Below are 126,752 nucleotides of genomic sequence, written 5' to 3' on the forward strand. Positions count from 1 at the left end.
TAACAAACTTCTTGGACATGTCACTGATCTACATTGTTTTCAAGGGCATATGGAAGGAATATTTATAACAAATGGACTATTTGCTAGATCATAAAGCCAGTCTTAAAGTTTTCAAAGGATTGAGTGGAATATTTTCATAGATTGTTATAGTTACATTAGAAATCGGTAACAAAAAGAATATAAAAATCCCCATGTGTGGAAATTTAGAAATAACGTACTCCATAGTTCAAAAAAGTCAGAAAGAAAACTAGAAAATATGTTGGTGCCAAATGCAAAATATCATAACTTGTGGACTATTACTGAAATAATTAAGATTTACAGTTTTAAATAAACATAATTAAAAATAAGAAAGGGGAGGCATCTAGTTCAAGAAAAAAGAAAAAGAATGGCAAAATAAACCCCAAAATGTAGAAGGAAGTAAAGAGCTAAAATTAAATAGAAAACAAAAGGTATTAAAACCAACATTTGGTTGGTGATCTAAATAAACTTTTTGTTTAAACTGATGGAAAAAAGGAACAGGCGGAGTAACTCGTGATGTAACTAGAGTTTTGTAAATATCAACAGGATGTTTGAACAGTTTTATCTCAGAAAATATAAAAACTTAGATAAAATAGGTAAATATTCTTCTAACTTAATACAGTTGGATCTGTAGTTTTAAAAACTTTGCATGTATTAGGGCTTGGGCCCAGATGGTTTCATTGGCAAGTTCTGTGGTCATTTTTAAAAGCAACACTGCAACTGAGTAATTTCCTAATAAGAGAAAAAAGGGTATGCATTCCCCCTCTCTTCTACAAAAGCTAGCATAATCCTAATACCAAAACCTGACTCAGACAGTATAAGAAAAAATAGTCTCATTTGTGAACATATATGCAAAAATCCTAAATGGTGAACAAATCAGATTTATTCTAGGGATGCAAAGTTGGCATAGCTTTCGAAAACCAATCACTGTAACTAATGATGTTAACAAATTAAAGGAGAAAAATTAATGATCATTTCAGTTTACTGAATTTTAATTGAGCAACTATTCATAACTAAAAAAATTTCAAATAAGTAATTGCAAGACCAACAAAACCAAAACAATCAAAATAAACAACAAAACAAAATATTGAAGGCTTTCTTTTTGAAACAGGGAACAAACAAATGATCTCTTGTTATTCTTTCAGTATTTTGAAAGAATTTCTTAACAAATGCAGTAAGGCAATGGGGTGGAAATAGAATTAGAAAGAAATATATAAACTTGTTATTTACTGATTATATGGTTGTGGGTATAAGAATTCCAAATTATATACAGATAAATTATAAAATTAAGATTTAGCAGAGTGATGTTGGGTTACAAAGTCAACATCCAAAACTTAATTGTGTTTCTGTATTACCAGCAACAACTAGAAAATGAAATGTTAAAATGGTGCCATTTGCATATAATTCTTAAAAACTGGAATTACTTAATTCTAAATCTAACAAGAGATGCGAAAGATACCCATGGAAAAAATGAACGCTTACTGAGAAAAAGACAAATTACACGGATATATTATTTTCAGGGGTTGGAAAGATTCATTATTGGAAAGTCAACATTTCTCTCCATAGTGACAGATTAAGTGCTATTCCATTTAAAACTGTAGGTGCTTATGTGCTACATAGTAAATTGATTTAAAAAGTCCACGTAAAGCAGAAATATTCTTTTTTAAAATATTTATTTATTTTTGAGAGAGTATGAGCAGGAGAGGGGCAGAGAGACACACACACAGAATCTAAAGCAGGCTCCAAGCTCCAGCAGTCAACACAGAGCCCAATATGGGGATCAAACTTACAAACTATGAGATCATTACCTGAGCCGAAGTTGGCTGCTTAACCAACTGAGCCACCCAGGTGCCCCTAAAGCAAAGATATTCTTAAGAGGTGAAAGGACTTACTCTACTAGGTATTAAGGTTTATTATCAAGCTACACTGAGTATGGTACTGTGCCAACATAGACCAATAGAAAGGAATGGAAAACCCTAAAACAGAACCAAAAACAGTATATTTATTGCAAAGATAGTATTGAAATAGAGAAATGTGCTTTTCAGTATATATTATTGTACCAACCCATATGGAAAAATATAAACTTTGATTTCGACCTCACTCCATACATAAAGATCAACTCTAGGTGGTTTATAAACTTAAATGTGAAAGAGAACGCTAAAGAATTTAAAGGATAAAGAATTTCGAGAAAGATCTCCCATATAAGAAATGAGTGAATGGGGCGCCTGGGTGGCTTAGTTGGTTAAGCGTCCGACTTTCGCTTAGATCATGATCTCGCGGTTTGTGGGTTCGAGCCCCGCGTCAGGTTCTGTGCTGACTGCCAGCTCGGAGCCTGGATTCTGTTTCAGTCTGTGACTCCCTCTCTCTGTGACCCTCCCCTGCTCACGCTGTCTCTCTCTCTCTCTCCTAGAAATAAATAAAAATATTAAAAAAAAAAAAAAAGAAATGAGTGAAATAGGTGAAGGGTATTCAAAGTACACTTAAGGGGTGCCTGGGTGACTCAGTTCATTGAGTGTCCTGTTTTTGATTTTGGCTCAGATCATGGTCTTGGAGTTGTGGGATCAAGCTCCGTGTCTGCTCTCTCCCTCTGCTCCTCTTCCCCACTCATTTGCTTTCTCTAAAAACTAAAACAATTTTTTTTTAATGTAAAAGATGAGCACTGAGTAATGTATAGAATTGTCAAATCAAATTGAATACCTGAAACTAACAATACTGTGTGTTAACTGTACTGGAATTAAAATAGAAAAATAAAATAACATTTCTCAACAAGTAGGAAGCACCATCAAGAGATCTTAGAGAATGAAAAGGCAAATTACAGAATGTGGCAAAAATGATTGTAATGTTCTGGTTTTTTAACTCAGAATCCTACTAAATATTTTATTAAGTTGATATCTCATGGACATCAAATTGCCAACACTATGGAAAAAGGGGTTAATATAAAACAAACTTTATTTTTTAGAGCAGTTTCTGGTTTAAAAAGCAGTATTGAGGAGAAGGTACAGAGATTACTCATATGCTCCCAGCCCATACACATGCACAGCTTCCCCCATTAGCAATACCCCTCACCAGAGTGGTGCACTTTCTACAGATAATGAACCTACACTGACACATAACAATCACCCAAAGTCCATAATTTACATTTGGGTTTACTCTTGATGTACATTCTGTAGGTTTGGACAAATGTATAATGACATAATCGACTGTTGTGGTGTCAGGCAGAATAGTTAAACTGCCCTAAAAATCAGTGAGTCTTTGGGGAAAGGGAGGTTGCAAATACATATACATTAAAATTTTTAATAAGGGGCACCTCGGTGCCTCAGTCGGTTAAGCATCTGACTTTTGATTTTGTCCCAGGTCATTACCTCACAGTTTGAGATTGAGCCCCACGTTGAGCTTTGTGCTGATAGCGCAGAGCCTGCTTGAAATTCTCTCTCTGTCTCTCTCTCTCTCTACCTCTCTCTCTCAAAATAAATACATAAAAATAAAATAAGTATCAGTGAGTCTGTTTTAAACCTTCTCTATTTCCCTCTTAACTCCAACTCCACTGGCTTCCATACTCTCAAATAGTGATAGGTCTTCTACTTAAGAGAGCTAATAAAAGCCATCAAGAACTCCCTCCATTTCTCACACCAAATCTGAAACCTTACCTTCTTTCTCATCCCTCTTGTTACAAAGAAAAACGTCCTCCTACTGCTTTAGGCTAACCCCTTCATCTATGTTACGGACACACACACACACACACACACACACCCCGCCACTTTGTCAAGGACTCCTGCCTAGGGAAAATTTTAACCCACAGATTTACATCCAAATTATATAAGAACTTACCTCAAATCAGTAAGAGAAAACAAGTAACTTTACTGCAGACAAAAAAAATTGACCAGCTGCTTCACAAAAAGATTTTACTTGTCCAGCCAACACATGCAAAAGGGAAATGCAAATTGAAAGAATTATAAAATAATCCCAATCCCCATTAACAGATTAGCAAACTTTTAAATCTGACAGTACCACCAAGTGGGACAAAGGAGCTCTGTTAAGTGAAATTTGGTATAACCATTTTGGAAAACACAGTAGCCATGAGTGATCTTTCTATAAGATCACATCCTTCCCCATGAGAATACCCAGTGGCTCTTCAACTCAGATGAAATCCTTATCAGGACTCTCAAAGGACTTGTACCAGATGGCCCTGGCTACCTCTGACTCCTGGGCTACTCTCCTCTTGCTCATTCTACTGAAGCCATCCTGCCTTCCTTGCTGTTCAGACATGAAACAGCCTTGAGTCAGGTTTTTCTTGCTGTATACTCCCTGATTGGGAAGTTCTCCCCCCAGATAGCTGCAGGTAAATATTTCACTTCATACCAGGCTGGTTAAGTTTCCTATCAGAGTGCCCATGTTTGGCACCACGATCCTGCCCTCAGTAGCACTACATTCCTTTCTGTCACTTCGTTTTTCTTTATTTTTATTTTTTTTTAATGTTTATTTTATTTTTTAGAGACAGAGAAAGTGGGGGAGGGACAGAGAGAGAGAGACACAGAATTCAGAGCAGGCTCCAGGCTTTGAACTGTCAGCACAAAGCCCACATGGGGCTTGAACTTGTGAACTGCAAGATCATGACCTGAGGCAAAGTCAGACGCTTAACTGACTGAGCCACCCAGGTGCCCCAGTCACTTCATTTTTCTACACTCCATGGCTATCCACTTGACTTGTATTTTGCCTGTTTTCCCTCACAAAATGTAAATTTTAGGAGAACAGTATCTTTGTTTTTCTCACTGCTCTATTAGCTGATCCTATAACAGCATCTGGCACATTGTAGGTACCTATGGATGTATTTTGAATATAATAGTTGACTTTTAACAAAAGAAAAAGCTAGTGAAAAAGACTTGGGAGAAGTACTTTTACAACAGTTTTAGTTGCTTTTAATTGTTTTTTGTCACAGGGTATGGGTATCAAATTTTAATTTTAAAAAGTCTATATGTAAGATAAATTAGATCTCTTCCAGTTAAAATTTCAGATTTGTTTCTAATTGGTTTGAACGTTAATGTTGATAATTTATAGGAGACCTTTATGAATAGCTGGGAGAAAATACAGAAATTACTGAGTACAACTGAAATAGTACTCAATAATAAATTTTTAAAAATATTTATTTTTATATGTATATAGTTGTATATATGTATATAGTTGACCCTTCAACAACATGGGAGTTAGTGGCACCAAACCCCTGTGCAACTGACAATCTGCAAATAACTTTTGATTCCCTAAGAACTTTACTATTAGTGTACTATTGACCAGAAGGTTTAACCAATAATGTAAATGGTTGATTAACATGTATTTTGTATATTATATGTACCATATACTGTATTCTTAATAAACTAGAGAAAATATTTTTAAGAAAATCATACAGAATACATCTACAGTGGTTAAAAATGTATATGTAAGTGGAAAAAGCTTAAACTCCTGTTCAGTTCATGGGTCAACTCTATATGAAAATAAAATGCAGGCATTTCCATTCTCAGTGATTTGTACCTATCTGAGAGTTTCTTTTGTTGTCTATCTCCCAAGTGGGAGCAGGTGAGGTGGCCAACTTTGCTGCATATGCCTTTGCACCAGCCACCCTAGTGACTCCGTTAGGAGCTCTCAGCGTCTTAGTAAGGTAAGGTACACTACACTACATTTCATATGTAGAAACAGCAGTCGGTATTTTAGTCCATGAAGTATTCAGTACCATCTAATTATACATGCTCAGAATAATTTACATTTAAACAATCTTGAGAACTTTTTTTAAAGATGTGTATTAATTTGCTTTTAAAGGGTTATCTTTTGTGCATAGGCATGCTGTCACTTTGTGGGAGAAAATGCTTCTATGCTTTTCTTGCTTGTACTCAGAGCCAGTGATTGTTTTTATTACAATTTTTTAAAATTTCAAGTTGGAAAAAAAAATTTCAAGTTGGACTTGTTAGAACATTTATCATTTGAGACATGTGCACTTTGATAGATGATGGTTGATGATAAATCAGTTTCTATACCTACTACAGAAAATCAATGATTAGATGCAAGATTATGTGTCTCTGAAGCCTGGTTTGGGGTACTCATTTGGAGCAGTCCAAGACTTGTTCTTTTTCAGTTATCTTAATGCTTAGCCCCAACAGCTAAGCTCATATTGAAGCTTGGCTACTATTCTCAAAGTTGATTAACAAGTTTTTTATTTTTTTTTTATTTATTTTTTTAATGTTTTATTTATTTCTAGGAGAGAGAGAGAGAGCGTGAGCAGGGGAGGGTCAGAGAGAGAGGGAGTCACAGACTGAAACAGGCTCCAGGCTCTGAGCTGGCAGTCAGCACAGAGCCCGACGCGGGGCTCGAACCCACGAACCGCGAGATCATGACCTAAGCGAAAGTCGGACGCTCAACCGACTAAGCCACCCAGGCGCCCCGATTAACAAGTTTTTTAAAATTTTCTTCCTCCAAGATAATTTGTATACATATATAAATTGATATTATATGTAAATTACATATATATTCAAGATACTATGTAATATATATTATGGTACATTGTTTTTTACCCTTAATTTTTTGTATCTTATGCCATTATAATTATAGGTTTACATTATATGTTTTTTCAATTTGGATTAAAATGGCTATAATGTATTAAAATTTGATAATTTAGGGGTAACTTTGTGGCTCAGTCAGTTTAGCATCCAACTTCAGCTCAGGTCATGATCTCACCGTTGGTGAGTTCCAGCCCCATGTTGGGCTCTGTGCTGACAGCCCAGAACCTGGAGCCTGCTTCGGATTCTGGGCCTCCCTCCCTCTCTGCCCCTTCCCTGCTCATGCTCTTGTCTCTCTCTCTGTCTCTCAAAAATAAACATCAAAAAATTTTTTTTAACTTGATAATTAATAGGCAAATTATATAGAATTACACGACACGTAGGAAGTACGCATCAATCAATATAGATAAATAAGTTGAGAAAATTTAAGCATAAAATTTGGTTTGGACCTATATTCTTAGGCTATAAATTTGTGCCACAGCTCCATTTACTGTAAATTTCATATTGATTTTCTACAGTAGAAATATCGTAACTATGCTGGTTTAGTGTATCACTGGAAACTTTCGTTTTAGCTTTGTCTGAAAGCCAGAATCGTTACAAGTCAGTGCTTTAGTTTTTCAATAACTTAAAATTCTGAGTTGTGTTGATATTTAAATATGAGAAAAGTGACTGATTAATGTTGTACACTCCTTTCCACCATTTTAGTGCCATTCTTTCTTCATACTTTCTAAATGAAAGACTTAATCTTCATGGGAAAATTGGATGCTTGTTAAGTATTCTAGGATCTACAGTTATGGTCATTCATGCTCCAAAAGAAGAAGAGATCGAGACTTTAAATGAAATGTCTCACAAGCTAGGAGATCCAGGTAAGAAATAAGAAAAGCTGTATCTTTATTTTAACTAAAATTATATGTGCATGTAAAGAGGCAAATTGTTCTACATGGTTTATTATGAAAAATAGTGGTTGTTTTCCTCCCCTTTCAGACCCTATTCTCTTGTTTATTTTGTTCTTTAACTCTTTGTCTCTAAATAATATGCTTATATTACTGCTACTCTCTTTGGCTTTAGGCATCATCTGTTATATCTACTACCTGTTGTATATACTTAGTTTTGTTTAAATGATTTATTTACATTATAATCACTACATAACTTTTATTCCCAGTTTATACATACGATACATTGTGATTATTTTTCCTTCACTGATATTGTTTGATAACTTTTGTGTGAATTTATCAGTCCATCTTGAAGCTATTCTCCAGTGGTCTTAATTCTCTTCCTCAGTAATTTCAAACATATTAGGTATTCTGCAGTTTCATCTCTTCTGGAAATCTCTCCCAGAGCCTCAGTTGGCCTTAGTCTAGACTGGTATCTTGAGACTACTAGCACATTTGTCATTCTAAATTTTCCTTCATCAGCATCTTAGAGGATCCCCTCCACTTTCTGTTTTTTCTTGGCTATGAATCCTGGGTTTGCTCATTCATTTTGGTTGGAGCCACTGTTGTAGGAGAGAAGAAAGGCACAGAAAAGATGAGACTTTTTGAGATCTTGTATATATAAAAATTGTCTTGTCACTTCCAGTGTTGCCGCTAAGAAAAACACAGTTGATTCTCTACCTTTTATATGTGACCCATCTTTTATCTTTAGAAACCTTTAGGATGTCCTCTTTGTGGGCCAGTTTTATTCATTGTGCTAGGTACTTGATGGACTTTTTAAAATCTGGAAATGTGTATCTCACTCTAGGAAATCAGTTTGCCTTTTGATGTATTTTCTCTTTGTGAACTTCTTATTCTTCTATTGATTGGATCCTTGACTATACCATGAGTTTTCACATATATTTTTCCCCTGTTTTTAACCATTTTTCCTTTTAGCTCTGTGTCCTGGGAGATTTCCTCAGTTTTGTCTTCTAGCTCTTTTGAGTTTTATTTCTGCTATTTCATGTTTAATTTCCAAGAGCTTTTATTCTCTTGGGGTGTGTGTGTGTGTATATGTGTGTGTGTTAAACACAACACAAAATTCACCCTCTCAGCATTTCACATAGGTATGGTACAATATTGTCAACTACATGCATGGTGGTGTGCAGCAAGTCCTGAGAGAGTCCTGGTCATTTAAAATTTTTTTCTCTGGGGCGCCTAGGTGGCTCAGTCAGTTAAGCATCCGACTTCAGCTAAGGTCATGATCTCACAGTTCGTGGGTTTGAGCCCTGCATTGGGCTCTGTGCTGACAGCTAGCTCAGAGCCTGGAGCCTGTTTCAGATTCTGTGTCTCCCTCTTTCTCTGACCCTCCCCTTCTCATGCTGTCTCTGTCTCTCTCTCAAAACTAAATAAAACATTAAAAAAAAATTTTTTTTTAATAACATTTTTTTCTGCAAACTTCAACATCAAGATTATTTGTGGGCTCCATTTTTTCTTTTGCTTTCAGTCATTTAGTTTTGTCTTTTGGCAATTTCAGTTAAATGCTGGGCATACAATATTAAAAAGTTTAGGGGCGCCTGGGTGGCTTAGTCGGTTAAGCGTCCGACTTTCACTTAGGTCATGATCTCGCGGTTCGTGGGTTCGAGCCCCGCGTCGGGCTCTGTGCTGACTGCCAGCTCGGAGCCTGGAGCCTGTTTCAGTCTGTGACTCCCTCTCTCTCTGACCCTCCCCTGCTCACGCTGTCTCTCTCTCTCTCTTCTAGAAATAAATTAAAAAAAGACATTAAAAAAATAAAAAGTTAAAAGGCTCTAAATGATATTTTATTCCTTTAGAGAGAACCTAAATTTCTTCTTTCGGGCAGTTACGAGTAGAGATTACCTTTAACTTAATGTGTTCTTCTGTCTTTGTAGGGACTGGTGTCTTTCCATTTTGCTTTTATTCTTGATCAAAGTCCTTTTTCTCAGCTGATAGCCTGGGATGTTTACTTGGACCTTCCACCTTGGTGAACTTTGAATGGCAGTGTCTGTGTTAGCATTCCAAGACTGCAGGCCTCTTCACTCAGCTATCTGGCTTTTTCACCAGGCTGTCCACTTGGCTTCTCTCACCTAGGCACATGCAACTTCTGTGCCCACAAATGCCTTAAGGGGAGTTGCACACAGAAACTTGGGCTCACTAGTCTTCACTTCCTTCCTTCCTGGAATCTTGGCCCATTGTGTCCTAGCTACTTAGGCATCCCAAAATTCGAAGGTTTGTTTTTGCCTAGTCTACTGAAACTTCCACATGCCCCAAGTCACCACTTTCTATTGGGCTTTATGCCCATCTTTATTCCCTGCTCTAGAACTGGCAGTTATCACAAGGAAGAAAGCAGAGGTGAGTGGTGACCTTACCTTTTTCTCCAGTTTTTCCCCCTTCAAGTTCTGATTGCTTCAGTTGCCCTGGTATTTCCTCTTGTGTTTTTATGTTTGTTTTGATGTCTCTCCTGGTTATCCTTGGCTGCCTTCTGAAAGTCAGGCTTGTCAAATCCCAAGCAAAGTATCCTGCTTGGCTGCCTGAGTCATGGCAGTTGAGTGGGACAGGGAGAGTTAACATCATAGACATAGACCTTACCTCAACCTCCTATTTTAGTGTAGTACCTCCACATTCAACTGGCCCAGAGTTTTCCAGTTCACTGTGGCAGGAAGAACAGTCACTCACATGCTGAATAGGAATCCTGATATCTTAATTCTTCTTTAATTTAATAGACTTTCAGCCAGGCCTCCTGTTTTTCAGTCTCCCCTAACCCTACTTCCAGAGACACATTGTATCTTTGGAATGTTTTGTGCTGCAAACTGAGTTATGTTCTAGTCTTTGATCACTGCTGATGTGGGACTCAGCTTTCATGGATATGCTTTATCAGTTCTGCTTTTTGGCTTCCATAATATGACTGTCATCTCCTTTACCTGTACTTGTTTTTGTATGTTTGCTTCTTTAAGAATCCTATTGCTATTTATTTTATTACGAGAATTTAAGGAGTGACTTCTGTGCTCAATCTTAAATCTGTGCATCCTAAAATGCAGATGATAGATAATATTGACATTATTGGGTAGATGTGAGGATTAAATGAATTAATCAGTGCAAATTGCTGAGAAAACTGCCTGGCCCCAGGTGCTACACAGTTAGCTATTACCATGCTAAGTTCAGTTCTCCATATTCAATGAGAACCCTGATGTTCAGATTCTCTTAATGATTTGCTGTTTACCCCTGTGGTTGTCTCTAAATATTTTTAAAATGTACTCCTTCTAGGAAGAACTTTATAACAGCTGTTCTTTTTAGCATCTATAAATTGTTGCGTCGTCTCATAATTTCTCTCTACTAGTTTCTCATTGTTTCCAACCTTGGAATTAGAGCATCCCAAAGGGTAGGAAGTAGCAAGATCTTCTAGAATAGGTGGCTGTGAATCAGCCTGATCTGTTTTCTATGGTCTAATTATCATGGGGCCTAACATGCTGTGTTAAAAATGTTAGTGGTATAACAGTTTGTGAATATGAAGTACAGTGTAATCTTCCAATGTATACATTTAACTAATATTTTTATGAGTGTGCTTTTGCTAGGGCAGCAAAAGAAAGCTAATACTTACTTTAGGACCACACCTTTTCTCCTTCCCTGTTGAGTTTTGGATTCTCAGGGATTTCTTTTAATACTTACACATTTACTAAATAAGCCTTTTCTTGCCTCCTCCAGGATTTGTGGTCTTTGCAACACTTGTGGTCATTGTGTCATTGATCTTAATCTTCGTGGTGGGACCTCGCCATGGACAGACAAACATTCTTGTGTACATAACAATCTGCTCCGTAATTGGAGCGTTTTCAGTCTCTTGTGTTAAGGGCCTGGGCATTGCTATCAAAGAGCTGTTTGCTGGAAAGCCTGTGCTGCAACATCCTCTGGCCTGGATTCTGCTGCTGAGCCTTATAGTCTGTGTGAGCACACAGATTAATTACCTGAACAGGGCCCTGGATATATTCAACACTTCCATTGTGACTCCAATATATTATGTATTCTTTACAACATCAGTTTTAACTTGTTCAGCTATTCTTTTTAAGGAGTGGCAAGATATGCCTGTTGATGATGTCATTGGTACTTTGAGTGGCTTCTTTACAATCATTGTGGGAATATTTTTGTTGCATGCCTTTAAAGATGTCAGCTTTAGTCTAGCAAGTCTCCCTGTGTCTTTTCGGAAAGACGAAAAAGCAATGAATGGCAATCTGTCTAACATGTATGAAGTTCTTAATAATGAAGAAAGCTTAACCTGTGGAATTGAACAACACAGTGGTGAAAATGTCTCCCGAAGAAATGGAAATCTCACAGCTTTTTAAGAAAAATGTAATTAAAAGGTTAATCTATAATTGTGTTATAAAGTGAATTTGAGTATCAGAATGTGTCTGAAAAAAACATTGTTCTCAAAAAATGTTCTCTAGAGACAATCTTTTTTAAAGCTTCACTGATTTGGACCAAGAAATTACTTTTCTTATATTTACATGATGGTAGCTCACTAAATGACCTCAGTACGTGGCCAATTTCTATTAACATTGTATTATTATAGAGGTATTTTAACTTTTCCTTTACCAAAATCTAAATGCACTGACAGTTTTAAGTCTATAAAATGCTTTATTTTTTCATTGGTGATGAAAATCTGAAATGTACATTTGTCATCCCCACTCCATCAATCCCTGACCATCTGAAAGCTTTTTGATTTAAAAAGGAACAAAATTTTCCTAATACATTATCCTGTGATTTACCTTACCTGTAAAAGTGAATCTTGTTTGATGACTTATTTAATTTTGAAATGCTAAAGAGAAACCTAAGTTATTAAATGAAGAAAAACTTATTTACAAAACAAAAAAGGGTAGGAAGTTTCCTGATGGCAGTGTTTCTTACCCTGTGACTTACTACCACACATTTGATGGTCTTCCTATTCCTTGATGGCACTTTGCTAAACCAGTGCATCTCGTGTCTGTCAGGCTGCAGCCTGACCAGTTTCATTCTTCACTTACTCTAATCCCTTGATACCTGGAACCTTGATTACCATTTTACATCAGCTCTTGTACTTTTCAGTATATTTTCATAATGAGTTATATTGTCATTTAGATCTTCTAACAACTCTGGGAAATAAAGTCAAAAAACTAATTTCTTAAATTTAGTTCATGTTATAATAAAAAGAAAAATTGAAACAGTTCTTTTCTAACTCTGAATGCTTACTTAGTACACACTTAAGATGTTTGTAAAATATGGTTTCTTTGTACCAGATATTTTACTTAAGCATTTGTGTAGACCACTATGTATTTCAACCTTAAAAACAACCATGGAAAACTGCTTATGGAAATTTTGAAATCTATGCAAAAAAGGTAGAATAGTGTAATGAGCTCCATCTAGCTTCAGAGCAGATCATCATAGCCGTTGTCCTTAAAAAAGTAAGTTGACAGTTGCCACTGTCCACTGTAGACATTTTTTATCCTGAGAAATAGGCCCACGAACCCAATCAAAGGAGGGACGTGGAGTCTCAGAGCACCTGAAGTGAGGTTTTAATCAATGTTCTTGAAAGAGCAAAAGACACTCAGGGCAATTATAGCAGACGGATTTATTTTCTAGCATGCAAGTCCCTCCCCTGGTTCCTCATTGGCTGAGTACTACAAAGATTACAGTCTTTCGACATTGCCTATGCAAATAGTAAGGCAAGAAGTAGTCTGATTGGAACAAATGTACATTACATTCCCTGAGGTGTTGCAGAGACTTTCAGTCTCCCCTCCCTTTGTTCTTTGGCACTTGCAGCCCCCAAACCAGGAAGTGAAGTGTCCAAAGGTTTGAGACTTCATTGTGGTGGGTGGAGGGGGTGTGGGTAATACATATCCAATAGATAGTAAACCTACAACCTACACATAAATAAGCACAGCTTTTATTTGGTGTTTCTGGAAATGAATCCTCTCCCTTCTCACAATCCCTCTTCTAAGTTGATTGCGTTTTCATTTATATTTCCTTTATTTTCGAAGCCTCACTCAAAGATATTCAACTGTTGGGTCTCCTCCTCACAGGTTTATCTTCCAATAATAGGTTATTTTAGGCAAAAGGTACAGAAATTTGTAAGATTCTAGTCAGCCTGCCTATCCTTCCCCCTGTTCCTTCCCAGGAAACTTATTGGCTTGGTAGCTCTAGGAGCTGAGTTGTCCCAATTCCTGAGGGAAACCTAAGATGAAGTAGGTAGTGTCTGTTACATTCTTAAAAGGAACCTTAAGACCTGAGGGGGTTTGCTGTGCTCAGACACTCCCAGTATTATTCCAAAGTATGTTTTTCCCTACCCAGGGACCTTGGGTCCTAACTTTTCCCTCTCTGTTTACTGAATCCTATCTTTTCCTATCATATTCCCCCTTTGAACATGTTGACTCCTCACTGCCATTACTTCCTGCTGAAAGGGGTGGATAATAGGGGAACTGCAGTCGACAGGTTCAGAGGTTGAGCCAGAGGTCTGAAATAATGGGAGAGTGTTTGGAATGTCTGGCCAGCAAAATTTTCTTGGATGTCTTATTTTTCTGGCATATGCAATAGCATCTATGAATGACATATAAAAAGAATACCATACCAACAAACAATAATATTTTAAATGCAATGCCTCCTAGAGAGAAGATCACACCATGGGAAGGAAAGGCATACTGTAGCCATCCAACACAATCCCTGACATGTCTGGTCATCTATATGTATTTTTAAAATTAATTTTATGGCTTTTCCTCCCTCTTAAATACTTATTTGGATCTTGTGATACTGTTGATTAGAATTATTAAGCTCCTGAAAAAGTTCATGGTCCTCAATCCTCAATTCCTCCTTTGACAATCCAGTTTCCATAAGCATTCTATGAGGTGTATTTACCTCAAGGAAAGATTGATCTTCGATATTTAGATTACTATAAGTTTAGGCAAATGTTTATCGTCCTGGAGCTCATAGCACTATAGCCTCTAATTGGTCATGATGAGGTTTTGGAGTTGATGAGGAACCATAAAGCAGGCTGAGGGCAAAGTACAAGGTAGCACATCCACCACCCACAGGTGGGATATATATGATATTCCTCAGTCACTCCTGGATGCCCAAGAACAAAGGAAAGGTCAAAAAACAAATGGTAAAACTGATAGAGTTTGCATCAGTTTACAAATATCTTAGTAATACTATAAGAAAAGGGCAATCTTTTTTTTTTACAGATAGTTTGTTGTCAGGTTGGTTTCCATAGAACACCTGGTGCTCATCCCCACAAGTGCCCTGCTCCATGCCCATCTCCCCCCTTCCCCCCCCACACCCATGAGTCCTCAGTTTGTTCTCAACATTCAAGAGTCTCTCATGGTTTGCCTCTCTCCCTTTCCCCCACCATTTCTCCCCTTCTTCTCCCCCATGGTCCTCTGTTAAGTTACTCCCAATCCTCCTATATGCACAAACATGATATTTGTCCTTTTCTGCCTTATTTCACTCAGCATAACACCCTCAAGGTCCATCCACGTTGCTACACATGGCCAGATTTCATTGTTTCTCATTGCCATGTAGTATTCCATGGTATAGATAAACCACATCTTCTTGATCCATTCGTCTGTTGATGGACACTTAGGCTCTTTCCATGTTTTAGCTATTGTTGAGAGTGCTGCTATGAACATTGGGGTACATGTGCTCCTATGCATCAGCATTTCTATATCCCTTGGGTAAATTCCTAGCAGTGCTATTGCTGGGTCATAGGGGAGTTCTATTGTTAGTTTCCTGAGGAACCTCCACATTGTTTTGCAGAGGGGCTGTACCAGTTTACATTCCCACCAACAGTGTAGGTGGGTGCTGGAAGAAAAGGGCAATCTTATCAATAGCCTAATCTCCAGGAACTCCCTACTGTTTTAAGGATAATGCTTTGCTAGAGGGAAAAACAACTCTAGCTTGACAATAGCCCACAGGTTGTGGGCAGAAAGAGCTGTACTGGGGTTGTAAAGAGTGACTGGTTATACACCTTCAGGTTGGGAGGGGGTTCGGGACAGTGTAAGTCTCTAAGGAATTTTGGAAGGAAGGTTTCCACAAGACCTTGAGGGGCTAGTTGTTGTTAGGAAAATGTCATTTATAACTGCTTAGTAAAACCTCAGTCATGAGACCCTTCAGATACATATTAAGGACCATATGCTTGGAGTATAATTGCCATTATAAAGGAGGCTTGCAATGGAATTTTTATATATTTAAGGAAACTCACAGAATCCTGAAGGGGGGGGGGCAGTCAAGATGATGTTAAAGCCAAGATTCTCCTTTGCCCCTAACAAAGTGTCATCATTGAGGCAGCTGAGCTCCTAAAGGAAGGTCACTCTATTTCAAGGACTTGTCCGTTGGGCTGTAGGCAGTAAAGGAATTTAATTTTTTATTTGCATTTGTTCCCCCACATCACCATAACAAGCACCTAAAACCCCTTACATCTTGATGAAGGTGATATTAGGGCTCCAAGAAATTGAGTCTATAGATTTTTGGAGATTAGGCTAAGATTGCCTTTTTCTTGCAGTTTACTAAGTTAGCCATAAACTAAAGGAGACTTCTGTCCTGCATGACTATGATCTCTATCAACCATTTGTTTTCTTTCCTTTCCTTTGTTTTTGGGAGACCCAGAGTGTTTGAGGAATATCACACATATTTCACCTGGGGGGGGGTGGGGGGCACTGTTAGCCTGTACTTTGCCTTCAGCTTGTCTTATGTTCCTTTGTCACTCGTAATGCTTCTTCCAAGCATAGGAGTAGGGCTCCCTGGCATTATAAAAAAAAGAATGTAGAGGTTCCTGGGTGGCTCAGTCCATTAACCATCCAACTCAGCTCAGGTCATGATCTCACAGTTCATGGGTTCAAACCCCATGTCAGGCTCTGTTGTGACAGCTCAGAGCCTGGAGCTTGCATTGGATTCTGTGTCTCCCTCTCTTTCTGTCCCTCCCTTGTTCACTCTCTGTCTCTCTCTGAAAAATAAACTATTAAAAAAATTTATAATGTGAAAAATAATTATGTCTCCCCATATGCATCCCAGAGGCTGAGAGAAAAATTAGTCTTAAGTTTTCCAGAGATGTCTCTAATCATTAGAAAAATCATTAGACAGAAAAAGTGACTGGTGTCAAGAAGGAAATCAACTGGTTTCCTTCTATATTCAGAGGTACATGAAGCTCTGAGTTTCCAATATATAGTTTTGAGGAGCCACTGTAAAGAGCCCTGGGTCCCATCAGTCCCTTTCAGGGACACTTGATTGAGATCCCTTAGGGCATTCAGATATCCAGGGATTGTCTCCATATAAGGGGCATTGCTTAGTAGGTTTTGACTTTAGTTGTCCCCTCTGAGAACATTCTTATTTCCAGTGCACTGAATGGTCGCATAAATGGCACTTAGTTCCAGGACCTCAGGAAGTCTGGTCTGAAATAGACCTAAGGCTGCAACTAGGCCTCAGATTTTTTTCTTAAGCTTCCTTTCCTGTTCCTTATTCTCCTCTTGATCTTGGTTATAATATACTTGATTGTCAGCTCATAAGAGCACCTCTAGGGTCCCTTCTGGGCCGACAGCCAAATTTTTACAGCTTTCTCCAAATATCTGTGCCCATTGAATGACAAATTTGTCCTTTAGAATCATCTCAGCCTCGGAGGGTAACCCAGGGGAGATAGCCCTTGTATTTAATGAGAGCCTCCCTTAACCTTTCCAGAAGAGTCACCAGGCTCTCATTCTGTGTCTATAAATACTGCCTACTTTAGCATAGTTTAAGGGCTTAACCTTAGACCTTAATTTCTCCAAAACACAAGCTTGGATGTGGCAGCGATACCATTACCCAATGGGATTATTATAGTTCCAGTTAGGATCTTGGAAATCCCCTATAGGACCTCCAGTCCCATGTTAATTACTGAGTTGCTCATCACCAGATCTCTCAGCTGCTGCCAGAACACTATCTTCTCATTTGAGTCTATTTCAACAAAAGTATTATATCTTTCCATGTCAACTCAAACATATGTGAATATGCTGAACGCCTCTATATACTTATCCAGATCATCAGAAAATTTACTTAGACATCCTTTTATCTATCTTAAATCTTGTAATTTCATTACAAGGTACTTTTGTGATAATCTTATCATAGTGGTGCCTCCTTGAGTTCTCCTTCCAGCACTCTAGCTTCTTGTAGAGGAAACATGCCTGTTACACTATAGGAAGGGCCTGGATAAGGTAGGCAGTAGGGAGCAGAAGTGCTCATTTTTAAGTCTGGATATATAGATCGAGGACCCAAGGAAGAGGAGGTTGAAGTGGAAGACTTCTCTTCCTTCTTCTCTAGGTCTGCTCTGGGTACAGGCAAGAGGCCCTTAATTGTTTTCCCTCCAATTGCTGGACTTTGAAAAGGGTTGCCAGTAAGTCAGGATTGATCTTACATTGCTTACACATATCTTGATTTTTTTTTTTTTTTTTTTGGCCCCAAAGCACAATTTGTACTGGAGCAAAGCCTCTGTGCAAAAGAAAATGAATCCCTTTTTCTTTAGGGTTTGTGGATCAAAATCATCCCAATTTTTTCTTGGTCTTGGTTGGGGATTTGTCCATCTATAAGAAAAAGAGGAAAAGACATCCCCCTATCTCAACTTCATATGGCTGACCAGAAGCCTCATCTCCTGCCCCCGTGTTTTGACTGGCTATACGACTGACAACCAAAAGCCCTGTCAGTCTCGGGAGGTGCTGGAGTAGTCACTCTTACCCAGGCTTGACCCTACCTCTGAAAGCTGACCTGATCTTCCCTCATTTCTCATCCCCTTCTGTTTCCCGCCTATGGGACTTTGGGGAAATTGACTGCAATCAAGGAAGACTCCCCTGGTTGTAGAAGAATGCACTAATTTTATCTTGGCCCAACAGTATTTGAATACATTTTTTGTAAGGATAAAATCTGCCATCGAGAGGGGCTAAAAGGATCAAAGTCAGGGTCTATTCCCCTGCCTTTTTCAGCAATGCCCACATAAATATGTTCCAGCCATGTGGGTGTCCATTAAAAAAAAAAAAAAAAGTTTAGTGTTTGTTTACTTTTGAGAGAGATAAACAGAGTATAAATGAAGGAGGGTCAGAGAGAGAGGGAGACACAGAACCCGATGCAGGCCACAGAATCTGAGCTGTCAACACAGAGACTGATGCAGGGCTCAAACCCACTCAAACTGCAAAGTCATGACCTGATGCTCAACCAACTAAGCCACTGAGACATTCCTACTTTAAAGTTATCTAGATTTATACAAGTCAGCATACATGTGGCTAGGTGTAGCAAAATGACTCCCATGTATCCCAGTAAAATTCCTATACATCATAGTCATCCATTCCTCTGCTTTGCAGAAGCAGCACAAAAGTGGAGCATTTGAAGGCCAGCAGTGAGGATATCACCACCATTTTCCCAGCCTTTGAACCAAAGGCTGGGAAATTTTAATCTTATACCAGTGTACCTCGATTTTAATCCATTCATTTTAACCTTAGTCTATCCTGACCACATATGAAATTCCTTTCCAAAGATTTCCCTTCATCAACCTCCTACAACATTCCTTTGCATTCAGATTTTGTCCCAAGTCATTTCTCTCCATTCAGCACAAAATTCCTTTTTTTTTACCTTCCAAAAAATGTATTTCCATTTCTTATGTCCTTCTTACACATCTACTTCTCTACATACAGAGTTGCTTTCCTTATTTTCATCAGTCTTAACTACATTTAGCAGAATTTTAACTCTTAGAAACGTTAGCCTCCAATGAAAACTAAGTAGTTACCAGTTGTGAACCATTACATCAGAATTCCTTAGATGGCAAATTTATGAATCAATTAAATACAAAGCATGTTTACCAAAAGGCCCAAATAGCCTTAGTTTCTCTGCAAGAAGTTAAAAGCATAAATTGAGGTTTAGTAATCAGTGCTTTAACATTTTATCTCATTAGATATCCAAAGAATTTAATCCCCTTTATTGTGCAAACAAAACTTTAAAGTTTCAGGTTATCAAGTACTTTGAAAATTATTTTTTTTTTGAAAATTATCTTAACAATTATCCATGGAAAATTTTGACATAGAATTAGCCATCATTTTAAGTTGTCTTTTTGCTAACAAATTGCAACAGAGATAACACAAGCATATTTGACCTTCAGCAAACCTAGGTAGTAAAACAAAAACATTAAGGCAATCATGTGTTCCTCAAAAAAAGGTCATGCTCTGCATGTTTCAGGTGTCTATCAGTGGTTTGCAAGCTGTAAGACTTATTGAAGCTATGGGGCGCCTGGGTGGCTTAGTCGTTTAAGCGACTTTCGCTTGGGTCATGATCTCGCGGTTTGTGGATTCGAGCCCCGCGTCGGGCTCTGTGCTGACTGCCAGCTCAGAGCCTGGAGCCTGTTTCAGTCTGTGACTCCCTCTCTCTCTGACCCTCCCCTGCTCACACTGTCTCTCTCTCTCTCTCCTAGAAATAAATAAAACATTAAAANTCTGACCCTCCCCTGCTCACACTGTCTCTCTCTCTCTCTCCTAGAAATAAATAAAACATTAAAAAAAAAAAAAAGAACATATGCATTTATTAAAAAAAAAAAAAAAAAACTTATTGAAGCTACATTTCTCCTGCCCTCGTTTTCCTCATTATCCTGCCTCCCCCCCACCCCAGGGTTCTCTATTTCCCCTTTCCTTTCAGTCATCTTCTTCACCATACATACCATAATCTTTGCTTTCTGTTTTTGTTTCTCCTCATTCCTCTTTACAAATCTTTTGTGCCTCCCTGAGCAATTCTTCTATCTGCTTCTCATTCCATCTATCCATCTTTTTTAACTTTCTGGCAATATCAGGCCAACCTCTAGTGACAAAATTAACCTTTAAGAGATCTTGCCCCACTGGGTCATTCAGATATAGGCCTGAATATTTCCACATTTGATCCCTAATCCCACCTTAAGGTGGGGTTTCCTCTTTCTCTTGCTGCATCTCAAAAGCCTTGGCAACATTTTGGTATCTTGGAGTTGATTCCCTGATCCCTTTGATTATTAGCTCTCTTTAAATCCTGCATCCTAACCCTGTCCCAGGATCATTATTGTCTTAATCAGGGTCTACATTGGGAAACTTTTTGTTCAGCTGGCTGAACACTCTGGCTAGGAGAATAAGTTTCATATTTAATGCTGATAACTCTAAATACATTATGTTACACCTGCATCCACATAAAAGTCTATCAATTGTCAATTGAATTGACAATTCCCCATTGTCAGCTTTTACCTGGGACAGCGGTGGGGGAATCTGAAGTGGGCAGTCCAAGTGGGTGCTCTTCATTTCTTGATATCAAGAGTAGGAGGAGCCAATGGAACCAAAGACACAGAGGAGGGTATAGAATCAATTATGCAGGCTGCACCCTAGGTGTGCAGAAACAAGAGGAGGGCGAGGGGAAGGCAGAAGAGATGAGGTGCTAGCAGAAGGCAGAGAAAAGAAGATTCCTAGTTCTAAACCTTGTCAACTCAAACAGAGGAGCAGGTGCCATGTTCTTCCACCCCCACCCCCCCCCCACCACCAAAGTGGAAATATGGAGTCTATGTCAGGCTGGAGAAGACAGGGAATTTCCCTGAAACAAAAGGAAGGAGTTTCAGCAATTGCTTGGGAATATTCCTTAAAGTCTCTCTCCTGAAGTAGACTAACTAGAGACAATTAGCTCCAATTATTATAGTCATTAACCCAGGAAATGAATGAGGAAGAAACTCCCACATACAGTTAAAGTATATTAAGAAGGAGGAACAGTGAGAGAGAGTGTCAGAGTTCCCTACATTAGGGATGGCCTGCTTCTTCCAGAAACCTGGGTTTAGTTGGAGGAGGCCTGTTTAGACAATCATCCAGTGTATCAAGAGGGAGTTTATTAACCAAACACATTTGGGCAAGCACATTCTGCAAGAGATCCCTCAATTCTGGATCCTGATTTAGGGTCATGAAAGCCTGGACACAGGGTACCTCATTGCAGAGGTTTAACTGATGGATTGTATTAAAATTTAATGTCCTCTCAGTGGGCAATTTTTCCTCATCCCCTAATGAGTATTTAGGCCAGGCAGTAATACAAAAGAAGATCCTTTTTTCTCCCCTTAGATCTTGCCATCTGAATTGATTCCATGGGGATAAAATGCATCCCAAGGGAGAATCCTTGTGTACTGAAGAAGAAGATCCCATATTTCCTCAGTCTCAGTCCTTACAGTCACAGTTTCAAAATAGAAATCCCGCTCATTTTACCCCTGAAAACATAAGGAGAGCTCTTGGTAATCAGCAGAAAGCATAATCCCTTTCCTCCTTTGTACTGGAACTTTTGTCATTCACATAAAATACCTCAGGTTTAGACCCAGTCTGAGTCAAATGGGCCAAAAAACAGCCATTGAATTGGGTCTTTAGTCCAAACAAAGCAGCAGAGTTTGATCATTTTATATTTGTCCTTGTTTCTTATACAAGGAGCATCCTCCCAGTACTCTAACATTCACCCCAGGAGACTATGTGGAGGAATCTGGGGAGATCCCACTTCTTTCTGGGTGTCACTTCCCTTACCCCTAGGCCTAGAATTTTTGTTTCCCACCCTCAACCAGGTTAGTTCTTGCTCCTTCCTGAGTTTCCCTGGGCACTCAACCACTCTCAATGGAGGTTTCTTGCACTCTCCACGACCCACTTTGTCTCCAGCTGTTCCACTCTCGGGAGAATGGAACCACGGATGGAGACTCTCCATTCGCTTCATTTGTAAGATAGTCTCAGTCACATATACTCAGCCTCCAAGGATTTCCTGACCTCCAAGCAGTATTTATAGTCCAATTTTCCTACCTTGTCCGTGCATGGAATTACCAGGTCGCTGTGGTACCTTTTACCCTCTCCCCAGCGTCACTTCTTCTGTCTCCAAAGGTAAAAAGTCTCCAGCTCCATGGATCCTACAGAGGCCAAGGAGGCCTCTCCTCTCCACAGGCCACCTCCTGTGGAAAGGCCACCCAAACCAGGGTGGGACACATCTCCCCTTTCTCAGGAGGACCTGGACCCCGTGGGTTGAGGTGAATACCTGGACAAGTCCCCAAATTGTGAGACATAGGCCCACCGACCCAATCAAAGGAGGGATTCAGAGACCTGAAGCACAGTGAAGTGAGGCTTTAATCAATGTTCTTGAAAAAATGAGTGTCTAACCAAAAGGCACACTCAAGGTAGTTACTGCAGACAATTCATTTCCTAGCATGCAAATCCCTCCTCTGGCTCCTCATTGGTTGAGTACTACAGAGGCTACAGCCTTACCTAGACATCCCCTATGCCCTTACGCAAAAAGTAGTCCAACTGAACAAATGTACATTCCCTGGGTTGTCACAGAGACTTTGTCTCTCTTCCCTTTGTTCTTTGGCACATGCAGCCCAAGAAAATAAGCCCACAAAATGGAGAGGGGGAAGAAGAACCAGGAAGTGAAGTGTTTAAAGGTTTGGGACTCCATTGTGGTGGTGGTGGTGAGATAGGTATTCATACATATTTCCAATAGGTTGTAAACAAGACAGCACAACTTTTATTGGTATTTCTGAAAAGTATTTCTGAATCATCTCCCTTACTTCTCACATATTTATGTACTGTATATCTGTACTTTGTACATAATAGAGTAAGAATCAATTTTCCACCCCCTTGGGTGTAATACTGCACTCACTGAGAATGCACAGGTTAATAAATTCTTATTTCAACATCTTATAACACTTGAAATTGTCTTGTACATAAATGTTTACTACATATGATTTGGTTTTTAATTGAATCTTACAGAACTCAGTAATACGAATTACTTAACTTTAGCCATTAATCATAATTCCTCATCATATTCTATACTTCCAGTATAGGGTGAGCACAGATATTATTCAATCTGTCATCAGTTCACATTATCAAAAGCAACATTTTTAGGTAACTTTCTATAAAGAATAGTTCTATTTCATAATAAATCAAGGTTAAAGAGTAGAATGGAATAGTTCACAGACTTTTAGTAGCATGTATGATGCTGCTGGATTTTAGTGGTGTGTTTCCAAAGCCATATGGCAGTTACTCCCTATCATGTCTTGTCCCTTCCTGCAAGGCTGCAGGTGACCTAGACTCAGACCTACTAAGACAGGTGTGTGCACTGGGATAAGTAAAGTACCTTGCCCAGACCAGGGCATAGGGTCACATGAAGGAGCATAAGGTAAGTTGACACCCCGCAAACACCGCTTCCCCATACATGTGATATTCCTCAGGCATTCCTGGCTGCCCAAGAACAAAGGAAAGGAAAGAAAATGAATGGTTAACTGATAAAGATCACAGTCATGCAGGCCACGAGTCTCCATCAGTTTACAAATATCTTAGTGAATTACAAGAAAAAGGCAATCTTATCAATAGCCTAATCTCCAGAAACCTATAGACTTAAGTTTCCTGGAGCCCCAACATCACCCTCCCTTCCATAGTGACATAGGGAACAAAGGCAAGAAGGAAATGGCAGGTAAAATTAAATTTCCTTAGAACCTGCAGCCCACTGACAAATACTTGAGGTAAAAACAGAGTATAACATTTCTCCAGGAACGCCCTACTGTCTTACTGTTAATGCTTTGCTAAAGTGAAAAACAGGGGCGCCTGGGTGGCTTAGTCGGTTAAGCGTCCGACTTTCGCTTAGGTCATGATCTCGCAGTTCGTGGGTTCGAGCCCCGCGTCGGGCTCTGTGCTGACTGCCAGCTAGGAGTCTGGAGCCTATTTCAGAGTCTGTATCTCCCTCTCTCTCTGATCCTCCCCTGCTCACGCTGTCTCTCTCTCTCTCTCCTAGAAATAAATAAAAATATTTTAAAAATAAATAAAGTGAAAAACAATCTTAGCCTGACAATAGCTAGGCCTTCAGTATCCTGTGAATCTTATTTAGCATATGAAAATCATTTTGGAAACTTCCCCTTGCCTTTACCTCCCCCAACTCCCAGGCATATAATCAGTCTCTCCTCACAGTCCTGGGGCAGCTCTTTCTGCCCATGGGTCCTATCCTCATGCTTTAATAAAATCATGTTAAAAAAAAATTTTTTTTAAGTTTATTCATTTATTTTGAGAGACAGAGACAACGTGAGTAGGGGAGGGACAGAGAGAAAGGGAGAGAGAGAATCTCACACAGGCTCTGGGCTGCCAGCATGGAGCCTGACACAGGGCTCTAACTCAAGAAACTGCCAAGACCATGATCTGACCCAAAACCAAGAGTCAGACCCTTAACCAATTGAGTCACCAAGGCACCCCAATAGAAACACCTTTTTGCACCAAAGATGTCTCAAGAGGGGCGCCTGGGTGGCTCAGTCCCTTAAGTGTCCAATTTCAACTCAGGTAATGATCTCACAGTTTCTGAGTTCGAGCCCCATGTCAAGCTGTGTGCTGAAAGCTCAGAGCCTGGAATCTGCTTCAGATTCTGTGTCTCCCTCTCCCCCTCCCCTGCTTGCACTCTGTCTCTCTCTCTCAGAAATAAAATAAAAACATTAAACAAAACAAAACCAAAAAATCCACAAAGGTGTCTCAAGAATTCTTTCTTGGCCATTGGCTCTAGACCCCCACCACTCCAAAACGCCATCAAAAGCACTGAAATGAATGAACACAATTAAGTTTTATTAGTTTGATTTCTGTAACCTTTAAATCATACCTTACAAATTAGACTGTCAAAACTGGATTTAGCAGAAGCAGAGGAATCAAGTTCACTATTTTCTGAAACACTGACACAAAAAAAGGGAGGGAACAAGGACTTAGAAAAGGTTATTCATAAAATACCATCAGAAAATTCCCTAAACAAAAGCTAAATAAGCATTAGTTAAATTGTAACTGGTAGTGGATTTTATTACAATGAGCTGGTAGTAAATTTCTTAAGTCCATAAATCTTTCTCCAAACATTACTGATCCTTTGCTAAGGAATAAATGGATGAACTCAGTAGCACTTTGACATAGCTAGTTGTTGGAAAATTCCATAGAAAAATGGAAAATAATTCTGTAAGAACATGATGGCAACAATCAGCAGCCAATATTCTCAGACTTTCTAATTACCAAAGGCATATACAATTTTAGTCTAGAAAAATAATTTTATAAAATTAAGCTTTTAAATTGAAAAGTACCCCCCTTTAACAGGCACAGTGATACTGAAAAATAGTCCCTAAAAATCTTACTAAATATTTTATGGAAAGAAAAACATGCCCTTATAGTTATTAAATACAGTCAGTACTGGGAATCTTCAAAAACATGATGCACATGTCCTCAGCTACTGGCCAGAGACTGGTGGATAGGTGGCTGAAAACAGCGAACATGCTCCACAGGTGTGCTTTCTCCATCACCAGACTTCAAGTACTTGTCCAATATTGTAATTATCTCATCATTTAGAATCTGGAACTTGCGAATTCTCTCCACCATTTTCTTCAATGGCTGCAATAGTTAAAATTAGGATGATTTACTATTGAAACATGTACATTTATTCTTCATGTTTCAAAATGTCAGGATTTTCACATTTTCTCAAAAATTATAGCAAGCTACTAGCACACATGTCTGTAATGTACCTATTGGAACAATGAATGTATTCTGCAGTTAAACACATTTCTCTATTGGTTACTTTTATAACTTATAGACCTATTCATTCAACACACAGGTATTAAGAACCTGCTGTGTGCTAAAAATTAGTGATGTAAAGATGAAGATAATATGGTCAGTCGGGAAAAACCAGTAATCTAATACAAGTTTTAGATTTCCATTTATTGTAGAGAGGATACTTTGATAGATCCTCCTGGTTTAATAATAAAAGACACACACACACACACACACACACACACACACACACACACACACACACACAGGAAGAAACTTTAAAAAGCACTGCAGGTTTTGTCTATGCAGGAAGTAAAGCAGAAGCCAGGACCTCCTCAGGGACAGATGTCACCAGCAGCAGTGAGATGAGGAGATGGCCTAGGCCGTAAGCAAGCTGGGCTACACCTGAAGACGCCCCATGAAGCCAGGACCCTCTAATTACACTAATGTGTCCCCAAGTTGGTAACAGCCTGTGGAGATGAGAAGCAAATAAATATCTTGGGAGACAAGCAATCCAAATTAAGTTCAATTGGACAAGATCTGGCAAATAAAAAACCCAATACACAAAACATTTCAGAATTTGAGATAACCTTCAAGGCCTCACATACTAGAATTTAGAAATATAAAATACACCAAATACCTAAAAAAAAAAAGGAAAAATTCAGTGAAGAAGATAAAAATGATTACCACCAAGATTTGAACTAAATCAAACTTGTATGTATGTATATATGTATGTATACATGTGTGTATGTAGGCTTCACACATGTATGTGTGTATATATGTATGTACACAGAATTCACACTCATTGTGGAGCCCAACAGTGGGCTTGAACTCATGACCCTGAAATCAAGACCTGGGCTGAGATCAAGTCAGGTGTTTAACCGACTAAGCCACCCAGGCATCCCCCAAATTAAAAATTTAAAAAGAAACTAATATTTTTCAAAACTAAAAACAAAGGATTAAACAGAGATGAGTGAATTAGATAACTGAATAAAGTACTCTGGGAATACCCCAGAGAGACAAGAAAATGGGAGATATGGGAAGTAGAATAGCCCCTCAAAGACGTCCCTAGAACCTATGAACATGTCACCTTTCATGGCAAAAGAGACTTTGCAAATTTAGTTAAGATTAGACTTTAAAATGGGGAAACTACCCTGGGTTTTCTAGGTGTATCCAACCTAATCATATGAGCAGAGAACTTCCTTCAGGTGGAAGTAAGAGATAACAGCAGAAAGGAAAGTTGACAGACTGGAAGGACTTGACCCACCTTGGCTGGAGGGGTCCATGTGGAAAGTAGGAGAAAGATGTAGGCTAATGGGCAGCAAAGAAATGGGAACCTTGGTTCTCCAACTGCAAAGGACTGCAACCAGCCAACCACGTGAATAAGCCTGGAAGCAGATTCATCCCCAGAGGCTCCAGAAAGGAACACAGTCCTACAGACACACTAATTTTGGCCTTGAGATGATAAATAAAGCCAGTTGAGTCATTCTGTACCCAGACTTCTGACCTACAGAACTGTGAGAGAATGGGTGCCGTTTTAAACCACTAAGTCTGTGGAAATCTGCTGTGGATTCAGAATCTAATTAGAAAACTAACAGGTAAGGGATATGGAAACCAGAAGAATGTCTAACAAGTATATAACTACAGTCGCTAAAAGAAAATAGAATGAAAGAAAGACTAAAATATTTGAAAAGATAATGGCTGAGTATTTTCTAGAATTCAATTACAAAGAATCCATAAAATGACAAAGGGAAAAAGATCTTAAGGGAAGTCAAAACAAACAAACAAATCAAACAAAACAAAAAAAATCACACACATTTTGACTATAACAAAGAAAGCCAGGAGACTGGAATAATATGCCAATAATCTAAAAATGTGGATCCTATAAGGCTGTATAATATGAAGCAGATCTAAGTACCCTAAAAAGAGAAAGAAAATGGAATAATTACTACTTGAATTTCCTGACTGCTTTACTTAGCAAGTATATTTAGATTCATTTTGGAAATGAAAAGAAAGCTTCAGTTCATGTCACCTAATGTATTGGGATGAAAAACATTCCCAGAAAAATAACTTTTAATAAATATTTTGTGAAATTTCCACATATAGATTCTCTTCTACATACCACATTTTTGATAATCTCATCTTTGCCATCATGTTTCTGGACTTTAAGCAGATGGTAGCAGAAATCCAGGACAGCAAAGCGCCGCTGTTGCCCAAGAAGTACAATGATCATACAGCCAGCCCAGTGGAGTCCATCGCCAAAGCACTGCCTAGAAACAAGAATAACATGCAATCAACAAAGAATTACAGTCTTTTATGGCTCTGTCCAGAATTCAATGACCACGGAATCTAGTGGGAACAGGCAAAGAAGGGAATGACAAGCAGCAGGTGACATATTCTTTTTGGTAAAAGTCTCTTTTGGGTTCCTTTGGCACAATGTTTCCTAACCTTCTTTCATATCACAGACCCTCCAAGAAGAATGATTCTGTGAAGCTGTGGACACCCCATCTAGAAAATGCACACTTTACTTACCTACGTTTCCATGGGTTCAGAGAACACCTAGAAACTTCACCCTGAGTCACCTCCTGAACATTAAGTAAGAATCTCCACTTAAATGGCTTTAAAGCAACTTGACAAATTTCTAGTCAACTTCCAGAGGAATGCAGTCTTCTATGTGAGCCTAACACCAACTTCTGCTCCCACTTTTCCCATTGACTAAGAACATACTTACTCGACTGTAAACTCGTGTGTTCCCACAGGAATGCAGTAGACAAACTGCATGGCACTCCAAAGTCTGTGAAACTCAACACATTCATCCACATGCATGACTCCATTGCTGGGCAGAGGCCCACGCCAGATAGGGTCATCCAGAAAGGTCCGGATCCGAGTCAAGATGACTTCAAACATAGATAGGCCACAGCAGAGACGCTCCTTTGTCAGCAAGTCCCCCTCTCTTGCTATTGCAATTTGCTGCAGAAAGGGCAGAATGTTGTTGAGCCATGGCAGAAGGGTACACAGCTGAAACCAAACTACCCAGATTTATTTCTGACTTACTGGAAAACTACCCTAATTTGCAGAAGTAGATTTCTAGAAATAAGCATCAGCAACATAAATATGTCAGCTATTATATATGTCTTATTAGATTAAATATATTTCAGTCAAGGAGAACTGTCTACTACAGCTATTCTTAACTAGGAGTAATTTTGCATCCAGAAGACATGTGGCAACGTGTGAGACATTTTTGATTGTTACAGCTTGGGGTGAGGTGAATGGCATCTATTCAGCAGAGGCCAGGGATACTGTGTTCTTAAAGACTTTTTTCTTAAATTTTATTCCAGTGTAGTTAACATATAGTGTTATATTAGTTTCAGGTGTACAATATAGTGATTCAACTATTCCACTCAGTGCTCATCAAGGAAAGTATATGTATTTTTAAAGTTTATTTAATGAATTAATTCTTGAGAAAGGGGGGAACAACAGAGAGCACGAGTGGGGAGCAGGGGAGGGGCAGAGAGAGAGGGAGACACAGACTCTGAAGCAGGCTCCAGGTTCCCAGCTGTCAGCATGGAGTCTGATGCAGGGCTCCAACTCACAAACTGTGAGCCGAAGTTGGGTGCTCAACCGACTGAGCCACCCAAGTGTCCCAAGAAAGTGTATTATTTTTAATCCCCTTCACCTATTTCACCCACCTTCCCTCTAGTAACCATCATTTGTTCTCTATAAAGGGCCTGTTTCATGATTTGTCTCTTTATTGGTTCCTTTGTTCATTAGTTTGGGTTTTGTAAATTCCACATATAAGTGAAATCGTATGGTATTTGCCTTTCTCGGACTGACTTATTTCACTTAGCATTATACTTTCTAGCTCCATCCACATTGTTGCAAATAGCAAGATTTAATTTTTAGATGGCTGAATGATATTCCATTGTGTGTGTATGTGTATATATATATATATGTTTATCTATATATATACACATACATATATATCATATCATATATACACATACACACTCCATATCTTCTTTATCCATTAATCTATCAACAGACATGGGGGCTCTTTCCATAATTTGCCTTTTATAAATAATGTTGCAATAAAAACAAGGGTGCATTTAACTTTTCAAATTAGTGTTTTTGTATTCTTTGGGCAAATACCCAGTAGTGCGATTACTGGTTCATATAATATAGTTCTATTATTTATTTATTTATTTAGGAGCTTCCATACTGTTTTCCAGAGTGGACCCACCAGTTTGCACTGCCATCAACAGTGCAAAAGGGTTCCTTTTACTCAACATCCTCACCAACATTTATTGTTTCTTGTGTTTAGGCTTTCAGCTATTATGACAGGTGTGATGTGATAGTTCATTGTAGTCTTGATTTGCATTTCTCTGTTGTTATGTTGATTATCTCTTCATGTGTCTATGTCTATTGGCCATCTGGAGGTCTTCTTTAGTAAAATATCTGTTTATGTCTTCTGCCCATTTTTAACTGGATTTGGTTTTTTTAGCATTACTTGTATAAGTTCTTTATATATATATATATATTGGATACTAATCCTTTATCAGATGTCACTGGCAAATATCTCTTCCCATTTAGCAGGGTGCCTTTTAGTTTTGTTGGTTGTATCCTTTGTTATGCAAAAGCTTTTTACTTTGATGAAGTCCCAGTAGTTTATTTTTATTTTGTTTTCTAGAAAGATGTTGTTATGGCCAATGTCAGAAAAATTACAGTTTGTATTCTTCTCTATGCTTTTTATGGTTTCAGGTCCTTAAACAATTTTGAATTTATTTTTGTGTATGGCATAAAAAAGTGGTCTAGTTTCATTCTTTTGCGTATAGTTGTCAAGTTTTCCCAACACCATTTGTTGACAAGACTATCTTTTCCCCATTTCATATTTTTTCCTCCTTTGTCAACGATGAATGGGCCATATAATTGTAGCACTGTTTCTGGACTTTCTAGCCTATTCCACTTATCTCTATTTTTGTGCCAGTGCCATACTGTTTTGATTACTACAGCTTTGCAATATAACTTGAAATCTGGAATTATGACACTTTCAGCTTGTTTTTTGCTGTTGTTTTGCTTTTTTCTCAAGATTGCTGTAGCTACTTGGGTTTTTTTGTGGTTCCACACAAATATCACAATTCTTTGTTCTAGTTCTATGAAAAACGCTGTTTGTATTTTGATAGGGATTGCATTATATCGGTAGGTGGCTTTGGCTAATATGGATATTTAATAATATTTATTCTCCAAATCCATGAGCATGAAATATCTATCCAATGTTTCTATCATCTTCAATTTCTTTCAGCAATATTTTATAATTTACAGTGTATAGGTCTTTTACCTCCTTGGTTAAGTTTACTCCTAAATATTTTATTATTTTTGGTGTAATTGTAAATGGGACTGTTGTCTAAATTTCTCCTTCTTCTGCTTCATTAGTGTACAGATGAGTACAACAGATTTCTGTACATTGATTTTGTATCCTGGGAATATACTGACTTCATTTATTAGTTCCAGTAGTTTCATGATGGAGTCTTTAGTATATATAGTATCATCTTATCTGCAAATAAGGAAAGTTTTACTTCTTCCTTACCAATATGGATGCTTTTTCTTTCTTTTTCTTGCCTGAGTGCTATGGCTAGGCATGTTCACTGTGGGTTTTTCATATAAAGCCTGCATTATATTGAGGTATGTTCTCTCTAAACCTACTTTGTTGAAGGTTTTATCATGAATGGATACTGTACTTTGTCAAATCCTTTTTTTTTTTTTAAGTCTATTGAAATGATCATATGTTTGTTATTCTTTCTCTTATTGATGTACCACATTGAGTGATCAGTGGTGAGTGAACCACCCTTGCATCCCAGGAATGAACTCTCTGTGTCTGTTTCTATGTTTTAGGAAAATCAGCTATGTCTCCTGCTCTTGAAAGAAGTAGTTTTTATAAAGAAGAAGTCTGGTAGTGCCACTTTAGGGGTGTCTCCTATATGTGTTGTGTATGTCCTACTGTGGCTGAGCTGCTTTTTCCTTCAGTCCATTTGTCTGCAGTGGCTCTCTGCCTACTGTGGGTACTGCTTGGTCCCTGTGGTGTTAGTGGGCCAGTCGCATGCTGCCTAGGGCTAGAGTTGAGTCAGACTAGGCATTTGTCAGAGACCCATTGCACCAAACTACAGCATGCTTTCCCTGTACTGTCCCCTGAGCTTTCACGGGTGGACAGGAGCTGCAGCCAGACCAGTGGTCTGCCCCCAACCCACTGCTGGGCCCTCTGTTTGACTTGTGTGTGTGGTTATCTTTCCCTCTGTCCAGGGTAAGAGTTACCCTGGAGTGGCACTGGCCTGTCAAGGTACTTGCATACTGCCAGGCCTGTGGCACTACCTTGGATGGGCTCTGGCCAAGAGCATATTGGAGGGGAGGAGCTGTGACGGCAAAGGGGAGGGGAGCCTGGCATTGTGGTAGTAGGAAGGTTTGTGCAGCACCAGCCCTCTGCAGAAGGGTTCCTGCTGTACCAGGACTGAAGTGAGCCTATCTAGAGGGCATGGATTCACTGCAACCCAGCGGGGAGAGGAGCAGCAACGTTAGCAAGTTAGGTAGTAAGTGTCAAACATAGTGCTGATTACTGAAGGTGACCATGAGTTTATGCTGGGGGCAGGGGATGGAAACAGTGCCTGCCAGCTCCTTTGTTCCTGGAGAAATCTTCCAAGGATCTCTATCCCTCCAGGACATACTCTGAGATGAGTAAACTATTCTTCTTTTCATTTGCCTCAGGTGTTTTTCACATTGCTGCTCCCATGTTATATCTACATGAGGGTGTTGTGCCAGGGATAATGTTTACATCCCCACCACAAAAAATTATCTGGTCCAAACGGGGGACAGTGCCACAACTATGAAACCCTGATCTAGCTTAAGTCTATATAAAATCATAGAACTCTACCCTGACACCTAGCCTTCTATATGAGACTCCCACTTTCTGTTATTAAAAACTTATGAAAAAAGCCTTCTTCATGAAGGGATAGACTACAAAAACAAGTAACATTTACTGTGTACATCTTACGTGCTAGGTTATGTCCTAAGCCCTTTGCATACGTTAGCTCATTCAAATTTCCCAAACACCCTGGGACAAGGTCCTGATATGAACCCTACTAGAGACACTGAGGCCTAAGAGGGCCCATCCAACCTCATGACACTTGCCAGGGTGGGTCAACCAAAACCCGTGTTCTGAAGCCCCAGCCCTGTCAGTGGCCTGATGTGGACACCAAACTTGTAACAGTGACAGCTGTCACAGTATACATTACCTGAGGGGTCCCCAGTCTTTCAATCAAAGGGACAAGATGCAGTGGGGCATACTTTGATTCTAGTCTTTTCATTTTGGCATCAAGTCTCTCTCCCTCTGCAGTGGAAAAAAATACTTTAATTTCTGTTCCTTTGCATGAAAAATGATTGCTTAAATTTAATTTTGTCATGAAACACATGAAAGACTTCTTAACATTATACATATAGATTCTCTCTGAACATTGTTTTATAGAACCAGTTCATTTGATATTTTAACTAAAAATGACAGAACTGTCATTTTCTGTTCAATATTCATTTTTTAAAACACTGAAAATTATAAATGTAATCAAAATCAGAGAATAGTACAAAAACTCTCTGTACCCATTTGCTACAATGAGGATCAACTCATGCAACTCTTGTTTCATAGATAATCAACATCCTCTGTTAATTCTGAAGCACATCCAAGATACACCATTTCAGTCTTAAATATCTCAATTATTCAATTTTAAATTTAACTATGTTAAATTTCTAATTACCTTCAATTATGACTGAACAGGGACCAAACTCAAATAAAACTAGCACTGAGTTCTCTGGTCTCAAGGACCATGTGTCACCACTCATCACTGCATAGGCAGTTTGGACTCCCTGGTCAGAGGCACAGAAACTCACCTTTCACATGGACTCTCGGCAAGATGTTCTGAAATGGGGCTGCATGCAATAGGTCACACACTTCTTCTAAAGACTACAGCAAAGGACAGAGGGTTGCATTAGGAAGTTTACCTCACCAAAAAGACAGAGAGAAGTCTGGTGCTGAAAACAACATCTATCTTTGCCATTTTAGTGTAAAATAAATAGTCTAAGCAGCATTGAGCAGTAGAACTCTCTGGAATGATGGAAATGTTCTGTTTGTGCCATACATTTAATTACTAACCACATGTGTCTAGTACACATGAATAACTGAATTTCAAATTTTAGTTTATTAATTTTTTAAAAATGTTTTTATTTACTGTTGAGAGACAGAGACAGAGCATGAGGATGGGAAGGGCAAAGAAAGGGGAAGACACAGAATCTGATGGAAGCCCCAGGCTCTGAGCTGTCAGCACAGAGCCCAATGTGGGGCTCAAATTCACAAACTGCGAAATGATGACCTGAGCTAAAGTCAAACGATTAACCGACTCAGCCACCTAGGGATCCCAAGAATTTCAAATTTTATTTACTTTTGCTACCTACTTCTTAAAAAGTTTGTAACTAAGTTATAAGAGTTTATAATAAGACACCACTGTATAGACAGGAGGAAGGTGCTTCCTCTGTGAGCAGTGCTGGAGGCAGAAGAAAGGGCAGCATCACTTTTGTACCGAAACCAAGTTCTGAATAGTCATTCTGAACCTGCTTTTGGAACACAACACTTTTAAAGAGGTAGTAAAAAGAAGACCTATTGTCCAGAATACTTCAGTGTAGAGGGCTTACTTCTAATATCACAAGAGTTGTGAACTAAAAAACTCACCACGAATCTAAAGGTGGTCAAGAGCAGGGCATATTTCTAGAGTCTGAAGGCTCATAAACCACAAAAAAGGGTCCCTAAGATTGGTGTGTTCACCATGGGGGAGGCAGATGAGGTGAGTAAGCTCTCTCTCAATCTACATGAGGCTCTCTCCTACTCTATACCCATCTTGAAATCTTATAATTCTACAGTAATAAAAAAAATTATTGGGGCCCCTGGGTGGCTCGGGTAGCTCAGTTGGTTAAATGTCCAGCTTTAGCTCAGGTCATGATCTCATGGTCTGTGAGTTCGAGCCCCGCGTCGAGCTATGTGCTGACAGCTCAGAGCCGAGAGCCTGCTTTGTATTCCGTGTCTCCCTCTTGCTCTGCTCCTCCTCTGCTCACACTCTATGTCTCTCTCAAAAATAAACAAACATTTAAAAAAAATTAAGCAAGGGAACTGTTAACAGAAGGTCAAGACAGATACCACCTGATGCCATTTTCCTTTCCATGGATCTCCCCAGATGATGGCAAAGCTAAGACCAAGAAGAGGAAGCAAAGACTTTCTGTACTTACAAGTGAGTGTCCTATGGTCACCTAACATAAATCTAGTGCAGCAGCCAGTCAGCTGCGACATGTTCAACCAGGACACCTTAGGAGACTGATTCCTCCACACTCTGTCTTTTATTCCTTAGGCCAGCACCAAAGCATGAGCTCTTCATGCAGAGTATATGTAGTAGAAGCCACCTCTGGGCCAGTGCACCCAGGACCTGTTCCCCTGGACCTTCTATTCTAGGTGAAAAAGGTGTGGAGGAGGGAAGAACAAGCTAAAAAAAAAAGGGACATGATCAGATGATGACTGCATGGTATGCAAACACATAAAAGAGTGTGATGTCAATGGAGTAACATGCAGGAAAGAGAAAGAAAGGAAGGAAGGAAGGAAGGAAGGAAGGAAGGAAGGAAGGAAGGAAGGAAGGAAGGAAGGGAGGGAGGGAGGAAGGAAGGAAGGGAGAGAGAAAGAGAGAGAGAAAGAGAGAAAGAGAGAGAGAGAGAGAGAAAGAAAGAGAGAAAGAGAGAAAGAGAAAGAGAGAAAGAGAGAAAGAGAGAAAGAAAGAAAAGAAAGGAAAGAAAGAAAGAAAGAAAGAAAGAAAGAAAGAAAGAAAGAAAGGAAGGAAGGAAGGAAGGAAGGAAGGAAGGAAGGAAGGAAGGAAGGAAGGAAGGAAGAAAGGAAGGAAGAAAGAAAGAAAGAGAGAGAGAAAGAAATGTAGAGTGATCTCCAGGATACATTTACCGCCGAGTGAAAAAACAAAGGGGAAATGACTGAATGGCTAGACACTACCAACCAGAGTGTAAGGGGGACAGTTGGAAACTGACTGACTGCAAGGAAGTATTCAGGAAAATGGATGGAGGATGGGAGACTTTGATAAGGGACCACGAAGGGACCATTCGCTGCCAAGCAGGAATGGTGGAGGCAGAGCCACACACAAGGAGAGCTGTGTAAAGTAGCTTATAGACCAGCAATACCATTCAAGATGGGTGGCTCATCCAGCTGTGCTGCTTTCAGGTGCTACTGCCAATGAGCTCAAATTTTTGCCCTCAAACCAAAGCAAACCAAAAAAAGGTAAGAATAGCAATAAAAACTACCATTGAAAACAAATAAGCAATTAAAACTATTCTAAAATTTAAAAAAAAAACTATTCTAAAATTAGAAAAAAAAAACTATTCTAAAATAAAAAGTTTAATGGAGGAACAGCTAAGATGGCAGAGTAGTAGGAGGTCCTACGCTTGCCTCATACCTCGGACATAGCTAGATAAATATCAAATCATTCTTAATATCCAAGAAATTGATCTAAGGACTGACAGAACAAACTGCACAATTAGAGGGAGAGAAGAGGCCACATAGTGGAAGACAGGGATGCAGAGACATGGTTTGGGGAAGAAACAGAAACATGGGGAACATGAAACAGAAACATGGGGAAACTGCAGAGGGGAAAGAGCCCTGGTCGTTGAGAGAGGCGAGAGAGGCAAGCACAGGGGATCGCACAAGGAAAACACTTCCCCAAAGCCACTGACTGGGGAAAAAAAGAGGCTGATTTTCTTGAGTTTTTGCAACCAGTGGGGCTCAAAGACTGGAGTATTGGTCCACTATGTGGCTAGTATAGAGCCCTGAGGGTGCTGTAGTGCTCCTATAGAGAAGACAGGAGGCAGAAGGTGTGATCTGAGGATCTTCCAGGCCGAACTGGGAGAGACAGTTCCTCCTTCTTGGAGCATATCTGAGAGAGGTGCATTGCCTCTCCAGGGACAAAGGAGTGGAGGGCATCATTTCCCTCTCCCACACCACAGCATAGGCCCAGAGATACCTACTGAGGGTGGCTACCTTGTACACTGGCTCTTTACTGTACTTTACTTAAAACCTCATCCTCCTGCAGTTTGTATGACTATCCTTCTGGGACAAACCTGCATCAGTCCCAGTGTGGCAAGACCCTCCTCAAGTGGATGAGTGCAGGTCTCTGCCATGCCAGGTTCCTTAAGTTTGGAGTTTTAAAACTCAGCTGGCCTGGCTGGGATACAGCTCAAATACACTGCACTGCTCCAGGCAGGCAAGCAATCTGGACCCAGACAATGTAAAAGCAGCGATCTGAAGGATGCTTGGGACACACAAGGAGAAATTGCTCTCTCCTCTGGGAGGGCTTCCTGAACAGAAGCAAGCATGAACTCCCCTCTCTGGGGACAAAGGAGCTGGCTGGAGCCATTTCTTCCCCTACCAAACTAACTTCAGTAAATACCACAGCGCCAACACTGGCTGCCTAAATTGCTTATGCCAGCTCCAAGCTTCACCCTCCTGTGCTATGCTGGTAGTGCTTTTCTTGGGCAAGTATGCCCAAGGACCAGCACAGCTGGCACTTTCCCCAGAAGACCAGCATAAATTCCCACATGCACCATGTCTAAGGACCATGGAGTTCTACAAAGCCTCAGGTCTAATGGAAATAGAATCCAGTCTCTTTAAACAAGCAGACAAGGGGCGCCTGGGTGGCTCAGTTGGTTAAGCGTCCGACTTCGGCTCAGGTCATGATCTCACGGTCCGTGGGTTCAAGCCCCATGTCGGGCTCTGTGCTGACATCGAGCTCAGAGCCTGGAGCCTGCTTCAGATTCTGTATCTCCCTCTCTCTCTGACCATCCCCTGCTCACACTCTCTCTCTCTCTCTCTGAGAAATAAATAAAAACATTAAAAACTTTTTAAAAAAATAAAATAAACAAGCAGACAAGAACACACCTAGTTAAAAGTTGCCATATGCTGGCAATGGTCGAGACTTTCCTGACTGCAGGCAAGGAGAAACTCTGCAGAGGACTGACCTGAAGGACAGAGCAACCATAACATGGCAGCATAGTGCACACAGCATGTACCAGAGACACTTCCTGAAGCACCAGGCCTTGGACATTATATGACCTCTTCTTCATAAAGCCATTACCTCTCAGCAACAGGAAACATAAAGGCTTTCCTAACACACAGAAAAAGACAGAGAGCTAGATAAAATGCCAAGACAGAGGAAGTCATCTCAAAAGAAAGAAAAAGAAAAGGTCACAGCCAGGGATCTAACAGAAACAGATATAACTAATATGACTGATCCAGAATTTAAAGCAACAATCATAAGGATACTGAGCTTGAGCTAAAAACTAATCAGACCAAAATGAAAAAAAAAAAAGCAGTAACTGATTATCAAAATTGACTAGATGTAATGACAAGGATGGAAGAGGCAGAGGAATGAATAGGTAACATAAAAAATATAGTTATGGAAAATAATGAAGAACAAAAGAGGGAAAGAAATATCATGGATCATGAAAGTAGATGTAGGGAATTTAGTGACTCCATCAAGTCCCAGAAGAAAAGGGAGAAAAGGAGGCAGAAAGTTCATTTGTGGAAATTACAGCTGAAAACCTCCCTAAACTGACGAAGGAAATGACCTCTAAATCCAGGAGGCACAAATCAATAAAAGCAGGCCAGCACCAAGAGACAAAGAAAAATCCTAAAAGAAGCAAGAAAAAAATCTCTAATTTACAAGGGAAGGCCAATAAGATCTGTCCACAGAAATCTGGTAGACAAGAAAGTGGCATGATATATTCAATGTGGTGAATGGGAAAAATCTGAAGCCAAGAATACTCTATCCAGCAAGGCTATCATTCAGAATGGAAGGAAAGATAAAGAGTTTCTCAGACAAACAAAAACTAAAGGAGTTAGTGACCACTAAACAACCCCTGCAAGAAATATTAAAGGGGACTCTTCGAGTGGAATGAAGGAAGAAAAGTGACAAAGACTAGAAAGGAACACAGACAAAAGAATTAATAAAATGGCACTAACTTAATATCTATCAATAATTATCCTGAATGTAAATGGACTAAATGCTCCAATTAAAAGACAAAGGATGTCAGAATGGATTAAAAAAAAAAAAACAAAAAACCCAAACCCATCTATACAGCTGCTCAGACTCATTTTAGACCTAAAGACATCTGCAGATTTAAAGTAAGGAGATGGAGAGACCTTTACCATGCAAATGAATGTCAAACAAGCTAGATTTTTTGCTAATTTTTTAAAGTTCATTTATTATTGAGAGAGACAGAGAGAGCAAGTGGGGGAAGGGCAGGGGCGGGGGGAGAGAGAATCCCAAGCAGGCTCTGCCCTGTCAGCACAGAGACTGACCCACAAACCACGAGATCATGATCTGAACAGAAACCAAGAGTCAGACACTTAACCAACTGAGCCACCCAGGCACCCAAGACAAACTAAGTTTTGTTTTGTTTTTATATATGTATGTATGTTTGTTTATTTTTGAGACAGAGAGAGACAGAGCTTGAGGCAGGGAGGGGCAGAGAGAGAGGGAGACTGAGTCACCCAGGCACCCCAGTCAGACAAATTAATTTTAAACGACAGACTGTAATGAGGTGAATAAGGGCACTACATCATAATAAATGGGTCTACCCAACAAGTACTAACAATTGTAAATAAGCATGGTTCCAACTTGGAAGAAGCTAAATATATAAAACAATCAATAACAAACAAAGAAATTCATTAACAGTAATACAATATTAATAGGGAACTTTAAAACCCCACTTATAGCAATGGACAGATCATCTAAGCAGAAAATCAACAAGGAAACAATGGCTTTGATGACACTCTGGGCTGGGTGAACTTAACAGATATATTCAGAATATTCCATCCTAAAGCAGTAGAAAACATTCTATTCAAGTACAATGGGACAGTGTCCAGAATAGATCACGTACTGGGTCACAAATCAGGTCTTCTCAACAAGTAACAAAAGTGAGATTATACCATGACTATTTTCAGACCACAACACTTTGAAACTTGAAGCCAACCACATGAAAAAATTTAGAAAGACCACATACATGGAGGCTAAAGAACATCCTATTAAAGAATGAATAGGTCAATCAGGAAATAAAAAAGAAATGAGGGTCACCTAGGTGGCTCAGTCAGTTAAACACTGACTCTTGATTTCAGCTCAGGTCATGATCTCATTGTTTGTGAGATCAAGCCCTACACTGGGTTCTGCACTGATGGCGTAGAGCCTGCTTGAGACTCTCTTCCTCTCTCTCTGTCCCTCCCCAACTTGTGCACTCTCTCTCAAAATAAATTAAAAAATTAGAAAAGTCTTTTTAAAAATTGAAAAAGAGATAAACGAATACATGGAAACAAATGAAAATGAAAACACAATCGTCCAAAACCTTTGTGATAAAGAAAAAGTAGTCCTAAGAGTGAAGTATGTATATAGCGATAGAGGTTTACCTCAAGAAGCAAGAAAAATCTCAAATATACAACCTAACCTTATGCCTAAAGGAGGTAGAAAAAAAACAGAAAACAAAAAACAAATGAAGCCTAAAGCCACAAGAAGGAAAATAATAAAGATTACAGCAGAAATCAATGATATGGAAACTAAAAAACAAAAACAAAACACCAACAGAACAGATGAGTGAAACCAGGAGCTGCTTCTTTTAAAAAAATAATAAATTGATAAACCCCTAGCCAGACTTATCAAAAAGAAAAGAAAAAAGACCCAAATAAATAAAACCACTAATGAGAGAGGAGAAATCACAACCAACACCACAGGTATACAAATAATTACAAGACAGTATTATGAAAAATTATATGTCCCCAAATCGAGCAATCTTGAATAAATAGATAAATTCCTAGAAACTACAACTAAAACAGGAAGAAATAAAACTTGAGCAGACCATTAACCAGGAAAGAAATTGAATCAGTAAGCAAAAATATCCCAACAAACAAAAGTCCAGGGCCAGATGGCTTCCAAAGGGAATTCTACCAAATATTTAAAGAAGAGTTAATACCTTTTCTTCTCAAACTATTCAAAAAAATAGAAATGGAAGAAAAACTTCTAGACTCACTCTGTGACTCCAGCATTACCCTAATTCCAAACCAAGACAAAGATTTCACTGAAAAAAAAGAGAACTACAGACCAATATCCCTGATGAACATAAATGTAAAACTTCTCAATAAAACACCAGCAAATCAAATCCAACAATACATTAAAAATATCATTCACCACAATCAAGTGGGATTTATTCCTGGGCTGAAAGGGAAGTTCAATATTCTCAAGTCAATTGATGTGATCCACCACATTAATAAAAGAAAGGATTAGAACCATATGATCATTTCAATAGATATAGAAAAAGCATTTGACAAAGTACTACATCCATTCTTGCTAAAAACCCAAAATAAGGTACGTTTAAAGGGAAGTTACCTCAACATAATAGAGGACAGTCATCTATAAAAAAAACACCGCTAGGGGCGCCTGGGTGGCTTAGTCGGTTAAGCGTCCGACTTTCGCTTAGGTCACGATCTCGCGGTTCGTGGGTTCGAGCCCTGCGTCGGGCTCTGTGCTGACTGCCAGCTCAGAGCCTGGAGCCTATTTCAGAGTCTGTATCTCCCTCTCTCTCTGACCCTCCCCTGCTCACGCTGTCTCTCTCTCCTAGAAATAAATAAAAAACATTTAAAAAAAAAACACTGCTAATATTATCTTTAATAAAAACTGAGAGCTTTTTCCTATATGAACAGGAACAAGGCAGGGATGTCAACCCTCACCACTGTTACTTAAAATAATACTGAAGTCCTAGCCACAGCAACCAGATAACACAAAGAAATAAGAGGTATCCAAATTGGCAAGGAGGAAGTCAAACTTTCACTATTTGCAGATGACATGATACTCCACGCAGAAAACCTAAAAGACTCTACCAAAAACATTGTTAGAACTGATACATAAATTAAATAAAGTTGCAGGATACAAAATCAATGTACGGAAATCTATTGCATTTCTCTACACCAATAATGAAGCAGTAGAAAGAGCAATCAAGGAATTGATCCCATTTATAATTGTTCCAAAAACAACTAGATACCTAATAAACCTAACCAAAGAGTTAGGTTTGTACTTTTAGATTTGTACTCTGAAAACTATAAACCACTGACGAAAGAAATTGAAGATGACACAAAGAAATGAAAAAACATTCCATGGTCACGGACTGGCAGAACAAACATTAATAAAATATCTATTCTACCCAAAGCAATTCCCACATGGAATCCAATCCCTATCAAAATACTACCAGGATGTTTCACTGCGCTAGAATAAACAATCCTAAAATTTTTATGGAAACACAGATTTTGAAGAGCCAATGCAGTCTTGGGGGAAAAAACCCAAAGCTAGAGGCATCACAATTCCAGACTTCAAGCTATATTACAAAGCTGTAGTCATCAAGCCAGTATGGTGCTGGCACAAAAATAGGCCCATAGATTGAAGGAAGAAAACAGAAAATCTAGAAACAGACCCACGACTATGTGGTGAACTTATCTCCAACAAAGCAGGAAAGAATATTCAGTGGAAAAAAGACAGTCTCTTCAACAAATGGTATTGAGAAAACAAGACAGCAACATAGAAAATAATAAAACTGGACCACTTCCTTATACCATATACAAAAGTAAATGCAAAATGGATGTGAGACAGAAAACCATCAAAATCCTAGAGAACACATGCAGTAAGCTCTCTGACATCGGCTGGAGCAACTTCTAACTACAGACAAGGAAAAAATTAACTATTGGGAATTCATCAAGATCTTCTGCACAGTAAAGGAAACAATCAAGAAAACTAAAAGGCAGCCTATAGAATGGGAGAAGATATTTGCAAATGACATATCTGATAAAGGGTTAGTATCCAAAATGTATAAAGAATTTATAAAATCCAACATCCAAAAAAATCAATAATGCAGTAAAAAAAATGGAAAGACCTGAACAGACACTTCCAGAGAAGACATACAGATAGTTAAGAGACACATGAAAAGATGTTCAACGTCATTCATCATCCTAGAAATATTATATGTACTGCCGAAGTGAGCACACATCATCCGAGAAATAAAAATCAAAACCACAATGAGATACTACCTGACACAACTGCCAGAATGGCTAAAATTAACACAGGAAAGAAAAGATGTTGGTGAAGATGCTGAGAAATGGGAACCCTCTTGCACTGTTGGTGGGAATGCAAACTGGTACAACCACTCTGGAAAACAGTATGGAAGTTTCTCAAAAAGCTAAAAATGGAACTGATCTATTAGAATTGCCTGTGATCTGGCAATTGTACTAGTAGGTATTTATCGAAAGGATACAAAAATAGTGATTTGAAGGGATACATGCACCCTGATGTTTATAGTAGCAATATCAACAAGAGTCAAACTATGGAAACAAAGCAAATGTCCATTGTATACATGTCTGTATATGGAACAAACTAAGGGGAGGTGGGCAGGGGGATGGGCTAAATGGGTGATAGGTATTAAGGAAGGCATTGGTTGTCATGAGCACTGGGTGTTGTACTTAAGTGATGAATCAGTAAGTTCTACACATTAAAAAAAAAAAAGAAAGAAAGAAAAAAAAAGTTTACTATATACACACATGCATAAACTAAAAGACACCAAAACAATACTACCCAGGCTGGGTTTAAGGAGCAGAATTTGAAAACAGAATGAAATAAACAAACTTCAGTAAGCTACATGTATCTACCCAACACATGGATTCAGAATAAATAAGATCAACATTTTGGCTACTGAATCAAATCCTGGTGACAACTGGGGCACCTACTGCATGGCCACATATGGACAGGCCCTGGGGGGGCCTCACCCAATACTTGTTGCCCTGGCAGCTGGGTCACAGTTACCCCACTTTTCTAATGTGACAATCTTATTCACCCTTAATATCCCCATTTATAATAGTGAGAATCTACACAAATACCAAAACCTATTTTTTACCACCTTCCTCTGAGAGACCACCAAGAAGAGATCAGTGTCTAGCGTCTTCAAACCTGCCTCTGGGTTTGATGGGTCTTGGGCATAATCATTTGAGACAGACTGAGAACACCAGCCATGCCCTCTTCCACCATGGGGAATTCCACCCTGGTGGACATACTGCAAAATATCACCTCCTATTTCCAAAAGGACAAAAGCAACACCACAAAATTCCTATCTGGGGCTGGACCTTAGAGCAGGCCTGTCCAACGTAGAACAAGTGGCTTCTCACCACTTGCAGGAGGTGCACTGAGAAGGGGATCTGGAGAAGGGAGAAGTGAGGGAGTAACAGTAAGCAAAGGGTGTGAGGAGAGGTGGTGATAGGCATTCCTATAGGGTAGGGCCACCATGTCCAGAAGAGAGCCATGCATGGTGTTCACTATGCCTCAGGCATGGGTCACAGATGCTGCCATTAAAAACAAAACTGCACTTGACTAAACTGTAGATGATAGTCTTTTTATTCATTGTTTCAGAAATATTCATACTCTCAAAAGCCAAGTTTGCTTTCAAATCAACTGACTACTTTTTTTTTAAACGTTTATTTTTGAGAGACACAGAGACAGTATGAACAGGGGGTTGGGCAGAAAAAGGGAGACACAGAATCTGAATCATGCTCCAGGCTCTGAGATGTCAGCACAGAGCCCAATGCAGGGCTTGAACTCACAAACTGTGAGACCATGACCTGAGCTGAACTCGGATGCTTAACGGACTGAGCTAATTAAGGCGCCCCTCTACTGACAACTACTAATTAACGTCTTACCTTGGTGTCCAATACTATGCCTATCACTCAAAGGAACTAAGCACAAGAGTATATGCTTGAGATACAGGCCTGGTTTCAGAAGGGGGAAGATGAGAGGGATCTGTATCAACTGCCTGCTAGAGACTCCATTCACCAGACAACTGAGGAACAGGGGAATCCTCCAAAACAGAGGCACCAGTCCCCAATGGACTGTCCTGAAGTCTTTAAGAGTGCTAACTCTAAGAAGGGATTTGTCAGTCATGAGGGATATACAATGGGCATAGTTTAGGGATCTAGGCAGCAAAGAACACACTGGTCTCAGATTTCTTTTTTTAAATTTCTAATACAGCATCATACTCCATCAAAAAGCCAACAAGTATCCCAACTGTTGCCCTAAAAATGGGTATGGACTGACTGTCTTTCTTTCTTTCTTTCTTTTCTTTCTTTCTCTCTTTCTCTCTCTCTCTCCCTCTCTCTCTTTCTCTCTCTCTTTCTCTCTCTTTCTTTCTGTCTCTCTTTCTCTCTCTCTCTCTTTCTTCCTTCCTTCCTTTCCTTCTTTCCTTCCTTCCTTCTTTTCTTTCTTTCCTTCCTTCTTTCCTTCCTTTTCTTTCTTTCCTTCCTTCCTTCCTTCCTTCCTTCCTTCCTTCCTTCCTTCCTTCCTTCCTTCCTTTCCTTCCTTCCTTCCTTCCTTCTTTCTTTCATCTGTCTATCTATCTATCTATCTATCTATCTATCTATCTAAAATATCTATCGAAATTTTTAAAAATGTTTATTCAGTTTTGAGAGACAGAGAGAGACAGCGCATGAGCGGGGGAGGGCAGTGAGAGAGGGAGACTCAGCATGTGAAGAAGGCTCCAGACTCTGAGCTGTCAGCACAGAGCCCGATGAGGGGCTCGAACCCACGAACTAGATCATGACCTGAGCAGAAGTCAGGTGCTTAACCAAATGAGCCACCCAAGTCCCCTTGGACTGTCCTCTTAGCTGATAAGAGATGAGTTCTATCCTTCCAGCAGCAAACTCCAGTGGTTCTATAATTTTTATGTCCATAAAAGACCTCCTTGACAGGTGAAGAAAAGCTTTTGACCATTTATTGTATTTCCTTTTTTTTTTTTTGCATTTTTTAATAGTTTATTGTCAAGTTGGTTTCCATATAACACCCAGTGTTCATCCCCACAAGTGCCCTCTTCCATCGCATCACCTCCCTCCGATCCCACCCAACCCCATTAGCCCTCAGTTTGTTCTCAGCATTCAAGAGTCTCTCATGATTTGCCTCCCTCCCTCTCCCCCACTATTTTCCCCCCTCTTCTCCCACATGGTCCTCCGTTAAGTTCCTCCAAATCCTCCCATACGTGCAAACATATGGTAGCTGTCCTTCTCTGCCTGACTTATTTCGCTCAGCATAACACCCTCAAGCTCCATCCACGTTACTATGCATGAACAGATTTCATTCTTTCTTATTGCCATGTAGTATTCTACTGTATAGACAAACCACTTCTTCTTGATCCATTCGTCAGTTGATGGACACTTAGGCTCTTTCTATGTTTTGGCTATTGCTGAAAGTGCTGCTATGAACATTCAGGTACATGTGCCTCTATGCATCAGCACTTCTGTATCCCTTGGGAAGATCCCTAGCAGTGCTATTGCTGGGTTATAGGGGAGTTCTGTTGTTAATTTTTTGAGGAACCTCACACTGTTTTCCAGAGGGGCTGCACTAGTTTACATTCCCACCAACAGTGCAGGAGGGTGCCTGTTTCTCCACATCCTCGCCAGCATCTAGAGTTCCCTGATTTACTCCTTTTAGCCACTATGACTGGCGTGAGGAGGTATCTCAGTGTGGTTTTGATTTGTATTTCCCTGATGAAGAGGGATGCTGAGCATCATTTCATGTGTATGATGGCCATCTGGATGTCCTCTTTGGAGAAGTGTCTGTTCATATCTTCTGCCCATTTCTTCACTGGATTCTTTGTTTTTTGTGTGTGGAGTTTGGTGAGTTCCTTATAGATTTTGGATACTAGCCCTTTATCTGATATGTCATTGGCAACTATCTTTTCCCATTCCATCGGTTGCCTATTAGTTGTATGGATCATTTCCCTTGCTGTGCAGAATTATTTTAATCTTGATGAGGTCCCAATAGTCCATTTTTTCTCTTGATTCCCTTGCCTTTGGGAATATGTCAAGTAACAAGCTGCTGCGGTTGAGGTCAAGGAGGTTGTTTCCTGCTTTCTCCTCTAGGGATTTGATGGTTTCTTGTCTTACATTCATGTCTTTTATCCATTTGAGTTTAGTTTTGTGTATGGTGTGAGAAAGTGATCTAGTTTCATTCTTCTGCATGCTGCTGTCCAGTACTCCCAGCACCATCTGTTAAAGAGGCTGTCTTTTTTCCACTGGATACTATTTCCTGCTTTGTCAAAGATTATTTGGCCATACATTTGTGGGTGCAATTTGAGTTCTCTATTCTATTCCATTGGTCTATGTGTCTGTTTTTGTGCCAATACCCTACTGTCTTGATGATGACAGCTTTGTAGTAGAGGCTAAAGTCTGGGATGGTGATGCCTCCGTTTCGGTTTCCTTCTTCAGTATTACTTTGGCTATTCGGGGTCTTTTGTGGTTCCATACAAACTTTAGGATAGTTTGTTCTAGCTTTTAGAAAAACGCTGGTGCAATTTTGATTGGGATTGCATTGAATGTGTAGATTGCTTTGGGGAGTAATGACATTTTAACTATATTTAATCTTCCAATCCATGAGCATGGAATGTTTTTCCACTTCTTTGTGTCCTCTTCAATTTCCTTCATAAGTTTTTTTTTTAATGTTTTTTATTTATTTCTAGGAGAGAGAGAGAGACAGCGTGAGCAGGGGAGGGTCAGAGAGAGAGAGGGAGTCACAGACTGAAACAGGCTCCAGGCTCTGAGCTGGCAGTCAGCACAGAGCCCGACACGGGGCTCGAACCCACGAACCGCGAGATTATGACCCAAGCGAAAGTCGGACGCTTAACCGACTAAGCCACCCAGGCGCCCCTCCTTCATAAGTTTTCTATAGTTTTCATCATACAGATCTCTTAATCTTTGGTTAGGTTTATTCCTAGGTATTTTATGTTTTTTTGTGCAACTGTGAATGGGATCAGTATCTTCATTTCTCTTTCTGTTGCTTCATTCTTGGTGTATAAAAATGCAACCGATTTCTGTACGTTGATTCTGTTTCCTGCAACATTGTTGAATTTATGGATCGACTCTAGTAGGCTTCAGGTGGAGTCTGTCGGGTTTTCTATGTAGAGTATCATGTGGATTGCGAAAAGTGAAAGTTTTGACTTCTTTTGTACCAATTCTGATGCCTTTTATTTCCTTTTGTTGTCTGGTTGCTGATGCTAGGACTTCCAGCACTATGTTAAGCAACAGTGGTGATAATGGACATCCCTGTCACGTTCCTGATACCAGGGGGAAAGCACTCAGTTTCTCCCCGTTGAGGATGATGTTAGCTGAGGGCTTCTCATAGATGGCTTTTATGATCTTTAAGTAAGTTCCTTCTATCCCGACTTTCTTTAGGGTCTTTATTAAGAAGGGATGCTGTATTTTGTCAAATGCTTTTTCTACATCGATCAACAGGATTGTATGGTGTTTATCTTTTCTTTTGTTAATATGATGTATCACATGGATTGATTTGTGAATATTGAACCAGCCCTGTAACCCAGGAATGAATCCCATGTGATCATGGTGGATAAATCTTTTTATGTGCTGTTGCATTCTATTTGCAAGTATCTTTTTGAGGATTTTTGTATCCGTATTCATCAAGGATATTGGCCTGTAGTCCTCTTTTTTTGCTGGGTCTCTGTCTGGCTTGGGAATTGAAGTGATGCTGGCTTCATAAAATAAGTCCAGGAGTTTTCCTTCGGTTTCTTTTTTCGGAATAGCTTGAGAAGAATGGGTATGAAGAATGGGTAAGAATGGGTAGAATTCCCCAAGGAAGCCATCTGGCCCTGGGTTCTTATTTGTTGGGAGATTTTTGATAACTGATTAGATTTCTTCACTAGTTATGAGTCTGTTCAGATTTTCTATCTCTTCCCATGTGAATTTTGGTAGTGAGTGTGTGTTTAGGAATTTGTCCATTTCTTCTAAGTTGTCCTATTTGTTGACATATAATTTTTCATAGTATTCCTGACAATTACTTGTATTTCTGAGGGGTTGGTTGTAATAAGTCCATTTCATTCCTGATTTTGTCTATTTGGGTGCTCTCTCTTTTCTTTTTGAGAAGCCTGGCTAGAGGTTTATCAATTTGATTTTTTCAAAAAACCAACTCTTGATTTCATTGATCTGTTCAACAGGTTTTTGGATTCTATATTGTTTATTTCTGCCCTGATCTTTATTATTTCTCATCTCCTACTGGGTTTTGGGTGCTCTTGTTGCTCTCCTAGTTCCTTTAGGCACCCTGTTAGATTTTGTATTTGCATTTTTTTCTACTTTCTTGAAATAGGCTGGAGTACAATGTACTTTCCTCTTAGGACTGCCTTTGCCGCATCTCATAGAGTTTGGATTGATGTATTTTCATTTTCATTTGTTTCCATATAATTTAAATTTCTTCTCTAACTGCCTGATTGGCCCATTCGTTCCTTAGTAGGGTGTTCTTTAACATCCATGTTTTTGGAGGTTTTCCAGAGTTCTTCCTGTGATTGATTTCAAGTTTCATAGCATTGTGATCTGAAACTGTGCATGGTATGATCTCGATTCTTTTATATTTATTGAGGGCTGCTTTATGTCCCAGTATGTGATCTGTCTTGAAGAATGTGCCATGTGCACTTGAGAAGACAGTGAATTCCCTGGCTTCAGGATGTAGAGTTCTAAATGTATCTGTGAAATCCATCTGGTCCAATATGTCATTCAAGTCCATCGTTTCCTTAGTGATTTTCTGTCTAGTTGATCTGTCTACTGCTGTAAGTGGAGTATTAAAGTCCTCTGCTATTAGCACATTCTTATCCATAAGATTGTTCCTGTTAGTGGTTGTTTTATATATTTAGGTGCTCCCATACTTGGTGCTTAGACATTTATAATCGTTAGCTCTTCCTGATGGATAGACCCCATAATTATTATATAATGTCCTTCTTCATCCCTTGTTACTGTCTTTAAAGTCCAGTTTGTCTGATATAAGTATGGCTATGTAGGTATAGCTACTCCAGCTTTCTTTTGACTCCCAGTAGCATGATAGATATTTCTCCATCCCCTTACTTTCAATCTGAAGGTGTCCTCCAGTCTAAAACGAGTTTCTTGTAGACAGCATATAGACGGATTTTGGGTTTTTTTACCCTATGTGTTTTGATTGGGGCATTTAGTCCATTTACATTCTGTGATATTATTGAAAAATATGGGTTTAGACTCTAGTGTCCTTTATGGGATTCTGACTTGTGGTGGTGTCTCTGGTATCTTGCATTCCTTGCAACATTTCCCTCAGACAGTCCCCTTCAGGATTTCTTGCAGGGCTAGTTTAGTGGTGATGAATTCTTTCCATTTTTGGTTTATTTGGAAAGACTTTTATCTCTCCTTCTATTCTGAATGACAGGCTTGCAGGATAGAGGATTCTTGGCTGCATATTTTTTCTGTTCGTCACATTGAAGATTTCCTGCCATTCCTTTCTGGCCTGCCAAGTTTCAGTAGATAGGTCTGTAACCACTATGATAGGTTTTCCTTTGTGTATTAGGGCCTTTTTCTCCCTAGCTGCTTTCAGAACTCTCTCTTTGTCCTGATATTTTGCCAGTTTCACTATGATATGTTGTGCAGAGGATCGATTCAAGTTATGTCTGAGGGGGAGTTCTCTGTGCCTCTTGGATTTCAATGTCTGTTTCCTTCCCCAGCTTGGGGAAGTTCTCTGCTATAATTTGTTCAAGGACTCCTTCAGTGCCTTTCCCTCTATCTTCCTCTTCTGGAATTCCTATGATATGGATATTATTCCATTTGATTGTATTGCTGAGCTCTCCAACTCTCCTTTCGTGTTCCTGTATCAGTTTATCTCCCTTTTTCTCAACTTCCTCTTTTTCTGTAATTGTATCCTCTAAATCACTTATTCTCCTTTCTGCTTCTTCAATCCATGCATTGGACGTCTCCATTTTATTTTGCATATCAGATACAGCATTTTTTAGTTCATCACAACTATTTTTAAGCTCTAGTCTTTGTAGCAGCAGTTTCTTTGATGTCTTCCCTGCTTCTTCAAGCCTAGCGATTAATTTTATGGCTATTGCTCTAGGTTCTTGTTCAGTTATGTTGCTTATATCTGTTTTGAGCAGTTCTTTAGCTGTCATTTCCTCCTGGAATTTCTTTGGAGGAGAGTTCTTCCGTTTCATCATTTTGGTTAGCTTTCTATCTCTTGCTAATTTTAAAAGCATGTTATGCACCTGTGAATGCTGCTGTACCAAAGAAGGCTCTTTGATTTCCAGGGCCTGTCCATTCAGAATGTGTTCTTTGAGTGGTGTCTCTTGGTCTCTCTGTTGAGACCCTGATTATTTTATTTTCCTACTCGTAGTGGTATTTGGGACTCTGAACCATGTGCACTTTGGCTTGTTTCTTGAGGTAGCCCTGGTGGGAAAAAAACAGACAAACATACAGGGAACAAAGGCACACAAACGCACAGACAATTCCAACAATGCGCAAACTGAAACGGAAAAATTAAGGGACAAAAAAAAAAAGGAGGAAAGACAAATAATAAAAATATATAAAAAGTAAAACGAAGAAAAGAAAAAAGAAAAAACCCTAGAAACAAAAGACAGTCTAAAAGCATAGAACCAGAATTCCCAGCTACAAATAAAAAGCCAGGTGTATGCCATGCTGATGGAAGATCCTATACAGAGAGAGAAATCAGGGTGGGTAGGAAACGAAATTGGAAATGAAACGATCAGGCAGAGAGACTAAGAGGCTTAATTCAGAGAGAGAAAAAGAAGAATATGGTTAGAGATGAGGCGAAAGAAATGATGATAATGCTACTCAGAGAAACTATATAGTCTGATTACTCCAGAGAGAGGGAGAGAGATAAAAAAGCAGCAGTGGCAGTGTAGAATATACATCTAGAGAATGGATTAAATGTGACTGTTTAAGCAAGCCAGTGACCGAATTAATCAGGGCAGGGCATCCATGTTGGTCCTGCCCGGCTCCTGTGGGGGGTGTGTGTGGTGGTGATGGTGGTGTCGGTGGAGGTGGGGGAAGGCAGCTCGCTAGCGGGGATGGGCATGGTTTGGTGTAGGCATGTTTTAGCCTCCAGTGTGTCCTGAGGGCATCCTGCCTTGGTGGTTGTGTGGAGAAAAATGGTGGCGCCCTAGTCCCTTCTCGAACCAAGTGTTGCAACTCACTCTTTTGGGTCTGATCTCCCTGTGCCAGGGGCATAGCCAAGGTGGGCTGTGCTCTATATCCCAAGCCAGGCCTCATTTCCGATCTTAGTCCACAGCCCCCATTGATATTACCTGAAATATAAACTTGAAGGCGAGTCCCTCAGAGCAGTTTTAAGCCTGTCACTTCCCTCCTGGGGATCCAGCAGAGCCAGAAGCACAAAGGCACAGCTTCAGGCACCGCTGCATCCCCTCCAGGTCGAGCTGGCGAGCGAGAAGCAGTTTTTCCCAGGGTCGCCTGGGAGCAGTGCATCCCCCCTAGGGTCAGCTGGACAGCAGGAAACCGGGTCCCTCTGTGTCCTGTTGCCCGAAATATAAACTCGCACGAGAGTCCCTCAGAGTAGTTTCAAGCCTATCACCTCCTCCACCGGGGATCCAGCCAAGCCAGAAGCACAAAGGTGCGGCTTCAGAAGCCACCCATGTCCCCTCTAGGTCGAGCTGGTGAGCGAGGAGCAGTTTCTCCTGGGGTCGCCTGGGACGAGTGAGTCCGCCTAGGGTCCGCTGGACAGCAGGAAACCGGATCCCTCTGTGTCCCAAGCGAGGTTTTCGCTTCTCCAGCGACAGGGATGGTGTCTTGAGCAGTTTTGGCCACTCTTTCTTTTTTCCCCTAGACTCACCGTGGTTCCCCACAAAGGGGGATTCCACCCTCTCTCTGTGTCTCCGGTCCCGGCCCATTTTTTATCTTTCCCAGTTCGCACTCATGCAATAAGGTTTTCTCAGTGGACTTTGTCTCCTTTTCCTCCTAATCTCCTGGCTTCTATAAGGGTTCTATAAGGGTTCCTATGGCTTCAGGCCTTCTCCCTTTGACAGTTGGGGACAAGTGAAATGTATGGAGCTCCCTACTTCTCCACCATCTTGCCTCCTCCCTCCCATTTATTGTATTTCCTAAAAGCACAGCTGGATCAGGAGAAAAGTCAGCCTTCTAATGGTTCTCCTCTGCTAACTAATGTCAATTCTCTAAGGCAGTCCTCCCTCAGTAAACCCTGGGGCTCTCTGCCATAACCCAAAGGCAGTGACTAAAATGCACCTTCAGGTTTAGATACATGTGGACCAGAGAGATGGCACTTTGTATTGTGTGGCACTATGTGTTCAGGAAAAGTCACAAATGAAGGGAATCTTCCTATATTAAATATTTAAACTTCATGATAGGTTATGATTTAAAGTAATTCTTTCTAGCTTATGTGGTTGTCAAAAATTCACAAATATTGTAGTGGAAGATTCCGTTCTCACTAATATGTTCCTGGAACAAAGCTGTCCTGGACATCAGCTGCTTACTGCCTCCACAGGTGGCCTACCCAATCTTTAAGAAACTGCCAGCCCACCCAGTGACTCTGGTGGGTCCTTCACTTTATGCCGTCACTCCAGTTGTGGAAGAGGGTAGCATGTGAGGGGCTGATCACTCAGAGTCCATGCTGAATTGCAGATGGCCTGGGGTGGCCCCTCTGTATCACACACATGGAAAGGTTCTACCCAGGAACACAGTAACAGAGGGTAAAGTCAAAAGATGCAGGTCTTGATGGGAGGCCATCAACTCCTGAAGGTATCCACATCCACCTTTGGATTCTCTGACAGTATATTTTTTTTCTTTCTTTTTTTTTTTTTTTTAATTTAGGTATAAGGTGGCCAATCCAGTGGCCAGTCTCTTTGAGTGTGGTAGTCTGGCTGTCATAGTTTGAAATGTATAGGGGTACCAGGGTCCCTGTCACTATAAAGCATGACCCTGCCTCTGGCAAGCTCCCATGGTCCTGAAGACAAGAGACTCCTTTAAGAAGCAACATAGCAAAAGATCTCCCCAAACATGTCTAGAGATGCAACACAATTAACACTGAAATGTCAGTATGTCTTCTCAATACATTTGGCAAGCTGATACTTTAAGCAAAACAAAAATGTATGAAGAAGCAACATACCCTTGAAGATTATGGTAAAGGAACACGACCTGTCAGGTAGCAAGACTTAAGTGAGAGCCATCATGAATTAGGCAAGATGTTGTTATGCCATGGACAGAAATATGAGAAATGGGACATGGCAGAAAGCCTGGACACTGACCAGTACATCCACAGAAACCTGGCAGAAGACACAGTGACACTGCAGATCATCAAGGAAAGGAGGGGTTCTTCAGCCACTAGAGGAGAGACAACTGATTAGCCCCATAGAGAAAAAAGGAAACTTCATCTACTCTTATATACAGAGTATAAACCTAAATCTAGAAAGCAAAACTTAAAACTTTCAGTTGAATATATAAAAGAGTATTTTATGATCCCCCTTGGTAGGAAAGAACTTCATTAAAAAGATATGAAAAGGGGGCTGTCTGGGTGTCTCGATTGAGCGTCCGAATCTGATCTCACAGTTTGAGTTTAAACCCTGGGGTGGGCTTTATACTGTCAGTTTGTGATTCTCTCTCTCTCTCTGTCTCCCCCTCCCCCACTTGCACATGTTCTCTTTCAAAGTAAATAAACTTAAAAGAAAAACAAATTAAGTATCAGTTTATAAAAAAAATCACCACTATCAGAGTGAAAAGACAAACCACAAACAGGGAGAAGTATTTGCAATGCATGTAACACACAAAGGATATGCAAAGAGCTTCGATAAACAAGCCAGAGAAGAATGGGCAAAAGACACAATGGAGGATTTAACAGAATAGGAAGAACAAGCAACAAATGAAGATGCCCTCCTTAGTCACACAGAGAAAACCAGAGTAAAGCAAGTAAAGCCACAAGCAACTCTATGTTACAGTCACTAAGTTTTCTAATGCAGAATGGTCAGTTGTCATGAGGGGACTGCAAGACAGGCTAAATGACACCACAAGGAAGCAATCGGTGGAGAGAAGCTTCCAGCATTTGCTCTATCATGCTATCCACCACAGTAGTCATGGGACATATGTAGCTTTTTAAACATAAAATAATTAAAATTCAACAAAACTTAAAAATCAGTTCTTCACTCACACTAAGCCACACTTCAAGTGCTCAACTGCCTCAGATACAGAACTTTCCATCATGCAAACAGCTCTCCTGGGCAGCAGTGCTTTACACCCTTACATATACGTCACATTTGTTTAGATGTAGCAAATACTACATAATAAAATATTTCCACAGTGTTCACATAGTAGAACATTCTTAAACAATGAACTATATTGTACTTTTGTTTTTCAGTTGCATGAAACAAATTCAAAAACAAGAAAAATGGTGCTTTATAACACTCTCTTTTTACCCCCATTAAGTAACCCTAATAAATCAAGTCTCTAAAAAATGCTTTTTTCCATCACCTGTGGGTAATGACTCTGCATGGCCTGAGGGTTGGCTAGGCTGAGCACTCACCAGGCTCTGCTCGATAAGCAGGCAGAAGAGGACAGCATTGCCCACCTCCCGCAGATTCTGGAAGCACACTGTCTTCAGCTCCGCATACTCAACAATGTCCTTCAGCTGGTGGTGGAAGAACTCTAGGATGCCTGTAGTAGCAGATAGTGAGTAAAGGGGCTGGGGAGGTTGCAGGCACAGCCTGAGCTCTATGGTTGGGAGCACCTGTGTTGGTCATGAAACATCTCTGACACTGCCATTGTGCCTGCTATGGAGATGGCCATGTGTCCCTTGATCCCAACATCTTCCTTGCAACACCTGGGCCTTGGGCCTCAGCTCCAAAGCCTCTTTCTCTATCAATCCTATATCTTTGGAGGAGGCACATTACAAGAATAAAGGAGAAAGACCACATCATCATCTCCAGCAGAGGCAGAAAAGGTTTTGATAAAATTCATTATCCCTTCTTAGGCATAGATAGAAGGGGATGTACTTAATCTGCTAAAGTACATCTACAAAAACCCTGTAGCTAATGTCATAACTCTCAGTGGTGGAACATGCATTCTATCTCCCTGAGCTCCAAAGCAAAACAACACATTTTCATCACTGTCCTGGAGATCTCGCACACTGTGATAAAGGCACAAAAAGACACCAGGCATAGAAACTGGAAAGAAAGTTAAGAGTCCCTAATTTGATCTATACATTCAAATGCTGACCAGTCAAAACTCCACAAGCTGACTCCAGAATTTATGTGGTTATGCAGGAGACCTAAAATGGCCAAAACAACTCTACAAAGAACAAAGTTAGAGACTTTACAGTTTTCAAACACATCATCTCAACTATCAGGTCCCAACTGCCATTTTGCAAGGATCCCAGGGCAGTTGGACATGGCAGGTGAGCTCCCTGTCTTTCCCTGGTTGGTAATCTTCAGGGTCCCAGTGTTGTGCAGGAGTCAGAGGGCACAGAGTTCAGAGCCCCATTACCCATTAGTGACTAGGGGGCACTGCCGCTCTCTCCCATATCTTTCTCACCCAAGTGTGACAATTCTAACACACCTGCTCCCTAAAGAAAAGCTGGTTTGTTTGTTCCACTGGAAACAATCAGGCTTTGATTAGGTTCCTGACTTCCTCCCACCTGGGGAAAGCAGATCCTATCCTTATCAGTAATTTCTGACTTGATTTCCTGCACTCAAATCTGGATGTTTATGCTGTTCTCTCCGTACCACACCGCCAGGGAGGTGCCCACACTCACCAGGAGAGCCATATTCATGCCGGGGAAGGCGGCAGATCTTGGGCATCACCTCCATAAGCGTCTTCACGTACTGCAGGATCGTGCCTTGCAGCTGCAGAAGAGAGAGGCTACATCAGCCACTGACCACCACCGGTTGTGAGTGGTGCATGGGGGTTCTAAAAGGGAGTCTTAGTAAAACACATGGTTAATCACCAGGGCTGAGAATCACTTTGGCTGATAAAGGAAATCCTATCCATGGACACCTCCACCAGAGTGACTTTATAGAAGTAACTAAATACATTTTCTAAAACACAATTCTTCTTTTAGGAGATAAGTGGCCTGTCCCACTGTATGACAGTGGGAGGGAAAGGAGCTCTAGTTGTATCCAACAGTGGTTGAGTGTGGCAGCTCTGAAGAAGTGACATCCTCATGGGGCAGTTTCTGTATTCCTCTGATGGATCTGGTATAGCAGCAACACTGGACACTGTTACCTCATGTGCCTTATACCTTACAAGTTATGTGTTTTGGGGCAAAGGTTCTAGCTGCGGGTCCTAGCAGTGACTGAGTGGGTCATGGGCTCATGACTGTGTCAAAAGACCCAACTTTTATATATTCTAATTGATTTCTGATCCAAAAATGTTGTATATTTTGTCAACCTCTTAGAATTCTGTCAGCTTTTGCTTTGCGTTGTTAATGATCTTATCAACTCTTTGATGGACTGCTACTTTAATTATGTGGCCATAAATTCAGCTTTATATATGGGAAAGATCTGAAAGTCTGTATTTGGCAATAAAAAAAATCTTAAAGAAATGGGCTCAATCATAGGAAGTTGATTAAAATAATAAAAAAGATTAAAGATTAAGATTTTATAAAGTTCTTTCTCAGTTAATAGAAATAACACATAGAAAACTAAATCCATGTTAGTCTACATGTATCATTCTCTTGCTTTCTCTTTCCAAAAGACTTAAATAAAATACTTCTGCATAGAACTTCTGACTTCAATCTGAAGTTACACGGATGAGTGTCTGAATCCTTTATTCACAGTTTAACCCTCAACACCCAGGACAGGGGTGCACACCATCAACTTTCCAGGTACAACCAGCTATCACTGAATAACAGAAGTCTGAACAGCAGCAGGACCCTGCCCACACTACTGCCTCATAGCTGAGCCCATATCCCTCTTGCTAGGCTCTACCCCACAGACAGCTCAGAGCTCCTCATGGCCAATAGGCTCTCCTCCATATCTCCCAGGATAAATGTCTCCTGGAGACCCATTTCACAATCAGAAATAGGAATCTTCATACAATTGTCCCTGCCCAGATGCTTGCCAACTAAAACAGTCTCTCCATAATGCCTTCATGTTTCCCTCAGACAATAGTAGTGGTCCTTTATAAGAAAGCTGTTTTTAATGTTTATTTATTTTTAAGAGAGACAGACAGTAAGCAAGGGAGGGGCAGAAGGAGAGAGAGACACACACAGAATCTGAAGTAGGCTCTAGGTTCTGAGCTGTCAGCACAGAGCCAACATGGGGCTCCAACCCACAAACTATGAGATCATGACCTGAGCTGAAGTCGAGGCTTAACTGACTGAGCCACCCAGCAGCCTCTTAACTTTTTCTACGAATTAGTTAAAATAACATGGACCTATTCTCTTGAATTAAGACAGTTGGGGGAGAAATTAAAATTAAAAGTTTAAATATAAAAAAAGAAAAGCTACATATGGTCAAAAGTAGTGCTAAACTGAACAGTTCAGACACAGAGGGAAGACCCCCACCCACCACCCCGCTGGCTTTTCCACCCCAGTGAATTCAAGGCTGTGTGTGATACTATGATTTATAATAAATATATATTTTGTCTTGTACCTATTCCTGACACAGAGGCCGTAAATCCCTTCAAATTATCCTGAGAGCCTTAGAAGTGTCTCTTATTATGTTAATAAGGTCACTTTTGGAGGCCACCCACCAATGGAGGCTGGTTGCCAGAAGAACCAACCCCATGGTTGGATTTGGGACATTTAATCCCACTCCTAGACCTCTGGGGAGGGAAAGGGGTTAGAGGTCGAGTCAGTCACCAAAGGCCAGTGGTTTAATCAATTGTGGCTATGCACTGAAACGCCCATAAAACTTCAATAGGGTAGGGTCTGGAGAGCTTAACAGTTTGGGAACCAAAACAGTTCCACAGGCCACTATGAGGGGCTCCAAAATCCACAAGGAGAGAAGCTCCTTTCTTTGGGACCTCTCCTGAGGTATCTTTTCACCCGGCTGTGGATTTGTATCTTTTGTAACAAACTGGTAACCTGGCGAGTAAACTAGTTTCCTGAGTTTTGTGAGCTGCCCTAGCAAATTAATTGAACCCAAGGAGGGGGCTATATAAACCTCTGATTTACAGCCAGTGGGTCAGAGGCACAGGTGACAAATCAGACTTGAGATTGAGTGGGAGTGGGCACAGGGCAATCTTGTGGGTCAGAGCCCTTAATCTGTAAGATCTGATGCTATTTCCAGGTAGACAGTGCTAGAATTGAGTTGAATTATAGGACACCCAGTTGGTATCAGAGAATTGCTCAGTGGGGTGGAAAATCCCCCTCCCCACATTAGAATTGGGTTCAGGGGCACCTGGGTGGCTCAGTTAGTTGAGCATCTGACCATGGCTCAGGTCATGATCTCATGGTGTTTGAATTTGAGCTCCACATCAGGATCACTGCTGTCAGCCTGTCAGTGCAAAGCTTATTTCAGATCCTCTGACCTCCTCTCTCTGTCACTCTCCCACTTGTACTCTCGCCAAAATAAATAATTAAAAAAAAAAAAAAAAAAGAATTGGGTACAGAACACTGCACTGTGTAAAGGAAACATATCAAAGAAAACATACCAGGCTTTTCACGACCTTCAGCAGCTCCTCCATGACCACTGCAATACCCTGGTAGCCGAGCAGCCGGCAGATGACCTGAAAGTGCGGAGGCCCCACAAAGTTTCGGTAGCTGCCATAAATGCTAGAGTAGGCCAAGTTCAAAGCCTGAGGGATAAAGAATATAAGCGCTTGATGAAATCCAGAGTTTTCAATGTGGTCACTATGCACCCAAGGTGAAATATTGCTGCACCAAGAAAAAAAAAAAATTGCTGCACCAAAGATGCATTCAATACAGTGTCCTTAAGATGGAGAATTCCAGAGAATTTGTTAGACTGTCCTTACTGGTATTTATATCTTCAACATAAAGACATGACAAGCAAGCTTCCTAAAACAGAAAAAAGAAAACAAAGCCATTTGGTTTCAAAGATTTATCAAACTGCCAGTTTAAGGTCCTGGAATGAGAAATGAATACATCTTCATTGCTCTCTCCTCAGAGCTGCTCCCAGTCTCCTGGGGAGACATCTGGGAACAGACACTGATCAGGGACACACAGGGAGCTGGGACAGCAGCCCTTGTAGAATGAGTGGGTGAGAAAGGAAATCAGGGTGGTTTCCTTTAGAAGGGAACCTTCAAGCTTGTTTAAGAACACAGATGCACAGGGGTGCCTTGGTGGCTTATTCGGTTAAGCGTCCGACTTTCGCTTAGGTCATGATCTCGAGGTTCGTGGGTTCAAGCCCCGCGTCGGGCTCTGGGCTGACTGCCAGCTCAGAGCCTGGAGCCTGTTTCAGTCTGTGACTCCCTCTCTCTCTGACCCTCCCCTGCTCACGCTGTCTCTCTCTCTCCTAGAAATAAATAAAACATTAAAAAAAAAATTAAAAAAAAAAAAAAAGAACACAGATGCACACTCAGCAGGGAGACCCCTAATAAGCATTCAGTGCTGTGTATTTTCCTCTCAGCACTTTTCAGCTGCATCCCACAAATTTTGATATATTTGCATTTCATTTAGTTTGGTTGTCTTTTTTTTTTTTTTTTTTTTAATTTATTTCTAGGATAGAGAGAGACAGCATGAACAGGGGAGGGTCAGAGAGAGAGGGAGATACAGACTCTGAAACAGGCTCCAGGCTCTGAGCTGGCAGTCAGCACAGAGCCCAACGCGGGACTCGAACCCACGAACCGCGAGATCATGACCTAAGCGAAAGTCGGACGCTTAACCGACTAAGCCACTCAGGCGCCCCAGTTTGGTTGTCTTTTTAAACATTTCCCTGGAGACTTCCTCTTGACCCATGGATCATTTAGAAAGTATTAATTTCCAAATGCTTGGATTATTCTTATCACCTTTTTGCTACTGATTTCTATTTTGAGTTCACTGTGGTCACAGAACACACTGTATGATTTCAACTCTTTTAAAATTTTCTTGAGGTTTGTTTTATGGCCCAGAATATGGTCTATCTGGGGGAAAGCCCCATGGGCACTTGAAAAGAATGTATGTTCTGCTTTAGTTGTGTGAAGTGCTCTACACATGTCAATAATTTACTGCTGGCTTGATGGTGTTTACTTCTTTACTGTTGCTGATTTTCTGTCTACTGATGACTAAGAGAGAAATGTTGAATTCCCCAACTATAATTGTGGAGTCGTTCATTTTTCCTTTCACCCATGTGAGTACAGTATTTGCTTCAACTATTTTGAAGTTCTATTGTTTGGTACACAAACAGGACTGCTGTATTTTCTTGGTGGCTTGACCCTATTCTGTAAAGTCCCTCTTGGCCCCAGATTAATATTCTCTGCTTTAAACTCTATCTTATATTAATAGAGTCATTCCTTTCTCCTGATCAATGTTTGCGTGGTATATCTTTTTTTTTTTTTTTTAACATTTATTTATTATTGAGAGACAGAACATGAGCATGGGAGGGGTAGAGAGATACAGAATCCGAAGCAGGTTGCAGGCTCTGAGCTGTAAGCACAGAGTCTGATGCGGGGTTCAAACCCACAAACTGCAAGATCATGACCTAAGATGAAGTCGGACACTTAACCAACTGAACCACCCAGGCGCCCCATGCATGGTATATCTTAATCCATCCTTTCACTTTCAACCTACCTATATCATTAATTTGAAGTGCATGTCTTGCTCAATCAACTTTTAAAATCCACTCTGCCTATCTCTCAGTATTTTAATTATATTTAGACATCTCACTTACATTTGGTACATTTATACATATGTAATTATTGATACCTAAGTAGGGTCTGTTTCATTCTTCCTGACTTCCTCTGGGTCACTCAAACATCTTTTAGAATTCCACTGTGATTGACCTATAGTTTCAAGATTATTTTTTCACATGGATGTTTTAGTGGTTGTTCTAGGTCTTATGCAGTGTATAAGTTAATTATAATCCACTGTTAGCAACATTTTACCACTGTGATTGAAGTGTACCAACCTCGCCTCCATTTAGGTTCCCTGTATCCTTCTCCTACCCCCTTAATCATTGTCTTAAATATTTCTCTACATACATTGAAAACCATATCAGAAAAGTGAGAATTCTGAAGAACTAGCACAGCAGGCCTGCTTGCAATTCCTGGGAATTCACCCTTTGGAATATTATTGTTTTGTTTTGTTTTAAATTTACATCCACGTTAGTTAGCACATAGTGCAATAATGATTTTAGGAGCAGAATTAAGTGATTCATTCCCTAGATATAACACCCAGTGCTCATCCCAACAAGTTTCCTCCTTAAAGCCCCTTGCCTATTTAGCCCTTCCCTACACCCATAACTCCTACAGCAACCCTCAGTTTATTGTCTATATTTAAGAGTCTCTTATGTTTTATCCCCCTCCTTGTTTTTATATTATTTTTGCTTCCCTTCCTGTATGTTCATCTGTTTTGTATCTTAAATTCCACATATGAGTGAAGTCCTATGATATTTGCCTTTCTCTAATTTCACTTAGCACAATACCCTCTAGTTCCATCTATGTTGTTGCAAATGGCAGAATTTCATTCTTTTGATTGCTAAGTAATATTCCTGTGTGTGTGTGTGTGTGTGTGTGTGTGTGTACGTTTATCCATTCATATGTCGATGGACATTTGGGCTCTTTCCATACTTTGGCTATTGTCGACAGCGCTGCTATAAACATCGGGGTACCTGTGCCCAATAAGGCTGTTTTCTACCACTGGGGCATTTAACCATGCTAAATAAACTTGTTTAGGTTATATGTACAAACAGTGATTTATGGTGGGCTCTTTTCCTTCTGGGGACTCTGGGATTTCAGTAACTGTGAACAGTCAACATAGGTGGCATATTCCTATGTAACAGCCCTAGTGAAAGCCTTGGACTGGAGCATTTGAGTGGACTTCTCTTCGCTGGGCAGAAAAACTACACATCCCAAGCAACCCCCATGAGGGACAACTGGTAGACTTCACCGGGTTCAATCACACCTGATGCATCTTTTCCCTTACTGCTTTGCATCCTTTTGCTATAATGAACTATAGCTGTGAGTATAGATGAGTCTGTGAGTCCTTCTGGAGAATCAAAATGTGTGGGTGGTCCTAAGACCCAAAAACAGAAAGTAGAAAAACTGAAAACAATTTTCAAATACAACACTGACCAGGTTGGAAACACTGCTAAGTGTCTCCTGTGCCCACTCTTACAACCCCCAATCACACCTGAAAGGGGAATTATTTTGATCATCAGACCACATATACCCTCTTCCCAACTCCTCCTCAAAGAACCACAATGTGCATTTAAATGCTGGAATTTGGTGTGAGGTTTTTGCTTGATAAGTTCTACTGTTTCAAAAGAAAAACATGAAAATTGTTAGTGAAATCTAATGGTTTCAGGAGCTAGGAAAGATGGTGGAGGAAGAGGACCCTGAACTTACCCCATCCCACGTTTTCAATGAAATACGCTCCATCTCCAAATCAGTAAGATGGAGAGGTAACTAAAGACTGTGAGAAAAAACTCCACAATGAAACGCAGAGAAGAAGCTGCATCTGAAATGTTAGGATGGTCAGAAAGGCAGACAGAGCCTGCCAACAAAAGAGAGGGAACTAAGTATGCAAAGAGGACAGAGAAAAAGTCCTCTTGCACCAGGGAGCTCACATGAGAGGACTAATATCCATAAATTTTGGCTTTAAAAACCAGAGGGCTGCATCAAAAATTAACAAAAGTAGGCCAACACCAAAACGTATTGTAGTTAAATTTGTGAAATATAATGCTCAGGAAAAAATTCCTAAAAGCAGCAAGTGTAGCAACATGGATGGACCTTGAGGGTGTTATGCTGAGCGAAATAAGTCAGGCAGAGAAGGACAAATATCATATGTTTGCACGTATAGGAGGATTAGGAGGAACTTGACGGAGGAACAGGGGGAGAAGAAGGGCGGAAAAGGGGGGGGAAAGGGAGAGAGGCAAACCATGAGAGACTCTTGAATGCTGACAAAAACTGAGGACTGATGGATGTGGGGGGGAGGAGGGGATGGGGCATGAAGGGGGGCACTTTGGGGATGAGCACTGAGTGTTATGTGGAAACTAATTTGACAATAAACTATTTGTGTAAAAAAAAAAAAAAAGCAGCAAGACAAAGGAAGTCCCTAACTTAAAAGGGAAAACAAAGAAGGTTAGTAGCAGATCTCGCCACAGAAACTTGGCAGGCCAGTAGGGAGTGGCAGGATATATTCAAAGTGCTGAATGGGAAAAATCTGCAGCCAAGAATACTCTATTCAGCAAGGCTATCACTGAAATAGAAGAGAGAGAGTTTCCCAGACAAACAAAAGCTAAAAGAGTTCGTAACCACTAAACAAGCACTGCAAGAAATATTAGACTCTTTGAGTGGGAAGGAAAGATCAAAAGTGATAAAGACTAGAAAGGAACAGAGAAAATCCCCAGAAACAATGACAAAACAAGTAAAAAAAAAAAAAAAAAGTCTGTAAATACATATCCATCATTTACTCCGAATGTAAATGGACTAAACACTCCAGTCAAAAGAGAAATGGTGTTAGAATGGATAAAAAAAAAAAACAAAAAAAAACAAAAAACCAATATCTCTCTATACGCTACACCCAAGAGACTCATTTTAAACCTAGACACCTGCAGATTGAAAGTGAGAAAGTGAAGGAATGGAGAAATATTTATCATGCAAATGAACCTTAAAAAGAAAGCCAGAGTAGCCATACTTCTATAGACAAAGCACTTTTTTTTTTTTTAAGTAGGGTTCATACCCAGTGCAGAGACTAATGTGAGGCTTGAATTCATGACCTTGAGATCAAGATTCTTGAGACCAAGACCTGAACTGAGATCAAGATTTGGACAGCTTGTGCCCCCAGACAAACTAGATTTTAAACTGAAGACTGTTACATGAGATAAAGAAGATCACTATATCATAATTAAGGGGTGTATCCAAAAAGAAGATCTAATAATTTTTTAAAATGTTTTATTTATTTCTGAGAGAGAGAGACAACATGAGCAGGGGAAGGGTCAGAGAGAGAGGGAGGCACAGAATCCGAAATAGGCTCCAGGCTCTCAGCTGGCAGTCAGTACAGAGCCCGATGTGGGGCTGGAACCCACGAACCGCAAGATCATGACCCGAGCCAAAGTCGAACACTCAACCAACTGAGCCACCCAGGCACCCTAGAAGATCTAATAATTGTAAATACTTATGCCTTAACCTTGGAAGCACCCAATACATAAAACAACAAAAATAAAGGAACTCATTGATAACAATACAAAAACAGGAGAGGACTCTAACATCCCACTTACATGAATGGACAGATAATCCAAGCAGAAAAATCAACAAGGCAACAATAGCTCTGAATGACACACTGGAGCAGGTAGATTTAACAGATGTACTCATAACATTCCATCCTAAAGCAGAAAAATATACATTCTTTTACAGTGCACATGGCGAGGCACCTGGATGGCTCAGTTGATTAAGTGTCTGATTCCTGATTTTGGCTCAGGTCGTGACCTTGCAGTTCATGGATCAAGCCCCACATTGGGCTCTGCGTTGACAGTGGAGAGCCTGCTTGGTATCCTCTCTCTCTCTCTGCCCCTCCCCTGCTCAGGCTCTCTGTCTCTCTCAAGATAAATAAATAAACATTAAAAAAAGATTTAAAGTACACATGGGGCATTTACGTTTCTAGGAATTTATCTATTTCTTCTAGACTGTCCAATTTGTTGGCATATAATTTTTCATAATATTCTCTTATAATTGGTTGTACTTCTGTGGTGTTGGCTGTTATTTCTCCAGGATAGATCACATACTGGGTCACAAATCAGGTCTCGATAAGTACAAAAAGACTGAGATCATACTATGCATCTCTTCTGATCACAACACAATGAAACTTGAAGTCAACCACATGAAAAACTTTGGAAAAGACCACAGGTACACATAGGTTAAAGAATATACTACTAAACACTGAATGGATCAACCAGGAAATTAAAGGAAGTTTATAGCAATATAGACCTACTTCAACAATCAAGAAAAATATCTCCAATGCACAACCTAACCTTATGCCTAAAGGAGTTAGAAAAAGAACAACAAATGAAACCTAAACCCAGCAGAAGAAGAGAAATAATAAAGATTCGAGCAGAAATAAATTATATATAAAAATGAAAAAGAACAACAACAAAACATAGAACAGATCATCATATTTGATAAACCTACACCCAGACTTATCAGGAAAAAAGAGAAAGTACTCAAAATCACAAATGAGAATGGAGAAATAACCAACACCATAAAAATACAATTATAAGAGAATATTATGAAAAATTTATGCCAACAAATTGGACAATCTAGAGAAACAGATAAATTCCTAGAAACATATAAACTACTAAAACTGAAACAGGAAGAAATAGAAAACATTAACAGACTGATTATCAGCAAAAAAATTGAATCCATTATAAAAAAAATCCCAACAAACTAAGGTCCAGGACCAGATGGCTCTACAAGCAAACTCTACCACATATTTAAAAAAGAATTAATATCTATTTTTCTCAAACTATTCCAAAAAATAGAAAAGGAAGAAATTCTCCAGATTCATTCTATGAAGCCAGCATTACCCTGATACCAAATCCAGATAAAGACACCACTAAAAGAGAACTACGGGCCAATTTCCCTGATAAACACGCTTGCAAAAATTCTCAACAAAATACTAGCAAACTGAATCCAACAATACATTAAAAGAGTCATTTACCACGATCAAGTGCAATTTTATTCGTGGGCTGCAAAAGTGCTTCAATATTCACAATCAATCAATGTGATACATCACATCAATATGTAAAAGGATAAAAGCCATATAATCATTTCAATACACACAGAAAAAGCATTTGACAGAGTATAGCATCCATTCATGATAAAAACCCTCAACAAAGTAGGTTGAAAGGAACATATCTCAATAAAGGTCATAAGTGAAAAAATAACAGCTAATATCATCCTTAATGAGAAGCCACTCAGAGAAAGACAAATACCATATGATTTCACTCATATGTGGAATTTATGAAACAAAACAAATGAGTAAAGGGGGAAAAAGGAGAGAGGGGTAAACCCAGAGTCAGACTCTTAATTATAGAGAACAAGCTGATGGTTATAGGAGGGGTGGATAGGTGAAATAGGTGATGGGGATTAAGGAGTGCACTTGTGATGGGCACTGGGTGATGTATGGAATTGCTGAATCAGTATACTGTACACCTAAACTTATGTAACACTGTATATTAACTAACTGGAATTAAAATAAAATTTAAAAACAAAAAGAAATCTGAGGGCCTCATACTACCAATAAGAAAAGTCATTTTCAAAGCCGCCCTGAATTGCTTGGGGCCTGTAGCTTAATATTACCTGGTCCCAGGAGTGCCTGGGTGGCTGAGTCAGTTAAGCATCTGACTTCAAACCAGGTCATGATCTCGCGGGTTTGTGAGTTTGAGCCCCGTGTCGGGCTCTGTGCTGACATCTCAGAGCCTGGAACCTGCTTCAGGCTGTGTCTCCCTCTCTCTCATCCCTCCCCCACTCATGCTCTGTCTCTCTCTCTCAAATATATTGGGACTACATCAAAAATAACCAAACATTAAAAAATTAAAAAAAAATTGGGGTCCTGCCCTCCTGCCACCCTCAACCACACCTCTGGCTAATGTCCAGCTTCCCTATGGACTACACTCACCCCAAATAGGGCACATTCCAGGGGCATTACAACCAAAGTGATGTAACTACTCAGAGGAAGAAGAGAAGGCACTACCTCTGAACAGGCCAAAGTTATGAACACTTTATTATAAAATACTTAGATTTAGAAGAAGGAAGTTATTTGGATGTCCAGTCTTACAGCTCAATTCAAGAAACAGTTTGCTGGCCACACCCAGCATCAAAGACTTGGGGCTCACTTTGAAACCAGATGACGTGCCACTAGACTCAATAGCGGTGTCTTGGGTTCTCTAACACCCTTGAAGCTATGAGTCTTCAACTGTACGTCAGGGACAATCTTACTTATCTTACAGAAAGAGAACATCAGTGACACACTCAAGAGCATAGTATGTTCACTCAGAGTGTGATATTCCAAGAACCAAATAGCATTATGATGAGCCACTCATCTAATTCAATATTATTCTCACAAGACCTGTACTAGTTCATCATTCATTAAAAACAAAAAAAACTATTAGATTTTTTAATTGGATTCATGTGTATTCCATAATCTCACAGGTATGGACACTTTAAATTGCATTGCAACAAAACAAAGTAAAATGCTGGCTTTGAATATAATAATCAACTCTGACTCATACAATGTATTGTCATTCTTCCTTTTTTGGTCCTCAAAAAAGTATCATATAAGATGAACAGTCAACATCAATGTCACTCACCCAAATTTTTGGCAGAATTGTTAGAATCCAAACAATTTAACAAAAAATACTAGTTTAGGGTAGAAGAATAAAAATGACACAAACGTAATTTCACAAACTGAGGCTGAAATCTGTAGTTCAGTCACAGCTGATCACTTTTAAAAGAACAATCAAGTCCAATCCACCTAATCTTTCTTTTCCTCCAAATGGGTACCTACTGTGCAGATATTCCCTGGTCTGCTCACGTCCCTGAGGACACATGAGGTATAACACTGCTGCCTGAATTCCTGGAGGAAAATCCTGCAGTAAAAAAACAAATCCTGAGCCATTAGCACCAGGATGGATGCACAATGTGTTTGGCCAGCGGTATGGACACAATAGTGCTGGTGAAGAACCTCTCTCTCAGAACCAATACCACAAGCCTTCTCCCCAGGAATTCATTCCTCCAAGGATGATGTAGGAGGTTGGCCTGATACCCTCATGGCCAGATGCTGTGCAAATGTGTGGTATCATGAGCATCTACCTTTCCTCAAAGGGCCAAACTTCCCTTATGCCTTCTCATCCTCTCCAACTGCTGGGGCAGGGGATAAAATGGAGGACAGAGAATGGAAAAATCACTTCATTTCTTGGTTCCTCCTTCGCACAGGCTCTTCTCTTTTTATCTTAGCATAAGAAAGACATATTTTGTGGTCATGCCAACAACAGGGATTAAACTTCAGAATCAAGCCTAGTTCATAGCAAATCTTTCAGTTAACAGAGACCCAAGAAATTTCTCTTACTTGCCAAAGTTTCTAGTCCTATCTTCTAAAACTACATAAAGCTTCTTTTAGTTCCAAGGAGGTAAAACACTACATTTATTTATTTATTTATTTATTTATTTATTTATTCATTCATTCATTTTAAATTATCAAACTTTACTAATTAAAACATAACTATGATATATTCTGAGTAAAATGGCATCAGTGTAGTGGTTAAACATGAATTCTATACCTGTACACTATATTCTGGTTGTTTTGATTCAATACTCCTCTCTGATAATTGCTTTCTTGAGTTCCCCCAAATAAGACTTTTCAGTCATCTTTGATATACACTTTTCTTCAGGTAGTAAGCTTCCAGATAGGTTTCAACACTGATTGCATTTTAATTTCAGAAAGGGGGCATTAGAGTACTTATTCTAATCCTTCTCAATATCATCCACCTCATGCCTTTCTGGAGGGGCAGAGGAGGTGGGCAGCCTGCACCAATACACCAGCCAGAATCACAGTGTTTGCTCACTTCCAAAGGCATGGTTCTAGCAGAATCAAGTTTAAGTTACCATATGTAGTGACAGCAATGAGGGCAAACAAGAAGACAGAAATTAAAGGTTTACACTCTAAAGGATAAAAGATTAGGAAAGAATGGATTAGAAGCATCTTTTCTACTTCTCAGATCAGCTGGCATCTAAAAGGGTGTCCTAGTGTAGGTCATGTGGGGTAGCACCCCCCCTCGATTTGTGTCATGGCTTCAACTGCCTTGAGATTCAAAAGCAAGTTGGGGTGCCTGGGTGGCTCAGTCGGTTAAGTGTCCAACTTCGACTCAAGTCATGATCTCACAGTTTGTGGGTTCGAGCCCCGCATTGGGCTCTGTGCTGATAGCCAGCTCAGAGCCTGGAGCCTGCTTCAGATTCTGTGTCTCCCTCTCTCTCTGACCCTCCCCTGCTCAATGCTGTCTCTCTCTCTCTCTCAAAAATAAAAAATTAAAAAAAAAAAAAAAAAAGGCAAGCTGGTGTACACAGGTCTACACCTGTTGCCATCTTAACTCGACCAGCAGCTCAGAGCATGAGAATAGCTTTCTCTCAGGGTCCATTGAGTGTGGGTGTCTCCTGGGCATGGGGCAGAAGCAAAGTCTGTTAATTGCCTGGGCCTCGTGTCCCACCATAAGCATCACCCATCTGACCAGAGGGGTTTCCCAGTGGCAGCACTAAGCCAGGTGCTTTATCTTCCACCTCCCTTCTCTGAGGCAAGTGCTCCTGGGGACTCCTCTGGAGGTGAGAAATCTTCAGACAAGTGGGAGGAAGGGAGAGGGCAGGGCACCAAGGTCCCCTGCTTGTATCTCAACAGCCTCAGTCCCTTTTCCATCCTCCCTGACTCACTGGCCACGTTCACAAAACTGCTGGGGTGCCCTTCTCTTGACCACACCAGGCTATTCTGGCTCTTCATACTTGTCTGCACCCCGGTGCCCAGTCAACATCTTCAGTCTTCTGTGGATCAAGGCCTGCACTCACTCGCTAAACCAAGAACCCTGCTCCCTGGCTGAGGCCAGGTGCAACCTGGGTCACAGCACATGCTCAGGAAACACCTGCTGAGTGAGCCCTGAGACTATAACTACAACTTGATATCAGTAAAAAAAAAAAAAATTTCTTAATATTTTCAAAAATGACACTCAGTCCCAGAACACAGCAGAAAGAACAATGATGTTTGGCTTTCTTCACTCCTGGTCATCATCACGAGGCTTAACAGAGCAGCCAAAATCCTGACCATAACCAATGGGACCAACATGATCCTTCAACCCAGCACACCTTCTCAACTCCCATAACCCCTGCCTCAGCTGAGAGAGCCATAAAACCTGCCTGGATATGTCCAAAACAGACATCCAACAGGGCAGCATCAGCATCCTCCCCCTCACTCAAGAGCAAGGTCTATGACATGCAGAGGAGACAGACTTAGAAGAGGAGTGGACACAGGCACCAGGGATAAAGGCCTCTTCCCTTTATTTTTTTTTTTTAATTTTTTTTTTATGTTTTATTTATTTCTAGGAGAGAGAGACAGCGTGAGCAGGGGAGGGTCAGAGAGAGAGGGAGTCACAGACCGAAAGAGGCTCCAGGCTCTGAGCTGGCAGTCAGCACAGAGCCCGACACGGGGCTCGAACCCACGAACCGCGAGATCATGACCTAAGCGAAAGTCGGACGCTTAACCGACTAAGCCACCCAGGCGCCCCAAGGCCTCTTCCCTTTAACCCTCCTAAATCTAGCCCTGCCTGACTTCAAAAATGGACACTTCCACTCACCAACTGCCAGAAATCTAGGAAACATCTTTGGGTCTTCCTTTTCTCTCTCCCTCCATCTTTGGGTTATCAGCCAAACTCCAGTCACATCCACTTCCAAAATACCCCTTGAGCCTAAATACTTTTATCTCTGTCAATGCCACATGGTCCAAGGTACTACCTCCTGCCTGGACGAGGGTAACATCTTTCCACCTGGCATCATTCTTCAACTGCACCTGGCCCCTCCCTCAGATCCCATCCCCAAGCTGCCTGCCATAGACAACCCCTCCCCCACCCCCATCTTGTGACAGAGCTTTGGGCCCACAGGGACCTCTGCAGGGTTGGTTCCTTCTCAGCATCCAGATCTTGTTAGAGCAAGACCTCTCTAAAAACCAGCCGAGGTTCTATCACAACAGTCCCTTTCACAGCATCCTAGGAACGCAGCTTCTCAAGTGGACATGCCCTTCCCACATACAATGCAGAGCACATGATGCCACCCAAATGCAGAAAATAGAGACAGCATCCATTTCAGCTTGAAATTCCACATATCCTTGCAAAACACAGGCAGTTTCTAGCTCTGCTAATACTGGTTTCCCTTTCCTCCCAAATATATCCTTTACTTAATTAACCCTCTGGCTTGTCCCACTAAGACATCTACCATTTCCCTCTTGGCTGACAGGTTGAAAACTTTAAATGGTCACATTAGTTTATAAAGTGTTGTGATGACAGGAGTGGCCAAAGGGAGAAGACATCACAAACATGGAGAAGTTGAAGGGAGAGAAGGAGGGCGAGCCAAGGACCTGTCTCTTCAAAGACTAGTCAGAAGGGAAGGCTGACGTTCTGATTCCCTCCGGAGAGCCAGCACTAGGGATCTGAAGAGTGGTCCTTTTTATGTCATTATGTTAATAGGCTAATTTCTTTTTTTTTCTTTTTTCTTTTTTTTTTTTTACAAATAGTTTATTGTCAAGTTGGTTTCCATATAATACCCAGTGCTCTTCCCTACAAGTGCCCTCCTCCATGCCCATCTCCCCTCATCTCCCCCTCTCCCCCACTAATAGGCTCATTTCTACACCTGTGAGAAGAATGTACAGAAATTACAGAGATGGTACTGCCCAAACTTGAGCCCCTCAGAGCTTAAAGCTCCAAGGCCGCAGGCACCAGTGTCCACACCCAGGCAGGGGCCACACTCTACTTCCCCATACAGTCCACAGGTTAAAATAACTAGTGAGAACAATGCACATACATCATAAACGGAGTTCAGAAAAGGAAAACGTTTCTCAGACTCAGCTCTCCCAGAGACAGCCACTGTTTAGCATATACTAATCTTTTCTCTGGATATATCTTTTTAAAATTAGGATTATTCTGTTTGGAGTGTGGGGTTTTTTTTTTTCAACTTAAAATACAGAACCCACAACTTATCACAGGATCTACATAAGTATCTGTAATGACTGTATTCCAGTGGACAGTAAGTTGTCCTAGTGTTCCTGATGGTCAGTTAGGTTGCTTCTGTATTTTTTGACAATGTTGTTATGACCACCCCCATAGCAGACTTTACTTTATACTTGTCTGATTTATTCCCTTAGCTGTCCAGCTTTCTACAAATGAGAACATTTAAATATTGATAAACATTTCAGCTGGTCCCCTAGAATCGTGCACTCATTTATTTTTCTTTAATTACTGGTGAGGCTGGTTACCTATTTCTAATTTTTTACTACAGTTTTTGGAAATACCTGCTCATTGCATCTATCTCCTTTTCACTACAGAAGGGTTTGTCTTTTTCTTATGAAACTATAAGATTATTTTAAATATTAACAAAACTAACTTTTAATAATACTCTTAACTTGTTACAAATTCAGCCACTCTCAGCCTGGACACTTGTCTTACCTTACTAGACAGCAGCGGTTCCATGGCTTTTGCCAGTTTGCCTGCTTGCCTGTAGTTTCTGGATGTCAATCCTTTTCTCCATGCCCCCTTCCAGCTCGGTCCTTCCCTTCATGGCATCATACTTGGACAAGATATCCTAGCCTCTCTGTCACAGATATGTCCTTGAGCCTATAACACACTTTCCTGGTTTGATATTTTTAAACCATTAAATCTGCTGACAATCTCACTTACTGCAGTGGCAGGAGTGAGGCCAGGCCTAGCTGCACACCCAAGACATAGCCAGAGGGTGGTCCAACACTACTATTACTTTTTAGGAAGATGCTAATAGAAGAAAACAACAACACTTCACACATGACATGATACATTTAAATCACTGCCACCAACGTGAATTAAACTAAATTCGTAAACTAAATTCGTTACTAAAATCGTAACACAAACACAAAAGAACCTACCTTTGATCCATGTAAATACTGGGGTTGTGCATTAGGCTGTTTATCTCTTTGAAATTCCTGAGAAAATGGTAATACTGTCCGAACAAATCTAAAAAAAAAGGATAAAAAGAAAACAAAAAATTTAACAGTACTTCTTTAAAATTCAGAACTTTCCAGTACTCATCAGCTAAATCTTCCCAGTTAACTGATATAATCATCACATAGGAAAATTCTAAGAAATCAAAAACCATAGTACAGATGATATAAACACTCTGAAGTATGATATACATGTATCCAAAGTTCACAGAGTGAGAACACCAGGTCCTACCACCGAATAAGCAGTCTACAAACTTTGGAAAGCAGTCTGGTCTGTTGGTATCAGGCCCATTTCATGCCTAATGTAGTCCACTGACAAGTTGTAATGACCTAGTAGTCAGGCATTGTTGAGCCTCTGGACATGGTGATGACCTCGGAGACAGGATGGGAAGGAAGATATAGGCAATAATATCCAGTTACTCAAATCACTAGTTACAAGCTAATGGGAAGAATGAGCAAACTAAGTGCTTGTAACCACACGCATTTCGCCAACAGACTGTGGCTTGATAATGGTTTAAGAGACATTGAAAATCAAATGCTTGGATTTTAAAGCAGACATGTCAAACTTGGCTAATACTTTCAAATCAGAAGGTTCATTTAAACATATAAAAGTTTGGGGCTCCTGGGTGGCTCAGTTGGTTAAATGTCTGGCTCTGATGTTGGCTCAGGTCATGATCTCAGTCCATGCGTTCCAGCCCCATGTCGGGCTCTGTGTTGTGCTGATACCACGGAGGAACCTGCTTGCGATTCTCTCCCGCACACTCTTTCTGCTCCTCCCCTGCTCGCTTGCTCTCTTTCTCAAAATAAATTAAAAAAAAAAAAAAAAAACTTTTATAAAGAAGGACCATTAAGAAAAATATACAGATTTGCTAACTATTAAGCATGAAAACTTGATTATACACTTTAATAAACAAAAAAGGATGTAATTGGCGTAAACCACCAGGGCATGAAATGAACATGCATATCTGAGGGGAGTATATTTACACAGAAATGCCATGCTTTTGAGTGTCTGGATTTTGTTGTTATCCTTTAAAATTTTTTTAGTGTTTTTTATTTATTTCTGAAAGAGAGAGACAGTGTGAGCAGGGAAGGGTCAGAGAGAGAGGAAGACATAGAATCTGAAACAGGCTCCAGGCTCTGAACTAGCTGTCAGCACAGAGCCTGACGTGGGGTTCGAATCCACAAACTGTGAGATCATGACCTGAGCCAAAGTCAGATGCTCAACCAACTGAGCCACCCAGGTGCCCCCTTGTTGTTACTCTTTAAAGAGTGTTGAGTTATCTTGGGCAGAATGTTAACAATGCTTGCAAGTCAGCTGTACCTTTCATAATTAGGGTGGCATAGGTAAACACCTTAGGGCTAGTACTAAGGCAGGCCCTTCTAGCAATTCTACTGAATGCGTAGGTATTCAATAAGGCTTTCCCATTCTTGCTGGCAGGGCCTCAGATGGCTCCTAGCTCTGTGTTGGCTCTGGGAATTATTAAGCTTACAGCCCCCAAAAAGTTGTTCTTTGCCTATCCTTGTGAAGATCCACCCAATGCACACACAGTTTAATATTCAAGCAAAGACTAAAGGGCCCCTAAGTTAGGTCTCAGTAGCTATTTCTCTATGTAGCTCTCTCTTCCCCCATACTGCAAATTCCAACTGTCTCAGCTTCCTCTGTTTCCAATCTGTCTCTTCCACCAAATATAACTTCCAAGGTGCACTTGGGATATACCCCTCCACAGTGAAGCCTAGAAAGTGCTTCTAGGCAGAAAGCCAGGGAAGTCATAGGACTCTCCTCCTTTGTTTCCTTTCCCTTAGGGTAACAAGCAATGTCTGAAAACAGTGGTTTCATAAATTTTTCACTTGTTTAAGGCAAAAGATAAATCCAAACCCTATTACTTCATTATCCCAAATAACTTTTAAACACTGTATTTTGACTATATACACACACATATATAGTCATATATATATATATTGAGTATATATATGCTCAATGTAAAGACAAAAAAATGGAATTCCAGTTAGTAGGCTTGTATTTCATAGTGAAAACAATTAGTAATTTTCAACTTCATGCATTTTCTAGAATTAAGCAAGTGAGTAAATATACTAAGAATAATGAGGGGCACCTGGGTGGCTTAGTCGGTTAAGCATCTGACTTCAGCTCAGGTCATGATCTCACAGTTCATGGGTTCGAGCTCCACGTCGGGCTCTGTGCTGACAGCTCAGAGCCTAGAGCCTGCTTTGGATTCTGTGTCTCATTCTCTCTCTGCCCCTTGCCCACTTGTGCTCTGTCTCTCTGTCTCTCAAAAATAAATACATGCAAAAAAAACACAATTTATATACTAAGAATAACGAAACAGGATTCTCAGTGTAGAAAAGGGTTACAAAAATGAAAGAGAGGGAGAAAACGAGAATTAGAACCGCAGTGCTGAATTGGAATTGAAGAGATCAGTGTGAATTCAGGGTTAGATATATAGACAGCTACAGAGAAACAACCCCCAACCCCCACCACATAAACATTTTATGGGTTTGTGTCCTTTAAAAAGATAATTTGAGGTCCTAACTACCAGTACCTCAGAGTGTGATCTTATTTAGAAATAGGGCTACTGTAGATGTAATTAGTTAAGATAAAGTTATTCTGAAGCAGAGCAGGCCCTTGATCCAATAGGACTCATGTCCTTGTTGTCTAAGGAGGCAGAGACTGGAATGATAACAGCTGCATGCTAAGAAGGCCAAAAATTGCTGACCACCTACTTGAAGCTGGAGAGAGGCAAGAAAAGATTCTACCCAGAGTCTCAGAAGGACCACAGCCCTGCTGACACCTTGGTTTTGGATATCTAGCCTCCAGAACTGTGAGAAGAAAAATTTTTGTTATTTTAAGCCCCATGGTTTGTGGTAATTTGTTACTGGGGCTTAATACAGTACGTAGTCAGGTACTCCCTAGCTCTGAACATCAAAAGAATCTAGAACAATGACATTCCAGTAGCAATGAGCATACCTAACATCCAGACTGACTTTGTAAACATTAAGCTTAGTTGTAAAATATTCTCCACTGAAAGAAATCCTTGTAGAAATAACAAATTGCTAAGATACAGCAGGAGAAGTACAAGATGAACCTGGTACTTCTTGTGGTGCAGAAAGTAGGGCAGTGCTTCAAAACGATGCAGACAGCTATTAGGACACGAAAACCAGGTAGAAGGGGCTCCCACTGGTCAAAATGGGAGCCACAAAATGTGAGCCACAAAAATTAAATCATGTTAATAACAGATTACAATGCTGAGTTAGAAACCACAAATCTTTACTTACAATAAACAAATAAATACATGCTAACATATATAGCAGAAGGCCAACTAATATATATACATGGAATGATAACATTGTTCAACCATCATAATGATAACTGATTTGCATAAGAATCATCAACAGACGGTAAAACTAGTGGGCCAAATTTTAATGAAGAACAGTTGATTTATAAAATCTCAAATATTCCTCTATAAGTTACTTATAAATTCTAAACAGAAAAAATGATAACATGTCAGTGGAGACACCAGGCAGCCACCATCCTAACCAAAAGACAGAAGTTAACATCACCAGTAACAGACAAAGTAACACCCTTTGCTTCATGGTACATTGCATGGAGGACACACCCCTTCTTCTGTGGCCTTCCTCCCTCTGAGGTCTGACTCTGATCCTGATCATTGGCCTATTCCCAGAGCTATAGCATTTTCACACAATTATTAGCTGTAGGTTAAATTTAAGTCCCAGACCACCCTAAACCACTTCCTAGAGCCATCCGGCAAAATCACTAATAAAAAATAAGCAACCAATGAAATTCTGGTTTCTCATGAACAGTCCATAGGAAACCCTCAGGGATGGAATTAAAATATTGGGTGACACAATTTTGTCTATCTTCTCAGGATTCCAGTTCAGTTCTCCAGGAGCCTTGGTGGTCAGAACAGCCTCCTTACAACACAGGTTGGGCCCTTTCACAGCATCCATGGGCTTTGTGCTCACTCTGCAAACAAGGGTATTCACATCTCATGGGCCAATGGAACATATATGCCACAAGAGACAAAGGCACCCAATGTTGTCCCTTCTGCTGGCTGTCATTTACATCAGACATTGTGTTGTGTGGTCTCAGGAAGCTGAGGGCTGAGATGTGACCTGGCACCACTCCTCAGTTATATATTAGATGCCTCAATGTTCCTCACACAGACAGTTCCACTGGGGTCCTATAATCGACGCTTGCCTGGAGGTTTTCTACCCTTCAGAGCACCAAATTCCTGACCTGAGCTCTGTCAATTCTGTCTTTGACAATGAGATTCCTGCAGCCAGCAGGCCAGGCAGCCTTGGATCGGGGGATGTTCTTCATCATCAACCCCAAACAGGGCACCCACAAGGGCCTACCTTATTGGGTAGGGACTCAAATAGAATCTGATCTATTTCCCTAACTCCAGTCTTCCTCACCCAACTTCTGTTCATATGTCTAAAATGTCTTTCAGAAAACATAGCAATTCAACACAAGAGTTTATGGCAAATGCTGGCTTTTCATCATCATGTAATTCTGATTCTCCTCTGCAGTCCTTCTACACAGCTCACATCATTTATGAGGACCTGACCCATTGAACCATCACCAAAGAGACCAGGGCAGTGCAACAGGCATAAAGGAGGCATGGGGAATGCTCTAATTATTCCTTTTGCAAGATCTCTGAGAAACCCCTTAAATGGAGACTAACTGCTAGATAATTTTTAAAAAGCCTAGTTCACTCAGTTGGTTAAGTAACTGACTCTTGGTTTTGGCTCAGGTCATGATCTGAGTTTGTGAGTCTGAACCCCAGGTCAGGCTGGGCTCTGTGCTAACAGCATGGAGCCTGCTTATGATTCCGTCTCTTTCTCTCTCCCTCTACCCCTCCCCCACTTTCTCTCTCTCTTAATATAAATAAACATTTAAAAAATACAATATAAAATAATACCAAAAAAATCACAACTCCCTGTGTTGCCCTATTCCAACCTCATCATAACACCTTTTATCAGTCTAGTGATAGTGGGGTTCTGTTGCATGTCACCTTCAGAAACACCTGATAAGGCAAAAACTATTTAAGGAAAGGTAACAGAAATTAATCCCAAAGGTTCCAAATGGGTCAACCAAAACAGCCCACTGGTCCTGCAAACATCAGCCATGACACAAACAAATTTTCAGAAGCAGAAAAGCATTATTTATACTCTAATACAGAATGACCCTCCTTGTGATATATCATGTGGAGTACGAATGAGTATATAATGGTATGCCTAATAGTACTCATTTCTGCAAAGTAAAAAATACATATGTATATCTGACTGAATGGCATTTAAAAAAATGTTTACTGGGGCGCCTGGGTGGCTCAGTCGGTTGAGCGTCTGACTTCGGCTCAGGTCATAATCTCACGGTTCGTAGGTTTAAGCCCCTCATCGGGCTCTATGCTGACAGCTGGCTCAGAGCCCGGGGCCTATTTCAGATTCTGTATCTCCTTTTCTCTCTGACCCTCCCCTGCTCATGCTGTCTCTGTCTCTCTCTCAGAAATAAACATAAACAAATAAAAATAAATAAATAAAAATTTAAAAATGTTTATATATTTATTTAGAGAGAGAGAGAGAGAAAGAGAGTAGGGAAGGGGTAGAGATAGAGGGAGAGAGAGAATCATAAGCAGAATCCACACCCAGCACAGAGCTTGAATGTGGGGCTTAGTCTCATGACCATGAGATCATGATCTGAGCCCAAATCAAGAGTCAGATGCTTAACCAACTGAGCCACCGAACAGCCCCAACACATTTTTAAAAATGTTTATGTTTTTATTTTTGAGAGAGAAATTGAGAGCATAAGCAGGGGATGGGCAGACAGAGAGGGAGACACAGAATGCAAAGTAGGCTCCACACTCTAAGCTAATAGCTCAGATGCAGGACACAAACTCATGAACTGTGAGATCATGACCTGAGCCAAAGACAGATGCTTAACCAACTGAGCCACCCAGGCGCTCCCCTCAACACATTTTTTAATGAAAGCAGTCTCTAGGGATTTAAGTATTTCCCCCCTCACATATGTATACATGATTTCTAGCTTTTCTACAATTATGATACATTGTTTATGTAATAAAAATATTGTTTCAGTTCATTCATACTCTAACAATTTGAAAGATATCTGTTTCAGGAAACTGGGCACTTTATAAGAAGTTAAACAATGATGAGTAGTGTGTCAAGTCTGGTTCTGGTGTGTGCCCAGCCAGGCCTAGGAGCCCCCTAACCCGAGAAGACTGACTGGTGCTCCTCTCCCTGTAGCTCTGGAAGCCATGGCCATGCCCCCACTACTGCTGCCTGGCACCAGGTATCAGCCACCTGGGGCTGGTATGATGGCATAGCCCCATGTACCTTGGGACAAGCCTGTGTCCCTATAAGGAAATTCAACCTTGGGGTCCTGAATAAAAAATGGCAATAGCAGACATGATCAGACCACAGGAGGGCCTCCCTTCTGTCCTCAGTACTGGAGCTCAGCACCCCCTTGAGACATATAACTGGGCCTGCACATCAGTAACAATTCAGTTAATACATGGTGGGATGTTTAAATCTAGCAGAAAAGCCAAAGACAGTGATTTTTAAAAAGTGGTCATAATACACACACACACACACACACACACACACACACACACACACACACACACACATCTTTGGCACATGCTGACACAGAGCAGGAGCTGAGCTTAAAGCACAGAGAACAAACCTGGATAGGCGGCTGCCCAGTGCACAGAGGCCAAGGGAGAGTTGTCCAGGATTTGGGCCATATTGGAAGGCTAAGCCACTTATCAACAATGCCACCCACCTAACTGGGCACTTTTGATTGTTGAACATGGTAGTAAATGGTAGGTTCGTGAGAGTGTGGCTAACCAACTGATCTTCATCCACCCGGATATCTCAGAATGAGATATGAAAAGTGGAGGGTCAACTACTGTATTCCAACATCAGGTAGACTGACAACTGTGGAGGTGGTGTAGACCCTGCAGCTACTGTCCACATGCATCACAAGATCTCACTCTGACCTACAAACAAATACCCCAGTGCAGTCTCTACATGCAAAGCCATAAAACATGCCCGGGGATTGGCCTAGGGCTACACATGCAAAAAGAGGAGACTAGGAGGGCCTGAGTACCCTGGATATGAAAAATGATGGGGAACAGGAGAAGAGACAGCAACTTAGTAGACAATGTGGAAGCCCAGAGATCATACTGTTTAGGAACCTTTTGGGGGCACCTGGGTGGCTCAGTCGGTTAAATGTCCAACTTCGGCTCAGGTCATGATCTCATGGTTCGTGGGTCCGAGCCCTGCATCAGGCTCTGTGCTCACAGCTAGCTCAGAGCCTGGAGCCTGTTTCAGATTCTGTATCTCCCTCTCTCTTTGACCCTCCTCTGCTCATGCTGTCTCTCTCTCAGAAATAAATAAAACATTAAAAATTAAAAAAAAAAAAAAAAAAAGGAACCTTTTGGCAAGGGCATCCCAAAGTATCCATGAGGTTACATGCTTACCGGTTGGTAGAGCCATTATAGCAGTAGTTAGGAAGGAAGTCATAGTTGAGCTCCCAGAAGACATGGAGGGTGATTCTCCCGTAGGGTGCTGACACATTGTGGTTGGCCTCCCGGAACATGGCGTCAAAGCTGTCCAGTGTCAGGTACCTGCTTAGCAGCTTGTGGGTCATGCGGTTGATTTCCAAGAGGCCATCCAACTCCTATAGGACCACAAAGACAGGAGTGTGAGGACAGAATTGGGCCCAGCTCAGTGGCCTCCATTCCTTACATGGGCAGTGTCAAGGTTAGAGGGTGGGCTGGGTAGGAGAGAACAGGATACACAGGAGTGAGGCTGGTGAGCTAGGCCAAGAATACACAGTGTATGCTTCTTACACCTAAATTCATCATGTCCTCTCCACTGCCTTGGAAACACCACTCCTAATCCCCAAGGCAATCGTACTTTTTCCACTGAGGTTACTTCCACACTGCCCCTTCACTGGCTTCCAACCACCCCTAGGGCAGAGACCCCTGCCCTGCTGGCATACTGTGTCCTCAGGCATCGCCTGAGTCAGCCTCTCTAATGTGCACAGCTATGTAGCACAGTCAGCAAGTGCATTTACAGACGGCTTTCCAAACTTCTAGTTTGCTTATAAATATGCCTAGGTCTGTACTATCCACTGCAGTAGCCAATGGCCACATAATGGCAATGAGAACATGTCTGGTCCAAACTGAGGTACACTATACATGTGAGTTACACACCAGATTTAAAAAACCAAGTATGAAGACAAAGAATATAAGATATCTATGTCAGTCATCCTGGTTCTGTGGAAGAATATGAGGAGCGCTGCTCACCCTACGTGAAGATGCCTGAACCCAAGTTGCTGAAGCCCATTGCTCATTGAGGCCTCTCTTGTTCTAGCCAAAACGGCTTCTTTTTTTTTTTTTAATAGTTTATTTATTTTTGAGACAGAGAGAGACAGAGCATGAGTGGGGAGAGGCAGAAAGAGAGGGAAACACAGAATCTGAAAAGGGCTTCAGGCTCTGAGCTGTCAGCACAGAGCCTGATGCAGGGCTCGAACCCACAAACCGTGAGATCGGACCTGAGTCAAAGTCGGACACTTAACCGACTGAGCCACCCAGGCGGCCCTAGCCAAAACTGCTTCTTTAGGAATGAACAATCTTCCTTGAGTTCTTACATGTTCACTAACAATGTCTGCAGCCTTCATTCTTGGAAGATCTATTTGGTTTGGCACAAAATCCTTAATTCACACTTCCTTTCCTTGGCTTCTGGCATGAACAGCTGTGGACAAGGCTCTAAAGACATATTTTCTTTCTCTTATCACTCTGCTCAGATATACAGAGAATTTTTTCTTTTCCTTTATTTAAAAACATTTTTTTAATGTTTTATTTATTTCTGAGAGAGACAGAGAAAGACAGCGTGAGCAGGGGAGGGTCAGAGAGAGAGGGAGATACAGAATCTGAAACAGGCTCCAGGCTCTGAGCTAGCTGTCAGCACAGAGCCTGACGCGGGGCTTGAACCCACGAACCGCAAGATCACGATCTGAGCCAAAGCTGGACACTTAACCAACAGAGTCACCCAGGCGCCCCTTTTCTTTTCCTTTAAAATCTAATACTTCTACAGGGGCACCTGGGTAGCTCAGTTGGTTGAGCGTCTGACTTCAACTTAGGTCATAATCTTGGATCTCATGAGTTCGAGCTCCACATCCAGCTCTGGGCTCACAGCCTGGAGCCTGCATTGGATTCTGTGCCTCCCTCACTCTCTGCCTCTTCCCAGCTCACACACTCTCTCTCTCAAAACTAAATAAACATCAAAAAAAAAAAAAAAAAAAAACCCTAATACTTCTACTTCAATATTCCTTGGTATTGGTCACTTTGGGTCAGTTTTCCCAGGCACATGCCACTGGTCTTTAATATATATTTATAGCATTTACTAAATTTTATCAAGTTTCCTGGAAATACAATTTTCAGATCACACTGCTTTGGTTCTTCTCTTCAGAGACCCTTGCGATATGTACTATATGTTGGATCTTCATTGTTAATCTTCTATATAATCTTTCAAATCCTTTTTCTCTGTGTTCATTTCTTCTTGATTTTTAAAATTTTCCTTTTTTAAAAAAAATAATTTTATTTATTTAGAAAGAGAAAGAGAGAGAGAGAGAGAAGCTAGGGAAGGACAGAGAAAGAGAATCCCATGCAACCTTTGTGCTGTCAGCACAGAGCCCAACATGGCGCTCAAAGTCACGAACTGTGAGATCATGACCTGAGTTGAAACCAGGAGTCAAACGGTTAACTAACTGAGCCATCCAGGCGCTCCAAATTTTCCTTCTTTTATTCTCTTGCCATAGTTAGATGCAATTTATTCCAGGTTAGAATTACTTCTTCTTTAAAGTCATTTCAGGATTGCAACCAATAAGAACAGATACTAAGAAACAATATTAGGGATAGGCCAAGCTCGGGTAGTGCATACCTTTTGATTTCTATGCAAAACCGAACCTACTATTGGTTCAGTTTATCATAAGGACAAAATTAAAATTAGCTCCAATCTTTATGATCAGTTTCTGCTGAGCCTGACAAAGGGGAAAGCACTTACAACTATTGATGTCAGGTCTTCACTTTCAAATCGTCCAATGGCCAGTTCCAGAGACTTATACATGGCTGCTGAGACACGCTGAGTAATCAGGCGATTAAGGTCTATGGATCTGCCCAGGAGCTGGAAGATGGAGAGAGAAAAAAAGAATAAACAATAAAAAACAAATATATATATATATATATATATATATATATATATGTATATATGTATATGTGTATGTATATATACATATATATGTATATACACACACATTTATTATATATAAATGTATGTATATATGTATATCTATATATCCATACATCTATATAAAAATTAAATATATCTGCCCCAGAATCCAATTCCAAAAGATAAAACAAATAATATGCAAAATGTAAACATTTTAGAGCAAATTATACATATAGGTGTCATGATCAAATACTCTATCTACTTTCCTAGAGCTGAAATTCCTCCAAGTCAAAACCATAAAGGACTTTTGTAGCATCCTTTGCACTGAATTTACATTTAACATCATGGAGAGAAACTCCAAGTTTTACCAAACATCCTGAGAATCTGGGTCTGTCAGTTAGGACACCACTTACAATGGTGTTCAGGACCAACCCCCACCACAGAGCAGCCTGCACATGCCTAATCTTCACAGTATTACAAGAATGAATAAGAGAAAATTATTCCCTATTTCAGAGTCCTAAAAACATATGTGTGTCTCAATATCATTTCAATAACATAAACATACAGAAAAAATCATGGTAGAAAATGTCTCGAAATGTGAATGGTGATTATCTGTAGAACTATATGGAATTTTCCGTACAGTTTTCTGTATTTTACTAACTTTTCTGACATAAATATTGTTTTTAAGGAAAAAAAAGTAAGCACTGTGTTTTTTATTATTTGTGCTGTCTGAGAGAAAGCTCCTCTGTAACACTAAGTTGACAAGTGTTTCTCACCTTCATTCCTTCTAAGTTCTAAATTTTGGACTCTTAGAGAGGACCCAAGCTCTCTGGGGCCATGCCTTTCCCCAGAGCCAGAGCAGAGCAGGGTGCAGAGTGATGCAAATCTTCCTTTGTATTTCAGGGTACCCAAAAGAAACTGTCTTCAGAATACCAACACTTTATAAGGATATTTCCACAGTAACATAACATACTGACATTTATTAAAACCCAGTGACCGCTAATAAAAACACACTATTTCCAATGCTGGCTCCATGCCTCACCATGCCCAAGAGAGGTCTGGCTCACCTGCACGTGCCTCTGCTTAAGTAGTGTTTCATAGCGGTTAGATGGTGGGAGATGGATCGTTGCCCCCTGATTCTTGCATTCTGATCGTAAACGTTTATCAAGAAGCAAACTAGTAGAGAGGAAGAGAAGACATTTCTCATATGCTGTGAATTTCAATGGAAATGTCAAGTTACCCAAGATTTCATGCCCAGATCATAAACCACATACCTTCCTGCCATAACTTTATAATATGCAAATATCTGGTCTGCCAGCTTATAAACAAATTGGTCAAAGCACAGATTTACCTGAACAAAAAGAAAGCATATATTAGATTTTTATTTCCTAAAGATCACATAATACACCTTCAAGAAAAAAAATCTTTTGATCCAGCAAATTCTACTTCTGGGTATTTATCAAAAAAAAACCCTAAAAACACGAACTTAAATAGATATCTGCACTCCCATGATCTGCAGCATTATTTACAATTGCCAAGACATGGAAGCAACCTAAGTGTCCATTGATGGATGAACATATAAAGAAATTGTGGTGTGTGTGTGTGTGTATGTATGTATATATCTGTGTGTGTGTATATAATGGAATATTATTCAGCCATAAAAAAAGAAGGAAATCCTACTATTTGCAACTATATGGATGGACCCTAAGGGCATTATGTTAACTAAAATAAGTCAAACAAAGAAAGACATACAATACAAACTCACTTGCATGTGAAATCTTAAAAAAAAAAAAGGGGAGGGGTGCCTGGGTGGCTCAGTTGGTTAAGCTGACTCTTGTTTCAGCTCAGGTCATGATCTCATGGTTCATGGGATCAAGCCCCACACTGGGCTCTGCACTGACAGCACAAAGCCTTGCTTGGTATTCTCTCTCCTCTCTCTGCCCCTCCCCCATTCATACTCAATCACTCCCTCCCTCTTGTAAAAATAAATAAACTAAAAAAAAAAAAAAAAAATGAAGAAGAACCCACAAAGAACAGACTGGTGGTTTCCAGAGGTAGGGGTAGGGGTAGGGTTGGCAAAATGGGTGAAAGTGTTAAAAAGGTACAAACTTCCAGTTATAAAATGAGTTAAGTTCTAGGAATATAAAATTAAAAATCTTTTCTTAAGGCAACTAACAAAGGCAATTATTAGAAAACAGAGACAATAAACAACCTTAAATTTTTTTAAGATTATTTATTTTGAGAGAGAGGGCAAGCATGAGTGAATTGGGGAGGGGTAGAGAGAGAGGGGAGAGAGAGAATCCCAAACAGGCTCTGTACTGTCAACACAGAGCCTGACACAGGGCTCAGTTCCACAAATCTTGAATGAGATCATGACTTGAGCCGAAACCAAGAATCTGACGCACAATCAACTGAGCCACGCTGACTCCCCAGGAAATGAATTCATTGTCTAAGAACAGCAGATTAAAAATATTATGGTGTGGCCAGGAGTGACCACTACACAGCCACTGAAAATTATGTCAGAACCTTCCTTACTGATGGAGAAAAACGCTTCATGTCTCTTAAAGGTAAAGGAACATGAAAAAGTCTCTGTTCATCAAGTGTTCCCAGTGTTTGATGTGCATCGTATTTGGGTTCTGTGCTGCCACCAGGCTGTGTATATCAGGAACTACTGTGCGTGGTGGCCTCCCCTGGATCATGGCTGGCTGCTCTAAGCACTGAGGTTGATGAAGAGACATAGGATGGATAAACCCTTATGACTCCACCCCTAAAACTGTATCCTCACTTGCAAATAGGATTAGCCTCCATACCCAGAACTCCGATGTGCTCACAGGACACCATGTGCTCAAAAGGGAGCCACTGCAGGATCTGCAGGTGTCTGCTGTATGCCTACCCTACACGGCCCGGGATACTATGATATCTCCCTTAAGAAGCACTTTCTAGTTTGTGCAAGGAGGCAGAGAAGGAAATCCAGACGCGCAATGTAATTTGTTGAGCTTAAATTGTCTTATATCTTAAACCAGAAAATAAGATTTATCTCCTTAGCTGTGAGTACAAAGGTTTAATAGTTTCACTTGTAGCAATTTGTCCTCAAAAAATAATCAAACATAGCTAAAAAATTAGGTGCAAGGAAGTTCATCAAAGCATTACTTACAAAGTGCAAAACAAAGAAACTAAAATGAAAGAAATAAAATAAGGATTGGTTCAGTGCATCTACCGAGTAGATGCTTTACACTGTGTTCATAACAGAAGGCAGGTGAGGAAACAGGTGCTTATGACATGCTGCCAATCATCACATATGTAGATGCAGAGACAAAAGTACAGATAGAAGGGTTAGCTACAAAATGTTTATTTCAAAGTTCATTCTATTGTTTAAATCTCCAGTACTACAAAAAATATCTGCTTCCTGTAATACTCAGAGGAAAAGAAAATTAAAGTTTGTTAAAGGTGCCTGGGCCCTTACCTCTGCCTCAATTTCGTCGTAGAGAAACTGCTTGTTGAACCTGGTGAGGGCGTAGTGTGCGCTGTCATTGTACAGGTCCAGAGAGTAGAGGACGTACCTGTGGGGGGTGCGGGGTGAGTGGTCAGCCCAGCCTTCCACACAGGATCTCCTGGCTCTCATATTCCACACTCCAAGTGAAATTTAACATTCATTGTTGACCTCTCACATGAGGAAAAACAGTTTCTTACTTCAAACACCAACCAGGTTTTTGTCCAGGGCCTTAATGGACCAAGCCAGACAATCCCACAGAGGGGACCCACTTATGGCAGTCATGCCCAGGGCCCTCGGTGGGTCCACAAGGGCCTCCTGTAGCTGCTTCTTCTCATTTATAAAGTTTCTCACCACAGAATACAGTATTTTTTATAACCACAAAAACAAGTTATTTTCTTATTTCTAAGAATGAACTGTCTGACTTAACAAGAAAAACATAAAGATCCTGGGTCCTACAGCTGACCATGACCATGTGCAGCATAACTGAATGTTCCTCTCCCTCTGCCCCATGTCTGGACAGAAGGCAGCAGCCAGAGGTCTGCAGTAGTAACGGCTCTCTAAGGGTGCAAGGCTACTCCCACCTCATAGCAGGGAGGCTATGTGAGCAGTGGGGTCAAGCTCAACTCCAAAGATGCAACAAAGAGGCATGCCAAGGACTCTGCATTAGATCTCCATACTCCTCAGACCCTCTCCAGTGCTGTAGAACAGAGGTTATGGCCACTCCAGAGAAAGTGGAAGGCCATCCTCCTGACGACCATATAAGAACTGATGTGCATGGGCAAAGACAAGGTGCTATATACATTTGCTCTGTGTGTCAAAGAACCTGCTGGGTTAGTTTCCAATCTATTCACAAGACATCTCCCTTTTCTATTAGTTTACTTCATGGATCTCATATTTTCAAAATTTCTGATCCCCTCCCTTGGCCCTGAGTCCTGACCACAAAACAAAGCTATTCAATTAACACTTCCTCTCCCAAATTCTTCTGGCTCAGAGACTGTGCCACAGGAAAGGCCAGGCCACATCTCCTTTTGCTGACCTTAGTTGAGTCCCCAGGATCTTACTTGGACATGGTAGGACGAAGTAACTTCTGCTGTGTTCCAAGTTTAGTCTTTGGAGTCTAAAGCCAAGAAACTCATTACTTGCATTAATCTCTGAAGTATTACTCCAAGTATGACATCTTCAAATGAAGTGCTGAAAACAGTCCAGCCCCCTATTCCCTCTCCCAACTCCCAAATGCCACCAAGGACCCTGGTAACCACAAATAGCTAAAAAAGGCCCACAGGGCACTCACTCACTCCATCATGGATGCCTCCTTGGTCTCTAAGATATGGTCCGTCAGGATCCAGGGCATGGACATCTCAATGGGGAACTGGATCCTCCTGCCCATTGTTAGCTCCAGGAAGAACTCTCGGAACCACAACTGTGAAAGGTCACAGCACTGCTGCAGTGTTTCTTGAAGGATTCAAATGACATCATGTTAATCTTTTGCAAGTAGAAAAGACTCAGAAGGATAATCTCAGGTGTGGGGGTGGGCATGTGTGAGATGCTAACTCCTTCAATCTCAGCCGTGAGCCATGCGGGAGCAGATGTGAGCAGGGAGGGGTCACATGGCACCTCACACTAGGGATGAGCCACAATGTGGCTGCAAACGAAGCCACCCTAGACTGTGCACATTCCCACTCAGGAAAAGAGCAGAGTCAGCATCTGGCCCCTGCTGGTCCAGCATGGACACCACCACCTGCCAATGGGAACCTGTCAACCCTATGAGCCTCTTTAAGGACCTGAGAGGGGAAAAAATGTCCTTTTGAAAAGGAGAAATAGGGGGGCCTGGGTGGCTCAGTTGGTTAAGTATCTGACTTTGTCTCAGTTCATCTCATGGCTTGTGAGTCTGAGCCCCATGTTGGGCTCTGTGCTGACAGTTAGTTCAGAGCCTGGAGCCTACTTCAGATTCTGTGTCTCTGTCTCTCTATCCCTCCCCAACTCACACTCTGTCTTTCTCAGTCTCTGAAAAATGAACATTAAATGAATAAACAAACAAAAAATAAAAGGATAAATAAAAACTGTGTTACTTTATTTTAGGATAAAGACACAGCATTACATGCATATTCAGCACAAATCTATCTAATGCAAAACAGAAACAGTACTTTTTTTTTTTTTTTTTTTAATGTTTCCAAGGTGCCTGAGTGGCTTAGTTAGGCATCCGACTCTTGGTTTCAGCTTAGGTCATGATCTCAAGGTTCGTGAGTTTGGGTCCCACATCGGACTCTGCACTGACAGTGCAGAGCCTGTTTGGGATTCTCTTTCTCTCCCTCTCCCTGCCTCTCTCTCTCTCTCTCTTTCTCCCTCTCTCTGTCAAAATAAATAAATAAACTTAAAAAAAAAGTTTCCATCATTTGACAAGTGAAGAACAAAAGCCTTACTATTTACTCTAAACCCATAGCACTCCTAGCTGATATAGATGCTTCCTGCTCTGAGGAAGCTGCTGCAGCAGTGGAGTAAACATGGACTCCACACTGACAAAGGGTATCCACCCAACACCCTGGTCAAGGTGATCTGCCACCTTCCACACATCACTGCTCATGGAGACTGTTTCTGATACTCATCACTATCTTGTTCTTGAGACAGGTGACAGATGACATTTGTCTGTGTTTCTAACCTTGTATGGGTTACAAAGGCTTTGCATTCAGGTTACAGAGCCAGCTGCAGGCCCAGGGCCCTCATCCTTCTAAGGGCCATGCCGCATGGAAGGAGCTCCACCGGCCGTGCATTTAAAGCAACAGGTGAGGAAATACCACAAAGGTTACAACACAGGTCACCGTCTGGGTGTGTGAGGGGACCACAGCAGGGGATGGTCAGCAGAAGCATTCTAGACGGTGTTAGCAGTGTTAGAACATGCTGGGCCAGACGCTGGTCAGCAGTAGCTCTTACCACTGAAATTTATCAAGTGAGTGTAGAAGAATGACTCTCGATGAAATTTTTCTATGTCCAATATGGTGGGCCCCTCAAGGCTACTTCTCAAGGTTTTCTTGGAACCACTTTTGTCTGCAATGAGGGACTCTAACATGGTTCTCACCATGTAAAGCTGCATTATCCAAGGAAACATTTGTGGGGAAGAAAATATACATGGCACATTAGTTACACCAAACTTAGATAAACCATAAGAGAAAGACTACTGTGCTATGTCCTGACCAGAGCCAGGCTGCAGCGGTAAGCCTACCACTATGCCAGCTCCTCAAAGTGGATCTGGGTGCCCATGTAAGTAGCCAAGTTGGTGCTGCCTGTGAGAAAGAATTTGTAATGGAGCAGTTCACCTCTGTGCCATAAATGTCAACAAGAAAAACAAATGATGTCTTACCACCAAAGGTTAAAAGAGGCGGATAGGTGTAGGACTGCCTCAGAAACGCGTTTACCACATGCAAGAGTCTTTCCATGCCCAAAGACTTGAGCTGCCTCAGCAGCTCGGCAGAGCTCAAGGACTCCGCCATGGTGCGCACCAGGTAGAGCTAGACATGGACAGATGGGGGAGAGGTGGGAGAGAGCCGTTAGTCACAGGACACACACATCATGGGGTAGGGAGACACACTTGGGAACGGAGGGTGGGGAGGGTGCATGCACACTGGACAGACTCAGGACAAGCATCTTCCTTGGGTGGGCCAACTGCCTTCCTCCCAGATATTTGAGAGGTTTCATTTATAGTCAACAACGTGCTTTGCTGGTAGTTCTCTGAAAGACTGGCAGAAGGGATTATAAAAGCCCCCAACAGATTAAGGATGAGTTAAGAAGTACTACATCCCAAAATGGGAAGAAAAAAGCAGAAGGACATATTAAATCAGATATGAGAGTCAGAATAAGACTGCTTTTGGGGATGAGGGAGCTGAGCATGGCAGGAAAGAGAACAAAAGTGGTAGCTTAAGACCAGGGATACAAAAAAGCTGTATTCTTAAATTTCTAAAAGTTTTATCTTCAGAAACAATCATTTTTAGGCCCAGTGTAAAAATTATAACCATACATTTAAGCACCCATCAGGAAACACAGTGTAAATAAGGACACACAGACTTTCACCCACATTTTTGTGATGGGAATTGATAAAGTCAAATTAAGTTCTGCACACAAATGATCAAATCAGAGAATCACAAGGATGTCTTAGCTAATGCTCCTGATTCACTTGGACAGGGAACCGAGGAGCAGAAAAGGCACAGGCAATACCTGATCATCTTGGGCAGACAGTGGTGATGTCATTTTACTCCCAGCCTTGCTTACCAACCCTCAGCTCTGGGTTAGCCCACTCAGGGGAACAGAGAGAGCAGGGGAGCAGGGAGGATGAAAACCTGCGTGCTGGAGGGTCCCACGGCACGCCGAGGTACTTTGATGTCAAAGCCACTCTTGGGGTCCTTCTCGCCCCGCAGGGCTGGATCATTGAAGGGCTCGTGCCCTGTCTCCCAGTCACACACGGTCTTCCTGATGGCCTGCAGGACACTAAACAGCCCCATCAAGTTATCAGTGAGGCATGGTGCACTTACAGCTTCAGGACTTTTATAATCACAGCATCTCCTCACCTAACACATAGCTGGAAAGCCAACTCGCACACTTGATTTCCCAGTGTGGGATGTGATAATGGACCAGTTCAAAGTGACATTATCTTTGGATAGATTGTTTTCTCTGATATTAGTAGCCCCAGAAGATCTGACTTAGCTGCAGTTTGCATCAATTAGCCTGGAAGTGATGTTTTATTTCCTGAACACTGAGTCATGCAAAGGGGAACAAGAGGACAAACCACAAACATCCACCCAGAGAGCTGAAACTCGACCTCCCTTGGCTGATTCCCTAACTTCTAAAGGATTATGTCACTAACACAACTGCAGGGACTGGGCCTATGTCTCAGACACATTTGGAACATGCTCCCATCCCACCATGTAGAGACCCCCCCCATAGGACACCACACTTGACAGATGTACCCATGTGCCTATCCTACCTTGTGGGGAAAGTTCTAGTTAAAACCTCAGTTACTCTTCGACAACACATTTCCCATGTGGTGAGCCTCCTATTATGGCAAGCGTGAGAAGACTCACAGTATAAAATTTTATTAATGCTAAAAATCATACCAAGCCAGGTGATAAACACATCAATCATCAAGAAAATGAAATCAATATACTTGTGAGTTCCTATAAGCTTCACCTTACATAAATGTCTCTGAAAAACAACTTTAAAAGGCTAAAATATTAAGAGAAAACTAGCTCAGTATCACTACAGAATATTTGCAATATCTATGTATCTTTCTGAACAATTTGTAGGACAGGCCAAAAAAAAAATACTTAAAGACAACACATTTTGAGATGGAAAATGTGATGCTGGGCTTCCTGTCCCCACAAGCCTAGTGATTAGAATCATCAAACAGATTTTGAGACACTCTCCTGCCCCAAGATAAATACACCCTTGTCCCTGTGGCTCCACTGCTCAGACATTCTGTAGTTGATTTATTGTATATTGTTCAGGTAAATAACTGGACCCATTGCATTACATTTAGAGGAAATTTATCAGAAGGCCATTTGGAGTTTGAATATAAATGCACTGAGCATATTTATGAAAATGTAACTATACAGTTTAAACTAAGCTGTTCTGTAGTTTTAGACTCTGAGCTCACAGAGAGGTATTACACTGAAGCTGACCTCTGGATGACATTCTTCTTCTTCTTGATGGCCTGCCTAAGCGGTTCCCGGAGGGTAACCTGGGAGAAGTCCTGCAGTGCAGCATAGACGGTGTGCCGGATGGCATGGTTGAACACACTCTCCATCCTGCCCATCAGCACCTGCAGGCCTTTGATCATGGCAATCACCTGCAGGGGGACACATGACTTTCAGTGTGGTGGAGGAGAACAGGCAATGGCTCTTTCTTAAGTGATGCCAAGTTGCACATGGAAGCTGCCTCCTTCTCATGCACAGTACCTCTCTCTCTGGCCTCCTATGTTACTGCTCTTAAGTTGCTGCCCTATAACTCTTCCTAGGAGCTCTGTCTCAGTAGATGTCCCTATGCCTGGGTCTGACTCGATCAGACCACGAGTGCCTTGAAGGCAGGGATGGATCTGCTTGGCTTGGCATGGAGCTAACAGAGAATTTGGTGACTGACTCAGAGCACTCCCAAATGCATAAAGGCACATGCCCTGTGAAGGACTTTAAAGGAAAAAGAACAAAAAAGATTCAGCAAAGCAAATATGTTATTAGTTGGAAAAGAAAAAAGAAGTTACAAGAGTTTTTAGCCCAAATTCCATTTGTTAAACAGTAACACCATGCTAAATTAATATGCATAGGGGCCCCTGGGTGGCTCAGTCGGTTAAGTGTCCGACTTCGGCTCAGGTCATGATCTCATGGTTTGTGGGTTCGAGCCCCACGTCGGGTTCTGTCCTGACAGCTAGCTCAGAGCCTGGAGCCTGTCTTTAGATTCTGTGACTCCCTCTCTCTCTGACCCTCCCCTGCTCACACTGTCTCTATCTCTCTTTCAAAAATAAAAAATAAATAAATAAGAGTTAATATGCATAAAAAGGCCTGGAAGAAACTATACTAAAATGCTTAAAGTTCATCTCTGTGGCAGCATCATGTACTGTCCTCACTACATATTCTTGTGTTCTATTTGTTTGCTTTATGGATTTGTTTGATGTTTCTGTGTTGCTTTTCTAATGAGAGAGAGGAGAAAAAAAGGAAATTTCTATTAAAAAAAAAAAAAAAAAAAGAGGCAAATGCCCCAATTCAAATTAGAAGTGAACTCAAGGAGCACCTGGGTGGCTCAGCTGGTTGAGCGTCAGACTTTGGCTCAGGTCATGATCTCCCTGAATAGGGCTCTGTACTGATGGCTCAGAACCTGGAGCCTGCTTCAGATTCTGTGTCTCCCTCTCTCTCTACTCCTCCCCCACTTGCACTCTCTCTCTCTCTCTGTGTCTCAAAAATGAATAAACGTTAAAAAATGTAAAAAAAAAAATTTTTTAATGGAAAATTGGGATAAACAACACTTTCATCATTTTCAGATGATTATATAGGTAGAAAATCTAATGGATAATGTATTACAATGAATAAATGAGTTTAGACAAGTTAATGGATATAAAGAAAAATACAAAAAATAATTTACATGTTAAATAGCAGTAACAAACATTTAGAAAAATTTTTAAATATACCATCTCATATCAAACACCTAGAAATAAAGCTAACAAAAGATGCAGAAGAGTTTTACAGATTATAAAAGAAATTAAAGAGAATCTAAATAAATGCAGGGATATACCATGTTCATAAAAGACTAAATATTCTAAATTTATCAATTCTCCCTAAAATGACCTATAGGTTTATTCATACACCCATAAAAAAATCCAACAGGTTTCACTGTGAGATATGAAAAAAATGATTCTAAAATTTATATTAAATACAAAGGGCAATAACAAAGGAACTCTTGAAGACAGAAAAGCATGCTTTACCTGACACAGAAAGTAATCAAGAAGTAAGGTGGTTTTAGAACAAGAATAAACCAATTAAATAATGGATTATAAAAGTGACCAGAACTACACCCATACATGAATGGTCACTTGATTGACAAGAAAGGTGGCAAGATGGAGCAGTAGGGGCAGAAGTGCTTTAAAAACTAACCTGGAGTGCAGGGGGTGGTGGGTGCAGGAGGGGCATGTATGTGACTCCTGAACTCAGGGTTGTGAGTTCGATTCCCACATTGGGTGTAGACATTACTTAAATAAATAAACTTAAAAATAAACTAACTTGGGATGAACTTCAGATCTAAGTGTGAAAGCCAGAATAATAAAACATCCAGAAAGCAGTGGAGGAGACTATCTTATATCCTTGGGTATGCAAAGTTTTCTTAAACAAGACCAAAAGAAAGTCCAACTACAAAAGAAAAGAAACTCGATGGCACTGAAATGAAGACCTTCCATTCATCAAAAGGTTCATGAAGACACTGCAGAGCTGAGGGAGCCACAGCCAACATATGTGAGAGCAAAGAGCTTGGAGACAACAGCTGGAAACACAGGGGCTCCTCTCTCTCAGACCACCAGAGTCAATATTTTGTTCCTCTTCTGTCCCCCCACGAAGATGTGCTCCACTCCCAGACAGTTGTGAGCAAACCCCTGATCTTCACAGGGACTATCAATGCAGAGACCAGGAACCCACATCCTATTTTATTGTTTTGCTGACAACTACAACAGATACAAAGGGTTGACCTATACAGAAGCAACAACATGAAACTGTATTGAATTTTACTCAAGATTCTGCCTCTGCTTTGAATGGGAAGACAGTCTGAGGCCAGAGCCAGAGGAGGAAAAGAAAGCAAACCTCACCTCCACCAGGGCAAACTTCTCTTCACTGGTATAGTTATAGCGGGTGGCACGCTCATACTCCTCAGCATTGTCGGGGCAGTCCTTGTTAGAGTACTTGTCCGTTGGGTGCACAAGTTTCCATGAATACTGGTGTGGTCAGAAAGAGGGAGACATCCACACTGAATGCAAGATGCTTATCTTCTGGTCTGACTGACAGCCATCACCAAAGTAACCAAAGGTCAGCCTTTTAATATTAGCTACATCTGAAAATCACACACATGCATGCATGCTCACACACACACACACACACACACACACACACACACGCAGTTCATCTCCATAAAACTGCAAAACATTCTAGCTTGTGACTTCAGGTTTAAGGAATATATCAGGTAAAATGTCCAGGATATTTTGTTTTGAATATCTAAAACTAGGCATTCAATCATCACCGTTTTTTAAAATCAGCCTTTCAAATGATTTTGTGCTCATCCAATTTAATAATTTTCTTCTAATCAAAGTATACAACAGGAGGGAAAATCTTCCAAAACTTATAGGTATCCAAATCTTCACATCACATCAGAAACTATTTTAGTAATGCTAAACAAAAGAATCCAATGGCTGGAACTCCACAGAGAAAGCATTACAAAAAAAATGAGAATTAGGGGTACCTGGACAGCTCAGTTAATTAAGCGTCCAACTCTTGATTTCGGCTCAGATCATGATCTCACAGTTTGTGAGACTGAGCCCTGCATTGGGCTCCATGGTGGGCATGGAACCTGCTTGGGGTTTTCTTTCTCTCTCTCTTTTTCTCTCTCACTTTGTCCCCCCCTTTTTGTCCCTCCCTTCCCTCTTTAAATAAATAAATAAATAAATAAATAAATAAATGGCATAAGAATTAAAAATCTTCATAATGGTACAAATTCTATCTCTATGTTTTAAAAGATAAGGCCCCTTTTTATAACACACAAATAAAATGTACTCTGAGCCATCTTAGGAACATTTAAACTGATATAAATTTTTATTCCTAGGGTCAAAGATAAAAGGCCAATTTGTCCTTCATCCAAAGACTAAAGTAAATGCAGAAAAAATACCATTTAGTCAATTTCTTGATGATTTTGGGGAGAAAAGCACTTGTAACCAACCAGGGGTAGATGTTCTTTCAGATCTCCACATTTCCAAATAGAAGTAAGTATAGGGTGCCTACCACTTCCATCACGTGAGCACTCCACTGCGATAGCAGCTGCAGGCCCTGAAGGGCCAAGTCAAAGAGTTTCCGGTACTCGGTGTCTGTCTTCTGAGTCTCCTGGCGGCCTGACCCTGTGACAACCTAGAACAGCACAGAAACATCAAGAAGTTGCCCTACATCTAGAAAAGTCACTTATGCATTTACCCCATGACCTATCAGACCTACCAGGAATCTACACTAAAGGTACATTTGCAAAACTACAGAATGATGTAGGCACATGAGCCCTACCTTGGCAAAAGGCTGGCAACAGTAGAGTCCTGATAATGAACATTCTGCAGCTCTCAAAGAAAAGAGACTGTCTCTGCAGACTGTGCTGGAGGGATCTCTAGGACATGGTGTTAAGAGAACCATGTGCACAGTTATGCTTCTACTTAGGCTAATAAAGGAAAACATGCACATCATGCTTATATCAAAAAATAAAAACATTTATTTTTTTAAATTTTTTTAATGTTTTATTTATTTTTGAGAGACAGAGTAAGAGAGAGAGAGTGAGCAAGTGAGCAGGGGAGGGGCAGAGAGGCAGGCACAGAATGTGAAGCAGGCTCCAGGTTCTGAGCTGTCAGCACAAAGCCCGATGCGGGGCTTGAACCACAAATCACGTGATCATAACCTGAACCAAAGGCTGATGCTTAACTGACTGAGCCACCCAGGTTCCCCAGAAAACTTGTATTTAAGAATGGTTACCTAAAGGGCAGGAAGGCACAGGAAGGAGAGGAATATACTTCCTTTTGTACATCTGACTTTGGAACCACATAAACATTTTATATAATTATGACAAAATTAAGTTATGGACAAAAGCAATCCCTAAAACTCAAAAGCAAAATGAAACAATGAATTAAAGTGTGTACTTGAAATGGGTCCATGACTGCACAGAGGAACGATGTAGTGCAGGTACCTGACAATAAGTTTTTTTATTACATTTTAAGTGCCCGGCATTAAGCTTTTGATTGCTGAGGCATCTATTTCAAAGTCATCCATCTACAATAAACACAGTACCAGCTACATAAGTAGATAAAGAGACAGGTAGCCCCACCTATGAAATTCCCCTTCTAGAAAGCTCTGGGTGACCTACATAACTCATCAATTGAGTGACCCCACTTTACTGCTCTCATTCCTGCTGTTATGTTTGAAATTTGTCAATAAAGAGTAAACCCATGAAATCCTAGGTACCCCACCCTGGACCCGAATAAAGACAGAGCTCAAGATCCACATTCCTCTACCTATTACTTCACTTTGTGGCCCCAGGTATGCCATGTGCCTTCCAGAACTTTGAGTACCTGTGCCTTTTCCCCCCAAAGTTCCCTAATGGTTGTTGCTGAGGTATATCTTGCAATCGAAGTAAGAACCACAAGGGCCTGTGCAGTCACAATATTGGCTCTGCTCAGAGAAATGTCTTTGGAGGCTGCCAAAGATAAGTGAGTCCCTCAGGTGTCTCTATCAATAGGCTAAGACCAACAAAAACAAACCACTTCAAGTGACTTTGAAAAACAATGATAGAAAGAAAGGAAGGAAGGAAGGAAGGAAGGAAGGAAGGTAGGAAGGAAGGAAGGAAGGAAGGAAGAAAGAAAAACAATGATTTGTTCTCTAACCCTAGAAGGAGAAAATCTAAGGACAAAATTAAAGAAAGAAATCTTAAGACAATTTTTAGTAATTATATTGTCATTATAATATAATAACATTACATATGACAATATATAATTATATTGTTTCTAGTAATTACATTGTTATTAGCAGTGCTGGTATTGCTATTTTTAAGACTGCTAAGTATATACTAAGATAAGACATCAATCAAAATATGCTATAGTCAAATTAAGAACCAGCATTTTCAGCATGAAAGGAAAAAAAAAAGAAACTGAAGTAGATTTACTTCAAAACAGTACTTATAAAAGTTTACCTTAGATGATGCTAGAGAATCAATGATTTGAAAATGTGATATACATAGCAAAGGAATCCAGCTCTGATCTATTTCTCCTTAAGGAATCATACATGCAGGGCAAGGCTCAACTATTAGGAGTTGAGAAGGAGTGAATGGACCATCATGCTGCAGCCCTAATGAATTCATACATTTGGCAGTGAACAGTGGTTGTCCATATCCCAGAGAGAGACAGCCAGACACTCTAGCAGCTAGTCTGCAATTAAGAGCCGGGTGGCCAGAAAGAATGGAACCAGAGTCTAATCAGGCTTCTGAAACTAATAACCAATGCCAAGGAAGCATAGGGGACAGAGGTCATAGTGATGAAGAAACAACAGGCAAGGTGAAGGCAAAGCACAAGCTTTTGTGTGTGACATTCTTCATGCACTCCTAGCTGCCCAAGAAAAAAGGAAGGGGAAAACAAGGGTTAACTGACAGAGATCACCATCATGTAGAACATGATTTTGCAACTGTCTCAATGATTTATAAGAAAAAAAGGTAATCTCTGGAACCTACAGACTCAATTTTCTGGAGCCCTAACATTACCCTCTCCTCCAAAGGAAAGAAAATCTTATGTAGGGGCACCTGGGTAGCTCAGTCAGTTAAACATCCAACTCTTGATTTCAGCTCAGGTCAAGATTTCACAGTTCATGAGATCAAGACCTGCGTCAGGCTCTACGCTGACAGCACAGAGCCTGCTTGGGATTCTCTCTTTCTCTCTCTGCCCCTCCCCTGTTTGCATGTGCACATACCCTCTCTCTTTCTCTGCACCTACCCTGCTCACATATGTACATGCATGTGCTCTCTCTCAAAATAAACTTAAAAAAAAAAAAAAAAGAAAGAAAATCTTATATAATCAGTCACTTCTTAAAACCCTAGGGCAGCTCTTTTTGCCCACGGGTCCTCCCTGTGCTTTAATAAAACCACCATTTTGCACCAAAGACATTTCAAAAATTCTTTCCTGGATGTTGGGTCTGAACCCCAACACTTCAAACCACATCAATGGCAAATGACACCACAGGGAGTGAGAGAGATGGAGGAGGGACACATCTTCAAAGAGACACACCAACCAACTACAGTATAAAAAACTTATTTGGATACCAAGGCAAACAAATTTGGAAAAATAAACCATTTGTGAGTCAAAAGAGGAAACTAAACAATGATTTTAATATTAAGGAATACTTGATTTTTTTAAGGTATGATAACAGTGCTACAGCCATGTTTAAAAAGGGCCCTTATCTCTGTAAGACACATGGGAAACCCAATGGAGAGGGTGGTTGGAAACTCTGATCTGTATACAGATCAGAAGCACATGGGTATGGAGTTGCTTTTGGGGGTAAAGAAAATGTTCCAATATGAACTATCATGGTAGTTACACAATTCAGTGAATAAACTAAAAACCTCTGAATTGTACACTTTATTTTTTTTTTAATTTTTAATGTTTTATTTTCATCTTTGAGAGAGAGACAGTATGAACAGGGGAGGGTCAGAGAGAGGGAGACACAGAATCTGAAGACAGGTCCCAGGCTCTGAGCTATCTGTCAGCACAGAGCCTGACGTGGGGCATGAACCCACAAACTGTGAGATCATGACTTGAGCCGAAGTTGGATGCTTAACTGACTGAGCCACCCAGGTGCCCCTGAATTGTACACCTTAAACTGTATAGTATGTGAATTAAATATCCATAAATCTGTTTAAAAAGAACCTGTGCAGGGGCACTTGGGTGGCTTAGTTGGTTAAGTGTCCAACTCTTGATCTCTGCTCAGCTCATGATCTCACAGTTCATGGGTTCAAGCCCCGCATCGGGCTCTGCGCTGATGGTATAAAGCTTGCTTGGGATTCTGTCTCTCATTCTCTCTCTCTGCTCCTCCCTCGCCTGTGTTCTCTCGCTCTCAAATAAATAAATAAACTTTATTTAAAAAACAAATGTGGGGTGCCTGGGTGACTCAGTTGGTTGAGCGTCCAACTTTGGCTCAGGTCATGATCTCACCACTTGTGGGTTCAAGCCCCGCATCGGGCTCTGTGCTGATGGCTCAGAGCCTAGAGCCTGCTTCCGATTCTGTGTCTCCCTCTCTCTCTGACCCTCCCCTGCTCATACTCTATCTCTCTCAAAAATGAATAAATGTTAAAAAATTTTTTTTAATTTGCAGCATTCAGAGATAGATCTCCTTTTTATTAAAACCTCACCATAATTAGAAAGGTACTACAACAGAAATCAGAGGAAAAACAGACAGGAACCATACATGCTGTCAAATGTGCCGATTTTTAGGGTACAAATCAATTCTACATGTTGTCTGAGGGTTTCCCAAGAGTTCAGTTTACAATTCTATCAACACAGCTGTCCTGAACCCCCACCCCATATCTATCCTGTGGACTATGCAGGTGGCTGGGGAAGGAGTGAGATAGTGCCTCCTCTCGGGGGAAGTGGCCACCAGGGGTCTGCTTGGAGTAAGCATAAGCTTACTTAGCCATTTGGACTATCTTTCAGTCATTCTGGTTTACATGATGGCTAGTGTTGTTGGGTGGGGGACAGGGGAATTCATTGCTCTACAGTAGGTGGGGCCAACACAGAGTCGTTGCCTCCAAATGTTAATGGTCCACCTGAGAATCCTGAGGAACCATACTCTCAAAAACCAGACCTGTGCATGTGGTCTCAAGTCTCCAGGTCCCTCTAAGACTATGCGTAGCACCTATATCATTGACTACTGATTGTCCCTGACCTTGTTGCCCTGCCTGCTCAGATGTGAGAAATTATATTCCCACTGCTCCTCTGGACTCAGAACTCTCTACTTCTGTCCACTCCACATACAGGCAGGGCTGGCCTGGAGCTATGCTTGGCAGATGGGAAAAATGTGACCAGCCCAAACAAGGACACAGAAAACCCAGCTGCAAAGCTGGAAGGAATTAAAAAGACCTATAGGGGAGACAGTACTTCCTTCTACCCCCAACTCCAGGCCCTCATATGGGCACCCAGGACATGTGCTCCCATCCAGTCAGAGGCTCCCTACACAGCTTTGGCCTTGGGTACCAGCACAGGCAGGCACAGAAGATCCACTTACCTCACTATTGCTGTAGCGAGCCAGCTCTGAGATAAAGCGCATGTGGTCCTCCCGGATCTGGATCATCTGCTCACAGATATTATACTGCGGGCTGCTGCTGGACGATGTGCACGTCCATCTGGCAGTGAAGGGAAAATGTGTGTTACTTGAAGGGGTACCTGCATAAGGCTTATGCATCATACTGCTGGGTGGCCAGGGACATAAGCACAGCATGCACACAGGAGGGCTCTCTGGTCCTGCATGCTGCCAAGGAGAAAGAGGCTCAGAGAGAATATGAATTCTCAGCATAGAAATAGTCAGCCAGCCACATTTCCCTGTGTTAGGGTCAGTGTTCTATTATCCAAGAACTGTGTTTTAGAAAAGGAATCATAATTTCTCCTTAATCAGCCAATTACTTTCAAAAAGCTGAGAGGTATTGCTGGATTTAGGATACTGCATCACCCTTGCAAGGATCCTTGACACATACTGCAGATTTGGTGGGAACTAAGATTTCTTTATTACTCACATGTGAAAACATAAGCTATAGTAGAAAACAAGTCAACCAAAGACTCGGAAACAAAAGTTACCCTCACTGGGAGTTGAAAACTGACATTACTTAGAAGTTAGACAGTCGACTTATGTGCACAACATACCATTTTAGCAGCAAACAGATAGTCAATTTAATGGCAAAGAAGTTTTTTAAGAATTAAAGCTGCTGAAGCTCTTAGGCAGAAAGCATGGACTCTGCGGCTCTGACCACTGTTCCCTCACACTCAGCACAGACACTCACCATGTTTTTAACAAGCTGGTCCTCTTTGCTTAAAGGGAAGGAATGCAGATTACCACTTTTCAAAATAATGGGTATACTCTCGCAAGCAGCAATCCTTTCTTACTTTCTGATTCCACTATAGGATGATGCAATGATTATGTTGGCATCATCCTAGGTGGCTCCCTGAGTCTGCAATGAGTACATAAGGCCCAGGTGCTAGACCAGGCTCCACCCTCAATACACCTTCCTCCCCTGCAGGATTCAAAATGCATGTCCACTTTAAGCAAGGCCCTGAAGCCCAGAACCTGACTGCTGACATCATACACTCTGGCTACTATTTCTGGACCCAGATGTTGGTGCAGGACTGGTAGGCTGGGCTCTCAAAGCTCACTGCTATCTGCTCAGGGACCTCCCAAGGTGGCTGTTAAATGCCTATTAACACCAGTTAAATGCTATTGACTTATAATAAATTATATTAAAAACAGAAACAAGCAAAATAAGTAAATAAGTAAATAAATACAGAAATAAGCATGCAAAACTCATTGTTTCCTTATTGTCTTACTGGTTTTACCATCACCTATCATCTAGAGCTCATCTGTGTCCATTAGGGTAGAAGCACTGTGTAATGGCATGCTACTAGAGTCGTCACAAGTTGTTAGTCTTAAGTCAGTCATGGTGGGAGTATTTACACCATGCAAATCAGCACATGTTCCAGATCAGAGCTTGAATTAATGCTGTTTCAGTTTAATGAACATAACTTAGAGGAGAATGAGACAGCACCTAACTAGATGGTATATCAAATTTAATGGTAAATTTTATTAGGAAATAAGCCAGCACAGACCTCAGCAAACTACAGCACAGACCAAACACAATCTGTGTTTGCATGGCCCTAGAGCCATACAAAATCGTACTTACATTATTGTTTTAAAAAAGCAACAATAGAAAAGAATACATGACATGTATCACATGTGGCCTGCAAAGCCTTAAAGTGTTTATAATTCAGCCTTTACAAAATAAGACTGCCGACCTCTTAATAAGCAGATGTAATCGATTTTTCAAAATCATGGCTATTTGCAACTGTAGGTTGGCTATGGGTACACACATTTGGCAAGAGTCAACAAAAACATCCTGTGAAGACTCAACTGGCTTTGTGGAATCTACAAAAAAAGAGTACGGTGTGTTTTTTTTAATCATCTGTAATTGTGAGCTACAGACCGTTTATGCCAGGGGCTGGCCAAATCTTTCTGTACAATGTCAGAAAGTAAATACTTGAGAATTTGTGGGCTACACTGTCTGTCACACAGGCATTGTCTTCTTAAAAGAAAAACAAAAGCAAAAACAAAAAAGAACCCTTTAAAAATATAAAGGCCAGAGTGGCTTAGTCAGTTAAGCTTTAGACTTCCATTCAGGTCATGATCTCAGGGTTCATGAGTTCAAGCCTTGCCCACATCAGGCTCTCTGCTATCAACACAGAGCCCATCAGATCCTCTGTCTCTCCCTCTCTCTTCTCTCTCTCTCAAAAATAAACAAACATTTAAAAAAATATATAAAGACCATTCACAGCAACAGAGATCTTACAAAAAGAGCCCTGGGTTGGATTTGGCCCTTTGGTGATAGCTTTATAAGCTCTGTAATATAAATGCAAACATCCCACTGCCAAGCAGGGCTAGTTGTTAAGCATTTACCAGCCTGCCACTTGTTTACACTTGGATATTCTCAGCGAGTTCTATCCAAAAGAACTCTCTGTGATGATGGAAAAGTTCTATAGCTGTGCTAACACAGCAGCCACTACTGAACATTTGAAATACAAATGTTCTAACTAAGAAAATAAATTGCATGTTTTAATAAATTTAAAAGTAAGCAGTCACAAGTGACAAGGCTACTATATTGGTTTTTGATTTGGGTTCCAGATGGTTAAAACTCTCAAAGGTGTTCTCTCTAGATAAATAAGTGTTATAAAACCACAATGAGAACAATTCAAGATCTTCCTACTAGACAACTCACTCTCCTCCTACCGAGATTTATTCTCCTCATAGTGGGCGCTGGTCTTGATGTATCTTGCCAGTTCTATTTGCATGTCACCAAACAGTGGAACAACCTGGAGCTGCTATATCCAAAGAACAAAAAAAAAATGAGGTCATTATGTATGTTTACTCACCAAATACAATCAATAAATAATGTTAGTAATTACTAAGGGCTGAATACTATCTCTGAAAATCATTAACTAGAAAAAAATTATAAGTAACTCACACATTCATTTTAAGAACAAAATACAATTTAAGAACCAACACTCGGAGTGCCTGGGTGGCTCAGTCGATTAAGCATCCAACTTATAGCTCAGGTCGTAATCTCACAGTTCATGAGTTTGAGCCCTGCGTCAGGCTCTGTGCTGACATCTTGGAGGCTGGAGCCTACTTCAGATTCTGTGTCTCCCTCTCTCTCTGCCCCTCCCCCACTCATGCTGTCTCTGTCTCTCAATAATAAATATTTAAAAAAAAACTTTTTTAAAAAGAACCAACATTCATAAAACCAGTTCAGATATTAAAATTAAACTACCTTGCTGCTAGAAACATGGTCATAAAAATATCAATTTGCAATTCTATTCGTTAGTAACAGAAAATTAAAATCTAAAGGGAAACAACTTACAATGGCATCAAAAAAACCTAAAAATACCTATGAATAAATCTAACAAAGTATGTACAAGACCTCTAAACAAAAATACTACCAAAAATTCTAGAGGATGTTTTAAAGTTCTAAGTAACTGGAGAAATATATCAGGTTCGTGTTTTGGAAGACTTGATACTTTTACTCCCTAAACTGAACTATAAATTCAATGGAATCCCAAACAATATTCCAAGAAGAGGGCGCCTGGGTGGCTCATTAAGTTGAGCATCCAACTTTGGCTCAGGTCATGATCTTATGGTTCTTGAGTTCAAGCCCCGTGCTGGACTCTATGCTGACAGCTTAGAGCCTGGAGCCTGCTTTTCAGATTCTGTGTCTCCCTCTCTGTCTCTCTCTGTCTCTCTCTCTCCCTCTCCCCCACCAGTGTTCTGTCTTTCTGTCTCTCAAGCTAAATAAACGTCAAAACAAAACAATATTCCAAGAAGAAAAACGGTTTGTAGGTAGTGTGTATATGTGTTTGTGTATATGGAAATTGGCAAACCAATTCTAAAGGGACAATACCGAAGATAATCTTGAAGAACATAACTTGAAGGCTTCCTGATAAGCACATCTGTTCTATGGAAAGCTACAGCAACTAAGACAGTGTTGCCCTGGAGCATGAATGGAAAGTAATGGAGCAGGACAGGAAATCTAAGACAGAATCACATATATATAGACACCTGCTTTATGACCCAGGCAACAATTCAGAGGAATGGGGGAAAAGATGACCTTTGCAATAAATGGACAGAGTCAACTGAGTACCCATAAGGGGAAAAAAGAATCCAAAAATGCAACCCCCTTCCTCACTCCCTACACAGAAGATAGGTCCAGGAGGATTATATCTAGATGGAAAAAGAAATAATGCTGCTTCTAGAAGGTAACAAGAAGAAAATTCTCATAAGCCTGCTTTATACAAAGATTTTTTTTTTAACATTTATTTAGTTTGAGAGAGAGAGACAGAAATTAAGTGGGGAGGGGCAGAGAGAGAAGGAGAGAGAATCCCAAGCAGGCTCCACACTGTCAGTGTAGAACTTGGCATGGGGCTCGATCCCATGAGCCATGAGATCATACCTGAGCCAAAACCAAGAGTCGGATGTTTAATCAACTGAGCCACTCAGGAACCCCTACAAAGATTTCTTAAAGTAGATATTAAAGATTGATATATTAGACTACATTAAAATTAACAACTTCTGTCCACCATATGACACCTTGAAGAAAGTGAAAAGGAGAGCCACACAGGGCAGAATGCATGTATCTTAGAATACATGTATCCAACAAAGAACATGTACCAGAATATATAATGAACTACAAATAATGGCGGAAGGGTGAGCCGGGTGGGGAGCAAGAAACTTGAAGTAACACTTCACAAGAGAACACAAAGAACTAAGAGACTAACAAGAGAACAAAAGAACAAAAAATTATCAGAGAAATATGAACTATACCACAAGGAAATGCCAGCCAAAAATATTTCAGTGATGTACCATCCTTTTGAGGATGCTCTTCCTCGAAAAAGTGACAGTGTCAAGTGTTGGCAAAGGACATAGAACAAGAGGAAGGCTCACACATAGCTGGTGGGAATGCAAATCAGCATAGCCATGTGGAAAATTGTTAGGCTACATCTAACATTGAAAATGTATATGCCTGTGGCCCCCAATCCTAGCCCTGGGCATACATATGTTCAACAGAATCATGCACAGACTTGCACTAAATCAAAGGAGTGCTGTTCATACCAGCCAAAACTCATGTCCATTACAGTAGAATGGATAACTAAGTTGAGGTATAATCACAAAATGGGCTGTGATACCACAATGAAAACCTAAGGACTACACCTGTAGGATCTCACAGAGATGAATCTAACAAATGAATGAAAGTAGCTAGATACAAGAGTATATATGGTACAATGCCCTTTACACAAGGTTCAATCCAGACAAAACTGCTGCCTTTGCAGATGGGAGCCAGTGGTTTCCCCACACCCCACTGCCCACACCCATGTTTCCAAATATGGAGCTTAGAGGTTTACCTCCCCAAATTAAGTGTACACACTTGATAAAAAGGCTTATCTAAAAAAAACATAACTCACCTTGAAATACTTATCAATTTTGGATAAGTTTATTCTTTTCTTGGCATCAAGTTTATAGATGTTGCTGACACTTCCATCCATCAAGTATAGGCCAAATCCCATGACCTAAAAATAAAAAAATGGCACATAAACCTCAGACCTACAGGTTTAATTGCCCATAAAAATTTCTAGTGCTACAATTCATATATTTGAAATGGGAGTTCATTCTTCTTTCAAAAAACACTTTTAGGGGCGTTTGGGTGGCTCAGTCAGTTGGGCATCCAACTTCAGCTCAGGTCATGATCTTGCAGTTCTTGGGTTCAAGCCCCACATCAGGCTCTGTGCTGACAGCTCAGAGCCTGGAGCCTCCTTTGGATTCTCTATCTCCCTTTCTCTCTACCTCTCCCCTGCTTGCACTCTGTCTCTATCTCTCTCTCAAAAATAAATAAACATTTTAAAAAATTCAAAAAGCACTTTTATTTTTTTAATGTTTTATTTATTTCTGAGAGAGAGAGACAGCGTGAGCAGGGGAGGGTCAGAGAGAGAGGGAGACACAGAATCTGAAACAGGCTCACGCTCTGATCTAGCTGTCAGCACAGAGCCTGATGCGGGGCTCGAACCCATGAACCGTGAGATCATGACCTGAACCAAAGTCGGACACTAAACCGACTGAGCCGCCCAGGCACCCCCAAAAAGCACTTTTAAAAGCTCCTCATAAAAACTATCCCTTCATATGAAGCTCTTCTTTTATCTGTGTCATTTCTTGTGCTTATTTTAATGATCTCTCCAGGCACAAACACCTCCACCTCTCATCAAGCCCAATGCAATACTAAGTATGTATTTCTGTAAGTATCCATGACCAGGGACTCCAGCATCAGATGGCACAAGTATTTTCACTGTCATAAAGTGTCACACTAAAGAGGGTACCAACTCGCCCATGCTCTTCTGTGGGGAAGAGATCTTGGGGCTGGGCTCACTCTTATAGGAAAGGCTTTGTGCCGATAGGACAGCCAGCACAGTGCTATCCTCCCCAAAGGCAGAAAGCAGAACAAACGCAATGGCAGAACTGACTTCTCATCCTAGTAAGAAATGTCACTGAAAACCTCCTCAATTTAAAACTGAGCAATAATGAAAAGTATGGTGAAAGGCCATGTTCTTGACCAAGAAAAGTCTACTACAATCATGGAGACACAGTATTCTTAATTCATAGGAATCACATCCTTAACAAGTAGAATCTGATGATAAATTTGCTACAAAAAGCTAATGCTGACAAAAGCCCTTGACCAGAACCTCCTCACTCATCATAAGCATGTTCTCCAGGGGTAGGCATGTGATCTATATGACAATGGAATGAAACCTGGGACACATTCAAAGGAATGTGTCGAAAGAGCCTGGAGGCACCTGGGTGGCTCAGTCGGTTAAGTGTCTGACTTCAGCTCAGGTCATGACCTCAAGGTTCCTGGGTTTGAGCCCCACGTCGGGCTCTGTGCTGACAGCTAGCTCAGAGCCTGGAGCCTGCTTCAGATTCTGTGTCTCCCTCTTTCTCTGACCCTCCCCGGCTCATGCTGTCTCTCTCTCTCTCAGAAATAAATAAAACATTAAGAAAAAAACTTTTTTAAGAAAGTAAGGCTGTAGTGTTGGCTGTGAGCAGAGGGGAGGATGCTGTGCACACACGCACGCGTGCGCGCGCACACACACACACACACACACACACACACAGCAAGCATGAGAATAAGAAAAGGTTGTCAAGAACATCATAGTCAAAGCACAGCCTCTTCCTGAGAGCAAGCCTGTCTCTTGGCACACTTATGTGACAAGCCCACATACGTACTTTGAGAAGCATGTGTTTCTCACTGGGTGTCAGGTACATCCTATTCTCGTAGTAATCCACACACAGATTCACGATATCAGCGAGGAGCTCTTCGTAGCCAGAAATCACTTCAAGCTGCTGCTGTAAAGACTGAAACACAGAGTGGGAGATCCATGCCATTGACTGCTCATAGCTCCCTGGCCCTCAGACCCCAGCAGTGCACCCCATCAGCCAAAGTGGGGAGGGTAGAAGCCTTACTTGTGTGATCTTATTGTGGTTGGCCAGGAACATGGACAGATTCTGTGATTCCTGGATGGACTGTGGGTCCGCCATTTTCCGTAAAAACTGAGCAGCCCTTTGAAAGCAAAAAAAGAGTTACATAACCAACGGGCTTAATGATTTAAGAAAAAAAAAAAAAAGAAGAAGAGCATAGGAAAATCAGCATTACTTTATCTGACTACAGTTACCTGTAATAATGTGGGTCTTAGAAGTGAGTTATAATTTCAGCCTCCTCAAGTTTCTCTGCCCTGGACTCCAGGTCACTCCTCTGCCAACCTGGACAGCTCACAATCTCACTGTCCACAGCTGATGGACTTCCTCAGAGATGTGGCAGCACCAACCACAGGCCTTCCTAGAGGGCCCTTGCACATTGGCCTCTCCCTTGGGCTACCTGTTCCCAAGTCTGAGAAAGACTGCCTCCCCCTCTGTAACTCCCAGAGTATGGTAATAAAGATGGCCAGCACTGTCCATGTTCTCCACCAAGAATCCTCTAGGACACCATGTCTCCCACAAGTAAAGGACCACACACAGTTCTGGTGCCAAAGGTCAGAGACAGAATCCTGGTCCCACCAACAAAACACTGCTCAATCTTGGATTGACCTCCTTAACTCCCCTGAACTTCATTTATCACATCTACAACAAACAACTGTCCATCTGACCTACTCACAGAGCAAATGTGAGGAGAAGGAACAGTATACACAGAACTACCTATACACTTAGATCCAATAAGACTAGAAGGCACGCACTGAGTCTCTGGGTCTTGCAAAGCAGTGTAAAGGTCAGTGTGAGCATTCTGCACATCTAGGGCTGCTCCCAAAAAAGTTTAGCATAAACTGGCCACGTAAGGACATGTCTGTGCAACCTAAAAACTTGGGGGGTTTAATGAAGAAAAATTCTCATGGTAAAGACTAATAACCTACACCAACAGTCATTTTCTCCATATCTCCTTAGGAATAAACCCTGAATTTCCATGTTATAGCAATGTGCCTCATCTTCACGTGACCAATGGCTGAGCATTGCAAAGTACTTGGAAGTATACAGATAAGAAACAGTGTAAATCCTTCTATTCTACTGCCTCCCTGTTGACTGGAATGCAGACATGACAGCTGAAGCTCAAGGAACCATCTTGGATCATGAGACAACACATGAAGACGGCAGAGCAGCAGGACAGCAGAAGCCCTAGTATGAACACTGTGGAATCCCCTCATCAGTTGGAGATCACCTACCTCAGGACTTTTCAGATGAAAGAGAAATGAGAAATGATCTGCAATCTTGTTTAACCCACTATTATTTCTGTGGGTTTTAAAAAATTATATAGTTAAATCTAATATGAACCCTGATATAATAACATTCCTTTATGGCATGCCTGGGTGGCTTAGTCAGTTATGTGTCCAACTCTTGATTTTGGCTTAGGTCATGATCTCATGGTTCATGAAATTGAGCCCCGCTCAATTCAATCGGGCTACGTGCTGAGAGGTGCCCCCTCTCCCGCACACATGTGTGTGCATGCTCTCTCAAGCTCTCAAAATAAATAAACTTAAAATCAATAATGCTGTTTTCTATTTTCCTCAATCCTCACCATATAGGTTACCCTGGCATTTATACTCAGAAGAGGTTGTACTCTTAGCTGTTGTCAGGTGCAAATAAAAAGTGTGAGTGTAAGTGTGTGAGGGCTGGGGAGAAGTGAGGGTTACTGTCTGGGAAGATGATAGGGGATCCCACATAGAGGTCACAGGAAGAAGCCAATGGAAGTTGAGGTGTACCCCAGGTCTGCTCTGTGCTCAGGAGAGCTTGATGTCTCCTAGACAGGGTGCTGACAACCTGCAAGGACATCAAACAAGGTCAACTCCAGACTTTACTCTTCAAGCAAGGTTAATAGGTCAACTCCAAGGATTATCTAGTTCTGGAGATCCAGGCTTCTGTGTAGAGCTAATTCTAGGTGATGAATGTCTACACTTAACTTCACATGGACCAAGCTTAAAACCCTGGGTGATCCAGCTTAACTCCTATTGCTGCCTTATCTTTGGATCTCAGTTTGGCACTATATCCCATGTTGATTTTATTTATTTACTTTTTATTTATTTTTTAATAGTTTATTGTCAAGTTGGTTTCCATAGAACACCCAGTGTTCATCCCCACAAGTGCCCTCCTCCATGCCCATCACCCTCCTTCCATTCCCCCCCAACCCCCATCAGTCCTCAGTTTGTTCTCAGCATTCAAGAGTCTCTCATGGTTTGCCTCCCTCCCTCTCCTCCACTATTTTTCCCCCCTTCTTCTCCCCCATGGTCCTCTGTTAGGTTTCTCCTAATCCTCCTATACGTGCAAACATATGGTAGCTGTCCTTCTCCCATGTTGATTTTATTTTAAAGACACAGCAACGGGGGCGCCTGGGTGGCTTAGTCGGTTAAGCGTCCGACTTTCGCTTAGGTCATGATCTCGCGGTTCGTGGGTTCGAGCCCCGCGTCGGGCTCTGTGCTGATGGCCAGCTCAGAGCCTGGAGCCTGTTTCAGTCTGTGACTCCCTCTCTCTCTGACCCTCCCCTGCTCACGCTGTCTCTCTCTCTCTCCTAGAAATAAATAAAACATTAAAAAAAAAAAATTAAAAAAATAAAGACACAGCAACGGTTGTATGATTTCAGATACAACACAACTAAACACTATTCCGCTGTAGAGTAAAATCTCATTAAATTTAATTTCACAGCCAAGATTCTTTGTCTAGCAGAAGAGTAGTCAGCATCTCATTCCAGTCAATCATGCCTTCAACAGTACCAAGCACGGACTTTCTAAAGAAAGTTTTTTAGAAGATAGTTCACTTTGCTCTTACCAACCACCCTTCTTCCTCTTCCTGCCATCAACTGCTTCTCACAGTATTCCATGCCACACCCACCTTTTCCAATTCTCTTCTCCAGAAGTTCTCCACATTCTCCCTGAAATAGAGCTGGTTCCAGCGACCCGGAAGCTCAGTGTGACCCTAAGACAGTCCACCGGCCAGCTATGCCCACTGCTATGATGGTGTGTACCTTCCTGGAATGTGCAACCAGGAAGTGATGTGCACAGGTGCTCACTGAGATGCTTACTGAGCCAAAAGCCTGGCAGTGACCCTAACCCTCTGTAACAGGGATTGGTCTTGTGTACATCTGTCTTCTCACATGTGCTGAGCACCCAGAGATCCTCAACAAACATCTGAGGATGACCAGGGTGCCCAGATCATGCTCTAGCTTCATAAAACCACAATGAACACATACCCTCTGAGAACACATCTCACTCAATGCATCACCACACACATAATCTGCCAGCTACCCCTGCATCGTATACATAGGAGTATGTATTCAAATACTCCTGACCTGTCAAACAACAACTACCAAAAAGTTGCAGTTATCCTAGCACATATGGGATATGCACCTACTATGTGTAGAGCACATATCTAATCAGGAACCACCCTGCCTGCCCGAGCACTCCCTGCAAGGACCTAGGACAGAAGGTCAAAGCTCACCTCTTATATGCCGAGTGGTCATTCTTCACGCTGCACTTCATGTTCTTTAGCTCATCTAGCACAGCAAACATGTTGATGAATTTTCCCAGCGTGATCAAATAGGCTTCAGACACAAAGTCTTTCCTTCTCTCCGCATGGCACAGGCGCCTCACCTCCCCACAGAAACGCTCGATGGCATTTCTCTGAACAAAGGAAGGAAGGGCAAAAAAACTGCTGTTGCTGATGGGCCAACTCCATGCCCACCTTCAAGCACAGTCACTGTTACTCTGATGAAATACCCACCCAAATGAGTGGACATTTACAGTTCAAGTAAAGAGACCTGTTTCTATAAAGTAATTTCCACATGCCTTTGCTCTGTGATAATCACCATTAATTTTCCATTGTACCAATTACATCCCTAAAATAAAAGAATTTTGTTGATTACTCAAGCAAAGTTACTGAGGAAATGCTCCAATAGAAGGTCTACAAACAGATGTTTTAGCTTTCAGAGGTGAAGGTGGGGGCAGGGAAATTTTTCCCCTTGATAACCTTTAAGATACATCAAAAATTCATCTCCTAATAGGTTCTATCTTCTTTTTTTGCTGAAGGAATCTATTACAAAAACCTTCATACATTTCCAAAGTATACCTTTAAAAAGCTAGCAAGTCCCCTCCCTGTGGCTACTCCACCTAACCAATGGGCCAAAGGAGCCAAGGCAAGCCAAGAACCAGTAGTGGCCAGTCAGGAAAAGCTGAGAGAAAGAAAATACCTGAAAAACCAAATGAATCAAAAGTAAAAACAGGCAGAAAGACAAACTATCTGGAACTGAGAGAAAGCAGTCTTCATGAAGAAAATACAAATTCACTCCTAAAGAAACAAGAGAAGTGAAACACAAAAGAGGTATTTATTCTGGAAGGGCCAATAAGGCTGTAGACTGACAAAAGTTTTTGTCTCAGAGCTGTTATGGTTGTTTTAATTCACATGCACTTTGTTTAGTAAGTCATGGTCATGGGTGAGAGTGCAACAGAATCCTACTCCTCTGCATTAAGCCCCTAGGATTATTTCACTGTTTTACCTGGAAGTACATAAAATTCATCAGTTTTGTGACTTCAGGCTCGAGGACCTCTACGGTTTTCTCATAAATTTCCACTCTATTAGGCTGCTCGTTACATTTCACCTAGGAATAAACAAGTATGACAAAAAAAGGCTTCAAATTAGCTAGAAGTGGAGGTCAGGGCATTGTTAGGAAAGCAGGTAGTCCCATTGGGCTGTGGGGTAGGCTGTGGGAGGGGGGCAGGGATGGTGGCATGGGGGTGTGGTCTGGCTGAGATGGTGGAACCACAAAGGTAGGAGCGAGGTCTGTGGTGGGGGCATGGCTAGCAGGGATGGAGTGAGGCCTGGCTGGGGTGGGGACACCTGTGGGATGGCCCGAGAGCAGCTCCTCCAGGTGTACAGCATGACCGCATATTCTTGGCCCTCCTCCAGCATTTCATTCTGCAAGAGTACAAACGGCAAATCAAAGGCAAGCAGGAAAATAATCATAAAAAGGGAGATGCCATGTTGCTAAAATCCAGAGGCATAAAGTATCCTGACTCTTACTTTGAGAACAGACAGGTACCAGGACCACCGTGCCACAAGACAGCTGCTAAGAAGCTGGTGATGTTCAGTGCACAATGACCACCCAAACACTCTCACGGCTTCTGTTGGCTGGAGAGGATCCAGGACAACCTGCCATAGCCACTATTCCTCAGCTCTACTCAACCTTAAACAACCTGCTGGCAGTGCAGACCTGAAGTAGCATAGATGCACACAGGGTCTTCAAGGCCTTAAGACTGAGGCAGCTCTGCCATCCCCAGTGCAGGGAGGAAAAGCTGTATTTCTGCAGCACTTAAAATCCAGAGAGAGGATCCATGCAAAGAGGACTGCCATCATTTTTAAACTGCATTAGTCTTTTCACATTGTTTCATTTGACAAAAATGGTAAAAAGTTCAGAGATATTCTAAAAACATCAACTACAATTTCATCATATTCTTAAAATGCTTTAAAATGTTTGCAACCTTTAATCCAGTAACTTCACTTCTACAAATCTACTAATGGGCATAATGATGTATTTGGAAGGATATTCATCACTGCATTTTCTACTACAAAGAAAAAAAGGAAACTAAGTCAACATGTAAAAAATAATTAAATTGTGGACATTTGCAAAATGGACTATACAGTTATTAAAAATTACCTTATCTGGCACATTTTAAAGACAAATAAATAGTTCATTAAATCATTAAAATACATAACACTGCAATTCATTCATGTAATCTAAATCATATTTTAGTGTATTACTGTGTTCATGAGTACACCTAAAATAAAAAGGAGAGGGGGTCCCTGGGTGGTACAGTTGGTTAAGTGTCAGACTCTTGATTTCGGCTCAGGTAGTGATCTCACAGTTCATGAGTTTAAGCCCCACACTGGGCTCTGTGCTGACAGTGCAGAATCTGGTTGGGATTCATTCTCTCTCTCTCTCTCTCTCTCCCACTACCCCCCCCTTCCCCAACTTGTGCATTCTCTATCTCAAAATTAATAAATAAACATTAAAAAAATAATAAAAATATAAAAAGGAGAAAAAAATGAACAAAGTTTTTCTCTGGGCCATAAATGCTGACATAGGTTTCCTCTGGGCCATAAATGCTAAATTTTCAGAAAGAATATGTATTATTTTTATAATAAAAAACACATAGGCTTTTTTATTTTAAAAAAATGTTAATGTTTTATTTATTTCTGAGAGAGAGAGAGTGTGTATGTGAGCAGGGGAGGGTCAGAGAGAGAGAGAGAGACACAGAATCTGAAGCAGGCTCCAGGCTCTGAGTTGTCAGCACAGAGCCCGACACGGGGCTTGAACCCAGAAACCTTGAGATCATGACCTGAGCCAAAGTCGGACGCTTAACCGACTGAGCCACCCAGGCGCCCCACAAAGGCTGTTTTAAAAACATAAGGCATTTTCATCCACTTTCTTCTCTTTTTCCTTACTACATATCATATTAGAATAAATACCCAAAAAAAGTGTACATTTGTCATTATAGATACTATACCCCCAAGGAAAACAAAGATATGCAAAAAGAATTACCATGCTAGAATGGACAGTTGCTTGTTCAATGTATCTTGCAATCCCAGTGACAAATGCATTTCTGTCTTCAAAATTAGTGTTGAAATTTGGCTGAAAGGAAGAGAAAAACCATCATGTGGAGGTCACCGTTGCAGACAATGCACCCCACTTCCACTCAGCACGTACCTGGTAGAGCAGTGAGGATGGTGGGGGCTCGATGCAGGGCTGCTGGTCGGGAAGGGGCAGCTCTTCCAGGAGGTCCACATTGGACAGTGCATCCTCCAGTGTCACCTGGGCTGCCATCCTGGCCTAGAACAAAACACAAAGCCACCTGTGCTGTGAGGAAGGGTGTAAATACTCTGACAATCATTCCAAGGTGTGGAAATCAGACCCCTTTCCCCTGACCCCTCTCTTGAGGGCACTGGGATGGATGAGATGGTCATAGCCAATCCCCAGAGTCTAGCACCTCTTCTAGGGTTTGCTGGCAATGGAGTCATGATGTAGCCTCTTCTAACTACCAGGAGCGTCATAGAACAGGGCACATGGACCACCACATAGGCTGTTGCTTCCTGTCACCCTTTCCACCTTAAGGCCATCATCTCTAGTGGGCTCCTTGGGAGGGTCTAATAACCCCCTTAAAGGGACAGAGTAGGGAATCTCTTCTTCAACACCTTGGCTGCCCCCAAGGAAGCCAGCACATCCTCCAAGGTGGCAACAGTGCTTCCCAGCATGCAGACCTTCCCAGCAAGGTTACACGGTAAGGAAGAAAATAGAAAAGGCCAGAGCCCTTCCTCCATGGTCAGCCTGTAGAAGCTCCTAAGCTGAGGGCCAAGGGACAACATGAAACAGGGAGGTGGCTGTTAGCAAAGGACCAAGTGCACAAACTCCAAGGCTAGTGCAGAGAAGCACAGAAATGAAGGTGGATGTCCTCTAACACATCTGTGCCACCTCCAGGGGAGGAGACTACACACTCCAGCCTGCCTCCAGCTGAAATGCTGATGCTGCTCTGAACCTGGATAGGCAACAGAGAGTATAAGTAGTCGCAACCCCAGAGGCGACACACCAAGCAGCTCTGACTCCAGATAGGACATGTGGGGCAGCTCCAACCCCAGAGAGGACACAAAGGGGCAGCTCCATGTATCGTGAGAAGGAAAGAGGAGCAGACAGGCTGAATGAGAACACTACACGGAAGAAGCTCCTCCCAACACTGGGCCCCAGACAAAGTGTGGGTATAAAAGTACATGGTAGGGCAAGTTACCAAACCCCCACGCTGCTGGCTTAAGAACCAAAAAGGGAACCCCAGGGTACCGGAAAGCCCCAGGGACAATGTGGAGAAGAAGAATCTCTGAAGAGCAAGCCCATAAAGTTGTTCATGAACTTTGGGCCCACCCCAAGCTACAAATGTATGGATCTGTTCCTATCACACCCCAATCCTTGAGACCACAGCCAACTCCCAGATGGCCACAGGCAGCACTCATGGTACAGATCCAAATGGCACTGCAGGGGCTCTGAGAACAGAACTGACACTGAATCACACCCCAGAGAAGAGAGGTCAAAACCACACCCTAAATTGAACCAGGTTGTTTTTCTGCTAAAATAAAAAGTCAGCATTTCCCTAGGACTTAAGACCCAGAGTCTCATTTCATAATATCCAAAATGTCCAGTTGCAGTCCAAACTACTCAGCACACAAAGAACCAGAAATGTCACAACTCTTCCAGGAAAAGATGATTAAAAGATACCAACAATGAAATAACAGATATTATGCATCAGAGTTTAAAGTAACTACTAAAAAAATGCTCTAACAATGACAACATTCCCAAACTGAAAGAAAAAATTGAATGTTGGAAGGAAAAAAAGATACCTTTATATAAAGAACCAAATGAAAATTCTAGAAATTTTAGAACTAAAAATACTGTATGAAAAATGTCAAAGCCCCTACATGATCTCAAGAGCAAAACAAAGATTCAGTGAACAATAGAATTATCTAACCTGAACAACTGAAAAAAGGTTGGGAAAAAAAAGTGAAAATCCTCAGGGGAACTTTGGGATGAGAGAAGTGGTCTAACATTTGTGTCATGAATGCAAGGAGTGGCAAAGTGAGTGAAAAAATAGCTAAAAACAATGACTGAAAACTTCCCACATTTGGCAGAACAGTCATGTATGAATTCAAGAAGCTTAATGGATCCCAAACAGGATAGACCTAAAGAAATCCATACCAGACACATCATAATCAAACTGTTATAAACTAAAGCAAAGGAAAAAAAAAATACCTTGAATGAATCAGTCATGGGAATACAAGACACAACATAATATAGTCAATGGTATTGTAATAGGGATGTGTCAGAATAGATGGTAGTTGCACTTGTGGGGAACACAATGTATAAACTTGTCAAATCACTATGTTGTACACCTGAACTAACATGACATGTGGGTGTCAACTATATTAAAAAAAATTAACTGCTGAAAAAAAATCTTAAAACAGAGAAAAAAATGCATTACCTAACAACAATTTGAATGCCTGTGGATTTCTCCTCAGAAACCAAGGAGACCTTATGAAATAGAATGACACTTTTTTTTTTATTTTTTTTTATTTATTTCTAGGAGAAAGAGAGAGAGACAGCGTGAGCAGGGGAGGGTCAGAGAGAGAGGGAGTCACAGACTGAAACAGGCTCCAGGCTCTGAGCTGGCAGTCAGCACAGAGCCCGACGCGGGGCTCGAACCCAAGAACCGCAAGATCATGACCTAAGCGAAAGTCGGACGCTTAACCGACTAAGCCACCCAGGTGCCCCTAGAATGACACTTTTTAAAGTCTGAAAGAAAAGAACTGTCAACACAGATTCCTACATCAAGTGAAATATTCTTTAAGAATGAAGGTGAAGTGGTGCCTGGGTGGCTCAGTCAGTTTAGTGTCAAACTTCAGCTCAAGATCTCACCGTTTATGAGTTCAATCCCCGCAAGAGACTTGCTACAGTCAGTGCAGAGCCTGCTTTAGATCCTTTGTCCCCTTCACTCTCTGCCCCTCCCCCTGTTCATGATCCCGCATTCTCTCTCAAAAATAAACATTGGAAAAATTAAAAAAGAAAAAAAAAAAGAATGAAGGTGAAATAGGAACATTCTCAGATATAGGAAAAGTAAAAGGATTCATAGACAACAGGCTAATCAAAGTTCTTTAGATAAAAGATACCAGAAGGAAACCTGGGACATGCAGAACAAAACAAAAGCAATCCAAAGGTTAAACAGTGAGCAAGAGAATAGACTATTTCCTCTGGAGCCCTTTAAAAGATGTTTGGTGATTGAAAGTAAAAAATTAAAACATTATCCAATAGGATTTTAGTGACTATAAACATAATAGAGAACTATGACATAAGGGAGAAAGGGAAAAGGATCCACATGGTGTAAGATTTCTACAATCCATTTGAAGTAGTGAAATATTGATTCTAAGCAAACTGAAATTTTAAGTGTGCCTTACAATCCCCAGAACAACCAATTAAAAAATTATGAAAAGCAATGAAACTTATAAAAAGCTCATATGTAATAAATTAAAATGGAATGCTAAAAGTGTTCAGATAATCTAATAGAAGGCAGGAAAAGGAAACAGGGCAATGATAAAAATAGGGATCCTTTTTCTGCTATTTGAGGACACAATGACAGGCTGGGTCTGCAACTTGGAAAAGGGTCCTCTGATTCTGTGACCAATTCCAAAGCATGGGTTTTTCCCCCTACACTACCAACCAATTCTTGGACACCAGCTGGGTGTCCTATGATTCAATTCTGCCACTATCTACCTGCAGATAGCATCGGATCCCACAAGTTAAGAACTCAATCCTACAAGACTGCTCCCTGCTCCACTTCAGATACCAATCAGAAGTCCAGGTTGTGGACTTGTGCTTCTGACGAAATCAGAGGTTCCCAAAACCCCTTCATTGGGTTCAATTAATTTGCCAGAATGGCTCATAGAACTGAAGAAAGTGTTTTTCTTACTAGATTACCAGTTGTTATAAAGGATATAACTCAGGAACAGCCAGATGGAAGAGAGGCATAGGGCAAGTTATGGAAAAATGTGCTGAACTTCTATGCCCTCTTTGAGTGTTCCATACTCTTCCCAAATGTTCACATATTTCATCAATCCAGAAATTCTCAGAACCCTGTCCTTCTGGGCTTCCTTACATAGGCATGAGTGATTAAATAACTGGCCATTGGCAAAGGATTCAACCTCCAAGGTCAGGGAGGAGGGATTCAAAGTTCCAACCCTCCAATCATGTAGGTGGGTCTCCTGGCAACCAGCACCCATTTTTAACGGGCTTTCCAAAAGTTACCTCATTTAACATAAACTCAGATGTGGTTGAAAGGGACTTGTTATGAATATCAAGACATCTTTATCTTCTTTTCCACTTAGGGAACTACACGGATTTTAGGAGCTCTGTCAGAAACACATGAAGACCAAGTATATATATTTCTTTCTTTTTTAAATTCATTTAGAGAGAAAGAGAGAGTGCGCAAGAGTGAGCACAAGCAGGGGACGAGCGGAGAGAGAGGGAGAGAATCCCAAACACTGTCAGGGCAGAGCCCAATGTGGGGCTCAAACCCATGATCATGACCTGAACCGAAGTCAAAAGCCAGATGCTTAATGGAGTGAGCCACCCAGGTGCCCCCAAATATATATTTCTTATTAAAAATCAGACCTTCACCAGACAAGACCATGCTGGGACCCTGACACCCTGATCTTAGACTTTTAAGCCTCCAGAAGTGTGAGAAATAAATTTCTATTGTTTATAAGCCACACGTATATACACACAAAAGTATGTAAGTGGGGGGGGGGGAAGAATCTAAAAAGAATGAAATAATAAAATGGTAGGTCTATATCCAAACATATTAATAGTTATTAATTACTAGACTAACAAAGTATAAAAACACTGAACACCAGGATGTTTTTCATTCTGACTCAACTATATTCCAGCTACAAGAAGCTCACCTCAAATATAATGACATAAGTTGAAAGTAAAAGGGGTAAAGATAGACTATGCAAGCACCAGTCCCAAGGAAGCTGGAATGGCTATGTGAGAGGTAAACTTCAGAGAAAGGAAATTCCCAGAGCTAAGGAGGTGTACTGCGTGATAACAGAAGGTCATTTACCGAGGAGACAGAACAATGCTCAATGTGGATGCATCTAAGGAGAGAGCTTCAAACTACACCAAGGCAACACCAACAGGACCGAAAGGAGAAGTAAATCCACAAGTGCACTGACAACAACAATTCTGTCCTTGACAGGAAATCAGCCAGAACACAGAGGAACTGAATACCAGGACCTACTGGGCATAACTAGCATTTACACAAAAGTCCTTTCAACAACAGATCTATTCTGCATGTTTCCAACTATAAATTTAAAAGGTAGCAGATAATTTTTCAAAATATCTGGTCCTTTTATAAGCAAGGAAAATGGCCTTTTAATTTCCATCACCAACTTCCTTCTATCATCATGACTTCCTCTTCTGCATACTTATGAAAGAAGAAGTCCAGGATAGCAAAGCACCATGTAGCGAAGGCTGGTTGTCACACTGGCCACTGCCCTGCAGAGCTAGATTAGGGAGTCCCAGTACATCTTCCAAGGCATCAGGCTGCCAGACATGTCTCCTATGGATCCAGCCCTGAGTGTTGCTTTTGGCCCTTTGCATGGTCCAAGCCCAGACTCTGCCAGGAGAGGCTTGGGGGCTCCTATAGTCCCTCCATGCCCCCATGCCACCTGTGCAATTGGTCAATGAGAAAACAGGTCAGGCTACCTACCCTGGGACAGCCATACTGCCCATGTGACCGGTCATCTTGGTCTCCTGTGCAACGCCCATAGGATCCTTCTTCCTCCTCCACCTCTGCCCAAGAGAGCCCAAGACCACCCTCAATGGGAGAAGAGGTAGTACAAGAGGGTTGCAGACAGACTCAGTAACACACTTAGGTTGCATTCAAGGAAAAACATAAATGCTCTATTCAAATCAGTATTAAAGGATGCTTTTCTCATATAAAACCAGAAATATTTGTATGGTGCATACACACAATGAGATATTATTCAGCCTTAATAAGGAGGGAAATTCTCACACATGCTACAACATGGATAAACCTAGAGGACATCATGCTGAGTGAAATAAAACAGTCACAAAAGGACAAAGAATGTATGATTTTACTTATGTTAGGTACCTAGAGTAGTCAAAGTCATAGCGAGAAAGTAGAAGTGGTTGTCAGGGTTGGAAGGAGAAAATGGGGAGTTAGTGTTTAACAGGTACAAGAGTTCCCATCTGGGAAGATGGGAAAAGTCCTGGAAAGGTTGGTGGTGGTGGTTGTGGCTGCACAATAATGTGAGTGCATTCAATGCCACTGACTATACACTTAAAAATGGTCAAAGTGGTAAATTTGATGTTACAATAACAACAAAATCAGGAGCAAAAAAAGGGCAATATTTACTTACTGTACATAAATAAAAAAATATGGGAAAGTAAAAAAAGTCCATAATGCCCCCATCCCCTACAAAGAGATGATGGTACAAGCCGTTTTGTAAGCTGCTTCTTTCTTCCAGCTTCCATAAAAATGTTCAAATTGTTGAACATTTTTCCATAGCACCTTTTTAGTTTTTGTGGACCACTGGCCAAGGCCCTAATGTCCCTCACTGCTGTTCTTTCCTAATTGTCACATTTCTATGTTTTTCACAGCCATAAACACCTCTCAACAAACACCCTGCTATGCGGAGCCCTGCAGCTGCCATGAACACACACACACACACACACACACACGCAAAATCCCAGGGCCCCACGAACACTTCCATGTCTCTCCATCCTGTGCATCTTCCACAAATGTGTATCTGCATGGCCTCTGCCTCAACCATATTAAGGAAACTTGGAATAGTCAGCTTTGGGTCCAAGTCTCCAAAGTCTCTGTCCTGACGTATTCTTTGACACCTCACAGTGCAACCTCCAAGATCTCTTATTCTTTTTTGTTTTATGTTTGTTTACTTTTGAGAGAAACAGAGAGAGAGAGACAGTGTATGAGCAGGGCAGGGACAGAGAGAGAGGGAGACACAGAATCCAAAGCAGGCTCCAGGCTCTGAGCTGTCAGCAGAGAGCCAGATGCAGGGCTCAAACCCATGAACCACAGGATCACAACCTGAGCCAAAGTCAAAGCTTAACTGACTAAGCGACTCAGCACCCCCCAAGATTTCTCTTAAATCTATTGACTTTTCTCCATCTCTAACTGACACCAGCAAACCCTGCCCTCACTACAGGCATCACACCACTCTAGAAATGAAGTCCATGCTCCCTGTAACCAGTCTAACTGCTCCAGGCACAGGAATGGGGTTTCCTTCTAGCATGACATCCACTTCATGGCCTCTGGCCCCTTTCCCTGTTCACTACCCATGCTGCTGCAAGTCCCCACAAAGCCTGGGTGCCCATAGGACAAGGGCACGTCATCTGCCTTGCTACCGCAAGGCCCGTGGGACAGAGCACTGGAAAGAGTGATAAGACTTTGTAACCAGCTCCCACAATGCCAATGCCCAAAAGCGTAATGAAAATGACATATCTGGAACACTGCTCAAACCCAGCAGTGCTGCCATGTGGGAGTTTACAGTTTAATAACTCACTCACATTTCTGTCTCCACCAATTCAGCTCACATACAGCTCACATACAGAGATGCACACCAGTTGGGGCTTGGTTACAGCAGGGTAGCCTGTGACCACAAGCACAGAGGGAAGATCATGTGGGAACACAAGACAGAAGGTGGCGGGCTACAAGCCTAGGAAAGAGACCCCGGAAAACACCTTGATCTCAAACTTTCAGCCTCCAAAACTATAAAACAATATATTTCTGTTCCTTAAACCACCTGGTCTGCAGTATTTGTTGTAGCAGCCTAAGAAAACTAACACAAAGCTAGAATTAGTTGAGCAGAATTGCCCAGATAGGGTCGCTATGCCCTTGTACCGACTGGCTGCTAAAATCCACCATGTGCTGGTGTTTTTTGATCATGAAACAATACATGCTCAATGCAGAAAAAGCAGATGGCTGGGAATAAAACAAGCTTGAGCCTCAGTCTCAAAGAGCTAGCATAGGCACTTCTGGTGTGGGAGTGCCCACCTCCCATCACAGAGAACTGACTGCAAATAACATACCCTCCCTCATTCCATCAACAATGTCAAGCCAGAGTTTTCCTCCTTGACTGAATCTCCTCAGCAGCAATTCCCAGCCCTCAGGTCTGGCTCCAAGCTGTCAAGTTATAAAACTACCATTTTATTTTATTTTTTTTTATTTTTTTATTTTTTTTTACAAATAGTTTATTGTCAAATTAGTTTCCACATAACACCCAGTGCTCATCCCCACAAGTGCCCTCCTCCATGCCCATCCCCCCCCCCCACATCCATCAGTCCTCAGTTTTTGTCAGCATTCAAGAGTCTCTCATGGTTTGCCTCTCTCCCTTTCCCCCACCATTTCCCCCCTTCTTCTCCCGATTGGTCCTCTGTTAAGTTCCTCCTAGTCCTCCTATACGTGCACACATATGATATTTGTCCTTCTCTGCCTGACTTATTTCGCTCAGCATAACACCCTCAAGGTCCATCCATGTAGCTACACATGGCCAGATTTCATTGTTTCTCATTGCCATGTAGTACTCCATGGTATAGATAAACCACATCTTCTTGATCCATTCATCTGTGGATGGACACTTAGGCTCTTTCCATGTTTTAGCTATTGTGGAGAGTGCTGCTATGAACATTGGGGTACATGTGCTCCTATGCCTCAGCATTTCTGTATCCCTTGGGTAAATTCCTAGCAGTGCTATTGCTGGGTCATAGGGGAGTTCTATTGTTAGTCTCCTGAAGAACCTCCACACTGTTTTCCAGAGGGGCTGTACCAGTTTACATTCCCACCAACAGTTAAAACTACCATTTTAACAAACCATCAACGGATTTCGTAAATTTAACAGCTTTTAAAATAAACATTCCAAAGGACATACTAAATGGGTTTGTTGCTCTTCTAGTGACTGTTTGAGTACCCCTGATTCAATTGCAAGGGTCCCCTTGGCTGAGGGGACACCTGTGCTCTGGAAAGCTACTCAGCATTTTCACCACTAGTACGTGAGAGATGGCCAGCGGTATGAATTAGAGAGCCCTGCACACCCATGCTGTGTGCCCCACATACTCAGCTTGTTCCTTCACTCAGACTGTGTTCGGGGAAGACACTGTGCTAAGTGCTCAGCAGGGTCCCTATGGCATGACCCTCGCCAATGAGCTTGAGCTGGAGGAACAGGGGAGAGGAAGGAAGGCTGTGCTGTGTGTGACACACTAGAACATTCCCAGCCCAACTAGGCTACTTCCTCCTTTCATGCCCCATGTTCCCTGCCCTTGAGTGAGGCACTCCCAGGATGCAGGGGACCTCAGGTAGGAGTCAAACAACCTCAGGTTGCTCAAGGCCAGGAGCAGACTCACACAGAATGGAGGCTCAGGTCTGTGTAGGGCAGGGTCTCCAAAATACTGCTGGTATCTACCTCCCTAAGAGGTATCTAAATGTAGATGCCCCTCTCCTGCTGTGACACAGACCACCATACTGGCATGCATAAATCCTCTCACATAGGGCCAGCAGTCTGGACAACACTGCCAGTGCAGCTCCTGAGCAGAGGGAACTAGGGGCATCTCTTCCTTTCGTCTCCCACCTGGACTTAGAGCCCAAGGATGATGTCCCATGCACTTTAGGTGGCCATCACAGGCAGTTATCAGAGGAACCTAAAAGGGGGCGGGGGGGTTAAGCAATCACAAGTAGTCAGAAGGCTGGAGTTCCCAGCACTAGGCGGGAGTACATCCCAGCTGCTCCCTAGAAGGGCAGTACCCACTTGACATGCTGAAGGCCCACAGTGCTGACCTTCTTTCTCCTTCACCTGGCAATGTCTGCTGCTCAGGCTCAGATTCACCCTGACATCTCAGCAAGTTGTCCTCTCAGCCACCGTCAAGGTGAGGCCATCACACTCTGACAGATGAGCAGAGCAAGGACAGAGCAGGGAAGAGCTACCCATCCCAGCACCAGGCACTGTGTCCAGTTGGGTAAAGGCCAGAGGCAAACAGAGAAGTCAATACAATGAGTTTCAAAAGGGTGAGTTTTGGGTGTTAGGAAGCAGCTTATCCCTGAGGGGCAGGAGAGAGGTAAGCAAGAGCCAGAACCCCAGAAAGAGCTGCCCAGAGGCAGGCAGGAAGCATGGGAACAGGGGACAGGGCCACAGTAAGCAGCCAAGTAAAAAGCAAGATGATTTCTATAAAATGTAATAGTTACCACACACTTGTGAAGCAAAGAACAGTGAATAAAACCTTTTTTTGTAAAAATAAATATGATTTAATAGTCTTCCCTGTTTCTGGGTAGCATGGTGGTAGGTAGGAGGGAAGAAAGGAAAGCCCTCTGCTGGCAGTTCCATTAAAAGGTAAATGAATCCGGGACGCCTGGGTGGCTCAGTTGGTTAAATGGCTCAGGTCGTGATCTC

The 126,752-nt window shown here is 41.2% G+C and overlaps 2 protein-coding genes across 9 annotated transcripts in view; one reads left to right on the forward strand and one right to left on the reverse strand.

Annotated features, from left to right (window-relative positions):
* The window catches only part of NIPA2 (NIPA magnesium transporter 2), a 25,574-nt gene extending 12,894 nt beyond the window's left edge, over window positions 1-12,680 (forward strand). For all 7 annotated transcript variants that reach the window (XM_039220237.1, XM_039220239.1, XM_039220236.1 and 4 more), the window contains 3 exons: window positions 5,578-5,668; window positions 7,266-7,426; window positions 11,192-12,680. In XM_039220237.1, the coding sequence (XP_039076168.1) occupies window positions 5,578-5,668; window positions 7,266-7,426; window positions 11,192-11,823 (884 nt within the window). In that variant the 3' untranslated portion in view covers window positions 11,824-12,680. The remainder of the gene's footprint in view (window positions 1-5,577; window positions 5,669-7,265; window positions 7,427-11,191) is intronic.
* Window positions 12,681-25,053: 12,373 nt separating this feature from the next.
* Window positions 25,054-116,558, reverse strand: CYFIP1 (cytoplasmic FMR1 interacting protein 1). Of its 2 annotated transcripts, none has more exons than XM_039220246.1 (30): window positions 116,440-116,558; window positions 116,275-116,364; window positions 114,573-114,650; window positions 114,232-114,333; window positions 113,178-113,359; window positions 109,665-109,761; window positions 109,428-109,556; window positions 107,618-107,722; window positions 104,892-104,980; window positions 102,129-102,246; window positions 97,116-97,238; window positions 95,933-96,058; window positions 93,273-93,439; window positions 91,935-92,082; window positions 90,535-90,688; window positions 88,902-89,058; window positions 87,577-87,673; window positions 85,388-85,464; window positions 85,181-85,289; window positions 83,949-84,068; window positions 81,359-81,558; window positions 73,749-73,836; window positions 59,603-59,746; window positions 56,760-56,850; window positions 55,533-55,663; window positions 33,958-34,030; window positions 33,312-33,406; window positions 28,763-29,001; window positions 28,154-28,301; window positions 25,054-25,875 (listed from the first exon to the last, which is right to left on the reverse strand). In XM_039220246.1, the coding sequence occupies exons 1-30, from the start codon at window positions 116,554-116,556 to the stop codon at window positions 25,711-25,713; spliced, it is 3,759 nt and encodes a 1,252-aa protein (XP_039076177.1). In that variant the 5' UTR covers window positions 116,557-116,558; the 3' UTR covers window positions 25,054-25,710. The 2 variants fall into 2 exon arrangements, with proteins under 2 accessions (XP_039076177.1, XP_039076176.1); XM_039220245.1 differs by having other exon boundaries at window positions 104,892-104,983.
* Window positions 116,559-126,752: the final 10,194 nt, after the last annotated feature.

Source organism: Hyaena hyaena, unplaced genomic scaffold, assembly GCF_003009895.1.
Source record: "Hyaena hyaena isolate Hyena2069 unplaced genomic scaffold, ASM300989v1 scaffold_892, whole genome shotgun sequence".
Taxonomy (NCBI): domain Eukaryota; kingdom Metazoa; phylum Chordata; class Mammalia; order Carnivora; family Hyaenidae; genus Hyaena; species Hyaena hyaena.

Bases quoted from the DNA above. Each gene is read 5' to 3' on its own strand.
- CYFIP1 (XM_039220245.1), bottom strand. From the start codon at position 116,556: ATGGCAGCCCAGGTGACACTGGAGGATGCACTGTCCAATGTGGACCTC. The intron at 113,360-114,231 runs GTAAAACAGTGA...TCCTTTGTTCAG, and splicing joins TGAATTTTATGTACTTCCAG to AGAAATGCCATCGAGCGTTT. The intron at 87,674-88,901 runs GTGAGTGAGTGC...CACCCCCCACAG, and splicing joins AAGGAGGCATCCATGATGGA to GTACGTCCTCTACTCTCTGG.